The sequence below is a fragment of the Porites lutea genome, chromosome 14, assembly GCF_958299795.1.
Source record: "Porites lutea chromosome 14, jaPorLute2.1, whole genome shotgun sequence".
Taxonomy (NCBI): Eukaryota; Metazoa; Cnidaria; class Anthozoa; order Scleractinia; family Poritidae; genus Porites; species Porites lutea.
The window spans coordinates 14,519,248-14,657,861 of record NC_133214.1 but is presented as its reverse complement, the minus strand read 5'-3'; the positions used below and the strand labels follow the sequence as shown (position 1 = coordinate 14,657,861).

Below are 138,614 nucleotides of genomic sequence, written 5' to 3'. Positions count from 1 at the left end.
TACATCTTGGCCGGGAACAGCCATTATACTAATTATCGATGATATAGGACTGCTGTATTTGTTCTCGGCTACTGAATGTAAGTTTACAGTATAACGAAGACACAAATTGCTTTTATAGAAACAATTATTTAAAAAATTGTTATGAACGTTAACCAATGGATGCCACCCAGGGTGATAAGGTCTGCGCATGCGTAAGGTAATGGCTCTTCTTGGCGCACAGCTGGTTTAACTTCATCGTAGTCAAACTTACTAGGCCACGCTTTCTTTGTTTTACTTTGTTTTACTGAAGTTCAGCATGACTTTTCAGGCCTCGCTTCCTTAATTTTATTTTCTTCCGTATCATACATAATCGTAGTAATCATTTAACCAAAGGCATGTGCTGACTGCTATATCTGACTGTTAAGGCTACACTCCATTCTCATGGTTTAAAACAAGGATCCTCTCGCTTTTACGATAGCGTACTTTTTGATATATTTATAATGATTTGAGGTCTAAATCCTCCTGAATAAGGAGGAAAAAAAGACCCAAGAAACAAATGTGTTTTCGCACAGTCATTTTCAAAAACAAGTTGAAAAGAAATTAACCACTTCAAAAACCAGTAATGTTAAAACTGATGTAACATAGAAAGCCTCTTACGTACGAAGAGCATCAATTCCATGAAGTGGTTTACGACTCAGCTTGCAAAGATGAAAACAAAGTGGTATGATTGGCAAGGATACAAACCACTCTAAAAAGTGAAGAATGCAAATTATCTTTTCTAATTATAAATTATTTATAGTCATGCGGCTCGAAACGGGAGCTTGCTTCTACAGAATGTCAGTTTCGCATATAATATGGTGAAACAGGTTTGTTATTATTTACACAGTTTGCAGTTGTACGTGACCTTGCTAAAAAAAAGTTGTAGTACAGTTTTATCCCGATTTCTCGAATACGACAGCTGGATGATTCGAACTAAAACAGGGCACTCCCTTCCCCCGTCAAACAATGCCGGAATTCTACCCTCGACGTTTTGTTAGTAGGTTCGAAAATTCGCCATTACACTACTTAAGAAGATGCATTTTGATAAACAAATGCTCGTTTCCAGGCCATATTCAAAACGTGAGCGGAAGTGTCCAAATTCCATTGCTACAGAAATTACCCCAGAAAAAGAAGACTCAACTGACTTATCCCTTTTCTTTGATGTTTCATTCATTATAAACGAACAATGACGACGCCATTCTAGCTGGTTTCATTATTCTGCTGTCTAAGTATTAAATTTCACGTAAATTATAGCAGGCAATCATTCCCGGCGGGTACTTAACGCATTTTTATACGGTAAGGCTCCGCTCCGAGGTCAAACCCCTCGCCCTACTATATACCATTTTTGACAGAAAAACTACCTCTTTCGTATACTTTCCATTTAAGCAACAGAAAACGTTTTCCGTGTTTGCATAGCCTGATATAAACACGAGAGGGGTTGGGAGAATTCGAGACAGTTATGTAAACCCGAGACGAAGTCGAGGGTTTGCATAACAGTCAAGAATTTTTCCAACCCATCGAGTGTTTATATCAGGCTATGCAAACACCGGGAAATAGTTTTCTATTACTTTCATAATATAACTTTCCTGAGAAAAAACGCAAAACTCTTTGTTATGGCACTGATTAAAAGAGAAATTCTTACTAGTCACAAAGTCTTGCACGCGTAATCAGTTTGCAAAATACGGATTTTTCTCGCTTAAAATGTCAGCTTGAGCGAAATAAAGTTGACACAGCGTGTTTGTAAAGATTTTCAGCCGACGAAGGAATGGGCAAATAAAGTAAACTTGTCGAGTTTTGATCACTAAAACTTTTTCAAATTCGTGCTTGCATGATTAGCGCGCGAAAAGCAAAACATCTCACGTCACAACCATGTTTACATAGTCTCATGCAAACACTCCTCTCAGCCAATCAGAGCGCGCGTACTATCTTACTTATTTTATAATGACAAATGGTACCCCTTTGACATACCTAGTAGAACTTTTCATCTCTTTAACAAACTGCTGTAAATGCATTGTCTTTAGAATATGAATGTGAATCACAAAACCAGAACGTTTCTTCGACTTTTTCACAACCATTCAACTGAATCTGTCAACCCTTTTGTGCATTGTTACAGACCGTAATGACAAATTTCCCTACCCCTTTATACACTTCAACTGATGAAATCCTACCCTTTCATATACCTGAAGGCTAAAAATGTACCCCTTTCGGGAGTACCCCTGGGGATCATTCCCCTGCCTTCCCTTCTCTATGTATCTATCTTTGCCCCCTTTCGTCTCAAAAAGAGGGAGAAAAATAGCAGTGGTGGAACCAGCCCCCCCCCCCCCCCCCCCGCCACTTAGTTTTGGACCAAACTGAGGCCCGAATGCAACAAGCTTAGTTGTCCATAACGTCTCTTAGACCTTTTTTTAATTCTTCCCCAAAACCGAACGGGAAAAACGTTTCGTGCATCCATTCCTGCCTCTCGTGCATCTGTTTAATCGCCCTTACGTTCTCATAACAAGTGATGATAGGTAACTATGGTACAAATGTGTAGTATAAGCAGACATCCCTCCCGTGGTGCAGAAAGGATAAACCAGACAAAGAAAAACCTATACGATATCAACAGCTAGCATAATATATTCTTCCTGACTGATAACTCGATCGCAAAAATTCAACCAAAGTATATTTTAAATCACAACTGCAAGACTAGAGATCATGGGAGATGCACAATGCGTTGTCTCGACACCATATGATATCTTGGTCTCCCATAATCGAATCAGCGTACAACGATATATTATAGATCGATCGATATGCGTAGCAATTGCAGTTCATATCTATGGTGCTAAATCGGTGTCGACAGCGGATTAAGAGACTAGGCTATTAACATTTTCTCTGCAAAACCAAGCAGTCGAATCCCCAGCTCAAAGCTAACTAATACGAAGCTATGGATATTGAGGGACAGTCTAAGTTAGTAACTGTTGTTTCTTCAAACCCTAGCGCCATCGCGTTGACATATCACTTCTTACTTTTCTGTACTTATAGGGATCATTAGGGTTTAATTAACAGACTTATCTGATACTCAGGCTAACTTATCTGTAAAAGGAGTTGTTTCTGCTCAATAATTAAGTTGTACAGTTATGATATTTGATTGTGATCAAATTAAAATGTACCTACAGTGCTTTTATGTCCTTGTTAACCGCTTGCTTGGCGTCAATTCAAAACAAAAATGCGCAACAGTCTATTAATCTGACAGTGTTGAATGTCATTAGCAGAAAATGTCTGAAATATCTTTCACGCCTGCGCCTCCTACTAATTATTGGGAAATGAGCTAATTGTTAATTTTAGCTTTTTGCAGTTTTCTCCGTCATCCGCAAAAAACATCCCCGCGACTAAAACTGTACCAGAAAAATTTAACCCACAAAATCAACTTCACGATCTGATCAATCGCAAAAAAGGTTCCCACAAGATAAAAATAACATCGCCCATCCTGAAAAATATGCCAAACTGTAGACCGCGCGCTAGAGGTCTAGGTAGATCCCTAGTAACTCTCAACTAGTATCAGTTAGGGTGGCATTTAGGAAAGTTAAGGTGGGGGTGGAAAATTTTTGAGCTGCGTGAATTCTTTTTCGCATTTTACTTCCCAGTTCTTTAGCTAATTTTCCCTTGCATGAATAATTTTTTTTACTTCTCCCTTCCTCCAATAACTTTTCTAATGATCGGTCTCTTGCAAAAGATTGAACAGAAAACCCAGCAAGTTATTTTGTCTGAGGCTTTATAAGAGTTTCATCAGTACGGTTGCCATACTACCGTAAATTAAGACCAGTTAACGCTTATTTACCTGGTTTTATGTTTTTTAATAAAGAGCGTTTGCCAATGCAACGTCTCATCTATTCATCTTGACTGCAGTGCTAAAAACTCACTTTTTTCAAAGTCACCTTCTGGCCACCTGAAATGGTCGCCAGAAATAGAACTTTCGTCGCCAGAGTGCAATATTACACAAGGGGTTTAAAATATTCTAAGTGGCTGCCAAGCTTTGGAGTTGACGCCAGCGAGTTAGCCTGCATAGCAGGCGTCGAAAGGGGTATAGGGTATAGTAGGGGATAGGGAGGAAGGGAAAAAAGAGGAGGATTGGGGAGAGAGGGTAAGGGACGCAGGCTACCAGCGAGTTCATATGACAACTCAGGGTAGGTTTCATCCTTTACAACCAGGGTCAGTGAAAAAATGAATGTTTCACGGCAATGTTTATCTCACGTTAACTTTAGGAAAGACCTTAAACATTAACTAATAAAAGAACTATGGCCAGCCACATTATGTAAGCGATATTGCGGGATATTTTGAGGTGGAAAAATGGGGTTATTTACTATTTAAGCGGTTTTACCAATATCCCTTAATTTCTTATCTTTCTCTCGAAAAATTATCAAAAACAGGGTATTTGATAGGTTAACTGCATCTGCATACTGAAATGAACCTATTTCCATAAAAAAAAATACCGACGGGAAACGCGAGAAGATGCAAGTCCGACAAAAAATGATCACTCTTCAGCTATTGCTGACCATATCACTGCCACCGGACATAACATTAAATGGGATCACTTTGAAATCTTAGCATCTGGCAAAACAGATTATCATTGTAAGATAAAAGAAACATTGTTTATTCAAGACCTTAATTAATGTCAACATCAGCAGTGAAAAGCTGATGCTTTATATTAGCTGTTGCCCTTTGTATTAATGACTGTTAAGAATTTTTAAAATTCTTAATCTCACTTCCAGACCCCTTGTAATTTTGAACATATAGTCTCGTCATTTTCTTTAACGGACACTTAAGATCGCTTTTGAAAATGTATGTCGAATAACATACGAAACGTCAAGTTTATAAAAATGTGAGAACTCACAATGTTTTATATCACCGCTGTTCGTGTTTTGTTTTTGATCAAACTACGATCACAAAAGAACAAAAGTCTCTATGAAACAGTTTAGAAATGATCAAGAAATTGTAGTCTTTTGGAGTTTAACAGGTGCACTTTTGTTGTTGACAGACAGGTTATGTCACGCTTTTTGCTACCTTTTTTAAAAGCTACGACTTGTCTTCGCATCAATTGAATTCCAAAAAAATGAACTATTTTTGTCATCTAAGACTATATTTAGACTTTGAAACTGTTTCCTGTCGTCTGTTGCAACAGGTGGCAAAGATGGACATTGATTGACACTTGGAGATGTTGGGCCGACTTTTTCAAGTTTTAATCATGCTATGCCTCAGTGCAAAAAATTAAAAACCAAAACACTATTATGGTTGGTGCTCTCTGATAAATTTGTTTGATACTTGTTCTCTGTTGGAAAGGGGAGGGAAATCCTCTGTCATTTGAGTCTGCCGAACTGGGCCCAGAAGGGCTAACAGATGAAAGTTATGGCTTTATAAAGTCGAGAAAACGTTGTCATTTGGGTGTTTGATTCCTATTCAAAAGACAGTGCATTTAAAGCAGTTAAAAGGGGTGCAAAGTTCTAAAAAAAGGTGTGTGAAAGGGGTACCATTTGTAAAAAGAAAATATACGAAAAAGGCACCTTTTTCGTGAAACATGGTATATAAAAGGTAAGGGGTTGGACCTCGGGACTAGACCTCCCCGAATAAACATTTGTTGAGTACCGCCCCGCCCCCCCCTACCCCACGGGGTAATTACAAATGTGCAGATATAACCAAAGCAAAGCTATATACAATCATCGTCAAAAGTGTTGGAAAGGTTGCCTTTTTACCTCTTCTTTTCCTTCCTCCCCCCCTCCCGCCCCTGGCCCAATGTTGATCAAAACGTTAATGTTTGTGCGTGTAATTGTTGTGTTATATCCCAACATTGAATACGGGGGACGGGGGATATTTAGCAAAAGAGAAAACTCTCTTTTTTCAGGATTAAAATGGACTACTGTTAAGTTGCGTAACCTTCCCAACTACTTCTGTCTGTGATTGTAGGCTTTTCCGTAAAATATTTTACTGAATTCAAAGCTCTTTATACCAAATTTAGCCTTATTTGAACTCCAAATCGATATTCCTAGAAACAAGGAAAGTGCCGGAAATCTTGACGGAGGATTTTTGTTCAACAAAGCTTCCAAGACTTATTTTGTAATAATCGCCAAACCAGCAGCCGATCGTAGCTTAGCATAAGTATCCTATTTTTTGTAGCAAGTGACTAAAAACATTAATTACAAGAGCTTTATTCTTTTGACGATCCAGCAAGCCCGCAATTAGGGATACAAATCACCTACGTTTACAGCAGAAATGAGAATGCTTACTGTTCTTACTCACGTTTTTCATAAATAAACGGGAAAGCACTCTCCTTTACATTTACAAAGTATTTACAAATGTATAAAATGGCGCAAAATCACGGTCACCTCTACCGGCTGATCTGTCCATGGCGCTTTGTGACCCTTGCCCACGTCGGTAAAACTTTGCCAATAAAGTCGAGGACAGACATTATTGCATGATCATTTTTTCACTTTTTCGAAATTACTGTCTGTTTTGCTTTTCTGGAGAATAGTTCCTCGATGTATAATAATGATGTATTGCAAAAAAACTTGCAACAATTTTTAGACTTTTTAGTCATGTTGTAATAGCACCTTAACTAGGGCCATTTTTCATAGTGTCTGACTTAGAGACGTGGTAACATTATAACTGAGTTACTGGGACAAATAAGTGCAATTTAGGCAGAGACCATTCAAACGTTAAGGTCCAGTTCAGACAGAAAAGCATCCTTACAAGGGAGCCTCTATTTAATTTTAAGAGAGTCTCTGCTTTTCAACTCACCAGTATCAAAACCAACACATAACAGAAAGGAATGAAAGAAATTTAGTTCAATTCAGAGTTTAGAAATGTCAAGGAAGAACGTTTGTTGGCGAGCACTCTGGCTGTAGCGAGTATTTGATAGATACGTTTTTCAGAAAGAGAGGTCGGGCCTTTCCTTAAGCACTTCAAGCTGCAGCGGACCGATGCAACTCCGCCGAACGTTTTCTTTACAGAAAATGCAGAGTCTGCTTTAATATTAGTTTAAATAACGAGGCGGTAATGAAAGACCTTCAGTTCATTTAGTACCAATGTACAATATCAATAATGAATTCACGCAAAACACGAACCTCATTCAACTCTAGGTAGTTTCACTGAGACAGTATAAGGTATTTACTCCATTATTTCCAGTGAAATTGTATTTTGCCTGATTTTTGCATGGAGGTTGAATGTTTTTCGCGCAAAAACTAACAATGTCTGGAATAATTATCGCCCGTGGCATTTCTTTCAATGAAACTTCGCTCGAGGGGGAAATATATGCGAATTTTCAGGAAGGAAAATTGTAATTGAATTGTCAGATCTCCGAAAAAAGTTTTATTTGGATTATTCAAATTAAGAAAAATATAGATGAATATCTCGCTAGAAAACATTTTACGCCACACACGAATGTAATTTTTATGGCCATGGTTGTTAATTCGATCTACCTTCAGTTACGAAGGAGGATGGAAAAATACTTTTTGTATAAATGGAAGCTGAAAAACTGATATACACTAGGTCTCCTTTGCAGTCGGATTCACTTCGAGTTCCATTTCGCGGACTGATTCCTTTTGAAATTCAAGCAGACACCATAAACGCAAATTTAGTCTGGCATTATCGTGTACTACATAAAACTTCCCATCAAAATAAAATTACAAGAAAAGGCAATGCCGAGTAATTACGAACATTTTTAGAAAATTTGCATAGGGTTTACAGTTTTCCATCCAACCATAAAAAATAAATGGTTTTGCTTTTTAAAACATTACGTTTCAGCCGATAATGAAAAATGAAAGTAAAAAGAAATGGCCGAGTTTGGTGAATATATTAATATTTCAGTGCTGGTTGAATGAGCATTGTATACCCTGCGATAATACAATAATGGCTTGTTTGAAAGAAAAGCCCTTGAATCAAACTCAACAGCAGCACATACGATGGGAATTGTTTCCTGACTGTCAAAATTCATCCCCAGCAGGATGCGTTATTTACTGGCTAAACGTTTTGAAAACTATGTTCTTGAACATCTCCGTTTACCAAAAACATATATCAGTGGTAATCAGTCAAATGACCGAAAAACAATTGATGCACTCAGCATCTAGCTGAATGTTGTTTCCCTTATGACACTTGCTCTTGTCATGAATGATACGCAAAGTTGTGGTTTAACATCAACGCCAGGATTTACTGGATTTAGAAGTACAACCCTCATTATTTCATTGGTTATTTTGTACCATTTTTATGCAAAAAAGGACATCATATTTTGTTTTTTTCTTATGCCCTCAGAGATGATGCCAGTTCGTGCTTAAAAAAGTTAGGATTTTAAAGAAAATCATTATTAAAAACATACATCGCTGTCCTTTTTTGCGGTCTCATTAAAGCTGTGTTCTTGAATTGTTAAGAGTGTAGTTTATATTACATGGCGAAAGCGATAACTGACTCGATTGACTCACCGTTTGTCAAATATCTTGAGCGAAGTTCGTTTGCAACTGGCCTACGACATAACCATCCTTCGGACGTTCCCTAAATGACCTCAGACGGCGAAACAAAAGTGTAAATTAATTAGACGCTCACACCTGCCTTAACCGCACTAAAGAATATCCTTTTGATTACGATGTGAATTATGATTCGCCAGCAGATTTTACATAATAAATTTTGTATATGCAGTCTCTTTGAGCGGCCAAAAAGATAAACTATTATGCTTCCTAGAGAGGCAAATAACTTAACGAGGCGGACAGTTGGAAAGAAAAAAAAAATCAGAATCTCAGCACCCCTTTGGAGGCCGAAACAAAAATATTCATTAGATAGCCGAGGAATATTTCTGGGCTTCAGTTTGATATGGGCTCTTCAAAAAGTTCAAAGCCAAAGTGAAACAGAAAGTCAAACATATAAACTGAGTTGGAACACACGCAAGGATGTTGACAAAATATATCTAGCTTTCCAAATACAGAGAAAATGAAAGTCTTTTTACGCTCTCCCGACTTTAATATTCCCGCTCTTTCCGTCCAAATTTCTAACTAACAAGATTTGCTCTGTAAATTATGCAAGGAAATCAAATAAGGTGTCGAATCTTCCTCATCTTCAATACTGACACTTTTTCATTTGAGTAGATTTTTTTAGCTAAATAGGTAAATTCAAACATATACTTACAGTTATACATGTTTTGCGTCTTTTTAAATCGAAACAAATTGTTCTCGCGAGTGTCATGCAAACAACTATTTTGATTTGTTTTAAAGGTGGTATTTTGAAGGTAAATTTTCAGTTCCTTTGTGTATTTTTGGACATCAAAAAAGGGGCAAAAAATCATTTTTTTTTTCTAAGAAGAGAGAGATAAGTTAATAAGCCATTGCCGGAACTGTCACATTAGTTGTCAATGTAACGAGGTTGATGGATTCGCTTTAAGATAATTTAAGCTTTGCGATTTGCCCTCAGGCACTCCGCTTTCGTGATCTAATCAATTCTACTTTGTTTTTGCTTTTGCGGAAAAAACCGATCGATTTACTTCGGTCTTTTTTTATTTACAGCTCAGATAAGATTACCTGGAGTATCTGAATAAACTGAAATCTGTTATGTACCTGGGAATGTAAAATAAAACTATTTCCAACTCCTCTTGAAATTAATTGCGTGCCCGGATTATAAAAGCAATCACTCAAAGTCACTAGATAATAGAAACAACTCCCGGAAGTGGTACAATAACAAGGATGCGGGGGTGGGTGGGGGGGGGGGGGGGGGGGAGGTTAATCAACAAAGCTTTATATGGGCTGGTTCGAAGGTCCATCCACTTACCCTTTTATATTCCATTATGTTCCATTTAGAAAAGGCAGCATCTAGTACACATGGGCATCCAACGATAATATAGTTCAAACCAACTTAAACATAGCATTGTTGAACGTATTTTAGTATTTAAACGGTAGATACAGGCATATTTTTATCCCCTAAAAATTTTTCATCTGTTCGGATTTCCTAGCTATAAGGCTTTTTAGGGTAAAATCCGTTAAAAAGGGGCAATTATACCATTTTTTAGATGTTATAAAATCCCAGGAGAGGCAGGCAAGCAAAAAATTTTGCAATAAATGTTCCGAAAATTTTAGATCTCAAATCGTCTTCCGAACAGATATTTTCCGAAAATTGACGTTGGGTGCCACCTTCTCTTGACAAATGGTGCCCCTTTCACAAAATTGCTTAAAAACACTGCATTCCTTTCCCAAACACTCTCTCACAGCTGCTTCTATTGTCTCAGTAATGAGTTTAATGAACGATATGATATCATGGGTGACCAGGGACAATATATTTTTTAACCAGTTCATACTGTGCATGTCGCGTGCACATGAAGCCACCTAAAATGAAGACTGAAGATACCCCTTTAATTAGGGTGTAGCCTCTCCGTCTAGACCATTACAGGGGGTACCCCCCAGGCAAGTATGATTAAAATTGCACAATTTAGAAACGGATTAAGAGAAAATGTATGAAAATAGGATCTCCGGCAGGTCCACTAAAACCAATTCTCATTTAAAATGCGCTGGTCAATTCAAGAAAAACCGAAAGAGGATAATCGTTAAGAGTTTTTTTCCCTCATAAATCTGGTATTCTCTCTAAATCCCGGTCTTATTCCACGGTCACAACAAGGCTTAAAATACGTTTGAAAGCTATTTCTTTACACTCTTTCCGAAAAGACGGTTTTCATGTTAGTCATGTTTTTTGTTATGACTTCAAGTTTCACACTGTTATGGTAAACGGTACACTATAAATCTTACTTAAGCAAGGTGTAAAAATTAAACTTTACATTTGCTAGTGGGGAACTTTAATTTTGTTTACATGATTATGCAAAGAAAAATTTTCATGTTAAGCTATATATATCTAACTGACCCCTAGCAGGTGTTTCGAAAATGTTACCGCCACTAAACCTCTACAGTCCGGCAAGCAATTTCCAAACTTATAGAAAAACTAACAGGGCAACCATTACTTTTTGCTCCTTTCTTTCTCCACGCTCTTGTTATTTTTTCCTTTCCTTTTCTTTCGTAAGTGTGGCCTTTGGAAGCAAAAAACTCTGCCTTTTCCACTCAAATGGCTGCCAAAATCTCGCAAGTTCGTTTTGAAAAGTCCGCTAGATAAATTTTTAAACGTATCCTTTAATAAAGCATTTCTCTAACCGCTTTATTACACGGGCAGCCCAAGCACAGCAAAGTGAAAGCACATGTCACAATTAACCACTATGAGACACGTGTAAAATTGATTTTTTATATATTTTATCAAACTGTTTAACAATTTTTTAACTTAGCATGCTTTGTCGGTGCGAAGAGGGGAGTTGTCACTTAATCCCGCCTTCCTCACCTATATCCTCACTCCAGCCCCACAAAAAAGCCTTATCATTTTTTCAGCCAACTGCTGAAAGTGTCGGCCACTTTCCTTTGGGGGAAAGATCTCATCTCGCGATCTTTATATTGAATCTTCTCACTCTTAAACAACTTTCTCGAAACTGCCAGAGGAGCCACCAGGTCGAGTGAAAGCGAAAGATTTTCGGTACAGTCTCTGCGGTCGAGGCAGGCTATAGTGAACAAAGAGAATCCCCAGTTGGTTTTTCGGGATCCAGAATTTCCCTTGTTCGAAGCTCGGAATTTTAAAGCAAAATCGGGGCGAGATTCGGGATTGAAAGTATCCTCGGAAGGTGGGATGCCAAAAATAACCCTCGGGATTACGGGATTGCACGAAATTTTGGGTCGGGATTACGGGATTGAAGAACCCTATTGGGAACCCTCAACAACGTTCGAAAAAAAAAAAAGCGACGAGAACTCTTAAAAGTGATGTGAGAGATAATTGAGTGTGCTTGAGTGCGTAGGAAATCCTGACAATCGTTATAAAGTAAAACCCGGCGTACAAGCTGTCCGACCAGCCATAATCCACCGTCAGTCATAGCAAGTTGACTTGAAATTATTCGAGTGAAGTAAATTCAATTTCTGATATTAAATTTAGGTTTTTTGTGACCAAAACGATTAATACCAAAATTATCGAACTTTCTCCTTAATTTTGTGCGCTAGAATTTTGTAATTTGGAAAATCCCAATAATGGCCACCAAAGATTTTTAAATTAAAATTAAAATTAAAATTCTTGTTTTCCGATTCGAAGGATTTGTATGCCGGAGAACAATTCCACTCTTTCTTTCCAAAATTTAAACCATCTTATAATCTCATTATATAAAAACGTCATTAAAACAATGACAGTGGCGCCTTAAGCCCGGTGGAGGGGCCGGGGGGGGGGGGGGGGACTCCCTATAATGACCTATACGGGGAGGCTCCGCCCGAAAGGGGTACCTTTTTCAGGGTTTGGGTATATGAAACAGAAAGGGTAGGAATTTTATCTGTAAAGTATATGAAAGGCTAGGGATATCTATCTTTTCGGTCAATAAAAAGGCTCAAGCGGATAACAGATTCGTTTTACGGTTGTGAAAGGGTCTAAAAACCGTTCTAGTTTTGTGACTTGCTCATATTTCAAAGACAGTCAGGAGCTCATGAGACAGTGCATTTACAGCAGTCGGTAAAAGCGATGCAAAGCTCTTAACTACCATGGGTACCATTTGACCATAGAAACTTTGGTGAGTACCCCCCTTCCCACGGGTAATCGATCTTTTCACTCCTAAAACTGGCCTAAGAAACAATTCGCAGAACTGAACAAATTCAAAATTCCTTTTTGCTAGATCTTAAGAAATAAATAGTACGGTGCAAAAGTTCTGCCACAAAGAGGTTTCATTTGTGCTGAATGATAACATTTAATAGGATTCCGTGCCCAGATTCAAACTTTAGAATGACAAATAATCTCGCCACAACGTCGGAAAAGGTTAAGAACCTTTTACTACCGCTCATCACGAAATATTCTAAATCCGTGTCTTTTTAAGGAAGCTTTAGCAACACAGGCTACTAAACCGGTTCTTGCTGAATGATGTTTACTGTATTATACTAAGGTAAATCACTAGTCGTGGTGTTGGTTTTTCATAGACCCAGGTACAAGAGAAATTTTTTACAGCTTATAACTGGGCAAAAAAACGTTATTTTAGCGAAGGCTAAAAGAACCGAAAGAGAACATTTGTAGCCTTGAAGTATTTAGCGTGCCCTCTGTTTGGGCTCTATCGGGTGCTTGATATTATAGAGGTTTAGAATCCCGTACCTTTGCAGCAACTGAACGGCAAATGGCAGATTCGAGCTGGCAATTCAGTTCTCAAATTACGAATTGAACAGATAAAAACTGTGCAATATAGTTGCTGTGGATGAAACTGACAAGAAGCCACTTATTTGTGTTTGATAGAAGGAATAGTAAAGGATACGTAAAGGAAAAACTAGGTCACGTTGTACACATTGACACGGTCTGCCGTTTTCATAAACATGACTGATTCTAAATCTCTCTAATCTCTGAAAAATTACGCGGTTATTCAATTTTTTTTTATATTTTGAAAGTCTTTAATGCGATCAGTGCCCTGAATTAAATACCGTGGTTTTCGTCACGAGAGCGCCATCCTAAGAGGATTTTCCATAAAAGCATTTAATAAAACTGTTCTCGTTAATCCTTTTTATTTCCCGCTGTTGCCTTTATGAAGGTCAAACTCTTTTTAGAATTGTTTGATGAGATTTTGTTTGTATAAGGGTAAAGCAGTCAAAAACCTTATTGAATGCTGTTTTGTAGACAAGTTCTTACTCGAACTTATTAAATCTTGCAGGCTCTTTGATGTGGAGATGTTCCGCCGTTTATGAATCATTCCAAAACTCGTTAATAATTCATAAAAGAAACACAAAAGAAATTAAGACGGGATCCACCAGGAAATTGAGTAATTTTTATATTCAGTGGACAAAAACCTTGTACCAGAATAATTCAAAGCATATTGCATTCCTTTTTAGATTTTTCAAGGGCTAAAGGTGTAATTAATCATCTGTAATAACACCAAAGAAAACGTCTTATTATAGCCCGAGAAAATGAACGTCAAATTTCACATAATTACACCTTACACATTAAATTTTCAGAATTTTACCTGTATTTTTACAATTCTCACGAAATTTGAAATTCATTCTCCGCACTCCCACGAGAAATTTTCTTTGGTGTTATTACAGACGACTAATGCACCTATTAATGTAAACCCCGTGGGGGGGGGGGGGGGGGGGGAGTGCGGGCAAGGGGAGGGGATTTGATGCCTGGGACTATCCCCGCTGTCGGGCTTTTGATCGTGTGAAGCGACCCCGGGGTCGGGACATTTGACTTTGACCGACAGAAGCCTGGTATCAATTCAGAAGCAGTTTCCAAGTCCGTCCCTCGAGGTTTCCTGAAAGTCACGTTGTTGGAGAAAGGTATGAAGTTTTCATTTGTTTTAATCGCCATAATCCGATACTTTAAACTGTCATCTAAACAGATAATGTCTATTTTGAGGAAGTTTTTATCTTCAAGTTCCCATCTGATTGTAAAACTCGATTGAAATCGAATTCCACCATGAAAGTCAGAGGATTTTTTATGGGTCACTGATCCGACCTGTTCCGACATGTTGAACAGATGTTATAAAGCATTTTACGTTTTATTAATATTATATAGCACGGTCAATCTTCCTGGAGTGATTTTGTTGTTCAAGATAAGAGATGCTAGTGGAGAGAGAAAATACTTAATTACAGCGAGTAATTTAATGGAGCTTCCGTTAATCGTAAATAAAAGTAGAAACAACGTGTTTGAAATGTTCTTTTATTCGTTTTATATAGTATTATAGCATTGTTTGTTTAGATTTTTTCCCCTGGGGTGGGGGCTTTTTTGACACTTTTGATTGACCTTTCGTTTCCCACCCTGGGGAATTTGATCGAAAAATTTTAAAATTTGTCAAATCCCCACCCCTTGCCCGCACTCCCCCCCCCCACGGGGTTTACATTGATAGGTGCATAATTACATCTTGAGCTCTTGAAAAATGCGAATGCAATATTCTTTAATTTATTCAGGTACAAAGTTTTTGCCCACTGAAAATTAAAATTACTCAATTTCCCGGTGGATTCCGTCTTAAAATCTTTATATCCGATAAAGACACGGCTAAACTTTATGTCCAGTTTTTTAGACTGAAAAAACTCCAAATCTGAATATTAGTGCAAGAATGAGTTGATCTATATCATAGATTTTGAAGCCCTTCAAAAAACTTGCAGTTGTGTATTACTGGTGTAAAAACTGGAAGAGAAGCCGAGAGTTTTTAAACCTGATAATACACTCCTGCTCGTTTTTTAAACAGTACTTATCCTAAGGAGCATTTTCGTAAATAACCAACGACAAACTTTCTGGGACTTCTTTATCCATGGGTGTTTTGTTGCCATTTTTGGGACATATTTTAGGCTTTTAAGTCGCGAGAAAGATGGGGACGAGCTTAAAAAACCCTCTCGGCTTCACCACTTGCTACGCCCGGAGTCTTAATCGCCAAAAGCTAATATTATAAGCTTCAACCAACTACGATACAGCCAGTTTCGTAGGCTACATTTCAGCTATTCAACACAAATAATGCACATTTTACTATTAACAGCGAGCCATTGTATTTTTGCGGAACGAAATGTCTATTTCACGAAATAGCTCTTTTTATCCTGTAAGCTCTAATATCCAGATACAAATTCTCCAGGCTAATCTCCATACACTTCCTTAGAGAATTTATTGAGAGAACTTGATGAATGATCAAAGCATTTTCTCTTTAGTGATCATTTTAGTAATTCTCATAGCCATATTTAATTATCTCTTAACGATGATTGGATACTGAAGTGGCGGATCCAGACCTTCAGATAAGGAGGGGGGGCGGGTCATCCAGACCCTGAGATAAGAGGGGGGGGGCGGTCTCAAATTTTATTTTTTCGGCCCTTCGGGCCTCAGTTTGGGCTAAAAATAAGGGAGGGCCCGGCCCCCCGGCCCCCCAGGCCCCCCCCTGGATCTGTCGGGAGATCAAGCCACAGACTGTCCACACACTGTTGGTTTATAAGTCATGGCTTGTAATAGGTTGTAAGGGTAAATCTGTTAGACTTTCAAAATTCAAAATTATTGCGGATTAAATTAACTGCAATTAATCTTCGTGGACGAAGATCCTGCTAGTTGTAAACGTTGGATCTCTAGAAAAGAGATCAAATCAGCCAAAACATAAAGAACAAGAAAGAGAAGTCCGAAGACTACAGCAAAGCTGATTTAAAACAACGTGTATTGTTTTTTTATAACAATATTTCGGCTGGCCATACCAGCCTTCTTCAGGTTTACAGATGTTATGTTATTGCGAAGATTTTCTCGGCCGTCTTTTGCGATGATACGAAAGTTACGGTACATGTAAATTCTGTATTATATATGATAAACGCTGGCCTGTGTATTACAGACCCCCGGGCCCCCTTAGGAAAAATCGGAGAGAGCAAAAAAAAAAAAAAAAACGATTAGCAACGGTGAATAAGGGGAGGAGGGGTCTGTACACAGGCGAGATAAACGCTTAAAATACTCAGACAGCTAGATAGACATGGAAAAGACTTGTTCGGGTGGTAAGTAATGGGATTTGCACATTAATGAGGTTGTGGCTAAGGAGTCAAAGAGGCTGCATATTCTACGTGTCCTCAAACGCGGAGGAGTACCACCTGCCGACCTACTTAAGGTTTATTTTGCGCTCATTAGGTCTGTCCTCGAATACTGTTGTCCTGTGTGGCATAATGCCCTCCTCGTCAAACTATCAGATAGCATCGAGCGAGTGCAGAAACGGGCGCTGCGCATCAGCTTTCCTGTGCTGCGCTACCAAGAGACCTTAGCTACTACCGGGTGTGTACCACTTCACACAAGAAGAATGGAGTTGTGTAGCAAATTATTCACAAAGATAAAAGAGCCCGAGTCCCGTCTTCGCCATCTTGTTCCACCGACTCGGTCGCAAGCGCACGGCCGCTCCCTTCACAATAAAGACAGACCATCCCTTATAAGTTGCAAATCTGAACGCTTTAAACGAAGCTTTTTTCCGGCGATGAGCCTTTATGCTCATAGCATGTAATTTTGGAACTTATGGGAATTTAATGTATAACTTGATATATATTCCTAGTTTCTCGTTTTTTTATCTAATTTATTGTATTATATCTTCTCATAATTGTAAGGCCTAGTCCATTTTGAACACGATATAATTAGTTTAAATTAATTTTCTTTTGATTGATATCTATATCTTTGTAAAATAATTTCGCAATTCGCTTATTTCTAAGCGCGACGATTTTATTAATAAACCAGACTTACTAACCAGAAGAAGTCATGAACAAGAACTAACTCCAGAAAAAATTTAAACTTAGGCTTTGTTCACACCCCGGGGGGGGGGGGGGGGTACTCCCTTATAAGAGCTTAATGGGGACGTGCGGCCAGCCAGGGTATGTTTTTCGGGATTTTTGTCTTAAACAGGGTATCGAATTTATCACTTTTTGTCTTAATCAGGGTATCGATTTATCAAATTTTTGTCTTAAACAGGATAAATGTCTTAAACAGGGTATCAAAAATCGGAATTCTGTCTTAAACAGGGTAGGAAAATCAGCGATATTTGTCTTAAACAGGGTCAGGGTATGAGTGGCCGCGCCGCACCTCCCTACCCAGGGATATATCGAGTACCCCCCCCGGGTTCACGCTATAAATGATAGCTTTTGCGCCGGCAGGAAAATCGTACCGGATAGGGCATCTGTTCACACAGAAAAACGGTGATTTATCGGCGCGAAGCTGCACCGCGCCAGTCTCTTAAGTGGCCATGGAGAGGCCGTCCGTTAGGCGTTCATGCTAGTAAATCATACTACACCGATAGCATTTCGTGTCCGCACGAAAAGCTATATCCGATACGGTGTGAACATAACCTTAATATGAGAAAGGCAGTAAGATGCTTAAAACACTAACCGATAGCTACTCAGTGCGCCCCTTGAAGGATCCAACTCGAAAAGGAATAACCTCTGTGGTCCAGCACTCAGCGTATTCCCTCAAAAACAAGTTAAAGACACTCGACTCGACTCTTTAAACCTCTTATCACATTCCAGAACGTGCGTCGATTTTTCCCAGTCTCCTACTCGCTGAAACCTCTGAAACCTGGCGTCTCGATTCTAAGATGAAAATGAAATCAGTACTGCTATAAATATTCTGCCTGTTGGAATATCAGAAGACACGTTTAAACGTTAACATATTATTTTGACTGATAAGGGTGCCAAACACAAATAAGCCTTCCGTGTAACCTCAAACAGTCACGGATGTTTTTAAGAAAGGGCTATTTTAATATTATTATTTTAAAAGATTATCCTCAGTGACATATTCCATACAACGAATATTGATGTTATCACTAGTTTTTGGCGCTCTTAGATTAAGACCTCTTCTCCTTAGTGCTAACATCTGTAGCTTTATCGAAGAAATTGCGTTAATCGATGGAGTTAGCATAGTTAAGCTAATAGATCAGTTTAAATACTTCCGCCGTTGTGAAAGTCGCGGGGCAAGGGTTAAATCTAGGAGACTTACTCCTAAAGCTAATCATCTTCTTCTACACCGGGTCGGCTCTAAGGTCCATGTCCAAGATTCGAGTGTATTTAACACCCTTTACGTTCATTTCGCCCTAGTTAGCCCACTATTTTAGAACGAGGAAAATTTTTTTCGAATATTACATTTGAAGCACGCTTGTTCTGGTTTATGGTTTATAGAACGAGGAATATTATATTTGGAGCGCGCTATAAAATGATTCGAAAATAGGAGGCGAGTAACCGTGGCGAAATGACCGTAAGACTGACCTTAGCGGAGATTTGACTGCAAGAGCAAAATCGAGTAAGAGAACTACTTTGGAATTTCGAGCTAATTTCCTCACCCTATAGTATAACTCCTTCCTCTTTGCTTGAACCCTTTTCCCATGTCCAATGTTGATTTGCATCCCCACCTTATATGGGAATGGTAGAAAACTGCTTAGTCTAGAGTTGGGATTGCGGTGTCTGAGTTCGACATGGCTTAGTTACCATCCGCCAAAACGTGTACAGACAAACGCCCCGAATAATCTTCAGGGATCATTCATCGAAAGATGGCGGTTTAAAAACATATTCTACGCGTAATGTTCTCTTCTAGAAACACGTAACTAAAGCCAAAAGAGATCGGGTCCCCAATAGGCTTTAACCGCAACTTTCCTACCCAAATTCTCCCCCAATCCCGTAATCCCGATGGATATTTGCGGCATCCCGCGTCTCGTGTATACTTTCCGAATCCCGAATTTTGCCGCCTATTTTGCTTTGAAATTCCAAGAATCCTGGCCTTCAAATGAGGCTAATCCCGAATCCCGAGAAACATCTTGTGGACCCTGAAATGAGGATATTATCCTTCTTGATGCAGCCTTTAAAATATCAGGACCACGCATCAGTCTTTAAAGAGCGGGGACGCAGGGGGCCTGGCTTGAAGGGAAGATGGCGGATCGGGATGCGAGAGGGCTGCTATGCACGTTCAAATGGATCTATCTGTTAAGCCCAGGGGGGACTCCGCATATGAAAGGGGTGGGGATGCTCGTAGGAAATTTTGAATTAAACCCCTAAAGGAGACCGATCTGGGAGTGGCCCAAGCTTTTTTTGACCCCTAAAAGAGACCATGTTAAAGCACAGACAATATATATATTTTTATATTTTTTGGCGTGCAACTCTAAACGAGACCTTCACGGCTAAATATGATGGCGTTTTTCCCAGAACACCCTAAGTGAGACCAAAATCCGAAATTTACAACCCTAAGCGAGACGACGAGCATCCCCACCACTTTCATATGCGGAGTCCCCCCCCCCCCCCCCCCCCCCCCCCGGGCTGTTAAGTAATGATCCGGGTAAGACGGGAAGCAATTTCTTTTGTTATGGAGCAATGCGTTTTCCTCAGTACATAAGAATGTTTTCATTTTCACACAGAGAATGTACAAACCTACAAAAAGGCAGTTAAAGTTAAACTCCATTTTTAAAGGTTGTTTTTTTGTGTTGAAAGTTTTCGACCAATTATAAGGGTTGCAAACAATAGCCAAGAAAAGTTTACAATTTTACATGTTCCTCACATAGGGTTTCTGTGTTACATTGGTCTCATTGCCGAAAAATTGAAGGCAGTGTGTTTTCCACTTTTCGAGAAACAGACTGAAATTTGCAGTGCATACAGCTGACTGTTTCCTTTCCAGTTACTAGCATGTCGCGAATAGTCCGACACCTTCTCCCCACAGCGCCTCTTTGTAGTAATGAGATCGTGTGCAGGATTGTATAAGCGTAGGACATGTAGTCCCTCATCCTCAGTTATGTTGGTTGTTTACTATTAACAAAAACTTCTCGGAAAAAATCCAGTTAAAGAAAGTAAATGGAACACAACTTTTCGGGTCGTCGAAAGCAACGGAACGTCTGAGGAGGTAGTCCTGTTTTTCCGGTCGGAAAATGGTAAACAACCGTTAACCCCAAATATAAAGCCGTGGTCAAGAAAACATGGTTATACTATATTTATTAGGAGGGCTTCGAGCAAATGGTTACTGGTTTAAAGCTTTTAAAATATGCTCTTTACACTGCCTGTAATATCTTGAACATGCAAAAACTGCAAAAACAGTTGTTGCGTTTCAAGCAAGAATAGTTTAAATCAAGAATTCAATTTAAAGCATTACAGGTACGAAAGAAAAGAAAGATTGGGACCATTTTTGTAACGCCAGCAGGGTGTTTTGAAAACAAAGTCAAGACTCCTAAGACCCCGTCCGAATGACTCTGAACTTTATTGATTAGGGTTAGGAAGCTGAGTGAATCGAGCTTCAGTTCAGTTTGCCCAGTGCAATGACCTAATTAAATGGAACCTGATTCTCTCAGTTTCCTTACCCTAATCAATAAAGTTCAGAGTCATTTAGATGGGGTCTTGGGGGGTCTTAGGGTTCTTAGGGGTCTTTGTTTTCAAGACATCCCCGCCAGCAAGCATGAAAGCACCTGCTATAAAACTCTTTGTTGCACAAACTCCATTCACGCGTTTACCTTTAGGCCATCCACATAAAATGTTTCGTTCCCCATCGCCCTTCCTCTCGTGAAGGTCGGTCGGTCGGTCGGGCAAAAAAAAAAAAAGAATGAACACATGATTGCATATTGAATGTCACGTTTAGTCGGCAAGATATAATCAGATGGTAAAAGATGTATATTAACAGGACTGTCAAATGTCTAAAAAGGCTAAAAAAACGACGGTATCGATGATAATTCAAGACAATTGGTGTTAATCAGACAAGATCGTGTGCTTGTAAATTAAAGTAGTTGCTTCTTTACAAGTGATTCTGGATTTTTTTTCTTTACTTTTCCAAAAAAATGGGTCGTTCGAGCGATAGAAAACGAAACATTTTATGGGGATGGCCCTACAAGAAAGAGTAAAACGATAAAGAATGACGTTCTAAGATTTTCTCTGCGGCAAATGTTACCAGTGAAATGTCCTTTGGTGAGTTTAAAGGCCACTTGACTTGAAATATTTTGCTTAAATGGAATATAACTTTAGGATTTGAGCGTAAAGACTGTAAAATCAGTTTCGATAGCTTCGGCTTTTTCTCTCTCTTTCTGGCCCTTTATTTCCTAGTGCATTTACATTTCACCGTTCAAACGTAAATCATGAATATAAAAGACCTGGGGTTAGTAAAAAAGTATTAAAAGATATCGAAAAAAACCTTTAAAAACTTACCTTTATATCTGCGAAGGTGAAAACAGTCTTCGCCTCGCCAAATTGCGGACGGCGAAAAAACGGTGGCAAACATGAAAAAAGGCGGGAAAAGCATGGTCACGTGATACTTTTTAAGGCACCCTTCTACCCCGCTATACAAACGAGACCCTGGGAACGAGGCTGTGTACCCCTTTTCTCCCTTTTAGAGAAGACTAGTTTTATCTAAATCTGGGGAAGCCGAAGTGCGGTTGGTTGATACGTTGTTGGAAGACATCACCAGGGCTGAGGCTAAATAAAGAAACTACCGGTACCGGAGAAAAATGGAAAGTGCGTTGGTTACTTTGTCTTTAAGACCTTTAAGAAGATGAAAGAGCGTTTAGAGAATTTTCCAATAGGTTATAGAATAAATGATTTCTTCTTGCTATCGTCTATATGGGAGGGAAAATGTCCTTCTCCTGACAGATTGCCCTTAAATACACTTCAATTATAGAGCTTGGGATTCCTGTGCTGTTGCTTTGTCTCGGAGGCGACTGGGTCAAAGTGCAGTTAAAAATGGCGAATGACGATTGCCACTTCGGACTTTTATACTTTGAATTTTGCTAATATGTACGAAGCTTAAAAATAGGACACTTCCATGAAAACTAACGCTTTGCTAAATCTGTGCAGAAAGAATTCAACAGAAACGGTAAAGGTGTTATTGAAAGGGAAAGCTACCAGCTAAAGAATGAGTGACGATGGTGAAGAGGAAAAACATCCTCCTTCCCCTCCCAAACCTCCAAGACCTCCTCCACCAACGAATAACTGCAAATTACCTCGTCCTCCAAGCATTCAACAGCACCTAGAAGCTATACAAGGCCTCAAAGCTGATCGAGTTCGCTGGTTTGTGAAGGAGGACAAGAAATGGCAACCTTTCAATGGCTGTGATTCGTTGTCTATTGAAAACTGTTATCGCCAAATCTTGGACCTTGAGATAAGGGAGGAAGACAGCAGTAAAATCCTCAATACTTCCTCCATTTATGAAATGCCAACTGTAAAAGGAGGGTTGTATGAGGTGGATGTAGTTGCTAGGGAATGCAAACCTATATATTGGAAAGGTTAGTGAAATTGCTGACGCAGCATATAATTATATGTTGTGGTTCAATTTTTTCCTTGGTTTAATTTTTATTTCCCTTTGTTTTAAACTCATTTCCATGCATTTCCATACCCCATAAATTTAATAATTCCATATTCCATATTCCATATTCCATAAATTTAAACCAAGGATAAAATTGAACCACAACTATAGTGATAGTTGTATTAAGTAGACATCCCCTGGACCCCTGTGTGCGACAAATGCAGACTGCAGACTGGTAGGTAAACGAGGTAAACATCCTTGTGAAATGCTCTAACAGATTCCCTATCCCCAAAATTTAGGTATAGGGAATCTGTTAGAGCATTTCACAACAATGTTTACCTTGTTTACCTGCCAGTCTGCAGTCTGCGTTTGTTGCACAGCGCCTGGACCCTCAATATGAATGAAGTGAATGAATGAAATGTTTCAGCCGAGAGGAAAACAGACATGTCCTCTTTACATAATATATCAAATGTTAACAGTAAGCACAGACATCAGAATACAAGGCTGGTGCCCCTGGCAGCTGCTAGTAGTGCATTTACTAGCCTGAGAAAACAGCTAACATTTTGTGATGCTACCACTGGTTTCCCTGCAAAATGATGTCTGAGAAACAAGCCAAGAAAGTCGATACTAATGACACGTCACTACAGGTGTCACTACTCAGACCTGGGTAGTGCTTCTCGTTGGCTGACAATTTTGCTTGCTTCAACCAATCAGAAGCAGTACCCAGTTCAGGGTAGTGATGTGTCGTCAGTGTGGAATTTCTTTGCTCATTTCTCACACTTCATTTCATGCGGAAACCAGTCGCGGTGTCACGAAATAGTGGCTGGTTTCACAGGCTACCATTAACAAGCTTAGTGTAACCAACCTAACCAATAATAATTGGTTATTGGTTAATTATTACATGGTTCACACAGCTTTGCAAAGTCCTTGAAGCAAACCCCCCTCTACCTGCAAATTTGAAAGGTCTTTACTTCATGTCATTCTGTGTCAAATTACAGGGAAAAGAAGTCCGTGAAAACATTATTTTAGTCCTTGTAAAGTCCTTGATTTTTTCCCCCAAAATTCTGTAGGAACCATGTGTTATAAGAATTATTTGTGCAATGAGGTAGATTATAACACCGGGGAAATTTACCCTTCGCTTTTAAACAGTAGTGTGGGTTCTTGTACATCCCACTTTGATTTGACCAGTGAAAGAAGGATGAAGGAGACAGGTCCAGTGGCTTGACATAAGTGCCCAATAACACAATCATGTGAACTGAGACGAGACGTCTTAAATCACAGCAAGCATGATCTTACCAAGTTTATTAAGACCCTGGTTGGTGGTCTGGCTGGGGTTTGAACCTGTGTTCTTACTCTTGGCAAACTGGCTCTTTTCCAACTAAGCTAAGTGGGTGGCAGTGGGGAGAAAAATTGGAACTTAATGATGCTCATGTCCACTTACAGTATGGGATCAACTAGGTATCATAGTATTACAAGAAAGTGAAGTCAGCTATATGAGAGCTTGCCAAATGTTTCCTTCTTCCAATACAACTTACTACACGGCAGAAACACTGAAAAGTCTAATTTTTGTGATACCATTCTTGTACAACACGTAGCCACCCGTGTATCCAAAATTCAAAACCCGTTTTTCCAAACAAATCTGCACCATGGTTGTAACCAATTGTTTTTTAGCATTATTAAGGTTGCAAGATTACAGTTCTCCATTAATTTATTAAGTTTTGCTTCATGAAGGAAGCAATGGTTTGTGTGCAGTCTCTGAAAGAATTATTTTTCATCACAGGCAATGCTTTGTCAGTTTGCCGAGGAACATGGTTCACTGGATCTGGAGCACTCGAGTTGTGGCAGCCTATTGTCGAGGAAGATGCAGAGCAGATAGAGATGTCACATCAGACCATTTGGAGGTCTATGGTGAGTCCTGACTGAACAAAATACTGTGTAGAGTATTGTAAAAGCAGTACATGTAAATGCTGTTGCTCAGCAAGTTTGGGTACTTACCAGAACAATAATTTTGGGAGCTCAAAAGTTCTAGTTTTTAATTTAGGCCCTTATAGGGGAAGTGCGGATGTTACAGGTCAAAATTAATTTCAGGTTAAAATTCTTTAACCTCGGTTGATTCTCAATTTTGTTTGTCTCTTAGCCTTAATTATTCATGAATTAGAATCAACCTACAGTCTCAGTCAAAATTGTTGCAGACTTTTTGCTGTCTTCTTGCCCTCCCAATGTTGGTGTGCAAGATTTGGTGGGATAAAAAACATTGGGAGGATGATGAGACAGGCCAGAAGTGGAAAAACAGCTTTGGGTGGAATTGTCCCAATTGCCGTATTTATTCGGCTATAAGCTGATCTTGGCTGTAAGCAGATACCCGAAACTTTGAACTCGTAAAATCAGAAAAACTAAGAATGAAAGATTAATCCAAAACACCCAGCCATAAGCCAAGACCCCAGTTGGGCTCAAATTTCACTGAACTTTAGTCTTAATTTGTGTAAAAATCGATTGGCTTATAGCCAAATACATACGGTATTTTTGTCTGAGACTGAGTTAAAAAATTTTAACCTGAATTTAATTTTGACCTGTAACACATTATGTCTTTAGTCTGAATTTCAAATACGGTCGTTTCTTGGTCTGAGGAGTAGACCATGTTCCTGTGGGTATTCAACCCATCTTTATGTCATTTGTCGCCATATTATCTACTTTTAGTTAGTTTAGTTAGTCTTATTTTACTGTTTCAAGACCATGTCGCTTGTCAGAATTTTATTTTATCAGGGCTTTTTATTAATTGAGGTGAGGTTAACCCTTTAAGCCCCAGTATCTGCATACAAGTTCTCCCAACTGATCTCTATACATTTCTGTACTGAATCAGTTGGGAGAATTTGATGAAATATCAGAGCATTTTCCCTTTGGTGATTATTTTATTAATTCTCATGACCTTTTCTCTTGATTGTGTATTGATCATCTCAGGAGAAAATTGATGTTGATCACTCTTGTGGGACTTTAAGGGTTAACCTCAGGCTAATGTTGCTAGTGGGTTTGCCCCATTTTGGAGACTCTGTATGGGTACTTCTGATGAATTCAAAGTTGCTCGATTAATATTGAGGAGCTAATGATCTTAGAGATTAAAGCAGTATAGGCATTGCCATTGTTGATCAAGGCTAACAATTTAAGTCATACAACAGGAAAGAAGTCTGCCAAAATTAATAATGTGATGCTTATTGAATTATTGCTTTTTTTATTTTCTTGTTTCCCTCATTTCATTGTTGTTCCTCAAATCTGCTAGTAATGCTACCACACAAAACAAAATTATTCTTTTATGTACAAGCAATGAGATCTTTGAAAATTGATGATTTGATGGAAAATGGGTAAAAAAGAGATGTTCACAGGTACCTATACATCCCTCGAGTTTGTGTTTTTGTGCACTGGCTCAGTGGCAGATCCAGGGTCTTGACACCCTCCGTTCTTTGTTTAAACGTATTATATTTTGCCTGTTTTATTAAATTTTATGCATCAAACTTTCTCAGTTGTATAAGTTGTGTGATACTGTTGTTTAAGAACAGATTTGTTTCTTTTAGGGTCTTCATGTTGGACCGGATGAAAGTGAAAGAGCAGCTTCTGAACGACAAGGTGATGACTGTTTTGTGTAAAAAAATATTGCACTAGAGTTTTGTTTTGCCAGTACTTCATTCTTCCAGTAAAATTATTGTAATGTTTCATTTTTTTCTTATGCAAGTGAAATGTCCATTATAATGTAGTTAAATTGCTGGAGGCAAACATTAATGGAATAATTATTTGTTAATTAATTCTGTATTGTTTAATTATTCTGTTTCTGTTTTCATTGTTATTGCCCTGATATCTGCTTAAGACCCATAGTAGTGCTTAAGCCTTTACATGTATAAGCCCCAAGATCCATACGCAAATCATGACATTTCTTTTAAGAATAGTTGAGAGAATTTGGTGTAAGATCATTTAAGCATTTCCCCTTTGGTAATCAATTTAGTAGTTCTCATAACCTTTATTCTTGATGATCCGCTGATGTTGTTATGAGAAAATTGATGTTGGTCACTCTTGGGACCCAAAGGCTGAACCTTGAGGAAAACACCTCCAAGACCTCCGTGTATACCTTGATTATTTAGTAGCTGGTCAAACAACTCTAATTCCCATGTTTTTCAGGACTTGGCCGACTCAATTTAAAAGGCTTTTATGTGGAGTGGAATGACATCACAGACGTGTGGCTGTACTGGGATGACATGAAATCTAGAATCATAAGAAATGTTGGTGAAAGGATTGGGTTTTCGTCAGGTATGATAACAATAACAGTATTATTAAAATTATTGCTAAAAACAGTTGTAATTAACAATCCATGTAAGGGTGATCGCTCCCCTTCATAAGCTGAAGCCACCTTAATTAAGCTAATTAAGTTGTGTAAGTTGTGTAATCAGCTGTTGGATTTGTATCATTTGGGTCTACCAAAATACAGCTGTAGGTATTAAGTTCAGTACATGAAAAGTTTGACGCTTGAACTGGACCTTAAATAACTTGAAATGGAGTCATTTATCAGTGCTACTACCATTATTAATCATTAATAATAGTAATAGGACTGAGTGGACTACAATCCTTCTGTAATTTGAATTTCCCCAAAAAACAGCACTTGCCCATCGGGTAAGTTAAGAACAAAAATCACTAGCCCGATAGCAAAATCCACTAGCCCCGTGCTATCGCACACGACTTTCTTTGCACGCTGTTAGGCATGATACGTACTTTCCTGTTACACTGTCCTATTAGTGCTGAACTCAGGACAGTTGATAGCCAATCAGATTTGAGAATTTTGTTACAGTTATTATTAATGTAGTTATTGCCAAGAGCATTTAAAACTTTCAATGAAACATTGTCCATTGATTGTTTCATTAGGGGCAGCTACTCAGCTTCATCGTGGATACCATACAGATGCCAGCCCTGATGACAGGCCTCATGATATCACTCACTTGGTGTTTGTCGTCCATGGCATTGGACAGCTGCTTCACATGAGCAATATTGTTAGGAGTTGTGCTGAGTAAGCATTTTACTTCACTTTTGATTCAGACATTTTTAATTTAAAGTGGCAGGGCTGAAAGTCATTAAAGGTCATTGGCCTTGGATTTCCACTTGCTACTGTTTGTAAGACCTGCAGCTACTTTCAAGAAAAGTTAGCCTGAGAAAACAATGCCACCACAGGTTTCCCCACAAAATGATGTCTGAGCAACGACTGCAGAAGTTCCCTACTGGTGACATTCACTACCCAGATATGGGTAGTGCTTCTGATTGGTTGAAGGAAATTTCTCTTGCCACACAACCAATCAGAAGCACTACGCAGATCTGGGTAGTGACATGTCATCAGTTTGGAATTACTGCAGTCATTGCTCAAATGTCATTTTGCAGGGAATCCAGTGGTGCGTTGCCAAATATTGGCTTTTTTCTCAGGCCAATAGAGGAAAGTAGAACCAAAGAACTTCCTGGCTGTTCAATTCCTTACCTACTTGTTGCTTATAATACTCTGGCAAGGCAACTTACTTTTCTTTCTGCCCATTTTTCATTTTTTTGATATATTCAGTGATGGAACACTCTTTCCAGAGTTCAGTGCACCATTCCCACATTCCTGTGAACAAATTAAAGCTCTATAATTTTGAGGCTTGGTGTAGCAAAATAGTTATAGTGATTTCTATGGAATTGTTCACCCAAGCTTCCACCTCATTTCATTGTGTGTGCTTACTAGAGCAGAATTTTTAGGATTTATGTTATTCGTTTTTTTGTCCAACATTGTGTAACACCTGACAGCCTTCGACATGGAGCAACTACTGTTCTAGGAAAACAACCTGATATTCCTCAAGAGAAGAGGGTGGAGTTTATTCCTGTGGAATGGAGGTCATCGCTAAAATTGGATGAAGGTAAAAATATCTCAGCCTAGTAAACAGTACCACAGGAAATACAGCTGGTAGCTTTCTCTTGAATGGTCACACGTTAGGATTTCACCCATAGACTCAAAAGTTAGAACAACCTTGTACAGCATAATAAACAGTACCAAAGGAAAGTACTGCTCAGTAGCTTTCATTTGAATGGTCACACTTTAGGATTTCATCCACAGACTCAAAAGTTAGACGAACTTTGTACGGCATAATAAACAGTACCACAGGAAAGTACTGCCCAGTAGCTTTCATTTGAATGGTCACACTTTAGGATTTTGTCCACAGACTCAAAAGTTAGAACCACCTTGTACAGCATAATAAACAGTGCCACCTGAAAGTACTGCTCAGTAGCTTTCATTTGAATAGTCACCTCACTTAATTTCATACACCATGGCCAGTCTCAGTAGTTAGAAGTACATGTTTCCATATCCTTGTTTTAGGCGGGTGAAGGACTTTGCTGTTATGTCCCTACGTATGCAATCCCGATATTTTCCTACACAATCCTTACGAACAGTTGTGACTGAAAGTTCCAAGTATAAACACTGTTTCATTCGGAGACCGTGCATTCAGTGTTGCAGCGCCGAAACTGTGGAGTTTTGTTTCATTTAAAGTTTGATCTGGTGAAAACTTTGTAATGCTTATTTTTCTGTGGACCTTGACATTATTGCACTTTTTTATTGTTAATATTCTCTGTGTCTAGTTTTTAGGGTCTTAAATGTTTATTAGATGTTTTTATTTTTTGCAATCCCAATATTTCTTGTTAAGCGCTTTAGAGTCATGTAAAAAACGCTATATAAATAATGAAGTATTATTATTATTATCATAAACTGAGTACTGTTTAACTGTTGAAGGTACCATTGAGTGTATTACACCATCGTCTGTGTCTGGTCTGCGGAAGGTACTAAACACAAGCATGATGGACATCATGTATTACACAAGTCCATTTTACAGATATGAGGTACAAAATGATATTAAATCAACCTACTTTGCTACTGGAGCTATGCCACTTGCAAGCCATCACATTCCACACATGTCTCTTGAAGCGGGAGGCAAGAACTAAAGGCCCTTAAAGGAAACTCAAACAAGCTCAACCCACATGCGGTATCTCTCTCTTCCGCCGGGCCCCACCCGCTTTCTTTTTCCCTCTTCCCAGCCTCTCTACAACACGAAAGGGAGCTTAAACAAAAACGACGGCGACGTCTACCAAAACGTCGTTTGCGCTGCTTCAAACTTTATCGCGCTTATTCCGTCTCGTTTACTCAGTCAAATGTTGGGAAATTTTTTTTGGAGTTGGATTCCAAAGGACTCTATCAAAGTTCAAGAAAAGAAAAAGAAACTTGTTGTTTTGTGTTCCCGTCTTCGACAAAACGTGAAATTAGTCAGTTTCACGTCGTAGTCGTGCAACGACGGCTAAGAAATGTACAAAAAAGCGTGATGCACGTGCAAAGTTGTTGTTTTGCTAAGATAAACCTATTGCTTTTTTGCGGTTCTCGTTGCCGTCGCCGTGGTCGTCGTCGTCGTTGCTTAAGCTCGCTGAAGAAACCTCTCCGGAGGAGAGAGCCCACATATTACCGAGCCATATTGTGTAGTTACAGAAAATAACCACACTGACATCCCCACAGAATCAAGAGATTGGAAATTCCAGGGGGAGGAGGTGTATAAAGTTTAATTGGAATTTGTGCTGGGGAGGGAGGTCGTAGAACAGTCCCTTCCCCAGGTGATTAATGAGAACTTCCCTGAGATGCTCCCATGTCCAAGCTGTTTGGTTGAAGGAGCGAGTGTGCTGCGGGATGAAGGTTTTTGATGATGGCAGATTGTTTTCCCTTGCGCAGATAATTCTCAAGAGCAGTGTGTGAAGAAATCTTCTTGGGAGTCTTTCTTCATACCTAGTATCTTAAATTGGTGGGAGTATCCGCCACCCCTGTGTGAAAGGCATTAGAGCATAAGTGCTATGCTACACATCAGAGCATCTTTCTCAATAATCAAGTGGAGCAAATGTCAAATTGTATTTTTTGTTGGTTATGTAATCGGGAAAATATTTCCGTTTTTAATGCTAATACTACAGGTCGGAAAATTTTTCAAGTGTCCGAGGTAGCACTTTTTTTCGAGTAAACATTGTACTAGTAATTGAACTGTACTGTCTGACTTAGGGCGCTTTTCATTGTTAGAAGTGACCGGCCAGACCGTTCTCATCGAAATGAGAATTTCACTTTTAATCACAACTATCCAGCCAGATTAATCAAATCCTAAATAGTATCCTAGATGGTTTTCAGCAAAAACTCTTGGAGAAAGCCTATTTCATTGTTAAACTTACTGGTCCAGCCATGGTCCGGCTTGGCTCATTCTCCAATCTTGGGTGTCTCGATGCGCCTGCGGTACTCCCCACCACTGCAGTGGCGGATCCAGGGGCGGGCCCCGGGGGGGGGGGGGGGTCGCCTTCCCCCCCATCTCAAGGTCTGGATCCGGTACTGTATTGGGTGGGAGCATGGAGACACCCAAGGCTAAGACTGAGCCTATGGTCCCGCCGGCCAGTTCTGACTTTTGGAAAGCGCCCTGAGTTATCCTTTTGTTACTTTTTCGTTGCAGATCATTGACGGAGTAAGAGATGAAATGAATCGCTTATACAACATGTTCTGCTCTAGAAATCCCTCATTTCTGGAAACAGGCGGCAAAATTTCAATTTTAGCCCACTCACTCGGCAGTGTCATTGCATACGACATCTTAACCCTCTGGGACATTGAGTTAAGACACCTATCCCATGATTCAACAACTGGGACAGGCTTTCTCACTGAGAGCCTGCATTATCTGCGGTCAGTTACCAGTAGAGGTAGTGTTGAAAGCATGGAGACTAGTGCTGAGGGTAAAAGAAAAGAGAACTTGAGAGTGGAGTTAGCCAAGGCTCGCAGTCAAGTCATGAAACTTGAGGCTATGATAGCAAGTGAAGTAGAACATGAATCATGTGGTGCAAACAATGGTTCAAACGAGTGCCCCTATGCTCTGAAATTTAAGGTGTGCATGGTGAAGTTATGCCATGATTAGTGTACTAATGGAAACTGTTTGCAGTCAACTCTGTCTGAGACTTCTGCGCTGGGATGGAAGCTTTGGACCTGACACTACGTGTCTGCCTCAGAGAAATGTCGGGACCCCTCCCCTAAGCCAACATTAACACTTACTTCTCACATACGGCAAAATGCTGGCTTAGGGGAGGGGTAGGTGGGCAGTTCACTTCCCCTCTTTTCGCTAGTATTCTTTTCCTCCCACCGGCCAAATACCAAAAAAAAGGGGACAAAATGCCGACCTAACCCTCCCCTAAGCCAACATTAACACTTACTTCTCACTTAGGGCAAAATGTTGCCTTTGTGGAGGGATAGCTGGGCAGTTTCCCAGAAACTTATAACGATCGAAAATGTCTGTCTCACAGCAAGGAGGTCAAATTCTTAACTAGAATGGTCAAAACTGTGACCCGTGCGGTGTGAACACTCGAGCATCTAAGTTTTTTTACGGAAAAGGCGTTATAAAGGCGCGGTTGCATGGATGCGTGGTGGGGGACGCTATTTTGGATATACTTAAGTAGCGCCCTGCACACGGGTAGATGATTAAACTATTGAAGAAAGTTAAAGTTCAATTTGGTTCATCAGTTCCGTGTGAACGGAGCGTAGATAATTGTGCAGTTTTGAGTCGGATATTCAAAGAGTTCATTAGCGCTTTCTTAATTAAGTATTGAGTTTTCCATCCATGGACTTTTTAGAATCGGATGACCGAGCGCGGAGAAAACCAACAGTGGGACCCGAGTTACTCCAATACTCTAGTCCAAAAGTTCACATCATTGAGCATGCTTGCAGTGATATAGTCCGTGATTTTGTTTGGTGTTTTTCACTTCACGTTATTGATTCACAGGTGGAAAACTTATTCTGCCTGGGATCACCGCTGGCAGTATTCCTGGCGTTACGAGGGCTTAGACCTCAAGATGACGTGGAAGATCACGTGCTTCCTAAGTCAGTTTGTAAGCGTTTGTTGAATGTTTATCATCCAGCCGATCCTGTGGTAAGATATTATGTACTAGTACTCGACTTGTTTTGGTCCCAGTTTAAAGGTTTTATGTTTCTATATTGGTGTGGGCTCTTTAGACTGGAGGACAAGCACGACCACGAGGAAGAGATTTAACTTTAAGTTTTTCGCTTATTCCCAAAAATTTGACACCCCGGAAAGCTTCATTGCACCTAGTTAGCACGAAGGAGGTTAAGCCCTCTCCGTAGCGCAAAATAATAAAACTTCCAAAATTTGATAACTTGTTTCGCCAGTTTGACACTCTCGCTACAACCCTTAACGGAATGACGACCGGACGGCTACCACGTTTTCCCCCCCAAAATGACGCCTTTTCACGCGTGAGCACCACTTAATATTGAGTTAAATCTCATCCTCGTAGTCGTTCCCGTATTAGAATCTTAAGGTCTCATATTACTAGAAATACGTGTATCGCAGAACCTCGCGAAGCTCGGTGGGGTGGGCGGGGGAGGCCCATAAAATGTCAGGCATGGAAGGGGGAGAGAATTGGAGTAAATTGGGTAGCTTGGGAGGGCTCTAATATTGGAAGGTGAGATGTACTTAATCGCCTTTTGGTTGGAGTAAATTTCAACCCAGTGCTCTTTTATTGAAGGGATTTTCTGGGATTTATATGAGGTTGGTGTTGTTAAGGAAGGGTAGCCAATGTTTCATAGGTCCCGTGTTCACCCTATTTGACCCTCCTACATGTGTAATTATAGTAAAAGAAAATGGGTGTGATAGTGAATAACTGTAGGCGAATATTTAGCAAACACATGCTATCTTTAATGTGTAATAATAATTACTTGTGAAGTGTGTCATTAGTAGTGAGTGGATGAAATGGTAGGAGATAATGCTGCAGTGATTATAGCAAGTAAATGCTGGTAATTGGAGAAAAAAAATTATGGTTAAGTGATTACAGCAAGAGAGTGTTTGTACTTGTTGTAGTACATAATCACACTTGACAACGTAAAACAGTGAATGAAGTGTTCCGTTGTTTTCAGGCGTATCGTCTGGAACCTCTGATCAGTGGAGACTACAGTAGCATTCCTCCTGTACAGCTGCACCGCTTTGACAGCAAACAGGCCGGATACACCGAAGCTAAACCCAGCAAAACCGGGCAGGCAGCCGGCAAGTGGGGTGGCCTGTTCCGTGTTGGATTCTCGAGACAGAAAACAGAAGAGGCCGACGCCAGCTCGAATGGCGAAGAGAACATGGACGAGGACGATCTGGTGGTCGTACACAATGCGGCATCAGCGGACAAAAGTACAGGTAAACTTTTTTTATTGACTTATGGATGCGGGCAGGGCGTTGCTTACCAAATACTTACCATTTACACGAGAAATCCGGAAATTCTGCGGTTCGCGTCCTTCTGTTTGGGGACCTTCAGAAAACTTGGGCTGTGATTCGAGGAGATGTAATTTTTCTACTCCTTTTAGTCTGCTCAGGTGATTTGGATATACATTGTATTATCGCATGGTTTTTTGAGTGACGCACGTGAGCTAGAGTGTGGTCTTTTTGCATTCTTTAGCAATGGTTTTGCCTTAATTTTTAGGGTAATTCGTCACTATTGAGTTAAGGCACTTAGTAAGACAAATTTAGTGACATCGAGCCATGTTAAAAGAGGGGAGAGCTCTCTTCCGGTTGACTTGCCTCGCTCAAAAACTTCTTTCAGCTTAAGGTTTCCTATAACTCTGTCTCAGTAATCCACAGCGTTGACTTACAGATTCATTTTGCACGAGTGTGCTGTTATATGGGCACGCCCGATGGCATTTACGAAGGCAGATTGGCTTTATTACAGTTGCATGTTAGGAGCCGCCTTGCCTTATAGTTTTCCCAGGCCTCTGTTTCAAATCGAGGTTAAGAGCGTTTAGGTCCCGTCCACTCGTGTCCGGATAGTTTTGAATCCGCAACTTATTTTTTTCCGGATTCAAAAATTTCCACGTCCACACGTATTCGTCTTCAAATCGAATTTGCCCCTCCACACGTATCCGACACGTATCAGGATACACTCTAGCACCCAGGACTCCTCTGGGAATATTGGCAACAGAGCATGCGTCGAGGTATTCATGGTAAAGAACTGGACTCGATCTTGTTATGTCACCGGATAAAAAAATATACCAGGGTTTAGCGTCCACACGATTCCGGATTCACAGCGTAATCAAAAATTTCCATTCTGGAGAGCGGATTCAAAAAGTAGTGGATTCGCATGCTGGATTCTTCGGATACGTGTGGACGGAAGTTATCCGGAAAGAAAAAGTTGCGGGTTCAAAAATATCCCGATACGTGTGGACGGGGCCTTATTCAAATCCCAATAAAACACACTTTTTGGCAAGAAAGGTTTTGTTTTTGATCTCGTTTTGAAAGTGATTCATGCTCTGCAAGCCTCATGTAAAGGTCAACACTCGTAGATAAGAATTTTAAAAGAAACCAGCGACTTTTCTCTCTGTCTTTTTCTTTTTGGCCTTGTTCAGAAAGACATAACTTGAGGAAATTGAACCCAACCCGAAACTTGTTTTATGTCCCAAAAACCAGTAGAAACACTGATAGATGATTTTCCTTCAGTGAATGGCAGTGAAGGGCAGTGTGTTGCCATGGCTACCGACGGGCCGTCATCATCTCCTTCAAAGAGAAAAGGTTGGATAGCGAGTCTGTTTGGTTCAACATCCAGTAACTCAAGTCAGGAAACAGAAGAAACAGATAGCACTAAAAAACAAGAACAGAGCCATAAAGAGGAACACATAACAGTCCCTGCAAAAGGTAACTGCGCCTCGTCACGGGTTCAAACCCCGTTGAAGTCCTGGATTTTTTACAGACTTCTTTCGTAATTGCGTAAATTGCGTTCACAACTGCGAGGATCATTTCTTCATTTGATTTCATTCCTGCAGTTCTTATATGATTTATTTCGTATACATCTATCATCTGCACCTCCTTTGTAACATTTCGCTACAGCCTTTTTGTTGAACAGTCGTGCGATAGCAACGTGGCTGAGAGGTCAGCGAGTCTGACGCAGTGTACCTAATGTGCAGGTCCGTGTGCTAGTCCATCTTTGACCAGTAGCGGAAGGTGTTTCTCTGGAGTACCGAGTTCAGTTCCTCAGCCAGCCTTGTAGATAGCAACTGCTTTTCCCTCTGTCCACTAGCGTGCGTTTATAATTGGACGATTTTTGCTCTATTCTCTATTTTCCAATTGCCCATAATACACTCTGTTTGCCCCCCAAATTCTGCATAAACCATTGTTTTTAAATGCTCCTGGGAGTATTGCAGTTTCCCAAGAGCATTTTCAGACAATAAGTTATGCAAAATGTGGGGGCCAAACAGAGTGTATTATGGGCAATTGGAAAATAGTCAATTCATATTTGAGTAGAGTGTCTAAACAATCTTGAACACCATGAACACACCGTTCACTTTTAGACTTAACTGTCAAAACTGTGGTGATTCATTGTTAAGTGAGCCTGGATGAAAACTTTTGCAGCTTTCTCGGAGCATTACGACTCTACCGTTTTTCCTCAAATATACGCCCGGGTAGAAAACAAACAAAGCAACTGAATCCTGATACGATTCTTAGCCGTAAATGTCCGAGAACCAATTGCACGGTCAAAATTTTCCTCTGAGAGTGGTTGTGGTGGTAGTGGCAGGGTTCTATCTTAGATCTATCGTTTGGGGAAGAAGTCCCGAGTGGCCGAAGGCCACGAGCTTCCGTCCATGGGCATGCCCCCTGGACGGAATTTTTGAAATGAATATGTGCTGAGATGCAATTTGGTGCATTTTGAGACACAATTTTGAGAAGTATTACAGTGTGTGCAGTGACCTGCAGTGACGATATAGTTACTTAATACTGTAATGATAACTATATTAATTTTTTTGGGGGGAAGCTGGGCATTTTGGGCGGGAAGCTTCTACCCCTCAGATACCCTAGATAGAGCCCTGGTGGTGGGGAGGTATTCCTAGGAATTCCTGTCGGTGGTGTGTCGCCCTCTTCTCCCAAGACAAGAGAGAATGAGCTAATTCTCTCTTGCCAAATACTGACCCTGTTTCAGACCAAAACTTGCCATTTCCCAAATCCGTTTTCACATGCGGCTTCTGAAAGTTGTGCGCTGTTTGAGAAACCATTGCTTTGTTCAAGCTAAGTCAATGTTATTTAATCCTCTCTGACTATTTAGTAGTATTTGACACGGCGCTGTTGTGGTTCCCTTGAAAACCATACTCGATTTTAGACCGTAATGAGGAAAATCTATACCCGGTTTTAGCCAAAATAGGAAATAAACCATTGCCTTTTGGGCGGCATTTACCTGTTCAGCTTTTATAAGGAAGCAACCGTAAGGGTTTCGCTCGACAGGAAGTTTAGGCAGCGGCGTTTTTGAGCGACACACGTCGACCGGAAGTGAGCTTTTTTCTCTTTTATTATGCCTTGACGTTACCAAATTTGTATGGGTAAGTGTCTTTTAAACAATAATTCCTGGAGACCGAATGGCCTCTGAGTCAATAGCCCATGGGGCCGAAGGCCGAATGGGCTATTGACTCAGAGGCCATGAGGGCGAGTTGGTCAAACACATAGATTTTAATCTTTTTTTTGCCGCCAAAAAGCCAGCTTTTTTCGCTACTAGTGGGCTATGACATATAGCCTAGTAGTAGCTCAACCAATCAGAACGCAGCATTGATAATAGACCACTAGTTGGATTTTACTAAACTCTTATAGAGACGATTTGCCCCAAATTTTTCCACATCACGGCCGAAGGGTGCAAAAAGTTCACTTCCGGTTGACGAGCGTCGCTCAAAAACGTCATTGCTTAAACTCCCTCTTATCTCAGATCAGCTGTTCATGTCCCGAAGATCATTGACTACAGTGTAGAAAGTTTTTGCACATTTATAAGGAGGAGGTGTTCTCCTCTAACTTTGTTAACATTAACACGTTATATTTTGTCTTTCAGTGCTGAAAGAGAGACTTGATTACACATTACGAGAGGGATACATGGAAAGCAACTACTGGTCAGCGGTTACTTCTCACGTGTCTTACTGGGCGTCGTGTGATGTGGCGCGGTTTATCCTTGAAAATTGCCTGAAAAGTAACCCGGATGTTACTGAAAATATGGAGCAGTCTTGACTGCGAATTTACAGCCGTAAAAATTAACCTAATCAGTAAACTTAAATAAGAGTAAAAAGATAAAAAGGTTAACCGTTCACTTTGATGATAACTAACAAAAGAAATTAAAAGGAAATTTGTTGAGCTAGGCCATCAATCCAAGGTGCTATATATAAGAGTGTATAAAATCTAGAGAAATTTACGGTATTTATGAAGAGCGAAACAAATTTTTGAACTATGATAGGAGCAAACTACACATTGACAGCACATAACCATATCTATAGAACACAAGAATAAAACAGATATTAAATAATCTTGATACTTTTATTTTTCTAAATGACCTTGAAAACGTTTTTGATTTGTGGCAAAAGTTTCGGTTGTTTGTGCTCATCTGAAGTTATACGTAATTGTGACATCTGTTCACTGTTTTCTGTTTAAATGAAGAAATTTAGTGCATTTGATTTTTTGCGTTGTGTTATTTTCCATTTATTTTTTTAAAGGAGTAATCCTTTGACATCGAAGGCCTCCAAAAGTCGAATTTCTAAAGAAAATCTCAAATCTTAATTTGTGATAAATCACGAAAAAGGAGGAGATGAATTTACAGCTCACGAGACATTCGTTCTGGTCCATACCTATCATCTCTCTCGAAAAGCGTGTATCTTTTTATTATGCTTTAGATTATTTATGAATTCTCCAAAAATAAATAGTTTTTTTATTGTTAAAATATGTCGCGAGTATTGATAACTTTTTTGTCGAGAGCTGAAGCGAATAGCCGGGACATATTTTCTCTTTAATTGTAACACGAACGTTCAATAAATATATTATACACAATATTCTCTTGTATATTTGTGCATTCGTTAATTTGTCTTGCGGAAGAGATGACGTCATCACCTTGTAGTAGATATGACGTCACCAGATGGCAGTGGTGACGCAGTATAGGTAACGTCATCACATAACAAAGTCACATCATCATGGGAGTTTGAGCGATGGAGTTAATCTTGTGCTTTATTTCACTTTCACTTGTAATCTCCTCAGATTTTCATAAGTCTAAGTATGGTGTCTTTTTCTAGAGTTCCATAAACTGTGAGTATTTGTTCGATAGCGCAGATCTTTTAGCGTCCCCATTTTTCCTTAACGCGAGAAACATGCATTTTCCTTTTCTGTATGCTCTTTCGGATTTGAACACCATCCAGCCAGTGTGCGTCATTTCTTGAATAAACAATGTACTTGACTGAAAGTGCTTCTGTTGGATAAACAACGAAGTCATGATTAAACCATGTTTAATTACATTTGAAATGCAAAGTTTAAACTTTGTATTTCAAATGTAATTCTTTTACCAAGGTTGTCGAACAATCTTTAGGGGTTTTTCATGTTTTTTTTTTCAGGTGCCCTCAGCCATGGACCTCATGGTGCAAAATTGGTCCGTGCATTGTTCGAACGACTATAAAGGATACTTAACAGAGCCGGAGTGCAACGGCTCTACAGAGTAACGCCTGAAGGAGGTCACACCAGAAGGCCAAAATAATCCACTAATCGAACCTGGTCCCCTGCAAATGGTCCCCGCCTAACGGGATACCTGAGCAAGTCGGAGTGCAAGACCGCTGTAAGTCAACGGGACTCACAAGGCAAAGAAACGACGCTTGAAGTTCCCTCATCCGCGTCAAGTAAGTATGGGGTGTTTTTTCATGTTATATTTTCAGAACAACTAGGAGAGTTCAATCGTGAAATCCAAACACTCTGCGAATTGGAAATGGTAAGCCGGTCTAGCTGAATTTACAGTCATGTAACAAAAATGACGACTTACCAGGGTGGTGTAGACTTTGCCGCCCTTGTGCATGGCCACATACAGTCCTGTCTGTTGGTGCTTTATTCTTACTACGCTCGTGTCACAGGCCTGAAGCTCAAATTTACCTGCAAGAAAATCAGTTGTCAGTTTTTTATAAAAAAAGCACAAAAACGGTCCCAATAGTCTTTTCATGGAGGGCTTAAGAACTGTACAACCTTTCCATTTTGAACTTGGATGCGACTCCTTGCAATTCAACCGCGGAAAATTTGTATGTGTTTAACAAATTGAGCGAGTAGGATTGAACACGATAAAGATTGAAAGAACGCGTATTTGCTCTGTTAGTACCTTTTAAACTGCCATTTCGTCAGCTACCATGTATTTACCTTAAATTTCTACTATTAGTAACTGCCTTACACCATAGCCTAGTAGAATAGAAAGGAGAAGTGTGACGTCACGTTACCATGGTAGCAAAATTTCTGGATCACAACAATAGACAGCGACAACAAAGAAAACAGCAAAAAAGCAATAGGTTTATCTTAGCAAAACAACAACTTTGCACGTGCATCACGCTTTTTTGTACATTTCTTTGCCGTCGTTGCACAACTGCTTCATGAAACTTCCTAATTTTACGCGCCTGTTTTATGGAGTAGGTGAACACAACACAAAAGTTGTCTTTTTCTTTTTCTAAACTTAGATACTTTCGGATACAAACTCAGAAATTTTTGCCAACATTTGACAAATTAAATGAAATTGAATAAGAACGATGAATTTTGAAACAGTCTGAAGTGACGTTTTCGCCATTGTTGTCATCCAGAAATTTTGCTACCTTGGTAACGTGACGTAACGACTTCTGGTATTCGCAGGTTAGCCACACCAGAGACCTACCGCAAATCCTCTATTAAGCCCCCCCTCTCTAATAAGCCCCCCCCTTTTCATAGGAGGAGAGCTAATAAGCCCCCCCTCTCTATTAAGCCCCCCCCTCCCCCTCCCCCTCCCCCAATCCTTATTCTTCACAAAAAAATTAACGATTAACGTGGACTGATCAGTCATGGTTTATTCATAAAAATTACCGAAGAACATGAGGCCGAAAACACATTTTTGAAGAATTTTGTTTTTGCTACTTTTAGGCTCCCACAAGTGAATTAAATACTTTTGACAGTGACTTTAATTGTACAACGCGTAAGTCTACTCTGTCTCATACCACGGTATTTTTGCTACAGGTGATGCGTTTCGCTAAATTAAATAAGCCCCCTCCCCTCTTTTAAGCCTCCCTCTCTATTAAGCCCCCTCCCCCCCTCAAAAGTGCTTGGAAAAAATAAGCCCCCGGGGGGCTTAATAGAGGATTTACTGTACTTACATCTGTCATTTTGTTGGCAGTACGTGTAGTTAACTCCGTGAATCGTTCCATTGCCCAAGACGGTGAGAAAGAATCCCAGTTTACTTAGATGTAACTGCACTGTCTTTCTGTAGGTCGGAGGTGCCCTTTCATCACAATATCCCCGTCGCATTTTCTCTCTGTGTGTTTTTGATGAGCAATTTCTCCAAATGCTGTTGATCTTCTTTATTCTTGACGGTTTATGGCCTCCTCGGATTTTTACTTGCATGCCCGAACGAGCGCTGCACCATCTCGCCATTATTATCAACGTTACAACACATAACAATATCTGATGGAACATAAAATGGTAGTAATGCAGTTAGTAGACTGTTCACAGTCCCCTATTTTTCCGTGTGATCATCGAGATCGAGCGCGTCTTACCGTTAAAGGCGGCCATCTTGATTTTCAGTCGTAGCGAGTCTAACCTGGGGAAGAGTATCAAATCTACTTAGGGGGCGGGGGACGGTTTGGGAGGAGCCTAAACCTAACCCTTACCCTAACCCTAACCCTCAATTTTTCTCGCCCCCACCCCTAGAGCTATAATCCCCGACGCCCGCCCCCTCGGTACATCTAAAAATCAAGATGGCCGCCATTAACGGTAAGACGAAAATCAAGATGGCCGCACTTAACGGTAAACGCGCTCGATCTCGACGATCAAACGGGAAAATAGGGGACTGTGAACCGTCTATGCAGTTAGTGCCGACAAACATTCGTATGTGTTAACAGAAGCCCTATCCGGCATCCTAGAGCGATTACCTTATGACCTTGAAATGAAAACGCGCGCTTCATGCCCGAAGAACTTTCTAGAAATCAATCGATACTTTGCTTTGGCGTCATACTGCAACACGATTGGCCAAATCGAACTATGCCCTTCTGCATATTAGGGTTTTGTTTGGCGGGAAAACGAAGAGTACGTGTTTTGATCTTTTCATCCATTGGCTGATAAAACAAATAACAAACACTTACCGAAACCATTTGTTAAGATCATACGAAAATCGCTCTAAAGAAACAGTAGGTGTCCAACGTAACACTGCAATGCTAAATTGTGTGTCTTAGAGAATTTTTATGGTCGTCTTGTAGGAAGGATAAATATCGCAGTGAGCGGCCAGGTGGCGGATGTAAGTAATACTGTTTTTCCCCCGCCCCACCCTCCTCCTCTTCCGTCCATCCCCGCTGTCTACAGCTCGGCTTTCAGTTTTTTTTTTCTTTTCAGGGTAAAACGTCAGAAATCAAACAAAAAATCTGGGAAACCTCTTCCTCAATTAGCAGTTTCTAGGATTTTATTGCCTTTAAAGTGTTAAGCTAGTTATGTTCGAAAACAGTCTTTAGTAATACTCAAGTTTTCAGTAAAATCACTCCCGTATTCATCTACGAGAAAAAAACAAACTAGAAAACAAATCTATTGGTATTGCATGGCTGGTAACAATATTACAACTGAAAGGGCACAAGATCCACCTAAGATTAATATATACAGATTTAGCCAAGGCCAAAAGCGAAGCTCTCGAAGGATGCTTCAGGAATTGTCTTCCTCAATTAATTATACTTTGCCGTAAGCAGGGAGCAAATTAAAAAAATTGACCTGAGCCCGCGATTAATTAAAAACGAAAATCTGGTCAGCAAATAACTTTAAAAATGACATCACGCCAATGAGTTGTATACCTGAGCCTGCGATGCAGTTATGTGCCACTGGTAAGAGGATACCCTTTTTTGACAGCTGTCAATTGACCATAACGTGGACCGTCCAATACTAAGTTTTACACTGATAGTATTAAAGTGTGCCATCTCGTATCCGCTGACATGAAGGAGTGGACGTACGCACGATTTTCTCAGAACCAAAATTTCTTGGATGTATAGATTACCAAATTTTCTTACCCATGGTGCTCTGCTACGCGCACTTCGGGCCCGCGAGAGCTCCGCTATAAACCGGCCCCGAAACCCCGGAAAAAGTGCCCGATGAAAAGACTACAAATTTTCAACTCTTAAATTCTGCATTCTTACACTTTTGCACACTTACTTACATTGACGTATTTTGTTGTGAATTTGTTGAATACTAAAACACTAATAAGTCACCCATGTAAAAATCCTACCAATTAGAGTTGTTTTTAAGTGGTCACACCAAACAAACAAGTTCAGTCCACGGACTCAGAAGTTAAACAAAACAAATAAAGTGGTTAGGTTAACATTCAAAAGCTTTTTATTCTTTGCTTTAAAAGGTCTTTTCACCCAGGTCGGTTGCGCCTTATATTGCACTCTAAGGCGAAAACTCGGAGAATAAAAGGTTGATATTTCGGCAAAACAATGAAACATTTTAATGTTCTTTACTGTATGGAGAATATTTACTTCTATTAGAAGAAATAAAAATAGTTACATCATGTAACAAAATTAACATAGACTATTTAAAAAATTTTAGCAAAAAAAGTCAGTTTGATATGTCAAAAAAATGGTGTTTTTGTAAGTGTTAATTTCGCTTTTGTTTTTCGTCGAGGATGCACGTTTGATTTGGCTACAAACCTGTTTGGCAGGCATCCAACACACAGTGAAAAACCGTGTTCATTTTTGTCACAAAATAGATTTTTCCTGACAAATTTTTCGAATACCTCAACACCATCTCTCGTTCCAACTTTTCAACTCTGATAAACTTTGTACGAGAAAACTTTTCCGATCCAACTTTTCGTTTTGCTACAGTACAATTAAACTAAGCCCTCAGTTCACAGCTGTTGAATACTCAATCACATAGATCAAATTAAACTCACCATCTTCCACCCCATTTGGTTTCTCGATACCTGAAAATGTGTCAGTACTCCTTGCTCTGTCTTCACTGAGCTTGAATGCAGAACTTGACTCGAGTTAGACGCCCCCGGGATGTTATATACCACTCCATTACATCAACTGGGTGTTGCTACACTTTTGTTCTTTATCTGCTTGAAAGAAAAGAAAACATCTAAGATATGTTCTTTTTGTGTATGCTCGTTCAGTTGTTACCCGCGGGAAATATTTTTGACGTGTTGCTACCGCGGTATCTCGTTTTTTTTAAAAGCTTTTAAAGACGTTTAAAATATTTAACTCCGCCGCAAAGCATTTTTCATTGTCTTTCTTTCTCGGGTTTAACTTTTTCTGTGGAATTCAATACAATATTTTTTTGTCTCAAATCACACGGTCTGTTTGTCACGTCTTTAAGCTAGAAGCTATAAAGTCTCTTGTTTATATTAAATTGTTTACAAATATCGGAACGATCGACATTGGTAACTACATCTTTGCAAGCGAGTTTTCATTTCACCCATTTCGTCAGATAGAGGTCGATATCCCAGTGGCGTTGTTTTACAAAACGAGACAAGCAAAACAGTTAATTAATTACGGTCATTATTAGTCTATTAGCGTTCTAGTCAATAGGTGAATAAGCACTTTGCACTCGGCTATTTCCTCTACATACATTTTTGTTACATTACTAACCGCTGGTTCTTTATCCCAATGACGTTCTGGCAAAAGACTTGGTTTTTCTGAAGGCACTCCTCGAGATAAGCCGATCAAAGCATGCCAGCAAATCTACTATAATCTACCGTGAAGTGTTCATAAATCGCCAGTTCTCGATTGACCACATGTTTAGTATTATTTTGCCTTTCCCGCTGCGAAACGCTGAGAAACGAAGACACAGCGGCGTGGACTGGCTAACGGAAATTGACGATGACAATTGTATATCGCTTTTTGCGGTAAACAAATCGTTGGTTTTAGACTGTTGATATTAGCGGATTAAACACCTTAGCTCTCTGTGTCTCCGCCGTTTTGTTTGAACTTGCACAATGGCAGCGGTCTTTATCGACTGTCGGTCTTCGATAGAAGCAATTTCGTGGTGAGAGCATTGTGCGAACATTGTACAAATGTATTGACTGTCGGTTCTCTAGAAGAGCGGGCAGCCTTTGAACGTTTTAATGGAACGATTTTTTTTCGGTTTTTAGCAAAAACCTATTTGCGGTCTCTTTAGCAAACAAAGGATATTGACTCTCAGTTAGGATCTTGAAGTCAAGTATAATTGAATGCTCGCTAACAGAATCAGTAAAAGCGTGATTGTTAAATGGCAAACTCAAATAGAGATTTGAATGCTAAGGAATTTATAATCGCCGTATTTAATGTAATTATATTACACGGCCAAGAAAATCGCTGACGGAAGTCCACGAAAGAACGGATGCTACATGGTGCAATATGTATCTTTGTTATTTACTAAAACAAATCTTTGTTTTACAAACTATGACGTTAAAGATCGCGAAATATCTTCTTTGCGTGGACTGAACTGAAAGCGGCAAAGTAATATCGACCCACGATAGCGTTAAACCACTTTGAAATCTGACAGCCACTTGAGTTTTACTACTGAATTTACTGCTGAATCACACCATGTCAATAATATTTTCTCATGTTGCAGTACTGATTTCATAACGTGACAGGCGGCTCGTAATCTGGAAGCCAAGAGGCCATAAGACAATTTGGCATTTATATTTTTAAGGCAAACCTGGAGAGGCCCAGGTTTCGAGTGAATGATTTTAGGGGTTGGCTCTCCTCCAAAACAGATTATCATAGATAAATCAATTTTATGAGGTTGACTGATTTCGAATTTGGTTTCTCGTTGCTCTTATGCCTCTGAAATATAATTGTAAGATCGTCCACTTCGTGATTTTTGAAAATTTCTTTCTATAGCTGGTTGTACAAATGTACAAGGTTGAAAACGGACCGATAACTCATTATCTAACACTCATGAGCTGAGGTGATACATCTATACAGTAAATAGATCCTACCTAAGGGACCACTCTGTATTTTAAACTGATTAGTAAAGCCGCAGACAAAACTGTAGTCGTACTTAAACTTCCTTTCTATATTTTCTCGGTAAAACGAGTATGAATTGAGAAAGCCCCTTTGCTGAATACTTATTTTTTCAGAGTTGCATGTAATAGCAAAACCGTCCTATGTGATATGTTTAGAAACTCATCACGTTGTCCTTTCGGCTTTTCGTGTGCCTGTGAAAGTTGAACACTGTGAGAGTTTAAGACTCCTGATCCAATATTCGACGTCTTGTCCCTGGTACTTTAACTGATGTCGGAAACTAGAAAGTGAAGTAAAAGCTTCATGGCGTCTGGGTCACGAATATTGAGCACTCGAAAATTTAAGGGAGGCCATGAGTGCTATTTCTTTAATATCGGTTAGGGTCAGGTTGCAATAAAACATCTTAAGATTAAGGGAACTCGTAACTATTATTTAAAACAACAGGTTATTGTTCCTGAACAAAAGTTAAGACCCTCTTATCTTAAGATGGTTTTATTCAACCTGGCCCAGGTCTTTTTATTAACAAGTTGATTTGAGTGGTACAAAAAACTGTTAAAAAGCAGTGGCGGGATCAGGGCCGAGTTGTTCAAAGCTGGGTTAAGATAACCCAAGGTTTGTGCGAGATTTGAATTCAGATTTGAAAGCTTAAAAAGCATTTCAGTTTTAATTCTTTTTGTCTACAAGTTGATGATTGGAGGCTCTAAAAACAACAAAGAAAATTATCCGAGAAAATGCTTTTGAACATAAGAAAAAGAAACCCGGGTTAAGTTTAACCCCGGGTTAAGCGCTAATCGGGCTTCGAACAACTAGGCCCAGGCCATAAGGTAAGTAAGGGACTCGCTTATCCAGACCCCGAGATAAGAGGTGTCCGCGCTCAATAATTGGAACCCCCTCTAGCAACCAAGACAGCGAAGGCAGTGAATTTCAAAACGTCTAAACTGAATTCGTATTCTTTCAAAGGAGTTTGTCTAATAGTCGTGGGTCGTGGGTCGACTTTTACCCACACCCACACCCACACCCACGACCCACGACTTGTACCCACGACCCACGACCCACGACCATTAGGCAAACTCCTTTCAAAGTTCATCGGTACCAGTTGTCAAAAAATGTGGGCGAATACCAAGATGGTCGCCCGTTTCTACGATAATAATAGGCGCCTATAAATCAAGTTCATAAATTGAAAATGAAAGAAGAATTCGTCATCGTGTGTACGGAGACGTCGCATAAGGAACTCGTGCAGTGAAAAGTACTAAAAAGTCTGATATTCGTGCACGGGGCATGCGCACGTGCTGAGCGGAAGTGCAGCTTGGTTGTTATCTTTCTCCATTGCTTTCTTGACTTTCTCGTGAGTTTACGTTCTCCATGAAACGTCGCATAAGGAAGTCGTGCAGTAACAGCAAAGAAATGTATTAGAAGTGTGATGCACGTGCAAGGGGCACGTGCAGAGCGAAAGTGCAGGGTTGTTGTCTTTTTTCTCTATTCATTGCTTTTTTGAAGTTCTCGTTCCCGTCGCTCTCGTGGCTGCTGAAGGTCCCTCATTTTTCTCGTCCCTTTGGCCTGTAACTCCAGTTAACTTAAAAAAGGGGCCCCTAGGGACCTTGGTCTGGCCTTAAAATAAGGTGGGTGCCCGGAAACCCTGGACTACCTCCAGAATATCCGCCACGAACGAAGACTGAAAGCGTGGGTCAGCGTTTGCCGGGGGGAAGGGGATTGAAAAATAGGGCAGAGTCTCCAAATTTGATTTGTAATCTGGGATAGATTGCTTAATTGTGCATTAGCTGGCATGCCCTTGTAATTCCACGTGATGTGATTGGTTTATAGCACATAGTTTACAAGTGCGACCATAATTTACTTAAGTTCCTACAAAATGCCTGTTGTTGCCGAAGATAAATATAATTAAAAAGTTCTCTTCGCTCTTTGTTTTTCAGAGCAATGGAGATCAGAAGTGTTGCGGCTGTTATGAAACGAGCTATTGGTAATTTGGCTTAATCCCTCCCATCCCCCAAACAATGTTGAGTTTCTAGCAAGGTGGCAGATAGGTTAGTTCTCTGTGTATTTTGACAACGTGCAAAGGGAAGTGGGTGAATAACTAAAGAGAAGAACTCGAAGCTGATCAGAAATCTTTTATAAGGAGTATGTAATGATTACTTGGAAGTGTTTCTTAATAAACAGTCTTAAGTCCATTTGGCCCCCATTACATTGCAGTGCTAAAAAACGTGGAATTAACCACTTGAATTTCAAGTCGATAGTCTTAGAATGTATAATGCAGCAATTGTTTCATTCAACACTTTCATTTTGGGCAGTGAAACATTTAGATGATAAAGCCTTTTCGCCTTATCTCCTGCCTATAGTAACTTTCTTCATCCTAGCATCATCTAGGTACGGCTGCGATACTTTGAATCTTCGTGTTGAATCATCGTGGGTGGTTGACTGAAATGAAACGATTTGTTTTCCTTTTCGCTATTTAATCATCGGTGTAAATTACTCCTGTTGTTCTCGTTCTAGAGGGTTCTATCGCAGGAAAAGAAAAACTGTGAATAGATTAACATAGAAAACGCGAGCTCATATCAAATGGTATCTACCAGTATCAGTTCTGGGAAGAAAAGAAGAAGAAAAGGGACGGCACGCGTCTACAAATACGAACTAACAGCAATGACACTTTAAGTTACTTCAGAATAACAATTTGCTCTCTGTAGTTCTTGAAAACATGAAGATGGAAAAGCCACTTCACATAGAAAAAGCTCTTCAATCTTATTGGGATACAACTTTACATAAAACTGTTATCACTTGACGGTATATGGGAAATACAACTGACTAAATTCATGACACTAAATCAAATTTGATAAACTGTGGGTGTAATACGCAGTGAACGTCAATGATTTACTCGCAGACTTACCTCCCAAACAAGCTCAACTCGCATAGCTTTGTTTCGCTCTTAGTATACAATCTTTTCTCCACAAATTTTATTTTACATCGAGTGGCATTTGGCACTGGATAACGTGGGAATTTGATAAGGGGTTTCAGCGGGACACTCTTTCGCTCAAAACGTACAACTTGACCTCGCTGCTAGACGAGATTCATGCCTGTTTAATTGTTCGAATGTACTGTAAACAATTGTACTATCTAACATGTTTTGTCTTCCTAGTATCTTCTTGTCCAAATTCTCTATATTCCTGTCTGCTTGAAGATGATGAACCTAATTTCTGTCAATGTTTGTTAGAAAACGGAATTATCCATAGTTATTGTACAAGTTTACTTGGCCTAATGCTAGCTATTCTATTTGATATATATATGTCAGTCTGCAATTCGCCCGAGATTGGGAGCCTATCGGCGGCTCTATCTACAAATGTAAACATAAAATTTTGTTTTGCTAAGAAGTTAGGAATGGAATTTTTTAGCTGATAGGTAAATGGTGGCGGTCCCAGAGGGGGGCAGGGGGGTACTCCCATATGTCAGCTATATACGAGGTACGTGCTGAGGCATAAGACCAGTATGGTTTTTGAGGAGCTCAGTCCTCAGAGAGGACTTAGGCTTAGACTTAGGCTTTTCAATGGTGACTATAAGTACTATAGTGCCCACCCCTCCCCCCTTCTCAATAAGGCAAGAACGTGTAGACTTGTGAGGATAGGTAACTAATTATGCGAAATACATTAAAAGGGGTCATTTCAAGCATCGTCCATCGGTACGTTGCTGATTTCTTGGTCACAATACATGATTACGTGATGTCAGTAATAAAAAACTCTGCTCTCCATTTGGGTATGTAAATTGACAGAAAAATGTTTTAAAGTTTCGAATACCTGTGTTAATATCAACAAAAAAAACTATGAAAACTGCACTTTCATGGCTACCTCAGTTTAGAGTTACGATGAATTCTATCGACGGCGTGTATTATTTTAAGGCCTAGATTTCAACTAAAACACGATAGCGTCTTTAATCTTCCACTTACGATAGATTTTAACGCCATAATTGGTAATTCAAAAGAAAGTGCTTATCAAATCATGAAGGGTAAGCTCTGTTGGATGCTAAACCTCCATTCCAGTCCGTTACTAAATATAGACTGATAGGGTGCAGAGGTTTCTACTCTCACGCGAGAATAGCCTGAACTTCTCCTAGACTAACCCTGCTCCTTCCTGGTTGTCAAAGAAATTTTTTGGCAAATACCGTAACATACCTTGGTTTCCACAAGTGATCACATCGGCATTCAGTCAGAGTTCAGTGTCAAGAAAAACAGTATCAAAAATCTCACATATATTTTTAAATCGACGTATCGGCAGAAAGTGCCAAACAACACGTGTAAGTTACAGCTCTGTAATCAAGATCTCATCACTCGTAGCAATGACAGATTTATTTCTTTCATGACTTGCGGTATAAACTTAGCGGTGTATATCAGCCGGTATCTAACCAGGATCTACAGAACCTATCTAGTGGAAGTCAAGTGGCAGGAAATATCTCACAGTATATATTTATCACTGAAATGATGGCATCGAACACGGATTGGTGGAGAAGTTTTAAGGAATTTTCAGTTGCGTTGCAAGACTTTTATCTATTGTTGATAGTTGCATAGCTACCAAGACGTTCTGCTATTGCTCACACTGCTAAACCCCTTTTCCCGACCTAACCGTGAAAATTCAAGAAAAAAAAAATAGGGATTTCATTTTAAAAAAATGCCATAAAAAACCAAGCAAACGAACAAATGGTAACTTATGAAAGGAATGCTCACTAGCTTTCATATAAATGGTCACAGTATAACTCATCTACAGACACAAAAGTTAGAACAATTTCATTTATAAGTTTCCGCTAAAGTGATAGTGAACGGTGTTTAGAGTAATAAAATTAGCATTACACCGACCATTCCTTCAACATAAGGAAGCCATTTTCGTCGTCCCAGCTGTTATGCAGTATTTAATTGTGTCGAGCGTTATCTATCTTCCATATGAACAACCCTGATATTTTCAAAATGCATTGAAGCCAGGTATGATAAACAATATCGTTTTATCGTATTGAATTTTTTTTCTTGCACATTAAAACGTCTCTTGCAAACCTATCACCTAGCAAAAGAAAGTTTGCAAAGGATTTTTTTTTCCTATGAAATCACTCATAGAATATTCGTCAGTCTAAACTAAAAAAATACTGTACATTTTAATTTAAAAAAAGGAAAAGAAAAGAAGCACTGGTTAGGGTCATACGTTTCCCATTTACAGTGATCTCGTAAATGTTAGCGATGTTGTTACAGATGTGATATCTATTTTCAATTAGTTCTTTTTTTTTCAAGTGACCTGATCAACCTGACTTAATGTAGAAGAAATCGGACCGGACGCTGATGGCTCTCAGATCGTAGCAGATTTCGATAGCTTCACAAGTACGATATCTGTTGTTAGTTGATTCGAGTCGTATGTTTACATGTAAATACTTTCACGCTGGGTATTCGCGAAGTTCTCACACACAAACAACACTACTGTCCAAAAAAAGAACGCAGCTAGAGAAAGATGTCTGTAATTGATCTCCTCTGAGATCAAAATGTGGCGCTTAACGCTTATGGAGAATCTCCCAGGTAGATTTCAGGGAAATTAATGTTGTCTCCAGATTGAGCTAAAAAATTTGAGCTGTCCTTTGAACATTGGTGTTTCTACCTGAGATTAAAATGAAGGAAGGGCTTATGATGTCATAAAAATCACTTTCGGTTTTAGTCGTGCACACATAGCTCATTTTTACTAATGAATTTTAGAAAATTAATAAGAGGTCGAATTTGGCGTTTGCCCAATTGTTTGCGCACATAATTTTTCGTTAGAATCTCGCGTGCTTAAGAGGACTTTTAAAACGCTGTTCTGTGATCATTTTCGAAAATATTAAACTCAAGAACGAGCACATGTAATTCTTTTTCGCAGTGTTCAAACTAATGTAAGGTCTACCCTGGCTAAATTAAACAAGAGGTCTTAATGCATTAAATTATTTTCTCGCTTTTTGCCGTAGAAACCATTTTCAAAGATAAAATTCAGACATGCATGCACACAATCTTTTTACATTTGTCACAAAATACCTAAAAATTGGTACTGAAATAACGCAAATGACCTTACTATACTAACTCAATGTGTCCATCTACCCCCTTTTTTCATTGTAATAATCTTTGCTGTATAAGTATGCCAAGCAAGTCCCAATTTTGTTATGTTTATAAGTAATCCAAGTCTACTTCCTTAAAGCACAATCGGCATCCATGATTTAAGCATCTTGCCCAATTGTAACAAATCTCTAAGTAATCTGTAGTTTCTCAGTCAATGGTTGTTTGTTAAGTACCTGGATAGATCAGTGTTTCGCCGTTGGAATGCATCACCACAACAACCTCTTCAGGTATACTTCATCAACGGGAAAAAAATAATCTAAAATGCTTTTAAAACATTGTTTGGTTCCAACTAACCTGAAATCACATGTCGTCCTGGAAAGTCAAACTGTTACAGCTGAAGAGAATGCAGGGAATCGCGTGAAACTAAATCAGGCTGAGCGAGGAGGCCAAACTGTCAGAGGCATAAAAAATGACCTTAATTCATAGCGGTTGTCTTCTTTCGGAGGAGAAGTGTTGAAACATAGCCGTTCGCGTCGCCCCTTTAATTTGCTATGTGAAATTGCCTCGTGGTTCCACTAAACAAGTCAGGAAGATGCGAGCTTGTTTGACATAGGGAAGGTGAAGAATTCCCTGTATTTATAACGTATTTTTTAATGGAAAACATTGCACTGAGGCAAAAGTGAGCCGAATTGTAGCTACGAATGTTGGTGTTCGCCCAAGTGGCAGAACAGCATGTATTGTCAGGCGCCCGCTGTTTCGTAGAATCTCTCCCGGGAAAATCAGCAAAAAGCATTGTTTAGACCTCAAATTTCCAACAGGGAGCTAAATTGGTCGGAAAGACACAGCTAATATGGATTTGTCAGCCAGCCAGACTCGTAGGTCAGGGCCAAATCAGTTTAAAAGTGTTTCTCCTTCCCCATTTAACATTTCAGTTTTGGCAACCGCTGACTGTTCGCTGCAGAAGCTTAACTAAGTTAATGTTACGAGGCTTGTATGGCAGGCAACGAAACATTAAAGAACGATAGACGAACATTTAAAAAAATGTGCTCTAGGGCAAGACCTCAGACAGGGCTGTATTTTTTTTTTCAAATTAGCTAGCACACGACGATAATGCATGGAAACAACGAGTCAATAGTTACTTTAAATCGTTCTTTCAGATGTAAGCATTCACTTCAGACCTTGACATCATCTTAAGGCTGGTAAAGTACATGTAGTTTGTTCTCTTCAGTTCATACCGTATATCTTTGATACGTTTCGTTCGGTATACCGTTTCATAACATGTGTTCTATTTTTAAGCGTCTAATATTTCTCGATGGTATCTCGCAAAGGAAGTCATTCATATCCTCCATATTGATTTTTCTGATTAACCAATTTTGCCTGTAATGTTCTGTTAATTAAATTAACTTCAATTAATGTCGTGAGCTAGCTGTAAACAGCCAACGAGCTTCACATTGCAAACAGATAACGGATTCTACAGACTATAGACTTGTGTGTATGTAAACTATCACACCCAATAACTGTAGTCTCAGTAAGCTTAGCCACTTAGTATTTCACAAAGGCTTCATATCTAGTACAGTTAACTTACCTTCGAGTCAGTAGTACGGCTTAGGACCAGATAACCCCTTTATAAATTAATAGTTCCATAAGGAATACCGTAAAAGAACGTCCACTCAATAAAAGAAACACGCCCTCTAGCCTTCTTCACCCTTAGCGAGCAAGGGTTGTCAGTTAATACTTCAATGCTAAGCTATCCATTCAACGTTTGAAAATTAGCGATAATTTATCATGATATGAATTCTTCAGTTCTGTAATGGATAAAGCATGTTTTTCATGCTGCCCAATTTGCGTTAGAGATTTTTTCTAACATGGAACACACGCAGAGGTTTTGTCGCCAGAGATTCGTAAGTGTTAAACATGCTATTTTGTTTGTATATTTTGAAAATACCACTACAACGAGTAAATCTGAATGACTGTATATACATTCCACAAAAATGTATATATTAATACCAAATTTATTGAGTGTCGGGAAGTCAATTAAGAGCTCATTTATTACTTAACTAACCGATAATTGGTTTGTTTCTCCGACATTCTTCCAACCATCTTACATTGCTTTCAAACAAGTCACCTTGACTTTCAGTTAGAAATTATTTAGCTGATCTGTCGACGTCAGTTTTTGTAAGTGAGCTATCAATTAGTATCTTTCCTGTTTTCGTATATCGCATTCTCGAGAAGCTCTGGGCGACTGCTGGTGACCTCGTGTTTATATCAGCCACTGCTGTTGGTTAGAAAGTTAAATATCTCGGATCAAAAAGTAGCGTGAACGTCTTAAAAAATAATGGAAAATATTGCTAAGTTTTTTTTGGCGTTACTTTAAAGTCCTTAAAACACATTGGAACCAGAAAAACAAAAACAAATAAAAAGACGGTTTGGTTTAATCTCAAATTACTTAACCAAATGTACTTCAACTAAACATGAAATCGAGCGGCTCTGTTTGATTGACTGACTCGGTTCCTATCGGACGTTATTTGCTTTGGTTTGTTAGTTTGTTTCCTTAGTGTCGGCTCAAATTCAGATTTATGGCCTTGGTGACAAAACTAGGAGGGACAGGGGTGAGGTTAACTGGGAATGAACTTCATTTTCCCAGACTAGAGCAACCGCAGTCATGCGCAGTGTTTTATTGAGATATGGGTCGATAAAGTCACTTGCATCGACACTTGCGTAAATTTTCTTTACGTGACCGAATTTGATGAAGTTCGAATAATTCGAGCGAAACATTCGATTTGTTTTAAACATCTTTTACTCTGAGTTTGGAAAGAATTGTTTCTAGTACAGACAGTGCCATGATTAGTAGCAGTACCAGTATCAGAACCAGTACCACCACCACTACCACTACAACTGCCACTACCAGTACCAGTACCACTACCAGTACCAGTAGCACTACCACTACCAGTACCGGTAGCACTACCGCTACCAGTACCAGTAGCACTACCAGTACTACTACCAGTACCAGTACCAGTACCAGTAGTATGGCTATATGTCAGAAGAACTCTCAAATCTTTCGCTACTTTCTTAAGAGTTTTCTTCAGCTACTGTAAAAGTTTTTTTCCAGTGCTTCTCGAGGTTTTCATATCGCATGCGAGAAAATACTGTCCAGATTAGAATCATATACAGTGACATTCACTTTTTTCCGGACAACGTTTTAAAAACTGTAGTACCTCAGTACAGCAACTCGAAGCGAAATGTAACCGGCAAAAAGCGCGGTAAAACTCCTCAGTTTTACTTCTGATCATCGTTGGTTGAGAAAATGGCGCGAAAATTCCTCCTAGCAACTCATGTTAGCGGGCGCAAAATCAAAACAATCAATCGCGAACTCGACGAATAGAAAGTTTTTAACCTGGATTTTAAAACTATTTTGTGGGAAAAAATGCGTTGGTTTGCCAAACCAGGTTTCTGATATATTTCAACTTTTTTTCTTTTTGTGAAAAAACTAGGTAATCGTTTGTGAATGCGGCACTAGATTCGAAGATAAATCTTCCAATCACTTTTAAAACGATGCCGAGTTAATACGCCGGTTACAGACTGTCCGTCTGTGACTTCAGTGGACAGCAGAGGCCGTTTAAAGTTAAGCTACTTAAAAATTATATTCAAGGGCTTTTGAGGCAGTCTATAAGCTAGAGCTAATCAAGTCACTTTTGATATATTCCTAGAAGTCTCTGAGCGCCAGTGAAGTAACGGAAATGTCCTACCTTTTCGCTGTTTGTTTTTCCGGTGATGATTGTGTCTTTTCAGCCGTGAAGTAGAGAGTCAAGTGACAATGACTGAATTATGTTTTGATCACACGAACGACCCCAGATTAGGACTAAGATGAGGCGGTTTAACCAACAAGAAGCTAAACGCTTCGGGAAAAGAGCCTTGATTCACTACGAGTGTCTGTAGCCTTTTGGTAAAATATCGCTCGCAAAAGGGATATAAACAGGAAATGTTATGTTAGTATGGAGACTGACTTGTGAACTGTGACGGTCACTTGGTAATAGCTCATTCTCTCTTGCCTACTGACTCGTAAGGGAAACGTTGCTACTTAGCTACGTCGCTTTGTAGCTAGTCAACAAAAACAACGTTCTCGATAACTCAAAAAACATCTGGCAACCTAATTCCAAATTAGAACTTTCCTGATTTCCTGATCCAATTGAGGAAGTCTTGAAATTGTCAATCGGTGCCTTGTTCAAGCAATGAAACATTGTTACCATAACACTTCACAACCATACCATTGTTTATGTAAATTTTCTCTCAGTCTCTCGGGTAAATCTCTTTTTGCAACTGACACTTGCTATGTGATGACTAGAAAGGGCTAAAACTGTTGTTTTACATAAAGTTTGTTCGTCTTGTGATATTATAGAGTTTGGTGGTAAAGATACTTATTTACTAAGTAGAATCGAAAACACGGAAATGAAACGCCGACAAAAACAAACACATATCAAATAGTACCGTATTAATGCTACTACATGCGTAATAAAGTTCACATTTAAGATTACAATTTTTTTGGTTTTAAAACCTTGGCAATGAAGTTTTAAGTTAACTACACAAGTCAAGTTTGTCAACAGGCATAACTCTGCACTATTCTTCAAATTTTGATTATAAATATGGCTTCATGCCCAAAAATTGACCAGAGCTTTGGAAAACCGAACTCCAGTTTAGTTTTACAAGCATTAGATGAAATTAAGGCATAGATTTTTTCAGAAACCACTTCCGGTCCTAGGTCACATTGCTTCTAGGTTCTGTCGGAAGTAATTATATTTTATGTTATTTTGTGGAGACGAAGATGATCATATTTAATCCGCCTGTCTTTGCTACATTCAACGAAAGAAAACGGATCCTAATTTAAGCTTTGTTTAGCTGTTACAGGCAGTCAATACTTGTTGCTTTTTTCAGGAACATTTTTTACACCTGCTAACCAACTTCCTTATAACAAAATCTCGGACGAACGCGCGACGCACTCCATAAAATGCAGGGAGAATGGGTACAAGTCTTCGGCGCATTGATATCTAGGATTTTGCCAAAGGTCAGAAGGCTGTGCTCTAAGGAAAATTGAAGGGAGCCCAGTGCTCTGAAACTGTAAAATCTAGGGTGCCCAGCATATGATTTGTATGAAAAATCTGAGATTTTCTAGTCGCGTAGGGCAAAAGTTAGGCGCCAGGGGCCACCGGGCTCTGCTAGAGCACAGCATATGATTGGTCGAAGGTATCCAGAGATAAATCGGCATAAACCTGTCGTCACTTACATCGCCGGCCGGTCCACACGAACAATCCCAGAAATCTTCAAGGCCAAATGCTTTTACCAATTTTCCCTGAAGTTTAAGCACCGATAAATAGAAAATAAGTTTACGTCAGGAAGAAATTCCTAGTTATAAGAAGGTGGTTTCTGCCAAAGGAAAACCGCCCATTAAGACAACAAAAACTATTGGTATTACAATGATTATAAGTAACAATAAAATTATCAATAAACAGATGAACGCGAAAATGCTTCAATTGTTAAAAATAAACTTATTAAGAGACACTTGAAATCAAAGCAATGAAGTGTACAAGTAGGCCAACCACTTTAACCAACTGCTTGTCAAATATAGTTATCTGGATTACAAATCTTGGTGATCACTCTTTGAGTGTTTTATATTGTACATTAAAGTTACGTCGCGCTGCAGGGCTGGAAGGGAGATGCTAAAATACGACAGATTGCGATTTACAGACTTATGCAAACAAACTTAAATCTGATTGCGTGCGCGAAAATGCGTGAACCTAGCGGCGCAATTAAATGACACAATAAGAGCATTACAATTTCAAACCCGAATAACGTTGCAATAATCCGCGCACACACTGCATGGAAATTAAAATGATCCCAAGAATAAAAGCGGAAATGTTAGTAAATAAAATTAGAGAAAAAAATGTCATTAAAAAAGACAGAAATGCCTTCTGAAAGGAAAAAATAGATTCCCGGTCCTACGTATGCGCTTTTACAGGCAAATGTTACAAAAGTTTCCATGACTTCAAAAATAATCCTTATCTTCCCACAAAGGCCGAACTGAAAAAACGGAGCAGTTGGAAAAGAAAGCCAGAGGAGGCGTAATTCCTATTCACAATGTTTTGAACAAACATATCGTCAAATACTGTTTCCTGATCGTAGCTATTGGCACAAAGTACTTACCCAAGCAGCGAACTGGAAGGCGGAGAGACGTGTACGTACATTGGCGGAAGGTGCTTAAAAATGAGAATGCTTGACATTAAGCTTCGTTTCTGAAATCATTAGCGTAAAGATTCGTCATCAGCCTCGTTTTAAAATCATCTCGACAAACAAACAAATCGCTCGATTCGAAAAGAATGGCGCACAGGCACACCACCCACACAGGAAAACCAGCTTTGGGTAAATTGGAGTTATAATTTTTAGTACTCAGAATCTGTTATTAAAGAACAACTTTTTATATACCTCTGTCAAAATTACCACTATAACGTCATGAGAAGAGGGATAAATTAAAAACGAAAAAAATTATTGGAAAAAAAAAAAGAAATTGTACCTACCTTGGACATTCGAGCTAGCGGATGTCTTTATCTCGTTATCTCTATAGGGTGACAGATGAGGCTGTTAATAACATTGCCTCAGGTAGAGGAAGTTGTCCACTATCTATTGCTTAACTATACATGTTTGCCAAAAAGACTACTGCTCAGAATGATCAAACAACGTGAAAAGATCTGGGTTACAATATTTCCACTAGCACTGTACAGCCGGGTGTAGTAGGACTAATCACGTCATAAAGAAAAACGTATGATGTAAAAAATCGATTGGAAGTTACAAGATATGAGACGGGGTATGAGTCTCGGCATGAATAAAAAATGATGAACTTTGACCTCTAACCATTTATAGGATATAAATTTTCTCTGTTTTTTTTCTCCTTTTGTCTATTTTTAGTGAATATCTACTCTTTTTTTTTAATTCCGTGAATTCAAGTTGAGTAAAGAAAGGCTTGTTTCTGCATATTTCCATCAAAACTTGATAAAGAATCGAAGGTAGCAAACCAGTTGGTTTTTACTAAAGGCGCTTTCCAAAGGTCAGAACTGGCCGGTCAGACCGGTCAATTTGAAAATGAAACGTTAGTCTTTTCTTAAAAATTTAACTGAAACCCATCACTGCCGTGTATACCATTTAAGAATAAACTGATCAGGCCTCGGAAGTATTAGAGAAACCACTTGCGTAATCCAGTGGACAGAGCTATTCACCTTTTGAATAACTTGGACTTCGTTGAAAGTCCTTATTGATAGTGGAATTCTTCTAACTTCTGGACTTGTCTAGCCAATCCGTTCTGGCAAATGGTAAGCGCTTTAAAACAAAGACTACACGTTTTCGTTTTCTAAGAGTTATGTACTACTCGGTGCGAGAACAACTCGCCGAGTTGTTTATTGATTCAGAAATCTGACTCTGCACCAGACCACTCCCAAGTTTCGGTCAAAGGCAATCAAATTCCCAGGGTTGGATCTCTCCATTTCCCATCTCTACAGACTTTCTAAAAGTCCCTTATTTTTTTCCTGCTTGGTTATGCCATTTTAAAGGACTTTTCATACCTATTTGGTGCGAAATTAACCAGTCGAAAATTCCACCGGTAAAGTTATGACAAATGACCAATAGGAGAGTGAGTAGTATTTGACGCCACTCCCGACAAAGCATGTGAATTTATATTATGATTCAAATCCAGTCAGGCGTAGCGACTTCGTCGCTCGCTGGCGGCGCGACATCATTGAAGCTCGTTTCGCTCTCTTTTAACAACGTATGAGAGGTGGACGTGTAGTAAGTCGACCATCTGTAGAGAAGAAGAGAGACTGTAATCTCCTACCCAGATCTCTTGTCGACATGAGATCTGGGTGGGAGATTACAGAGACTCTTACAAGCCTCCAGAGACTATGAAGGACGTCTGGCCAGGATTGAAGTAATTATAAATATTTTAAGGTTAGACAACTAGTTAGGACTTTCCCACAGTCTTTTGGAAAAGCAGTGAAAAAACAAACAAACACACACAAACAAACAAAACCGCAAAAAGAACAAGATTAGGAAACAACCTTTAATTCTTCTCTTTATTTCAAGCGAACTTACAAGGCAATAAACCGGCTCGTTATTTCAATTTTCGCAATAAACAATAATCTTGACGCTATCGGGGAATTTTAAGATTCTAAATATTAAATAATTTAGCTATCGCTTCGAATGTATAGATGAAAACCTCACAGTAACAACTAAAAATAATTTTTGTGAAATAATATCTGTTACAAAACTTGAGGATACAAAACAAGGAAGGCGACGTTCACACTAACGTTTATTTTTTCTGTGTTTTGGTTTTTCCTTGACACCCAAACAATCAAAACAGCGGTTTTTTGAAAACGCTGACAAGGGTGGAGACTATCGCCAGTAAGGACGAGGTTTTCGAAAATGCTGACATCATAACTACGTATGTATGACGTGTATACAAGGCGGTGCGACGGTATCGCACACACGTCTAAGGCCCGTTTATATGAAGAAACAATGTCCCGGCAAAGAGGGTTACCCTCACAGCCGATTCAACTTAAGCGAACATTTATTTGAGAAGAAAGTTCACCCCTTTGCCCGAGGCAAGAGCTGACAACAGTACTCGTCCATGCTCTGATTGTCTGGCCTTGACCGAGTTGACCAGGCAGGGCGAGCTTATGTGTCATCAATAACAATTGACCTGGCTAGGAGGATCACCCTAAACGGTTCGCCACGTTTTGTAAGGAAATTTATGAAAACGTTGGCTCGTCCACCGTAGCTTGGGTAGGCGAGTGACCCGTCTACCTTCGGGACAACTTTTCTTCATGTAAACAGGGCCTTAGCAATGAAATTCAAACTATGATGAATAGCATATCTCTCATTGAATTGATTTTTGTCTCGCCTTGACCGAGTTGACCCGGCTGGGCGAGCCAAGGTGTCTATAGGGAGAAAAAGTTTGTCCAAACTACGATAGCCTGTGTACAGACGCCCCTCTCCCCTCAGAAACAAATCAATTTTTCTCAGGGGAGGGGGGGGGGGGTCTATACAAAGGCTAGGCTAGGAGGGTGACCCTGCCATCAAAAATGGGTAACCAAGCAGATCAAGTAAACAAGTTTAGTTAGACCAGGTTAAAAATAAACAGAAACTGTAATGAAAAAACTGCAATACGGGTCTTTACACAAGATTCAAATGAATTTAAACATGTCACGTAATTTCAAAGACAGTAAGCAGTGTTGATAGAGAAAATAACTTTAAACAGTATTTAACTAACAGTTTTTAAACATGCTCAAGCTTTGGTGTGAATTGGAAATTAGCTTAACGACCTGAAACGATGCGAAAACGATACCAAGAGGGCGGAATTTTTGGTGCGTTTTCTTAATAAGTGTGAACGTGGCCTCAGTGCAAAATATAACTCGAAGAAAATAAAGAATGAAAAGAAAAGTAATATCCTCCGAATTTTTCGTCCGAGCGCAAACTTGAAAGCGTTTGAAAAAATAATAATAATGATATTAATAATCCAAGTCTACGCGACAACGGGTTTTTTCTTTGCGTCCATGTGAAACGCAGAATACTTCATTTTATATTTAAATTATTAAAGACGTCCCAATTGACTAAATGCTGACTATTTACATTGTTGCAGGGGAAATTTTTCATGTCGCGTATCTTTTGGTCCATTCCCTTGCTGTTTTGTCGTGGTCCTCTCTGTTGGAGAGGTACTGGGTCGCTATGGTTCCCACCAGAGGGTCAGCTGAAACCAGGAAATTTCACGAAAGTTAACATACTGTAATTTTTAGAATGGGCGCTTATTTAATTTTCACCATATTCAGCAAGTAAAATAAATTTTGAAACGAAATGGTAAAAAACAGCAAAACACTTGGTCAGTTTTTATTCGCACTGTCAGTAAGGTCAATTTGCAGTCAATTAGTGGCAAGGGTGGGCGCTTATTCGAGGCTGGGTGCTTATTTTCGGGTTAGATGCTTAATCAAATAAATATGGTAATTAGTAGAATTATTACCGCCTTATTACTTAAGGGCGGCTGGCTCGATTTGTCCAAATTTTGGTGCGTTCAATAATTCGACAAAAATCAACATCGTGATTACTTGACAACCGAGCCAATCCGGATAGCTGGGATCCCCGAATCACGATACCGGGATACCAGCTCCTCGGCGGGAAATTCTCCGTGTAAACACAAAAGCTAGGCGAGCCGCCGACGAACAAAACCAGCAACAGGACAGCGGGTAACATACTGCTCATGCGCACTACTTTCAATGTCTCTGTTAACATGGCCGGTCTGGCTCGCTTCATGTCAGAAAGGGATAAAAGTCACTTCGGCAAAAAAAGTCATCCTGGCAAACCGGGCCAATCTGACTCATGTTATCAGCCCCTAAGAACCTGTTTACAAGGAGGGAAGGTGACTCTGGTGCTTGGGTTAAGGAGGGTTACTCTTGCAAGAGGGTTACCCAAAAACACTCGCACATTTCCTTTTTTGGGGAGACGTGTTTAAAAGGCAGGCGGGTTACCCTGGCGCTAGAGTAACCCTACCTGGGTGCTAGGGTTGCATAAGATGTATCACCACGGTCAGGTTTACATAAAAGAGTCTACTGCCTACGTTACCTGGATTGCAGTCAGAAAGAAGAGAACAAACTGAGAGAAGAACTTTAGAGATGGTTAGAGCTGGACTCCAGTTATCTTTCAAAATGTCCAGACATATCACACCCTGTAACAACGGTACAGCATCTTAGTCATAACGTCAAAAAAACCAGGAGTGACCAACTCCCACACTAAGCTGAACATATAGATTTAGCCAAAGCTAAAAGCGAAGCTACCGTTAATGCATTGTGACGGTCATTATTTGGACTTCTGTCCGGCCTACTTTTGAAATGACTCCTGGCTTCAAATCTTTCACAGCTTTCAAGTTTGTGGCCGCGATCAATGTACCCGGCTCTGAGCTTTCATTAGCAGGTAAGTCAAATGCCTCAGACTAAAGCTTAGTTACGAACCTATCATTAAAATTCTGAAAAAAAAGGCCTACGGCAAAGCACCTCACCTGACTGTTCACATTGCAGTGATATATTCTTGTTCGAAAGGTGACCTGAATGATAATACAGAAAGCATCAGAGTTTCAGTGTCAATGTAAAAAATCAGGAGCCTGAAAAAATACAAGTCTACTCTCAGCTGCAAGATATCAAAAAAAAATTCACCAAGGGGTACAGCAGACATAGCATTAAAACGTTACGAAAACATTGCCCAATCTTATCAAGTTTCAATCCATGTCCATTCTCGCCATCTGTTGCAACAGACGACAGGAAACAGTTTCAGTACCTAAATATGGTCTTAAATAACAAAACTGGTTCATTATTTTTGGAATTCGATTGATGCGAACACACTTTTGAACTTTTTAAAAGGATGGCAAATAGCGTGACCTAGCCCCTTTAACCCTTTAAACCCTAAGATCAAAATTTGAATTCTCATTTGTTGCCCCTATTCATGTCCTACAAAAGTAGTCGGGAGAAGTTGATAAAATATCAAGTAAATTCATCTTGTGTGATCATGTCCGTAATTCTCATGACCACTCTGTTTAACAAAACATTGATATTACAAGGAGAAATTTGATGCTGATCACTCATAGGGCTCATAGGGTTAAGGTTTTAGGTCGTATCGTTGTCATACTTGGATGTGAATTGCCTAGTCCCTAGGCCTCATTATTCCGCTCGGCCAATTCGTTTCGGGTCACGTGCTCCGAGCGAAGAAGTTAGGCGTTTCCCGCCCGTTCGCCTCGGATTCGTCGCCGAAGTGAATTGACCGAGAAGGCCTGGGAAAACGCCGTGCATGGACTAAGCAAGGAAGTGAATGCAAATGTAGTTTTACGTACCTTGGGAGGCTTAAACGGGTAATCTGTAGGAAAATGGATATCAAGAAAGAACACTCCTCCTTCATATACTGAACCAGGGGGTCCTAGGATTGTGGAGTTCCATTCGTAAAGATTATCTCCCTTGGGACCCGCGCTGTAAGAAACAGACACAAACATCTTGCATGAGGGCCACTTTAAGGATCAGCGTGAGACTGGGTCAGAGTGGTGTCGAATTGCACTATGGGGCTTTTTACAAATACAATGGAGAGGGGAAGTCGTTACGTCACGTTGCCATGGTAGCAAAATTTCTGGATGACAACAAATCAAAACGTCACTTAAAAAGTGGATTTGAACTGTTTCAAAGTTCATCGATCTTATTTAATTTCATTTAATTTGCCAAATGTTGGCGAAATTTTCTGGGTTAAATCCGAAAGGACCGTTTCTAAGTTTAGAAAAAGAAAAAGAAAATTTTTGTGTAGTGCTCACCCACTCGACAAAGCGGGCGAGTGAAATTGGGAAGTTCCATGGTGCAGTCGTGCAACACCGGCTAAGAAATGTACAAAAAAGTGTGATGCAGGAGCAAAGTAGTTCTTTTGCCAATCTAAACCTGTGAACCAGAAATTTTGCTACCATAGTAACGTGACGTCCCACTTCTCCACTCTATATTGCTCCTTTGCTGTTGACATCACAGGGGCCATGTTGGTGATCAAAAACAAAAGCATTTCTCTCCTATGAAGACTAAAAACCGCGATTTAATTGTAACGTTTGAGTCTGTAGAGGAAATCCTCAGACGTGACTATTCAAATGAAAGCCACTGAGCAGTACTTTCCAACGACATTATTTATGTTGTATTAGGCGGTTCCAAATTTAGAGACTGTAGATGAAATCGTAAAGTCTGACGGCATTTAAGATCAAGTCTTGAGGGGGCTCTAAAGAACGGTGCTATTTTATCACTGCTGTTTTGTACTGTGTGGTATTTTACAAAACGATTGTTTTTTTTTTTCTGATTTGGATTGCAGGAACTCAGGGAATTTGTAACCGTAAGTGTCTTAAGGGTTCGCCGCTCGAGTACAAGTTACCCTGCCAAGCAATCAACTTCTTTTAGTGAGCGCGCGAGGTTCGTGAAAACACGTAAACGTCTTTCGTACAGGATCTATAGAAACGACTTCTGCGTAGGCGTGTAGTGCGCATTTTGAATCATAATGCGTTCTCACCAGGTTATGTTAATTCATTTTTGAGCGATTACGCTCGGGCACTTAGCGGTGAAGAGATCCCTACTTTCGCGGGTTTACTGTGAAACCACTGGTAGATTCCATCACCACTTCGAAAATTTGCGATCGGCGTACTTTTTTTCACTCACGCACTCTAGGTCAGACGAAATGAAATGCCAACCGGAAAAACAGATAACAGCTCTTTCTAAGATTGGGTTACGTGTTAATTTGTTTCCTGTAAAATATAACCGCTAGGGCTAGGGGCTTTGACCGTGTCGCCCACTGAATGTTACTGCCCACGTAATTCAGGTGGGTGTCTGCGGTTGATAAATGTGAATGAGGTTTTTTGAGACGTTCAGGGTTACAATATCGTTCAAGAGAGAGAGAGAGAGTTTGGTGTCGGTTTCCCAGTAATTAGCTCTAAAAATGGGCTTCCTTCAAATAACGACATCACTAATAATACAGTCATAAAAAACTTCATAGTCCAATACACAGTAAAATGTGACCAGTATGCTCAAAGCCACATGTTTATACTCAACAAACAAAGGATGTCGGAAACCTTGTTAAGACAGAATGAACAGTGGAAACAGTTGCGCTTAATTCATTTTAGCACAACTACGGCGGGTTTTTCAGGCCGCAATTTCGCCAGCAATACCCATGAACGATAAGAAATTAATGACACGGAACGTCAAGCAAGAAGCCAAGAGTTAACTCCTGATAAGCTCTACGGATCATTTTCTATTTCCTGATGTAATTTTGTTTTTTCAAAACCAAACAAAAAGAGAATCGAAGAGCAGTGATGATAAGTTTGCTTAAAGACAAAAAAGGTTTTAAACTAAAAGACGGGAAACCCAAGTCGAAAACTAAGGAGAAGATTGCCTGTCTTTGATGTAATACTGGACCACGGCGATTATTTTTATTTCCTCTTTCATGTCAAAACAAGTTTCCCACGAATGTGCAGCAGAACTTACTAACGACGTCATGTTCATCCATGTATGTAGCAAAGGCCTTTTGATGTTGATGTAGCTTTCAACAATTAAGTCTTTTATTAACGAAAATATAAATATGAGGACGTTGCTCGGACAGAATGTGAATAAAAACAATAATCTTTCACCGGGAATACTAGAGCACAAATCTATGGTATAAAACCGAGGCTAGGAGCGGCAGGGAGTTCCTGTTTCGTTAATCGCTACACCAATAAGATGTGTCCAATATTCATGGCATCTATTTTTTCTTGGCCGCTTACACCATGTAAGTCCGTCCATGGTTGAAGTTGTTATGTAAACTCGCCTCGGCAACTAATACGTGATGCGTAGCAGGTGCTTGTCTTTGCATAAATTAAGGGAAAGTCTTGATTCTGAGCTATTCTGGGCCTCTTCGGCCGTAAATCGACATAGCTACGTCGGGAAATACGGTACGCAATTTACTACGAAAGTAAATTTAGTACACCTTGACCCTTAAGCTTGCTTTGCTGTGCAAAACAAATAAAAAAGAAACAACCTCCGAATATAAGGCGGTCTCAAAATACACACAGTGCCAAAAGCGAATAATTAGTTTTGGTTTTGAAGACAAAGCCTTCGTACACTTTAAAATACCGTGAGTCGCCTTAAATGACTTATCACTTGAGAATAATTGACCCAATCCGCTTTTTCTCCATTTTAAAGAGTTTTTATGCAAAAAAACCGTCTCTTTGGGAAAAAAGTTGGAACTATTCGGTCTCCGCGTGAATGTCGAATTCTTCCTTATTTTCACATGACAAAAGCCGCAATTCTATTGTTTTCCAAACAAGGGGTTGAGAGCTTAAGTCGTTACCTGCAGTTAGGCGGTGGGTCGAGCGTTATCTCCGCCAATTCTCTCTGAATTCTGTAGAGAAAACACAGCTATTTATTGAGGAAATAAATATTCTAAAGACTAACTCCTACTAACAGAGCTGATAATTCCAATTTTCATCTGTTTAATGCAAACAAAGATAAGGTCTTTCGTCAATATAAGCATCACAAACGCCTTGGAGTCGTGTTCGCAGACTGGCGCTTCCTTTCGTTGAATGAAAGCATTTTGTCTCAATTTGATCACAAGAGGCGATTATTACAAATATTCGCTACAGATCAAAGCATTCGTGGATGCCAAACACCGCGTGATTAGCGCGCGCGGGCAAGGAAAAGTTAACATGCAAATTAATCATGAAATTGAGCATCAAGTGAACACGCTCAGTTAGTTACACGCAACTAAGAGAAGCACGAAGCGAGACAAGGGTCTGCCCAACACAGGCACTATGGTGAACTCGGTGTACTCCCAGAAATATAATTAAGATAAGACTGACCCCTTAGTTGATGTAATGTGTCTCGTAATACAGCCTCTGTAGTTTACCTTTTCACAGCAGTAGATAAGGTCTTTGGTGAGCGCGAAGTACTCCCCTTCTTCAGGTCTCTCTTTAAACTGGGCACCCTCGTCTCATCTGACTCAGCTGCAGGACGATTTGCTTGCTCGGATGACCGCCCAGACATCTAGATACAAACTATATTTAATAAACATAGCATAGTTGAGGCTTTCCGTTAAAGTAACGCAGTGAAATTGTTAAAGCTTAGTGGAGTTAAGTTCATTAACCGCGATCCAAGACCGAGAGGGCCGCCATTTGCAAAGTATTTCAGGTATGTCCGATACTCAGCGCGAAATTGGGACCACATCCAAGCTAGGCTAGCTAGCTGCAATCCAGAGATGTTTTCAGAGAAATTCCGAGTAACTCTGACGATAGAATAGGCAATTCAAGATTGAGGACAGGAGTGAACAAACATGGCCGCCCTCTAGATGTCAGTTCGACTAACTCCATTGTCTGTCAAACGACCGAAATACAATTCCAGCCTCGACAGATCCTATACCTTGACAATCACAATAAACTGAGGTGTATTTCTGGCAAATTTAAGCCTCGTTCGACGGAGCACTGCCGTGTAAGAGGAGTAGAAAGTTAGAGCTTACAATTCCAGCCGTCATGTAAGGCGTCACAAATGGCCGTCTGCCCCGAGGATGTTTAGTGTTTCCGCCTGTCAACACGACGTCATCAATTAATTAATGAAATAGCGTGAACACATACTAATTTAGTTCACAGAAATACAGGCCTAAAAACAAATTATCTAGCTGGTAAAGGATTTATTACTGACTACACACAGTATCGCTTGTCCCCCACAAACTCTCTTTGGGAGTTATTTCAGATTTGAGATATCTTCCGACCCAACGTCATTATCACCACTTCACATGTTACGTCACACATCGCAGGCCGGCTTAGACAGATAAATTTTAAACCTCTTAAAGGGGATTGCAGATCTTATTTTTTCTGGTTTAAGTGAAGCACAATATATATTACAGTTGGTTCCTCTATATATCAATCTGCCATGTCATCATTATGAGCGTCAGTTGCTTCACTGACTCGTCTACTCTTCGATACTGAAAATGTTTGTCGCCAAAAGATTACTCCGTCTAGAAACTTAAGGCTTTCTTTCGCATACTACAGCAAAAGCCTGAAGAGCGACCCACAGTTTAATTGGTAATACTACTTGAACAGATTTCAATATTTAATTCAGAAGGGATGGTTTTTTTATTTTCTCAAACATCTGTCACGAATAGAAAAACAAATAAGTTTGTTAAAAGAATTGAAAGTGAAACATGCCTGCGAGTATTTTGTTTCTTCATTGCTGTTTCTTATGTAAAATTATCATGTTATCGGAATCAGGTTTCGTAAAGACACGATTGTGGTTATTAATATCATTCAGTACTAAACTTTAAAGAGCTTTCTTGAACGAGTAAGCGCGAGGCCCAAAGTTCTGTGATGTCTGCCATGAATTCAATGGCACCAGCTAAAACAAGAAAAGAAACTCTGGTACCGATTTTGTTGGGTAATTTTTGCACCCGCAGAAGACGATTCAGATTTGTACAGCGTACAAGAACACCGTTTACCAGCATTTCTTCGGCTGTTGATGATATTTTTCCAGGTGTCAATGGCGCAAGCTTAGGGAATTATCGATAATTTTCCCAACCGTTCTCGTCTGGTTTCCGGCAAAACAAGCTGGAACAGCAGTGGAAACATAAATAAAAAAGGAGAGGAAGAATACTTTGGAACTGGGCCAATTTTTTTCGAATCAGCATTAAGTTTAACCAACGAATGTAAGACTTTTTGTAAATTTCCCACTTCTGTATTCTGCTGTCTGGCAACCGACTTTATAGACGTCCATAACATCACCCGCCGCAACCGTCTTCCCAGCAAAATTATTCTTTTGTGTGAAATGTTAACCAAAATAAACCACAATCAAATAGCAAACAAGATTAAACATTTTTTCACAATTGTCAACTCAGAGCTTGTTAGATGTGATTAATGTTGGTTTATTGTCCTGCTTGCTAGGCTATTTTAGTGAATGTACCAGATTTTTAAGAGTCCGTTTCGATCGGTATTTTATTAACTTAAATGAAAATTCAATTTGCGATGATTTTGTAGATTAAACTGTGTTACCAGAATGCAGATAAATGTTACAACAAAGATTTTCAATGTCACTTCAGAAGAATACTGTGTTTATCTAGTATTTAGTTTTATTTATTTATATGGCAAGCCATCAAAAAAGATTTTCAGTCATCCGTCATCACCGATGATATATTGTGGCCCGCAAAATCATTTCAAAACTTTTAAATTAGTACAATTTTTGTGTGTTTTCACTGTGTATAAATGTAAAGCTGTGTATCACTCATCCGAAAGACACTTAGATTGATTCATCATGTTCAAATGCCTCCCGTATTAAAACGGATGTGAAGTACTGTATGTCATAAATGTTTAATGACCTCGGCAGTAGCAAAATTTGCATACGTCTCTTCAAAATGCCGTTTGAATTCTTGAACAATACAACTTTCTGTGCAATGTTTGCCCGGGTACAAGAGTATAAAACACTAATCTTGTAATTAATAGTTCATTATCTGCACTAATCGGAGAAATAGATTCATTCTTCGTAGACCCCTTGGGAATTCGGTAACTTCTCGAGCGTATAAGTCAGCGAAGCGTAAAAACTTTAATAGCACTTTGAACAAAGACAAACATCTCATTTAACTCGACGCAATACAACCATTGTTTAAAAGGTTATTAACAACTATGTACAACAACACTTCGACAAAACAGCTAAGGCTGTTTTTTGTTACATCTATTGAAACCCTATGTGGCTTTAAGCAAATATGAATTGTCCTTTCTCCTTCATAAATTCAGGACAGCGATACGCGAAAACGGCAAAAAATGAAGTCGCTTTTCGATGGACAGTAAGCTCTATAAGTCAAGAGTTTAAAGTCTTGTAATCATAAATGCAAACCACATTACTTTTTTATTTTTGTGTCTGCTGCTCGAAGTGATATACGAGTAAGGCAGGAAAATCAATTCCTCACTCGTACAAATTGTACGTTTAGCCAACACATTGTACAAAATGAAAACTTTCGTTACTTACTAATAGATTTTGAAGTTATTTTCGGGTGGGAAAAATAACTGAAATAAATTAAATTTCTGGGTAATTTTTTTGAAACCGCAAGAACACAGTTTACAAACTTTAAAACAGGGTTCTATTTCGCATCAATTCGCCAAATTATCTGCTATGGTACCAAGAAGTGCCATAGGGTTCGAACGATTCCGCGGTTGGTCGGCGTTATAATAATATCCCCTGCTTTTTCAGACTGCAAAAATTGCGACCCATGCAAACTTCGTAACCTGTCAGCAAATTGGTAAAACCGGGATTAACATGCAAAGTGTAAAGTTTCAAGGCTTCAAGGTGAATGAGGGGTTCTGTCCCCAATGAAGAAGAAGGCAGAATCGCTTTCTTCCGTTCTTTTTTTTTTTTAAATGGAACATTTGATCGTTGCAAATCTTTCTTTCAAATCTTAGTTGCTAGAAGACTAACAAACAAAGATCTTGTGCCGGTATATTGTATCCACCATGCAGGGATGCCAATCACGGGGATATGGCAATTGTTTTATTCCCCTGGGAAACATCGACAGCTGTTCAACGACACTCGACCTCACTCAATAGCCCACCGCAAGCGTACGCTGATTGGTCGGTTCATTTGTTATGTCGATGGCCGGCAAATTAGTGTTATGACGCACTCTGTTGATAACTTAATGACGTCTCTTTGACAGGCGGAGACGATTCACAATCCTTTGCGCGCCGCCTTAGAGTTCGCATACAGGCTTGGCAAGCAGCTGGTTGAACAAGATCTCGCGCTATCTTCAAACCCTTCGTAATCTTCGCAAGTCCTTTAAAACCAGCCGATATTTGCCCAGAGGTATTCTTCATAATCTAGCGAGTGTGTAGGTATAAATTTTGTCGATATTCTCTGAATAGTTTGATCATAATTAACCGTGAAGTTTAAACTGTTCCTGGTGATTATCGGGCCGACATGTTCTTTCTACACAGCCAGCTTCCGCAAGGGGACTATGAACGAGATTAAGAAGCTCAAATGTGGTGCTTTTATCAGCGGAAATGCTTACTCGACTAGAGGGGATATTTTTGCTGAGAACTCGATCCGGCTACATATGACAAGCTTCTTGAGAACAGAGGAAAACGGAAAGTGTCTCTCAGGGCCACCGGCTGCCTGTACAGACCGCAGCATCTGTGACAGTCACTGCCCTCTTAGTGTTAATCAAATCGTTCATAGATTTACGTATCACGTGTGCTAATTTAGCTGCCCTAGCCTCCTGTTTTGATGTGGGCAACTCAAGGACTTCACATTACACACATAGGTTGCCTATTTTTTTAAACCCTTCAGACGCGATCACAATTCCTTTTCTTGCGGGCGGAATTTCTCGCGGCACGAGGCTTAGATATGGTGTAGGTGTTAATGTATATTTCCCTGCACTACCACTGACGGGGAAGTGACCAGATTTGTTGATTAAGCCCTCTGTGTTTGATTTCCAGGTTACCTAAATAGAGTTGGGGATGATGTCAGAACAGGGAGCTGTGAGTGCGTCCTCCAGTTCGTCTTCGTCTGAAACAGATAGAAGATCGCAGGAGAGCTGTACAGGAAAGCGATCTCCTCGCGGCAAAGCAGCTAGCCCTCGCCCTCTAAAGTCAATCTCCAATTCTGCCAAGAGGTAGGAAAAGATAGAAGAAACGTAGTCAGGTGGCTGAATGTAAAGACCACGCTGGGTAGCAGCCAAGCTTGATCTTTACAAATGAAATTAAGCGCACGATATAAAAGGGACAGATTCAGTTTGTCTCTAATTTGCATGTTAACTTTGCCACGGCGCTATTCTGCACTCTTTCGCCAGCAGGCCCGACAAATGGGTTTAATGAACAGAGGGGGACGTAATTCACCTTTTCCAGGGGTCTAAAGCTTAGTGTCTTCGAATTATAGACAGAGCTATCGCGATGACCGAAACAGACAGGTCGCGGGTTTTGAACGAGTCCCTCATGCTCATTAGCATATGCACTGAAGAGCGATTGCCTTTGTGAATGAAGTACCGGCAATATTGACTTGTTTAGACTGTTTAAATGTACTTCTTTTCTTTCAGAATTCAGCGAGAGTTAGCCGAGATCTCCTTGGACCCTCCGCCAAATTGCAGGTAAATTCTCCGCTTCGAATATCACGCTGAACTCCTTCACTTCTTGTTTGGACTGAAAACAATAGAATTGCGGTTTTTGTTTCCTGAATAGCCGGCCTGTTATTAAAATTGAACTCTCTTTATGTTATATAGATCAACTATTTCGGAAGCGAGTATATTTTGCCCCAAAACTGTCAAGTCGGCCACACTAGTCATCAAATATTCCTCCAATTAGGAATTTTCTGCGAACATGATATACATAGATAAATTATTTATTTAAAAGGGGTAAAGACGACATTTAATCGCTCCACGTGGGAGTAAAATGTGTAAAAGACTCATTGTTTTTCTTTATGGTTCAGTCATGCTAAGACTTGCCATGCATGAATAGCCGTCAAGCTACCCTTGGCTTCAAGGTTCTTGTACGAAAACAGAGACCTCGCTTGGTCGCGACTCTTTTCTCGCCAGCATTTTGTAATGTCTGCTCTAATTGCAGTAACGGCATAATCGATATATTTAACTGGCGAAGTAGCAAGCCTTCCTGGGTACTCAATTGTTGATATTATACCTGATATACTTTATGTAAATCAACAGATTCACGTCAGCTGTAGGCAGGTCAGACAGATATTAAGGTCCTTTTTGTCAGAAAGATTGAGCTCTTTTTAACTTCTATGATTTTAATTATTCATCTTGTTTTGACGTTATGGTATATTACCAATACCGTACGGAATTTTCATAACACGAAGTAAGGTCTGAGTAAGATGACCGGGGTATTAAAACAAAAATGAAAAATCGTTGTCTGTGCTTTCTGTCGTACGCCAATTTTTGCCTTTGATTTTACTGAAATCTTTTTCCGGTTCTAGCTTCAGAAGACGTATTTTTAATGTCAATTCTGTAGGTTCTTTACCACGGTAGATATCAAGCAAATATTGAGATTCGTTCTGGCAGACTGCTATTTATTTAAATAAGAGCTTAGGAAAATTGAATTTTTAAAAGGGCACCCAAAAATACGTCAATTATGACAAACATATGACCATGAAAATCAAAGCGTGTAGATCACAAGTGCTTATTTTGTGAAGGGTCGTATGATATTCGAGGCATTTTTAAGTAAAAATGATATTCGACTAAAAGTGAAAAGTAAAGTTTTTAAAAGGTTAATCAAATGATTAAACATATCATATATCTATAATATATCATCTTTGATAAATTCCAAACGGTTTGTTATTCAGAACTATTTTACACCAGGAAGTTCAACGATAGTCTTCGAAACAAACCAACTGCAAACTAAGTTAACTTGGTCCAATATTTCATTTTGAAAACAAAGCTGTTACTTTGACGAGCTATGACTAAAAATAATTGCACCTATAAAACGTTGTTTGTGCAATGAGCCATAGCTACAGTACAAACTACTAAAGTTATAGAATGGAACTATGACTATAGTATAAATCTATAGTTGTATCATAAAATCTGACAGTAAATAATACAAAATAAAGTATTGCTGTGCAATATAAGGATTACTTACTTGTGACGGATATATGGCGTTTTGAATTAATGGCAAAAATACTTAAAATACCTCAAAAAATACAGCAGAGTAAACAAATAGCTGTTACCTTAACTATAGCGTAAGGAAAGTCGGAAAGGCCGGTTGTGTCGTTTATTCCGGGACCGGCAATTTTTCTTTCCTTCTTTAACAAGTTTCCAAAAAAACCCTGATCAATATAGTGCTAATTAATATAAATAGAAAGCTACTTAAAATACTTCAAATAACAAAACGATGTAAATAGCTGGCATCTTTTTGGCGGGTTTATCACTTAGTCAAACTCTTCAGCGATTACCGGTATGTTCATTGTTTTATAAACTCAAAGTCGTAACAGCTTAAATCATTTTTGACTGGGCCGAGTCTGTTCTGCCCTTCACTTTGACATGCTTATTCTTTGACCGTTCTATTTTTTACCGTCAGGATCTATTTTTTTCCGTTAATAATACCATTAGTTCACCCGCTGTAACACTAAGGTTCCTTCACCTGGTTAATTTTGGCCCTCAGGGTCCAGATGTAATGGGTTCGCGTGTAGCTCATCAGGCAGAATTTTGGAGACTTTGTGTTCAGAGAAAGTTACTGAAACGGATGATCCTAGTGTAAAAAAAGGGCCTTCTTAGTCACACTTTCGGGGTGTTAAAGGGGCTTTGTCAGGATATCTGCTATCTTTTTAAAAGCCAAATCAGTTTTTATTTTTGTATCAATTGAATTAAAAAAAATAATGATCCAGTTTTGTTATTCAAGACTATATTTAGGCCTTGAAATTGTTTCCTGTCGTCTGTTGTTAGGATGGCAAGAATATACATGGATTAAAAATTAAACAATGTCGCCCAACTTTTTCAAGTTTAATGCTATATGCCTGCTCCGGGGGGGACTCCGCATGTGAAAGGGGTGGGGATGCTAGTCGTCTCGCTTAGGGGTGTAAATTTCGGATTTTGGTCTCAGTTAGGGTGTTCTGGGCAAAACGCTATTATATTTAGCCGGGAAGGTCTCGTTTAGGGTTGCACGCGAAAAAATATAAAAATATATATTTGATAAGTATATTTTTAATGCGTTTTATTTACCCCATTCATATAATCCAAGGTTTCTCATTTTCTCCTTATAGGGGTCAAGAAAAGCTTGGGCCACGCCCAGATCGGTCTCCTTTTGGGGTTTAATTCAAAATTTCCGACGAGCATCCCCACCCCTTTCATATGCGGAGTCCCCCCCGGATGCCTGCTCAAATCACCAAAATTATTTGATATCTTTTTCGTATCTCCAAAGGAACATTTTGTGCAAAGGAAAAGGCACTAAGCCATGACTTCCGCACAGAGCTCAAAACAGCAATATCCTCGTTGGACTTTCAAAAAAGTCCTTCGTCGCTTCGCGGCCTAAAAAGCTCGTTCCGCTCGCTAAGAAACTCGTGAGGTCGACTTGTAGCAAGTCTATATCCTCGTGACATCGGCTCCTATGAGGGTATGTCTAACTTGCGTCTACATTGGGAAAAGAAAATCGCACGGTTCGGTGTACCTTAAATGGACAAAATTATGGGTGCCTTGGTCTCTAGAAATAGGAACAGAAACGATCTTGGTTTTAAAATGGGTTTTTTGTGTCACTTAGGGGGATTTTGAGAGTGTGTCTGTAAAACTGAGTCTAGATTGGGAAAGGAAAATGGAAGTGGAGGCTTTGCTGATTCAAATTGGGAAGGGGAAAAATTATAGATTTGATCGGTATTCTGGGACGCTTCCGCTTTCGTCTGGGTGTCAATAAACAAGTTGCCAAATAGAAACCTGATAAATATTTCAGTGATTAAGATAAATCCGTTGACAATTGAGCCTGGAGTAATGTGGCGTTACTTTGATTTTGAATTGCTTCGTTTTGTGATAATATCGTTTTGTGATAACATCGCTCCTTGTGTTTCTTTTTTACTGTAATGTCGGCTTGCGCAAAAGAGAAGCGAGGTTTTCGAAGAGTAAGTAATAGCGAATCAACCATAAGGTGCTTGCACATTTCAGCTTATTGGATTGTCTGCGTCGAGTGTGATTGAGAGCCTATTGAGTTTTGAACTCTTATTTTTGAGTTGTTCCTTTCTCACTGCATTTTAGTCACGATCAGATCCCAGCAGGGGGGTGTGGAGTGATGGGGGATTCCAATTGTTCAGCCGATATCCCGTTTTACGGTTTCGGACCCAAGGCCATTCCTGCAGTCAGAAATATCTAAACTACGTAATGGTTTATGGTTGTCGCCCAAAATGTTTCGTTACTTTTCTTTATGATTCTTAAAGCTGTCACATCCAGTCAAGTAAAGTTACTTAGACACGTAATTTTAACTATGCCGTTTTGAACTTCGAGTCTGTGGAGAAAATCCTATCGTGTTACCATTCAAGTGAAACCCCTTCGATTCAGCAGTACTTACACGGCATGGTACTAAATATTTAGTATGTAGTTCTAACTTTTGAATTTGTGGATGAAATCCTATGGTATTACCTTTCAAATAAAACTCTTCAGCAGTATTTTCAAGTGGGAATATCCATTTCGGATGTAGTTTTATAAACTTTTGAGTCTGTGGACGAAATCCCATCGTGTTACCATTCAAATGAAACCTCTTCAGCTGTACTTTCATTGCATGGTACCAGGAGCCAATCGGCTCCTGATGGTACCCTCTATTTTAAAGTGGGTGGTTCCAACTTTTGAGTCTGTAGACAACGCTGTTATGTGACTATTCAAATAAAACCTCTTGAACAGCACTCTCAAATAGTACTTGTTGTTCTCTGTATTTTTCAACATTAAGCCTGAAAATTTTCTTTAACTCACAGGGAGTACAAGGATTAATGCTACGTTTTCATTTGTTCACAGCGCGGGTCCCAAAGGCGACAATCTTTACGAGTGGTGCTCCACGATTCTGGGTCCTGAGAAATCTGTGTACGAAGGTGGAGTGTTCTACCTTGATATTTCTTTTCCTATGGATTATCCTTTCAAACCTCCAAAGGTAAGTCAAAATTTAGGGTAGATCGGAGAGTGCGTATTCCGGAATAGAAGTAGCCTACGCGCGAGCAAGCTCTCCATTGCGAGTGGCGAGCGAACGCGCGTTTCCTTTCGCGTGCGGCTGGCTCTCGCATGACTTCTCGCGACTCCCCCCAAAAGGAAGGCTTGCACGCAGGTTAGAATAGAAAAAACGCAGGAACTATGATAGAAATCTCTTATACCGCGAATTCTAGGCCACTTCAGTGCTAATATTTTATTTCAGCAATATTTGATTCAATCAATGCCAAAACTAGTGATTTCTAAAGTTAATTCCGTTTTCCTTTTACTACGGCCGGATAGGGTCAATGGATCTTACCCTCCAGTTTATAGAATTTTAATCTTCGGCGGGGTCGCTACCCTGCCTGCAGAGGCCTCTTTTCCCTTGTCATTCGCTGGGGTAGGCAGGAAGAAAAGAGACTCTCTTTTCCTCATTGCCTGCCCCATACTCTTTCGCATAAATGTCAGGTTTTGACGATCAAAACCGCCCGGTCCATCCCAGGCAACACCTACCTACAATTTACCTGGCCCATTACAATTTGTGCGATGATAAATGTTATGCCAAATTACCTTACTGGATTCGCGTTGTTTACGTTATATTAGAATTCTCACCTTTGAGCTGTTTCTGGATTTGATACGTCTGAGAAAATTAGAATATAATGTGCGTTCGTTGTGTAGTTTGTCACACGTTTTTGTCATGCATCAGTTTTGAAATGATGATGATTCGGCTAAAAATACACGTTCAGCTGATTTGTGAAAGATCATGGGATAAATTACAACCTATAGACGAAACACGTAAAGTCCAAAAATATATTGACTTCTCGCTGCGTGGATAATTCGATGCCGTAAAATAACACGACCTTTTAACAGGATTAATTGAATTCTTCAACTGAGATTAAATTGATTCGTTTCGGCGTCACTGAAGACAGAGGATTTTTTTTCAAAACCTTAATACAAGTGTTTCCGGCCGATCATCCGGCTTTAATGTATTTGATAACCCCTGGTATTAATTTACGACCGAAGGGAATACTGCCCTTTCTAATACCTTTCTCACACTTTTCGAAGGATATCGAAAGAAAAACAAACGAGCAATTTGCAGCTCTATATAAAAGTGCTCTTGTTTCCTGAAACCTTAACCATCGGGGTCCTTGTTCAAGAGCCGATTTACAGTAATAAGGGATCGAAACTTAGCAGATAATCATCGGACAATCACTGTTTCGAACTCTTAAGATTGCCAGCAATATGATGACAAATGAAAATAATTATCCCAGAATTTCGTTTTTGTCCGCAAACACGGCTGTCATCCATGTAACAAATAAAGGAATTGTCCCAAAATTGTTGTTGTTGTTGTTGTTTTTTTTTTTAATATTACAAAATAGATCAGTGACACTATGTCAAAAGGGCTCTGAAGAGTCACACCTTAGTTTTTTTGTCTAGCCAGTGTAAGGCCATCTGATCCCTTCGGGGAAGGGGGAGGGGTAGCTATGCACATATGCAGGCCAAATCTATATTTTGTATTTGTTTTAGCCCCTTGCGAAGGTTTATATTTCAAACCGAAATGTCGTTTACAGAAAATATAAACTTTATTATTTTCTTCTTTTCGGCGTAAGGATTAGTTTAGATGCTTTTTCTACAATTTTGTTGGACTTCAGAGAATCTCAGATTCTCGCGCTCTTTGGAACGAAAACGACCAAAGTGGTCGTCAAAGGGTTAAAGTTAAAGTTTCTACAGACGCGAAACTTAAAATTACATGTTGGTTGTCTACTATTTACATGGACAAACCGGTCGGTTCACAGTTTGGGCATTGTGGTACGCAAAATTCAGGACTTGTAGCCCAAGAAGTGGGTTTACCATTTGAACAAATCAGTTCCATTTACCGAAAAACGACCGTGAACGCCTGGAACTCGCATCAAAGATGGCTTTGACGAATGGTACACGAATTTGCGTTTCAATATTCCGTCTGGAAAAACAGCACTACCTTTAAAGGTGCTCCGTTGCTCCCGGACATTTCCCTCTGGAACGACCCAAAAAGTCGTATTCCATTTTCTTTCCGACCCGATTTTCGAAAACTTTTTAAATGGTATTTTCGCTTGCTTGCGTGCTTGCTTGCTTGCTTGGGTGAGCGTACGCGTTTGCTTGTTTGAATGTAACAACGTATTGTAACAGTTTTAGCCAAACTGAAGAGGTTTGAATAAACGAGACTTGTCTTAAGGCTAAAATAAAGGCTAGTGCGTGAAAGACTATTCGTGAAACTCAGTACAATAGTTATGAGGATTATCGCAAATTAAGTGTGTGTTGTTTTTGCTGCACATAGGTGTCTTTCCGCACAAGAATATACCACTGCAATATTAACAGCCAGGTCAGTGAAATTAATTAAAATCTTATTTGTTTACATATGATAGGATGAAGTTATTTTACCATAACTGCATTGATTCTTCGTTTTGGTTTTTCCTCCTTGTTGAAATGAGGACTGTTAGTAACAAGGGTTCACTAGGAATAAGCTCTCTTCTGTTCTTCTGTGTCCTCGGGGGTCCCCCGGGCCGGGGGAGTACCTTGTAGTAATAGGCTAATGTGGCTGTTCCGCTGGATGGGGTCACATTTTCATGACTTGATTGATTATAATAGGATTGCATTTTCTACAGTCACTAGAATGGGGTCGCACATTTTCTAGCCTGCGTAGCATGGCGGTTTTGGTCGGACGCGCAAAAAAGGCAAGGTGGGCGAGGGCAGTGATACCGCGAGGAGACTGGGGCGGGAGTCCCCGCGCTTTCGCGGCTTCGCCGCTCACTAGTCTGCCAAAACCTCCATGCTACGCAAGATACACATCTGCGGAATTTTGCGGCTAAGGAAGCCGGCGGTACATATCCAGCCAAAATTGACCTAATCACCCCCCCCCCCCCCCCTTTACCTCCAACCCAAATTCTTGAATAATAGTAAGCGCGCTGAGGATGATGGGACGTGAGCGCAAAGGCTTCTTTTTCCCTTCGGAAAATAAACGGGAAGATGAACGGACATAAGAAAGTACTAGTCGTTGATACCGTATTTCCTTGAATAAGCGCCCCCCAACAAATAAGCGCTCACTCCCAAGGCCATAATATCAACTAAGTACCCCTCCCCTCTCCCTCACGTATAAAAAATTGGTCAGCAGTCAAGTCAGTGAAAGAGAAAAGTTTCTTTTCCGTTACGTCTATTCCTTCCAGTTATTTCTACATCCATGTGCGCGCTTGCAGAGTTTCTTTATGTGAGTTATCTTTTCTTTCAATTTTTGTCCTATTGCTCTCGCTCTTGGTTAATGCCGTAAACTTTCAAGGAACAACTAGATCATTCTCTAGTTCTTTTAAAGGAAAACGTAATAAGCACCCTTCTTCGAATAAGTCCCATCTTTTAAGCTGAATTTGAAAAAAGCGCCTGGGCGCTTGGTTGAGGAAAGACGGTATGTAGACAAAATCAATGACGATTAGATCATCAGATTGCAGAAGGGATGCAGTGACATACGAGTCGACAGTCTGTGGTTAAAAGTGTCGCTTGTACATTTTAGGGTGTAATATGTCTGGACATTCTCAAAGACAGCTGGAGTCCAGCGCTCACCATCTCTAAAGTTCTTCTGTCAGTTTGCTCGCTTCTCACAGACTGCAATCCAGGTAAGTACTTCTCACAACTGTACATAATTGCGTGAGCACTGGAACGATTGGACTGAGCTAACTCAGTGATGATTTGGTTACAGAAAGTTATGGTGAGTCCTGGGACTCATCTTGTGATAAATCATGAGTCCCAATCCAGAACCACTGAGTCCCAGTTCAAAAAACCCAAATCCGAAATTGAAAATGCTTTGGCTTTTATATGTAACCAGACAGTTTATCTGAAGACAGACTCTAAAACTCTGTATTACAGTAAACTGAAATTAAAACATAGCCCTTCTATTTTAAAACACAACAAAGGCTAAAAGAAATATGCATTGTGAAACAACAGCCATTATAACTGCCACAGAAATTACACGATCGGAATATTTCGGAAGCGGAAGCGGAAGGGAATAACTCACTTCGGTAAAGCGTGATAACCTGGGACCCAAACTAGGCGCGCGAGCATTTTTGGGATTACTTCTGGGGTACACAAAGGCACACAACAACTGGCACGTCTCGTCATAATTCAAGGTGGCTGCTTGACTTGTCCCCCAAACAATCCCATAACTGCAGCGCGCTTAGTTTGGGTCCCAGGCTATCACTCTTTTCCGAAGTGAGCTTTTGGAGTAAATCCATAGCCAGCCTTATAGTCCCGGTGGGAACATGATAAACAAACCGTTCCTCGCATTTCTGTCACCGGTCAGTCGGTCTAGCGCTGGCTACTGCAAAATGGGAGGTCGCGGGCTCGATCTCCGGGGCCTGACCGATACTCAAAGGTTTAAAAAGAATTTGGAAGAAGGTACTGTCTTTGCCCTGAAAACGGCGAAAACTTCACGTGGCTCGGATGAACGCGTAGAAATGGTGATCCTGTCTCCATTCGGACACGTAACAACAGTGCCCTCAATTAGTCCTTGCTGTTAGAAACAAAACATTAATCGAGGTGGTTTTTTTGTTTATTTATATGTAGGTGACCCCCTAGTTGGCAGCATTGCAACTCAATATGTAAACGATAGAGAGGAACATGATAAGACAGCACAGGAATGGACAAAGCGATACGCAACATGACAATGGTACAGCAGCCAGTAATGTAATAAAATAATTTTTCCAAACCCTTTTACTTCGGAAAGTGATGTGAGAAAATCCAAATTTTAATTTGTAAAATAATTTAAAGAACTCAAAGTAATGCAAAAGAGGTCAGTTTCACTTGATAGTCACATCATAGGATTTAGTTCACAGACTTAATAATTAGAACCAACTCGTACACTGTAACGAAGAGGAGAACATGACCAAAACGTTCAATAGTACTGTATAATAAACAGAAGCACAGAAGAGTACCGCTCAAGAAGTATTCAATTTGAATGGCCTCGCCATAGTATTTTCATTCACAGACTCGTTAGCTAGGAGTACTTTGCACGTCTCCACAGTCATACTTTAGAAGTGGAAGGGTTAATCTTATATTTTGTACCATGTCAAAGAAAACAAGTCATAAAGATGAAGGGAAAACGCTTGTAAAATATCACATAGGTAGTGCCAACTTGGGAGTGACTGATCTGCACGAAAGCTATAGACCTTCTTTAAAAGATTAACCGAATTATTCCACATTCTAGGCAATATCGAGCATTACTTCCTGGTCAATAACTTTCACTTATTTTTTTATACAGCGTATCAAGGTTTGCCTGCGAACGCAGACGTATTTCCGGTCGTGGATAATCTTCTTTGCTGTTTTTGGTTGTTATTGTTGTTGTTGTTTGTTTTGTTGTTTTTCTGTCGCTTCTCTTGGCCACACAACCGGAGATACATCTGCGTTCAGGTTACAGCGCGGTTTGCGAGCACGATTTTCATATTTAATTATTGCACAGCCTGATTACAGTCGATCCTTCGTTAACGGGAAAATCCATGACACGGATAACTCAATTTTAAAGCAGAGAGGTGGGAACGGGTCACTGTCGTTCTTCAGTAGACAGCTACGACGTAGTTCCCATTCTCGTCCCCAGGGTCTTCTCGTTTGCCAATATGGCGTCGGCGGATGTAAACAAATCAGAGCGCATGTGTACATGCACCAGGAAACGCACCAAATCAGCGACAGTTTTAGTTCGCTGTGTGCCAAGGTCTTCTCTCCTGCCGCCACCATATTGGAAAACGAGAAGAACCTGGGGACGGGTCAACCTAATCCCCAGTCTTCACCAGGAAGCGCGGCCCATGCGTTTCGGGTCTTGTGGTCTCCCTACGGTTCATCTTGGATCTCGGGTGCTCCACCGAAATGCATTGATCGAAAAGGTCTGGCAGGACTCCGTTATAAAAGTGACTGGGCAAGATACTCACCATTTACACGACAAAAACCGGTAATTCTGGTTGGAAAATCAAATAGTTCGCGCTATTCCTCTTGGCGGAAAGCCTCAGAAAATGCCGGCTTCGCGTGAGACAATTCTCCTTCTCTTGTCAGCCTCTCCAGATGACCTGGATAAAAATTGTAGCGTTTCTTTCTCCTACAAGGTCAAATCTAATTGTTAACTCAGTTTTTATGCACGAGATCTCCAGCCAAATAGTTTGTGTAAATGATTAGTAACCATGAGCGCGATGAAGGCAAATGGTCGCTCTTGTATGTGAATAGTTTTTCATGGACTCCGACGACATAGATTCGCGTTGCATGACGCAAGATTGACAATAAGAAAATGGCCCATTGGGCTATTGTATTATCATATTTAGTAAAATGTTATTAGAGATATTTTTGTTTCAATATGTGTTAAACAAAAGTAGCTAAAGAGGAATATTCTTCTTTGCCGTAAAGGGGAAATATATAAAAAAAAGTGGGAGTGAAGTTCCCTTTTACAGCAGACGTATCAGTATCACTGGGCTTGTACACTCGACATATTTATTGCTGGTCTCTATTTGCACTTAAGAGAAACAAGCCGTGATTAACTTTTTTCATCACTTTTATAATTTATTGCTTGACTAGTTCCATTTAATCATCTTGATCGGCTGATTCATCTATCATGATCAAGATCGCCATCAATGGATATATCTCTTTGATGCAAGGCGGGAGCAATTTGGCCTCAGTTGTTAAAGGCTGGATAGCGTTATCCATCAGGCCCCAGTAGTTCAAAAGCTGGATAGCGCTATCCATCGGATAAATCACGATCACTAACCAGTGGATACGTATTAGGGAAACCAATTGCACTATCCACTGGATAGCGCTATTCACCTTTTGAACAACTGGCGCCAGATAAACCTCTTGCATGTTGCGTCCGTTTCCACACCCTGTGGCATGTTGTTGCGTGTTGTTAGTAGTTGTCGCGTCCGTTTGCATGTGCTAAACGTTTGACTGGTTTTAAACTTTGTGCAACAACTCCCAACAACACGCAACAACATGCCACAGGCCCGTTGTTTAAACGGACGCAACATGTAACATGCAACAATGTTGGGAGTTCTTGGCGAACAATGTTGTGTCCGGTTCAATGGGGCTTAAAACAGCCATATCCTTGTGACACCGCCTCTATAGTACTATCTGACCTTTAAACAACTGGGGCCTGGACGATTAGGGTGATCATAACCTAATGGGGTCGTTTAACCCGGGGGTACTCAACAAATTTTTATACGGGGAGGCTCCGCCCCGAGATCCAACCTCTTACCCTTTTATATACTTGTTTTTTGGACAGAAAAGGTACCCCTTTCGTATACCTTTCATTGACAAATGATACCCCTTTCATGTACTTAGCTTAGAACTTTGCATTCCTTTTAACTGCTGTAAATACACTTTCTTTTAAACATGAATAAATCACATAACTAGCAAATTTTCTCGATTTTTTCACAGCCATAAGATCCTTCTGCATCCCTTTTTTGTCACTTTAAAGACCGACATGACAGATGTCCCCACCATTTCATATACCTGAGGTCTGAGAAAGGTACCCCATTCGGGCGGAGCCTCCCCGTATCGGCCATTTTAGGGAGTACCCCCACCCCCCCCCCCCCCCCGAGTCATTAAGTTTAGTTTATGAATAACATTACCAGTCAGATGGCGCAATGTGAATGCTAGTTAATCCTAGATTATTCGACCTTTTCCAGTTGCTGTGGGCTTTCGTGAAAGTAAATGAAGTTGTAATAAATGTATATAAAGCTATTACTATCAAAGTAAAAAATGAATTTAATAAGACTAACTTCTAAAACTTGTAATAAAATACAATTTGAAGGAAAAGTCTGAATGGAAATGAAACTAAATATCTGCAATTGAAAGCGGAGAATTTTGAATTCGTACCGATAATTTCTTAGACATGGCAAGGGCAGTATTAGAGGATACCGAGGGTCCCCCCCCCCCCTTTCTCACTGTCCGACAATTTTAATGTTTATTAAAATGGATAACTCGATCGAAGGCGTATTGACAAAGATAGCAAACGGTTGCAGAAAAGTGGCATTAAGGTGGCTGAACACAGTTTGTTACGTTGTGAGTCGTTACTATTCATTGGGGTGTTATTCAAGACTCGTTGCCGGTATAAAGCTCAAGCTTTCGATCTTTACCATGGCAACATGGATGGACGGTTTGAAACAAGCCTAAAATTGTGAATTCAGTAGGTGTCGGCAAAATCCAGACAATATATTTTTTTATGAATTTGTACACAGGTTAGAATAAATATTCCTCAATTAGCAAAAACTGAACTTTGCTGCCTTAACTTTGATTCTCAAAGAGAGTGAGTGAGAAGGAAAATGAAATATAGCGATCAGAGGAGCCCATTCGCCATAGGAAAATGGGAAAAGACGGGTTTTTACAAGGGAAGGAAGTTACGTAGATATGGCGATCGCGTTGAATCGTACATGAATTATATATGACAACCAGATTGCTAAATGAAAATGTGTAAAATCCGAAAGAGAACCGAAATTTAGCAATTCATTTGTAGGGTGTAAACGACAACGGAGAAAAGGGTTTTGTGCGTTATACTTTTGTTTCCCTACTAAAATACTTAACCTTATGCTCCATTTTTCCCAATAAACTGCTCTCTCGCCCCCCAAAATTCACTAAAATACTTGTCAGGGCTCATCAAAGACTAAGCTATAGACAGCCGGCTGGCTTGAGGCTTTTTTAATTAATTCTCGGCGTTTTAAGAGGGTTTGAGGCTAACAAAAATGTGTAAATGCTATGAAAACAATGTATTTAGCTTAAATACAGCAAAAACTGATCCTATACAAGGCTGTGTAAGGGTCAAATTTGAATATTTTCAATCCTTATTTTCTGTGAGAAAAAAAAAACTAATTTTCTGGAAAAATGCCACTAAAATGCCTGAATAATGCTTAATGCTTTTGCCTCACACAAATGCTAAAAAACGCAAGCGTAATGTACAAAAGCCTAAAAGACATCGAAAATAGAACGGTAATAATTGAGGGGTGAGTTCAGTGTAATAAAAGGATCGCCTGCCAGATTATTCATTTGAAAAGGTGTCAAATTAAAAGATCGGCGACTTTTGTGAAAAAATTGTTCGATTAACTTCAGTCATCTTGTTGATCTGATAATAACGTGTTAATATACCCTTATGAAGCACAAAAAATTCATTCATTTGGCTATCCTAGCCTGTTTCTTAACAAACACCTTTCTGTGACCCTGATTTACATTGCAGCACCTGCCTCGTACCCAAATGTCTCTCTCTCGATGAAAATTTGCGCGCAAAAGGAGGCGGGAGATCACCAGTCTCTCGCTTGTTACTTGCGTGCCACTCGCGTTTCGCGCTCACCCCAGTGCGAAAAATGTTCAAAGCGTTTAAGGAGGCAGGTGCCGCACAATTACAACCCACCTACCCCTCCCCTAAGCCAACATCTTGCCCTAAGTGAGCAATAAGTGTTAATGTTGACTTAGGAGAGGGGTAGGTGGACTCCAAAAACCTGCATTGATCCAGAACGTCTTTAAAATACAACCAGTAAACAAAATACAAAATAATTCAACTGTTTTTTTCAGTTTTACTTATCTTGCTAATACCACACAGATTTTGGAGTCAACTGTTCTTTATCGTTTATAATCTTGGTTAGGGCTTTGATTCCAGTAAGAAGCCCTTTTCTAGACGTCAGGTAACCAAAATTGTACACCCTGTATATCCAAAACCTCGAAAACCATACCCTGTCGGTAGCGCAATTTAATAGTGAGCTTAAGCAACAACCACATCGACGGTTACCTAAACGTCCCTTATTAAAGAGTGAATTCGCGCTGCCTCAAACTTTATCGCGCTTATTCCATGTCGTTTAATTCGTCAAATGTTGGCAAGTTTCTTTGGAGTTAAATTCAGCTAAAGGATTGTATCAAAGTTCAGGAAAAGAAAAAGAAAACTGTTGCTTTGTGTTCCCGCTGATGTACCGACAAAACGTGAAATTAGGTACTTGTTGTAGTCGTGCAACGACAGCTTAGAAATGAACAAAAAAAAAAGCGTGATGCACGTGTAGAGTTGTTATTTTGCCACGTAACACGTAGTAATCAAGGTTCCTGAGCGCAGGTCAGATTGCCCAGAACCAAAAACTTTCAAAAACGTTTTTCCAAAAAAAAACACGTCGTAATACCTATGACGAGGGGAAGAGATAAGCGACCGACCTGGCCTTGAGGATTTGGTGCTTTCATGGTGAATCGGTGTGCGGTTCTTTGATGCGGGAGAGATTTGTGAGTCGAAACTGCACACAGTCACCCTGCCTTGCTTCGCTTTATGTAGGAAAACAACACCGAACAAACAACGAGCCGCGAAAACCTAATAAACTGGCCATGAATTGAGCCCGAGTTACACAGAAAAAGCAACAGCAGGCCCAAGTTGACGTAAGTACAATTTATTTCTATATTTATGCCTATATTTCTACGTTTTTATCAACTACGTTGAATTTCTCATACAAAGTCTTTAAATCGTTCGTAATATGCAAAACAGTATCGAAATTTGCGGTAATTTATGCACCGAGTTTGGGTCGCCTGTGTCTACTATACCTATTGGTTTTTTGCCGTTGTAGTATTGCCGTCGCCGTCCTCGTTGCTTAAACTCCCTAATGTTTTAATACGCAGCTTCAACTTGGTCGAAACAAAGCGAGTTTTTTTAATGCGGCAACATGTTGCCACCACAAGTTGAGAAAAAAAATCTTTCGGGCGCTATTTCAATGTCACCCCAACGACACAAACCTTTCAGCTCTGAACCTGTAAACCAGATCTAGCTTTTGAGCCTTGATTTAAATAAAAATCCTATGATGTGACTAATCAGGCCTCTTCCACATGTATCCGGAGTCACTGAGTGATTTTTTCAGTCTCCGCCAGTTTAATTTTCAAAACTAAAATACGCGTCCACACGTAGCGTATTTGAATCTCTCGCGCCCGTCTACATGAAAACGCTAAAACGATAGAAACACGTTCCGATTGCAACCCTTACAGAGTATGCGTAATGCCAGGAGCATATGATGTAAACCATTATCGGAATCGTAAACTGCCTCCGTTTTTTAAAAATCTCCGCTCAAGGGACCGCTGTTGTTAACCTGCGTTTTTGGTGCCCGAAAATGCGGTTTGCGTGTGGACGGAAGGCAAAACTGAACGGAGAAAAATAATTCTCGTAGCGGCGGCCTCAAACAAAACCTTTCGAGAAGACACTATCTGTTTTTGGGAGTATTGCCTTGCAGCTTGAGAGTATAATTATACACATCCCTTGTTTTATGACAAGCGACCGAGATAAGGCAATCAACAAACTACTATGATAAAAATCTTTATAAATATACCCCTGCTCAGAAATGAAGATTCTCATTCCGGAGGAAATTTCATATCACAGGCTGTAGAATGTCGCGCGTTTACTCAAAGCCTACGTTTTTCTTGTCGTGACCGCTTAAAATAATTTAAAAGAGGGTGTGAAAGATACACAATCAGTAAATGTACCAGATAATAAGCGGGTCGCAAATGCACCTTTGCCCGCGGCGGGTATTTAGTTTTCAAGACTGTTTTGCATGCATAGATGGTTTGGTGATCGATTCTATTTAAAACGAATATCCAATCGACTGATTAAATATTTATGTAGCATCGCTTGTAATTGAGGAGTTTTCATCTCTTTGGCTAATTTCTAATCATGCACGAAGTGAGAAATGCAAAGTAATAATCCCCCTCATTCGACAAACTATTTCTTTAAATGCTGCATGTGTGTCAGCTTGCCAGATTCGTTCGCGGAGAAAACCGCTCTGTTTTGAAAACAATCAGCGTGAGTTTTAAACAAATCTCTTGCATTTTGCATCCCTGTGTTCTAACAGAGTTTTCTAATGAACACCGGAAGTTTCAATACCTTAGTCATAACTTCAAAACTTTGCAGTAAAATTACATGCGCTTAATTAAAAACCGTGATCAGTGAATAGACCAGTGAAAAAACGGAGGACGGACAACAATAGGCAATTGACGAAAATTAAAAACTACTTTTTAACGTCAAGATGACAAGCTAATACCCGACAGACTATGGAGCAAAAAACACAAAAACAATTATTATAGATCTGCGTGGGCCAATCGCTTGAGAAACGCTGCAAAACCGTTTAAAAAAAATATATTTAGTTGAAGCGCATCGAGCTAAAATCGAAGATGAACAACTCGGTTCGGAACTCCTTTAAAGACCCTACCGCAACAGAAATTCTAACTACCGTATCACCAGAAATGGAATTTCATACACAAAGAATAATCCAACAGGGTATTTACGCAGTTATTTTTTTTCTAAGCATGGTTGGGAACGCAGCAATGTTTGCGGTTTTGTTGAAAGGACGTCGCCTTTGCTCCAGCAAAAACGTTCTTCTTATGAACATGATACTGGCCGAGTCCCTCGTTGCCATGACTTCAATCCCGTTTGACTTTGCTCTGCTTTTTCGAGATGAAGGTTGGGTGTTCGGTTCCTTTATGTGTCATGTTCTTTGGCCGTTGCAAACTGCACCGTTCGGCGCTCTAGTCCTTACTTTAACAGCCATGAGTGTTCAGAGGTACAAAGGGATTGTTCGTAAACTTCGCAAGAGAAAACCAAGCGTTGACGCGTCGTATTGTACCGTGGCGAGTATTTGGGTTTTCTCAGTAATCATAGTCATACCATTCGGCGTGTTTTTGCGTCTGGAAGACCGTAAATGCTCTGAAACATGGGGGAAAATTGGCAGTCAAGTGTATACCGTTGTACTGTTTGCGTTCCATTACGCCATTCCGCTAATTGTTATCACATATTGTTACGCGCGCATTGCCAACCGTATCCGCCGTGGTCATGAAGAAGGACACAGTATCATTTCAGGAACACGTCAAGCGCGTCTAAAGCGCTCAAGACGCCACGTTCGCGCCGTGCGCATGGTGATCTTATTTGTTGTTGTATTTGCAATATGCATGCTGCCGCATCAAGTCGTGTGGCTGTGGATGACCTTCGGTGACAACGTGGAACATTCAAGCAGCTTACTGACATTTGCTTACATGTTTACCTTTACAAGTAGCGTTGTTAACCCGCTGGTTTACTTCACGCACAATCCTGCCCTAAGAGCACGACTTTTTGCCATTGTTGCCTGCCGTTCATTACCTCGGATCCCGTCATTTAGACGCAACAGTATTTTTGGAAGTAGTGATTCCTCACACGATTGTAGAGTATAGAAGGAAGTCTCTCTGCGGGTATTTGCGGACGTCGTTTTCCATCAAATCGTCGGCTTTTCAGCGAAATTGTCGCATATCAAGAATTGTTTTGCGCGATAACGCTATAAGCGAGTTCCGGCAACCACCACGACAAAGAAAACGAGAAATAAATTCTACAAAGCAACAGGTTTAATAAGCAAAACAAAAACTCTGAACCAGTGTAGCACACTTTTTGGCAGATTGCCTTGTCATCATCGCGCGACTAACTTGCGAGATCAAACTTGATCGGAATGGTAATGCGATCGTTGCGTCGTTTGATCAAAAAGCGATCGTCGCGACTTCTATTTCTCCGGAAATACCTACAGGTTGTCTCAAGAGGAGAACGGGCAGCTACGATTAAATACCTGCTCCCGATTGGCCTAGTTGCTCAGTCGATTATAGACTTGCCGTAAGTCGACCGCGAGAGAACGCTGAAGGCGCGACGAACGCTCGCGAAGAGAGCGAGAGGGAGCGACGGAAGTCGCGAGTCAACCGTTTTCCGACGGATAACTTAACCGGCAAAAACCGGAAATGGACTTTGAGAAAGACTACGTCGTTTAGAACGCTGGAAGATCTAATTCAGAGGAATTGAGTTCAATCCTCACGACTGGTGCGCACTTTTTTTTGTAGAACTTGCAGTTCAGAAGGGTTGTAGAGTTTCTCACTTCTCAGGACTCTCAAAAATAACCCAGATTGCAGTATATAACGTGAGGAGGAAGCCGGTCGTCTCGATACAAAGTCGTTTCGTTACAAGTCGTTTCGAGACGAACTCAAGCAGTGAAATTGCACACAAACTTGTATAACTGGATGTCTTAGCAAAAAAACACCATAGTCACCATGTCGGATAGTGTTAGGTTGGATTATAAAACAAGCACGTAGTCACAAGCCTAAATCAAATCGAGAGCACTGTTCAGCTCTGGAGTCTTAATCTGAAAAAGAACTGCGTCCTTTAAAAAAACCAGAAACTAAAGAAAATACAATCTTTTAAAAGATCGCATATTGAAATATACGGTTCGTAAATCGAGTACTTTGCTCGTCGATTAAAACTAACGAAGTCACTTAATATTTTGTTTGTTGCTAAAAGCAGAGACAATGTTCTTAATAATCTTAAAAAACTCTAACATTGCATTTGGCTAAGATTCACACTCAGTTTGAATATTGTTTGATATCCTGTTTACGGAATCAAAATTAAGAACATTGAATTGGATCCATCAACTCAGTCTACTCAAAAGCACATCTCCCTGGCGACATTTGGCTCACTTTAGGCATTCAATCCATAAAGTACAGGATTCTTGGTAACCTTAATGAATCTTAGTTGGATGTATCATATTTCAACCAATGTTTTCGCAGTTTCTGCAAACGATAACAACAGCTGGACAAAAAAAGTAAATTTTAGAGAAACAAAAATCTACTGACTGTATATAACGATTGTCTGTCGTCGTCAAGCTTTAAAGCTCCCCTTGTGATGTCAACTCTTAGAAAATAACAGTAATTTTAAATGAACTTATAAAACGAACACAGAAAGAACCATTGAGTAAATTTACTAAGAAGAAATGGAGTGACAACTATCTTCGGTTCAATTTTAATTTTCCTTTGCTGTTTTTGTGTTTAGAAATGTATGATAATGAGTCTAAAACAAAGGACAATAAACAGTGAACTTGCATTAAATAAAATTGAGACAGTATAGTCTATAAATATACTGCCAAAGACCACATGGCTGACTGTAAGTGCAAAACACATTTCACTCAATGCAAAACAGAGGGCTGATAAATTCATAAACGTATTTCATTTTCGTATTTTTTTTTCGCAATATGTAGTCAATATTCTTTCAAATGGTTAGTGTGCACGCCACTGAAAACAAATCTAAGAGATTTAATCTAAAAAGGTGCAGATAAAAAATTTCAAGCCACTAACAAGAAGGTTGTTCAGGCAACACAGTGTGTATGGTATGATGCAGATGTTGTAGTCCAATTTTACCCTTGGTTTAAATTTGGCTTTCCTTTCTTTAGGGGGTATGGTAATGTATGATAATGAGTTTGAAATAAACTGAAAATAAAATTTAAACCAAGGATATATATATTCAAACCACAACAAATACATTGGAATAGATGATTTTCATTCTTTGCCATTTGTTTCAGTGAACTGTTTTCAGAAGTTTTGATCGATTGTGTACACCCTCCACATTGGTTTCATTTACCTACTGATGTAATGTTTTTCCGAAATTTCTGTTTCCCTTATCCCCAAGAGATTTCTTTTTAACAAAACGCTGACTCAGATAAGGTGATATTTCTTAGAAATCGAACAATAACAAACAGCAAACACTGTGAACAATTTTATCTTAGACAAAATAAAGGACCACCTGTCCAGAGCAGTCAAGAAGTAAATTAAACCGGGAAACTTCAATATACTTGCAATTAGTTTGTCATGAGAATAGCACAGAGCCTACAGAAAATGTCAGTGTACGGATCATCTATACATTAGTTTTTATGTTGACAGATCAGAGTTAAATTAATCTGCAGGTAAGCAATTTTCATAACGCCTAGTCACCACGGCAATTGTTCAGAGATCTAACGATTTTTAAAATGGAAGCACGTAATCGATCATACACCACAGAAACGGATATTTAGAGTTAAGTATTTTAGACTGGGCACTGACAAATCAACAAATAAACCAGCAAAATACATGTCTCATTTTTATACTTTCCGCAAAAGAAAATATAGCTTGCATCGCAGGTGTTTAGCTGATTGGTGGTGACATAAACGGAAATATAACATGTTCAATATTGGCTTTTACCGGTGCTTTATTTCACAAAACAACGACGCGAGGAAACTTAAGCTTATATAAAATTGCCCTCGATCTTAGCCAGGCGCACTGATTTTGTTTTTATTTCAAACAGAGTCACCGTCGTAACATTATGACATCCTGCTAGATTTGTGTGCCAAGATTAAACCGCTTTCCAACCAATTGGTTGGAGACAGTCGCTCATCTCAAATTAAAACAGCGTAGATATACAAATTTGTCTTAGACGCAGCGATAGTTATGAAGCAGTTGAGCGACAACGTCAATCTTTCTCTTACTTTAAAAATATGACTGAAACGACGTATTTAAAAGCAGGCTTGATTACACTAGTTCTAAATCACTGTCTAAATACAGCTATTGAGTACTTACATATAACACAAAGTAGCATCCCACTGTCCTATTGCTTGGAGTGTCTGTGGCTTGAATCGTGTGATGTGGGAGTTGAAAGAGTAAATCGGTGCAAACAGCTGCTGCTTTTTACTTCTTTTTGAACCAACTCAAAATTGTTTATACTCTTTCCGCCATTTTGAAAAGAAGAAGACCCTTCATTCCCATCATACCTTGCAAGGGTAAGACGTCGTACCCTGGAATATCTATGACCCCGTCACCCGCTTCGTCATGAAAACGCCCCTCCTCCAGATAAGACATAATAAGAAAACAATCAGGGTATAAATGAAATACCTCTTGGCTCTCATATCCAATTATAGGACGCTGGGGTAGGACCGACCCTACGCTCCGTTCTTGCACCCTTTGCAGTAGCAGATCTAGGGGAGATACCAGGGGGGTGCCCCGCCCCCACCTTACTTTTAGGCCAGAGACCCCGCAGGCCAGACCCCCCACTTACTTACAGATCAGGTCTCGGTTGTTCAAACGTTGGATAGCCCTATAAATTCACCGGATAAATCACTATCCAGAGGATAAGTATTAGGGAAACCAATTGCTTTATCCACTGGATAGAGAGTTAGCCAGTGGATAGCGTTATCCACCTTTTGTACAACTGGAGCCGTCACTCTGTTTCTGTAGATGCCCGCACTTGCATATGGTGGATATATTGTAGTTAATTTTTTATCTGAAGTAATTTTTGTTTTTCCTTTGTTTCAACTTCATTAGCACACATTAACATACCCCCAAAATAATAGAAAAACAAAAAATACCTCAGATAAAAAAACTACGACAGATACATATTAGAGTCAGTGATATGAAGCGTCACCCGTTTTTTCTAGAAAGAGAGAACAACTTGGGAATAAGGTCGATAGTCAGTGACCTCGCTTTGAATACGTAAAAACCAGGAGATTAGGTCACTTATTCCTGGCCAAAATAATCCACAAACCTAAGGACTATGAGAAGTATGACTATACAATAGGAAAGGTCTTCAAGCCGATTGATAAAATCGAAATCGGTGTTTTATTAACCCTAACAACACTGGTCCACGCCTCGTGTTTTAAAATACATGAAACATACTCCAGCTTGTTTAATTAACATAACATTTTACAATTTATTTTATTACAGTTTGGTAATAAGAATACATCCCACCTTCACCTTTTCAATGCCAAAGACATTTTTTAATTTACCATTCAAATGAAAGCTACTGAGCAATACTTTCTTGTGGTACTGATAATTATTATGCAGTACAAGGTGGTTCTAACTTTTGAGTCTGTGGATGAAATCCTAAAGTGTGACTATCCAAATGAAAGCTACTGAGCGGTACTTTTCTGTGGTACTGTTTATTATGCTGTACAAAGGTGGTTCTAACTTTTGAGTCTGTGGATGAAATCCTAAAGTGTGACCATTCAAATGAAAGCTACTGAGCAGTACTTTCCTGTGGTACTGTTTATTATGCTGTACATCGTAGTTCTAACCTCTTCAAAAGCATTCTCTAATTCACGTGGTGCTTTTTGTTTTTCTTAAAAAGGTAAGTTTGGTAATTTTATTGAACTTTGATTTTTGTCGCTTTTGAAGTTAAAAAGGTGTCTTGATTATTGCAGTAAACTAATTATCATGATGATAATGATTAGGGAGTCGCTGATGTAATTTAATACCATTATGTTCCTTTAGCTTACAAAATGTACTGGTAAAAAAACGTCATAATTATCCAAGGATTTTGAAACAAGGCATACACTTGTTACTTAAAAATGCAGACATCTGAGCCACCAGTACAAAAGAAAAAATGTTATAATGTTTCCGACTCTTCATTCCCGTCTCAGATTTTCCAACCTAAAATAAATAAATGAATAAACATACAGTCAACTCTTTTCTAGCCAACGAGCAAGCTCTTCATTTCGAGTGGAGAGCGAAGCAAGCCGCCAATAAACGCGCGAGCAAGCGGTAAAGCCGCGAGGAGCAAAGGAGATTTTGACTTTAATTCCTGTGGCATGAGTTATTATGCTGTACAAAGGGGTTACAGTTTTCTACTCGTTTTGAAAACCAGGTTAAAGATAACTCGGAAATGGCCTATGGCCCGTTTTGTCGTCATGGCAATGTCAACTTAGCCTCATTATGAAAATGAGGCAAGAGGTAACTCGGAAATGGCCTATTGCCAGTCGTGTCATCATAGCAATGTCAACTTAGCCTCATTCTGAAAATGAGACAAGAGGTAACTCGGAAATGGCCTATTGCCTGTCATGTAGTCGTGGCAATGTCAACTTAGCCTCATTATGAAAATGAGGCAAGAGGTAACTCGGAAATGGCCTATTGCCAGTCGTGTCGTCATGGCAATGTCAACTTAGCCTCATTCTGAAAATGAGGCAAGAGCTAACTCGGAATTGGACTATTACCCATTGTGTCGTCATGGAAATGCCAACTTACCTAGCCTGTAAATCGGCATCAGCATCAGCCACAGCTTGTTTCGGGGCTGCTTCTTTGTTACCTAATGCTCCTGAAGTGGTTGGAAGACCGGTCAGCTGGAACAAAATAAAACCTTGTAAGAGAGTGTGCTTTACACCCTGTTATAGGGCTAGGCTCAGTTCACTATTCTATTCTTCCACTGCATATATAATGAGCACATCTCGAGAACATGTCTGCATTCTACCAATCCTAGAGTTCTTAGCAATCTAAGCACATCATCAGGCCTTGCTGCATATTTTTGCCCAGGCAGTCATGGATTCCTTTTATAAATAAGTTTGTGGTTATGTGACAACAGATATGCACAGAGGATAAATTACAATATTGAAGATACACACCTCACATACAGGTTGTCAAGTCACAGTCAACAACAGTCTTATTCAGGCTACACTCACCCGGACGATCATAATTATAACCCTTTAAGTCTCAAGAATGACCAATTTCAAAAATAATATCCATGCAAAAACAAGGGAAAAAGTTATGAGAATTTATAAAATGATCACCAAAGGAGAAATGCTTTGATCTTTTATCAAATTCTCAGTTTTTGTCACCATCAGCCCTATTCCCGACTTCACCCACCCGGACCATCATATAAGCCTTTTAGTCCCAAGAATGACAAATATTAATTTTCTCCTTACAATATCCATGCACAAAACTGAAAAAGGTTATGAAAATTTACAAATGATCACCTAAGGAGAAATGATTTGATCTTTTATCAAATTCTCTCCACTAATCCTTAAGAAATTGTATAGAGATTAGTGTGGAGAATTGGGGCTTAAAGAGATAAAAATGTATTTACCTCATCAGTAAGGGTGAGTCCTAGCTCATCAAACACTTGTTGGACTATTTGATCACTGTAGAGGACAAAGAAATTGAAAAAATTTAACTCTACTATAATTTATTGTTTTCACTGTTTTATTATAATTTTGCCATATAAGTTAAAAATATACATAAAATTAAAAAAATACATGAGGCAAGGGAGTTCAAGGAAGCCAATAAAGCATATGAATAAGACCACCTTTAAAAATATGTTACCTAATTAATAAATAAAATACTGGTATTGGCAAGACAGTTTAACTGAGCACATACAATTTCTTTACAACATAGAAAATAATCATTAAATAGGATAAAAATAGATAAGGCTGAAAGTCCAAGTGCAAAAATGAAAAAGAAAAAGTGAGAAAAAATAATGCAAGAATATACGAGAAAAAAAAAAAGGTGCAAGAAGTGAAAAACTACACCCAAGCATTAAATAAGAGAAGTAAAGTGTGCTTATACTGAGAAAAATCACTTTAGTTTAGAAGTGAACACAGCAATACTAGAGGCATTGATTCTGAATTTAAGAGCTAAGGGAATTAAATATTTTGGGCCATTACAAAAAAATTAAATTTTCATTTATCCCTTTTGTCCCAAGACTGACGAACATCAATTTTCTCCTCACAATATCCATACGACATCAAGAGAAAAGGTTATGAGAAGATATGACCACCAAAGAGAAAATGCTTTGATTTCTTATTAAATTCTCTCTTCCTATAAACCTCTTAAAGGAAAAGTATGGAGAGCAGCCTGGGAGATTTACATGTGTTAGTTCAATAGGCTCGGGGGTAATTTCCCATAAAAATGATAGGAGTGCTCTGGGGCCGATCTAGGAGTTATTGTGGATCATTATACATTTCTGGGAAACTGCCCACCTACCCCTCCCCTAAGCCAACATTTTGCCCTAAGTGAGGAGTGAGTGCTAATGTTGGCTTAGGGGAGGGGTAGGTGGGCAGCTTCCCAGAAACATTGAAGGTGCAGCATCTTGGGGGGATTCAAGTGCATCCTCCCTTGAAAAGTTTCTTAGACTAACCTTTCTTCATCATCCTCCTCGTCACCAATGACATCATCAATGGCGTCATTCATCATTTCTTCTTTCATGTCCATGATTTCAGACTGAAAATGGAACCAATTATACATTAACACACTGTTGTGCACCCGTCCACACTCAGCAACCTTTCTATCCTTGGGTTCTGGAGTCTTGATTTGGGGCTAACAGCTTTTGCTGCATTTTTGACTCGCACTCCTCTTTCCCCCACCAAAAGTGAGGTTCATAGATTTACCTGTCCCTGCAGTCATGAGGGAGCTTAAGCAACTACTACAATGATGACGATGACGACAACTTAAAAAAACAATAGATTTAATGATCAAAATAACAGCTCTACACGTGCATCACGCTTTTTAGTACATTTCTTTTACGTTCACTGCACGACTACGACATGAAAACTCCTAATTTAATGTTTTATGGAGGATGTGGACATACGATGACAAAGTTTCCTTCCTCTTTTTGATCCTGAAAAAAATCCTTAAGAATTCAACTCCAGGAAAAGTCGCCTGCATTTGACATATTGATCGGGGCCAAACAGACGCGATTAAGTTTGAAAGAACGCAAATTCATTTTCTAGCGACGTTTTCACTGCCGTCGTCGTCATTGCTTAAGGTCCCTATTCTTTACAGTCAACTCTCTTTTAACGGACACCTATATAAGACGGACACTTCACTAAGACGGACACCTACAGTTGGTCTCTGCCTTTCTTTACTGCCTTTACTTGACCAGGGATGTCGCTAACATTTCAAGTTTCTGGGTAAATACAATAAGTAGGCAAGGAATAAAACAGCTAGGGATTTCTTTTGGTTCTATTTTTCTTTTATTTTCCTATGAAAATAGCCAGGGGAAAACCCCGGCCCCTGCCTCTAAATAACGGCCCTGTTGACTCTCTATAAGATGGACATTTCTCTAAGATGGACATCTACATGTAGTGCTGTTCCCAAAAGTGTCTGTCTTAAAAGACGTTGACTGTACAGTTTTCATAAAGTATTTCTATCAAACCTGTTTTTCAAACTCCATCATGATCTTTTGGATCTGTGGAAGTTTCAATGCTTTGTTCATATTTGCCATAGTCTGAAAAAAGAAGAAGCCATAAACTGTTAAAAGAAAATGATACTGGAACCCCTTGACAGAGATGGTAAGCCTGTAATGCTTGGAAAAGCATGGCACATGTAACTGAAAACCTTACCTTACATTGTATACCAAAACAATCAATTAAGAACATTTACATCTACATTTACCTACATACATAATATGATAATATTCAGGGCCCAGTTGTTCGAACATCGGTTAACGCTAATCCAGGGTTAAATTTTAACCTGGGCCTCTTTTTCTTTTCATCAAAAGCACTCTCTCGGATAATTTTCTACATTCTTTTTATCCAATCATCAAATTATAGGCAAAGAAAATTAAAAATTTCACACTAACACTGGGTTATCTTAACCAAGCTTCAAACCGCCTGGCCCAGGGGATTGGGGGAGGGGGAAGTAGAGATTCTCCCTAATCCAGCAAGGGGGAGAGGACATAACAGATACATTCTCTCTCAGCAGAGGGAACAGAGAAAAGGAGAGGCTCTTTCTCCTCAACATAGGGTAATGAGTGATGCCTTCCAAGGGAGGGTATGCTGACGCTTTGTTGGTCACTTTTGAGACTACCTGTCACCTTGTAGGTTAGGAAAATGCCGGTGTGATGTTGGAGTTTAGCTTGGAAGAAAATGTTGCATCAGTTCAGCATAAATTTTTGTGATTAGAACTCCGTTTTGGAATTCATGGCAGATGTAGTGCCTGGAAAGAATTAATGGTTATTAACCTTTCTCCCTGGACAGACCTTTTTTCAATAAAAGCAACTCCAGAAAATGATTCAAAAGAAAAAAACAGAAAAGGTTTGGAAATAATGGGAGAGAGAAAGTTATTTCACTACCAAAACAGACAAAATATAAAAGACATCAGATGTCTCTCTCACTACATGTACTTAAAAAACAAATTGTCATCGTCGGAATTCTTTCCTCCTTTTCTGCCGATTGTCGGTGCTTTCTGAGAGAATTTTTGCCAGTTTTTTGGGGCCAAGTCGCCTATTGCTTTCACCCCTTAAAAGGCCTCATGGGCAGAGACAAAACAGTCTCTCTCTCCAGGGGGGTAGTGGGGTGAAGAGAGACTCTCTTCAGCAGGGGGGCATGGGAAAGGAGTGACCCTCTCTCTTAGCAGCTAGGGGTGTGGCATTGACTTTCAGCTAGAAGGGCTCTGTTGAGGGATCTGCTTAAACTACAGCTATCAGTGAACCATTTTAAAATAGATGTTCCTGCATTTAATTAGGCGTAAAGTGTACACGTCCTGTAAGGAAAATAAAATAATCATATTCTTGAGCACACAACCCACTCTATGACACCAGGAAGTCAATAAAAAATGGAAAAACTATTAAGCAATTTCTATTATATAGTGTACATTATCTTGGAAGATATTTCATTAACAGTTAAACACATACATACCTTTGCAACCCCTTTCATAGCTTGAGCCATGGCATTGTTTGATCGTAATGTCTGAAAAAAAAAATTATCTTACTTAACTTATGTGTGGTTCCAAGACACTATTACACCAAACTTGGTCCCAGGGCTTTTTCCCTAATGATGTCTTTGTACTTAGAGAATGTACTCAAGGCATTTAACTTAAAGAGGTTTTAATTTAAAATGTGAAAATTGGCAGCTATTTAATGAAGGTTTGACTTGTCCAAGCACTTCTGGATAATCTGGTCACTTGCCAATCATCTTGTTATGAATTGCGACCATTTCTAATTTTGACAATTCATGCTTATTAATTTTATTACACCCAATCTTTAGGGGTGTTTTTTAGTCATGTGACCAGCCAATGCCAGCCTTTACCCACAGTTCCCATTTTCTTTGGGAAAAAGCCCTGGGAATGAGGTTGATTTATACTAAGTGGCCACCCTCAGGGTTACAGCAAGTGGCTGCTTATCTTATCTTATGCTAAAAGCATAAGATTTTTTGAAGACCAGGTGACTGGAAATGAGTTTTTGTATAAGTGGTAAGACTACTATTGTCCAGTTTCAAGTGAAATTTTTTTGTGTTAAAAAATGTACACTCAACCCCTGGGGGGGGGAACTCCCTTATATCAACTATTCACACATGTGCCACTGGACAGGGTATAGTTTTTGTCCTCTCTGTCCTAACCAAGGTATATAATTTTGTGTGAGTCTCTCCTAAACAGGGAATACAATTTCGCACAAGTCTGTCTTAAACAGTGTACATGTCCTTTGTCCTAAACAGGATAATAAAATTGAGGTTTTTGTCCTACACCGGGCCAGGGACTCACCTCTACCCAAATGTTGGTCGAGTCCCCCCCCCCCCCCCCCCACCTGGGACTGAACCCAACTTATTTAACACAACATCAACATTTTCGGGTTAGCAACTATACATTCTACAGACCAGTATGGCTTTAATGGGCAGATCTTAACAAAGACAATTAGGTTTGTGAAACTTTTATAAAACATTGTAAATCAACTATTTGCAAAGTTATGGTATTGCGTGCCAATGAAGGGATTAAAGCTGGGATTTAAAAAATCGGACTTAAGACATGTACACTAGATCCTTAAGCTGATTTCCACATGCATGTTGTCAAAGCTCTGATGGCTTATAAAATTATTGTAAGTAACTTGATTTTTTTTAGCAAATGTAGCCAGTCATTATAGACATGAGGCTAAGTTGTAGATAGAACCAAAGTCTATCTAAGTGAATGTTTAAATATCACAACAACTACACGTATTGCAGCAGCTATAATTAGTTGTTTTTATTTTTAACAGCTATAACACTTGTTGTGATCACTCAACCTTTTTTCAGGGAAGCAAGCAATGATTTAAGGCTGGTTTTTATTATATTTATTATTATAATAAAAACTAGCCTTAAATTAATGATAAAAAATATTTTTGGTTATATAATCTTAAATGCCCCAAAACCATTCTGTCATCTTTCCCACCACAAAATAATCAGAAAATGAACTCTCACCTGAATTTTAAGAGATACTGCTTGGATGTTGGCTCTCATCAAAATAAACTTTTTAACATATCGTCTAGTTCTTACAAGATCTTTTGCCATTATCTTGACTGCATCCTAAAAAATTAAAACACATAAGTGAACGTGTGAGCAACACCAATTAGAGTTTACAAGGAAAACACCAGTTTTTCAATACAGCATTTTATTGCTACCACCCTAGTACTGATCTGGTCAGTTATTAGGATACTACACGTAATATATATATTTTTTATTAAAAGCTACTGTGTACTTACCTAAAGAATTATGCCGTAGCTCATTGATCACTGCTGTATATTAATTTTTGCAAGGTAAACAATGTTAACTACTTCTTTATGAATTATGAGGAAAACGACATTACTAAGAAAATGTCCCCTAATCATTTCGAACAAAAGTGTGGGTTCTTTCATCATGTTCCCTTCCATAAATTAGCAAAATGAATGAAGGATGAAGAGGGCTGGGCCAACAGCTTGACATCACTGCACAATGAGGTGATCCTCTGAACTGATACAAACACAGCCAGAAGAATCTTAACAGTTGCCTTGGTTAGAAGTGCATTAGGGGTTTGAAACTGGACCATTCTGCCAGCTCAAAAAATCTGTTGTTAATTAAAATGATCAAAGCTACATGTAACCAGGTTGCAGCCTTGTCCAATGCACACCAAGACAACAAAAATGGATGACAACCTTTGACTAACACAATGAACACTTCTGCAACCCAACTACATGTAGATATTAAACATCACCTCCAAATCATCATGACCAAAATAATGTTGCTCGCACCCAGAGTTACAAGATTGATTACGTCACCCAACATTATGATAAGCAGGGGTTTCATTAAGCATCAGAGATCCGAGAATTCTCCATCTACTACGCATAATTCTCCAGCTAAATTTCAATGCAGTATGGCTATTTTTTATTCAGACGAATCAGACGTGGATATGTCGTGTAAAAAGAAATTATAGTTGCTAAAGCTATGTAAGTACAAATATTTAAAATAATGATTGTCAACATACCATCTGTCCAGCTTTTGCCATTTTTTTAATATCTGCAATAACTTTTTTTTCTTGCTGCTCTAATTTACTTCTCTCTCTGTCAAGATCTCTGAAAAGGATAAGGGTTAAGGTTAACATTATCTATTTGGAATAATGATTCAACCTCCGCACATCATTGGCAAAGAAAGTAGTGTCTGATAGCCTGGGGCTGGTGGATTTTGCTATCGAGCAAGTGAATTCTGTTATTAACTTGTCCAATGAGCAAGTGAAGTTTTTTTGAGGAATTCAAATTACAGAAGAACTGTGAAATCAATCTGAACATCACAACATTTTTGGGGCTAGTTAAAAATGATGTTTGGGCTAGTAGTGTTAGCCTCAGCTTGCCCCAATGGCAAGAAGTAAACATAACTTTCTTCACACCCTGGCACATCGACCACCTTAGAAAGAGCTGATGGTTATAATTTTTGTAGAAATAGCCATTGTGGAGGCTCTTTAGGGGTGGGAGCAGGGGGATGAGTGAGTAGATCCCTAGTCTTAATGCCAAAATTCTCCATATTTTCATAATAAAAAGTAAAATTTAGGTTTCTGATTGTTCCTCCTCGATATGCTATATTGAATATTGAGAAGAAAGCCATGTCCCTGTTGGTACTCTTCTAGTAAAGGGGGTACATCCCCAGTCAACTTCCTTTATAGTAGACACTGTAGGGACTTTGAGTTAGTGTCCTCATTAGCGGGAGTCCATAATAGTGGGAGTTCATTTCAGTCAAACATCTCTAATATACTTTAGGAGGGGATTTAGCTGCTGTTCATATTATCGGGGTGTCCTTTATAGCGGGATGTCTGCAAGGTGATAGTTGACTATATTTACATGGGACCAGGATGAACTCAGACTGGCATGAGTTTGTATAGGTCTCCACACATTCTGTTCATGCGTTTACATGGGACCTGCCTGAAAATGAACTCAACCAGTTTGACTTCCTCTCAAGTCAGCAAGAGTTACCGGTACTTATTAATATGGACACCAAGCAGACATGCTATAGTGTCTGTATTAAGCAGGCTCTCAGAAAAAACAGCACTGACACAGAAGAATGGTAGGACCAAAGATTGCAGCATAAAGCCAAGCAAGTGTAGTCGAAGGCAGTGCAAGGGTCAAACATGAGAAAAAAGACAGACTTCAAACATGTCACACTACATGTATTTTGCTCCTGTTTTTAAGTAATGAAATCATACCAGCTCAAAGAAATCTGTCATCACTTTAACTGAGTACAATGTTTACAATATTAGACAAAAGCAGGTGCCTGTAGAGTGGGTTTCTACTGTATTGGAGGAAACAGAAGAGCACTGAGCTAACAACTATTCTGCATAATAGGAGAGAACACAGACCTGTGGCAGGTTATTAGCAACTTTAGATGCATAAAAAGCTTCACTTCCCGACCCACTAACTATCTAACTTGAAAAACTGTTCTTACAGTCCCGCAGTTGTCTGATTAGCAAAAGAAATTCTGACATGGACTATGAGAGTGCAGGACCACAGGAGCACTGGTATACCTCGCTCTATAAGCACACTAGTTACTTGACATCGACTGTGGGAGTGCAGAATCACTAGTTGTATACCCATTTAATATTCACTTTTCAGCGCCTATGGGAATGCAGGACTGTAGGAGCAATCATTTGACTCACTTAGATTGAAGTATTCAGCATAACAGAACCAACTGTGGGACTGTGGTAGCAGTTTTTCAAGTAAGACATTTAGTGAGCTGGGTATTCTGCAATTGCTCCCTTATCTCTCCACTACAGAGGGGTAGGCCAAGAGTATTATATTGCTTTAATGTTACAATTTCCCATTTCGACGAAAACGTTGGCTGAAATCTCGTTAAAGAGCAATTTATGTAATCAAACAAGGAACCATTATCTAAACGAGCTCCCTTGCATTGTAAGACGACAAGACCTTTAAACCATATTAACAGTGTTCATTAGAAAAGACGCATGATTTAAAGTCTGGTGCTATATGAAAATTTACCATGTATTTCGCGAAGTTCCGGAGTCGATTTCAGTCAAGGTACCAGCTATATAGTGTAACCTGTCTTCACGATTTTAATTCTTCAATTAATCGCTGGGACAGGAACCAGACAACATTCAGAACAGATCATACTTGCTTTAGTTTCAGACATATGGGGAGCTTTACAAATAAGTATAAGCTCAAAACTATATATGAGTATCACAGCTAAATCTAAACAACAACTCCATCTTAGCACACCTCATAGCTCTGTTCAAAGCACGTTGGTTCTGTTTCAGCATCTCCTCGGGTGTTTTCTTCTTCCCAAATAACCACTCCATGATGGATGAACTTTGGAAATACAACACGTGAAAGAAAATGATAGTTTCTTTTGATATACAGTGCAGTGAAAGAAATTTAGAGCTTTATTCTTCAACTACCAAAATAGAACTCGACGTCACTATGCTCGCGGGCTCATGATTTTCATGACGTCATGATCACTGGTTAGCGATGACGTTAGGAGGTGGGTACATTCTTCTTTAGTTCTTTCGAGCGATCGCAGTGAAAAATGGAGAAAAAGGGACACAATAGACAATAAACTTGTTAATGCTCGATAAATAGTAGCCGCAAATATTTAAAGGTCTTAGCGTAGCTGAATAAACTAAAAGCCAGGAGCCAGAGAACTAGAATGCAAAGTGGAAATGTTTAGTAAAGGCAGTTGAAGTTGGAGGTCATCCCGAATATCAAAAACAAATCAGAACTTACAGGACGTAAATAAACCATAACAAATCAGTCCACGTGAACTGTTTCAGTCGTAATTAAGCAATACAGTCTTTCATTTGTTAATTTCGTTCTGAAGAATAATAAGGGGGAGGAGAGGGGGAGAGGGGCTTATCAACTTTGTTCCCTGAAAAGGGGGGTGTAATAGAGGATTTTTTACGGTATTTCACACTACTCATGTGGGGTCGATATTTTTCCAATAGGATGAATGCGTGCCACTGGACATCAGAAATGGTGTGACTCATGGATCATCGAAAATATTGAGCCATAGAAAAAACTAACAATGTTGTTCTCTAAAAGGACTCCTGATGCTTCATCCACCGTCCTGGCGTCGACGGCAGGATATTACAGTACACAGATTGGTGGATTGACAGTAGCAAGGATGACAGTTAGTCAAGAAGGAGTTGGATAGCATCGTATCTCGGCGAGGCTTCCGTGGCACAATTTTGTGTTCAGAAGAGTAGAACGGTCAGGGACTCCAATCCCTGGTACTGAGTTTACCATGCTAGCCGTTGGTCAAGGGAATAGAGACGAGACCTGGCAAAGAACAGCCGCTTGAGCCCTCTTTTCTTTGAAAATGTTGAAGATTATCACACACGCGCAACACACGCGCACGGTGCGCACAAGTGCGCTGAATAATGGCGGGAATATAGTCAAATAAATTGTTTAAATTGACCAATCAACGTGCGAGTTGCGGTAAGAGAGCCAATCACATTTAAGGACGTATTCTGCAGCGTTGTCCCCTGGCGTAAGTGAAATTCGCGTCACTTGCGTAAAAAATTTGAAGAAATTTTTTCTGTTCTTCATGCAGTGTGAAAACTTTCAGTGTGTTGCAGCCTTTTTCCTTGTTTTGCAAAGGGAAGCTATCGAAACTCTTTGAAGAATTAAGATCGAAAAAAGCTGAAAGAAATAGTTGAGGAAAAGGTTGGCCGAGGTAAGCTAATTAAAAGAGGGGACAACTTTCAAAAATCAGCGAGGGAGCTTTCACTTTCTCCTAACTACATTTTTAATACAGAGAGTAAAGCGTTTACGTTATAGGCCTCATGACAAAAGGTTTCAATCTAAAAACTATATTCGTTAGCTCATAATAAGCGTAATATATTTTTCAATGACAGGTTTGGCTTGTCCCAGTTCTATCTGTCAGGCAAGTCTTTCCAGGTGTGGCGCTCAAGAGACTCGATCATTCCGAGAGCCTACTAAACGTACATTTGAGGAAGTTTCTAGAAAAGGAAGGAAGGTATGATTTAAAACACAGAGTACAAGTTCCTCTGGGAAAAGTAAAAAAAATAATAACATGCCAAATCGCTATGGTAGTCGAGGTTAAAACACTTTGGCCGCGTATATCATCCGGTAATTTCCCAACCGGCTTTCCCAGCAGGACATCTGGGGTAAAAACTACGCCGCAAAAGATTGGATCAGCGAATAAGAGGAAGCTTTTTTATGTTGTAATTGTTTAGAACTAAAATATGAATGAACGAATTATTGTTTTCTTTCATTAGTCCTTCACTAAGTGAAATTTTCGAAAGGCTTTTATTGTTATAAGCTCTCTTTAACCAAATTTGACCTGGTGGAGGCACTGGCAGACTGAAAAACTGCTGAAAACAGATAAATCTTGGATACAACGTTTAGTTGTGTTGTTACTGTTATGATGTGATACAAGAGGAGCACATTATTTTCAAAGGTTAATGGTGAAAGAAAAGCGACACGTCATGAAAACTTTGTTTGATCCATAGCTTTTGTCAACTGTCAGTCGAAACTCTTAGTAATACGCTTCGAGGTATAAAAGAATAAAAAATCCTTTAATTTTCGATCAGTGCAACTTCAGAAATGTCTAAGGAAAAATATTAATTTTTTTAATTACTCTCTTCCAATCACAGCAGTATAACAGGCTTCAACCGATTTTTTTTCTTGTTTATTAGCACTAAAATCTAGAAAAGAAGGGAAATTCCCGTCATGCCCTCGCCCCGTTTTTCCCGGGCAAATACAAATCACACTTCATGTAAGGTAATCTAAATTCCCCTGCCTCCATGATGTTCGAAAGGGTCGACAGCGACGGCAGTGTTATTTTGTGATTTCGTGAATTCTTCAATGGAAAGGGTGACAACCTATTTCCTCGATGAGAAAGTTACTCAATTAACATTCTTAGCAGTGGGAGAGAGTTTTTTGACGAACCTCTGGCGAACTGGTCCGTTTATGAGAGACAAATCTGTGATCACAAATTTACAGTGGATTAAAAAGCCATAATTCCTGTTGCGGAACATGACCACGGAAATGTAAGAAAATCCAAGAGAAGTGGCCATGACAGCTACCAAGATGTTAACCTTCGGTTTCCAAGTGCCATAAAAGAACAGTTGACCAGCAGAGTGACTAGGAAACGTCATATATGTTAAAGACACCGAGAGAAAAAATATGCCGTAGCATGGAGAAATCATTTTCCCACAGCTGTGTGCAGCCATAACATACAACATTTTTAGTACTTTTGAAAGCATGTCAGTTTATTAGAGTGTAACCTCTCTTTGCAGAAATTTTGATCTGATGACAAAAACATGAAGAAACTACTGCTTTTTGGGATTATTCTCTGGTTTGTTTATCTTGGTCATGCAAGAGATGTCAAGATGGGGATTTTTCTACCTTTCACGGGAAGTTGGCCAGGTGGACCAAAGATGGCATCAGCTATTCTCATTGCTATGGACAAAGTGAACAATGATCCATACTGGCTCCAAGGGTACAATCTTTCCTATGTTTTAAAGGATGACAGATGCGAGGCAAAAAGCTCTCTTGAAATTTTGGTGGACTACTATACTATAGAAGACCCTCCAGTTGATGTCTACATTGGACCTGGTTGTTCTGTTGGATGTATACCTGGCGCCTATATAGCAGCCCACTGGAGTATTCCAATCATATCTTGGGGTTGTGTTGCCTCTGTATTATCAGACAAGACACTGTATCCATACTTTGTACGCACGGCTGGTACTTACAGTGGTATAGGTAATCTCCTTAGAGCCTTACTGGAACAGTACAACTGGGACAGGATGGGCATCTTGACTTCAACACAAACTGTTTTTTCAGAGTCAGGTACTACAGCAAAGGTCACACTGGAGAGGGATGGAAAGTATTCTGTACCCTTTTTTGGCAGCTTTGATCCTGGTGAGACAGACACTTACAAATTGACTTCTATGGTGAAATCCATGGCATCCAAAGCACGTGGTAAGTTGACAGAACTTGAAAACAAGTCACGTCAGCCTATATGTAGGTGTTTCAAGATTTAGTTCAGGAAATTGTTGAAATTGTTTAAGTAAAATGCTACCCACCAGGTAGGTCTCTATCCCATGGAGAACACCAAAAAACTATTGGTTTCCCTAATGCCTATCCACTGGATAGTAATTTATCTGAAGGATTGGGCTCAACTGGGGCCAACTGGCCCCTACAAATTCTTTGTCACTACTACAGTTAACTTGCTTTGAAAAGTTCTGAGGACAAGCTGAGAAATATGCCTTGAAGTAAAAAGTCATTCTGTTTTTGTAGTGTTTGTCATAATAAGATGTGATCTCAGCATATGCTCAAGTATTGTAGATGCATTTTAGGGGATTACTTAAGAGTTATTGTTTTATTGACTTTTACAGTAACAAACTCAGGGATCCATATTCATGTTTTCTCACAGTTGTCAGCCAGGCAAGAAAGCCTTATGGCATACTTGCCCGGTTACAATTTGGGTTGCCTGGACAAAAGTGCAGAATTAATTATATAAAAGTATGGTAAAAAAGTTGAGTGCAACTTTAACATTTCTGATTAGTTAATTCCATTATAGTTACTAAGAAAGCAGTGTGCAAAGAAAGTAGTGTCCGATAGCCCGGCAGCGCTGAAAATAATGGCCAGTCAACAGAGAATGTCCAGCCTGATTGCGGACTTGACCGGTCAAACTCCAGTCTTGCCGGTCATTTTAACCGGTCATTTTTGGATACAAACATTTTATTTTCCATACAGTTGAGTTTCTGTTGTCACTTAATGCTTTATAATGCTGCAATGATTTCTTTTTTCTTTGGCGTTTTTTGCTGCTTTGCACTAAACCCTTCTAAGAAAAAGAACACCGCTAAAAAATTAATTTCCTGTCGTCATGTCGTAATGAAATGCAACAAAGTGAATAACAAACTGAGTTAAAAAGTAACGCAACATTGCAAGTCGTACTGTACTTTCTGCTTTGCTGCAATCAGCAATGTGACCGTCTTTGGGAATTCGAAGGAATTTGGGCAAATCGATCGCAATTCTCAACAGGTCATCCTGTGTTTCTCCGGGAATAAATGTTAGCGCATCGATTAATAATAATTTCTTTATGTCGAACATGAATCTTGTTTGCAGACTCGATTCCAGAATGGTCTGATAAAAATTTAAGCTAATCAAGAGGAAGGTCGTCGTCTATCTTGGCGCTAGATTCTCGTTCTTGTAAATAACTTTATGCAAATTTCTGTTCACATTTGAGCCCTTCACGATAAAATGTTGCGCAATGATCCAAATTTATTTATTTATTGACTTCTGATGATAAACATGCTGTTTGTGGAACACACTTCTCGCCCATGCAAATCAACTTCTTTGCCGAAAATATTAGTGACGATTCTTCTTTGAGGAGGTGACTTTCAATCACGTGCCAGGCAAGGAAAAAGATCAAGTTTCACCGATGTTCATTTCGGAACATCAATGTAAAACAAATGTGTGCAGATTTTGTAAAATAACCCAATTTTTTGTTTTTTTCATTATTTCTAAAGTTTGCTGAACTGTATGTGTATTCCATTTCCTGAACCTTGAGAGTTTGAAAAGGATTTACGCTTCACTTTTTACCTCTAGAGACTTCAGACACCGCCGTGCAATGATACTCAAGGTAGAATGTAACATTAAAACACGCAAAAACCGCAGAAAGGAACTCTACAATGTGCAAATACATTTTTCACCAACTTGCTGTCAAAAAAGTGAATGTCAATGGAATGTAGTAGTAATGATCTATTGCCAGCATAATTGGATATTTCTTAGGCAAAAAAAAATTATTAATATTCATTATTTGACTGGCTAGAATCGGGGTTTGTCTGGGCTAAAAAATATTTGGTCGGTCGTCATGACTGGCAACCTGCTGTCCGTTATTTTCAGCCCTGCCCAGGGCTAGTGGATTTTGCTGTTGGGCTAGTGGATACTGTTTTTAACTTGCCCGATGGGCAAGTGATTTTTTTTTTTGAGGAATTCAAATAACAGAAGAACTGTAAAATCAATTCTGCTCATCAAGAAGCTTTTGGGACTAGTTGAAATGTCTTCTGGCTAGTAAATGCTAGTTTTGGCTTGCCTGAATGGCAAGCTGTAAAAATGATTTTCTTTGCACCCTGAGAAAGGGTTTTAACTAAACTGCTGAGTACAACAGGCTACAGGCCTAGGCTAAACACAGTTTATTTACGTTTTACAAGTAGCCACGGTTGACCAGTTTACCATGAAGGCAAGATGCTGCCCTTACGTTTTCCCCCATTTAAGGCTGTGGCTCCTGCATCACCTTTTTTTTCCATAGATGGTAATGAAACATCTTCTAAAAAACATCACATCTTGATGCATATAAGGTATCGGCTTCTGCTTCACCCTTTCTTTGCGCCTTCAAAAAACACCACCTCTTGATAAGTGCAATTACGTTTTCTACGAATGGCCTCTTAATGCAGTACTTCACAAAAAACTGAGCCTGCGATCCTTTCGTAGAGAATAACGCACCATCAAAGATGGCGCCAAAAGTTGCTTGGTATTCTCCATCATTCTAAAATTTTTCAGTGGATCAGAGAAGTAATCAGAACACAGGGAAAATGTATAAAATCATATAAGAATTTTTGAAAAGATTTTGTGGTTGAGCGAAACCTCACTTGTCCAGAGGGCAACTTTTGAAGTTATCTTAATCGTCTGTAAGAGATTGTACTCGTCTGGAATGACTGGATGACTGGGAATGTGGATCCCTGACAAACTGACAATCCAATTCTTTCCAATTGCTTTAATTGGAAAACTTACTGCGATGATCATTCTTCACTCTCATCTACAACTGCAGTTCAAAAATGAATTATTTCAAACACTTCACATCATTTCACTCCTCACAGGAGATATGAACTCAATAAATTGACCTTGCTCCCAATGTGTGGCTTCATAGCTCAGTTAGAAGAGCAACGCAACGGTAACGCAGAGGTCACCGGTTCGAATCCCGTTGAAGCCCTGATTTTTTTTCAGGCTTCTTCTTTCCAATTGCTTTAATTGGAAAACTTACTGCGATGATCATTCTTCACTCTCATCTACAACCGCAGTTCAAAAATGAATTATTTCATACACTTCACATCATTTCACTCCTCACAGGAGATATGAACTCAATAAATTGACCTCGCTCCCAATGTGTGGCTTCATAGCTCAGTTGGTAGAGCAACGCACCGGTAACGCAGAGGTCACGGGTTCGAATCCCGTTGAAGCCCTGATTTTTTTCAGGCTTCTTCTTTCCAATTGCTGGAAAGAGAGCTGGTGGGTATTGGAACGAATTAAACTACAGCACTCTCGCTTTTGCCTTACATATACATAATATTATTATAGTTTGTGTTTTGCCTGCTTTCATTATCAGGCTGTTTTACTATGTACACTTAGACTGCGAGCTGTCCCTGTTCAGTCAGTCGAGTCTAAGTTTGGCAGGACTGGAGAGAGTGAGTTTTTTACTTTCGCTCGCTTCGCTCGATTTCCTCGCTCACGTGGCCATCCTGAGGGACTGCTCGCAGTCTAATGTACACTGTATTAAAACGTCTTGTAGATGTGCATTTCCCAGGTGCTCCAAATTTGATAGACACCTGTATTTACAATTATTCCATGATAAATTTACAGTAAATTTTTTTCTTGCTCAATAGTGTTTATGCTTCTATGTTATGGAGATGCTCTAAGGAAGCTGATGCTTATTATATATGATCTTGGCCTCTTGAATGGAGAATATGTGTTTTTTACGATGGATATTCTACTAGCCTCATGTAAAGCCCAAGATGGAAGAGATGTGGAGGCATGCAAGGCCTTTGAAGGAATCCTTGATGTTGGCCAGTACATTCCTGATTCTCAAGATTATGAGGACTTTAAAACAGCTGTTTACAATAGGATGCCTGAGATGAACTATACCATGAGTTTCCCTAATCAAGTAAGTACCCTAAATTCTGTATTTTACAAGAGATGAAAAAGTACAAAACCACAATCATGGCATTTTATGAAGCTTTTAATTACTTTGTGAGTGCATCTATTATATCCTAAAGGTTGAAATGGATAGGGGTATTAATCACTATTCAGCATGCATGTTTGCCTGAAATGGGTAATAAAGTTAATGTTTATAGCTCTTCAGTGAAGGTGAAAATTGGATTTCTGGGGTTTTTCAGTAGACTTTTTTGTAGTTGTCAATTTATTAGCTGAAATATGGTCAGGTACTTTGAGACTGTTATTTTTTAAAACAATACCTTGCTCATGAGAAAATCAAGGCAAATATTATGACCCTGCTAGTGCCAGTTCTTAAGCCTTGGACATCCTACTTTAGTTCTTCTGCATGTGCTTTAGTCTAGCTCAGTCATGACTGGATTAACAGGTTCTTGCGAAAACAAAGACCCCCAAAGACAAAGACCTTACTAGGAATGGCTTAGACTTGAATGCAGACCCCAAAACAAAGGCATTCCTGAAAATTGGGGGTAAAAACCCAAAAATGCAGACCTGAAAACGAAGACCCTCAAAAATTTGGGGTAACACCTGAAAATGCAGACCCTAAAACAAAGATCGATCTTCCCTTATTTTATTTTTTCGCAACAACTGTAGTTCATCACTGTTAAGGTAAAAATTTTTCATCTTTTTTGAAGATTATGGTAAATATTCAAGATTTTAAAATTCATAATTTAAGAATTAATTGGGATGACAGAATTTCAGGCTTAATTTGTTCTAAGAACTTCCATCTGAAAAAGTTACTTCAGCTCTCTTTCTTACCTAAAAGTGAAGCAAAAAGTGGAAGAAATTGATTGTTTAACTCATGCTGCTTAATACTCGATACATCAGACGTTTACTTGAAGGCCTGCATCAAAGACTGTTCTTCATAGGGATCGCTCTCCACTATCTGAACGCCTGAAACAAGCTATCTTTACCAGGATTCAATTTTTTGAGCTTTACGTCAATCGCCGCCATACTAACAGGTGCACTGAAAGCAATGTCTGGCATTTTGCCTCCCAACGTGATCATTGAGCCAGTACAGCAACCCCGAGCAAGTCACCAATGATTCAATTAATCAATCAATCAATCAAAGACTTTTTTGACTTTTTACTTTTTATTGAGTGAAGTTTGGATTTTTAGATAGCAAAAATGACAATATCTCGGAAATAACAAATGAACTAACGATTCATCTCCTGTAATGGAATTCAGGAAACCATTTGTCATTGACCTCTTGTATGAACTGTATGAAGACAGATGCCAAATACTCTGTTTGAAGGCTGATTAGCCCTATTCCAGGGTTAAAATTTAACACGTTTCTTTTTCTTTTGTTCAAAAGCTTTTTCTTAGATAATTTTCTCTATTCTATCTAGAGCATCCTCTCAACAATTTGTAAGAAAAGAGAATTAAACTGGATTTGCTATTAAAGCTTTCATGTCTGGATTCAAATTTCAGACTAACCCTAGTTCTTGCCAACTAGGCAACCGAGCTAAGAAGCGAGGTTATGCTCAGGTTATGCCCAATTTTCAGGGGTCTTTGTTTTTGGGTCTTCGTTTTCGGAGGGGGGGGTCACCGTTTTTGCAACAACTGACTTGACTGCTTTTGAAACAATTTTGAATAGTTTGATCATCTTCCCATTGCATTCTTAAATTCAGTTTTTCTTGACTGTAATATTTCTGAGTGTGAAAAGCCCTTGCCTTGCCCTTGTAGTGGCTTGGATGTTTATTCTCTATACTTATATTAAGAGGTTTATTTATTAAGAACATTAACTGGCTTGGTGGCCTCTTTTTCTCCAGACAAACATCTATGCAGCTTATTTGCATGATGCCATTCTTTTGTATGCCCATGCCCTCAATGATTCATTGAGTGAGAATGTTAACGTCACTAATGGAAAAAATGTATCAAAGTCAATGATTGGACAGCAGTTTTTTGGTAGGCATTGTCACTGTTGTTCATTTACAATGAGAAAGGAAGTATATTTTATAGAAATTGGACAGCCAACATAAATGTTATTAAAATAATAATAAACTATTTTATTGCTCTTCCCCAAAATATCAAACAATTGCCCTTCTTGAATAAGGTCCCCCTCCCCCTCCCCCTACACTTTCTTAAAATTAATAGTAGGGATATAAGGAAAACTTGTTTCTATTGCCACTTTATTTTAACTTTTTAAGCTTCAACTTTAACATTCACCCCAATATAAAGTACATCTGTGCACGTAAATTATGCTTAATTACCAATCATTGTTTTTTAAAACAAACTTAAGACATAAATGTTAGCTTAATGTTTACAAAGTCTTGATGTGGCATTTTTTGTTTTTCAGTTTTAAAAAGATTTAGCCAAAAGACAATTATAGTTGGTTGAAAGGAAATCTTAATAAGCCCTCTTGATTAAATGCCCTTCCCCCCACCCCTCCAACCTGGGCACTAATTCGTTTTTAAACTGCAATATGACTTCCCCTTTTTTTTACTAAATTTAAATGAAGTGTATGTTTTGTTCTAGTAATTCATTGTGTAGATTTCCATGGAAGTCCAAGAGCATAAGTTGTGAAAAAAGTCTGTTTGATGTCACCTGTTAATGGTTTTAAATGATGTTGTAACTGTGGCCCAACAACTAATTACAAAGTCCCATTTTTTCCTTATTTACAGGTGTCTCAGGTCCTGTTGGAATTGATGAGAAGGGCGATAGAGTTGCTTCTTACAGAATCCAATCATTTTTGCCAGGGATGAAAACTGTGAGGGTTGCTAACTATTTTGGCACAACTGGAGAGCTGCAGTTATTGAATCAAACCATTATATGGCCTGGAGGAACAACTACGATTCCTATTGGACGGCCAGCATGTGGCTTTGATAATGAGTTTTGTGAGGTAAAAGCAAAAGGTATGGAGTTGATGCAATTACTGACATAAGCAACCAACAGTTTTTTAATTTAAAATAGTTTATCATGACTTTTACAAATTGAATGCAGGCCCATTATGAGTCTATTTTGAATTTGTAATAAGGTAAAAGATATAGGTGTTAAATACTAGAAATACGTTTTCGCAAACATCTCATGAAGCTAAAAAGGATCAACAGTTAGAATAAATGGAAACAAGCCAAAGGGTAAAAACAAGATGAAAGAAAAAATAAAACAAAAAAAAAACTGTAAGTTGCCCTGCTGGGATTTGAATGTGCACCCCAACTTCCTCTATCACAAAAAGTGCGGCCTCATACCACTGGGCCATGACAACACTGAACAATCTTTTATTTAAAGTTAATAGTCTTAAAGTATTTTTCTCTTCCATTTACACTGTTTGAACCTTGTGGAGCTGTATTTATCATGAATTCAAAGATACATTTGAGGAAAAATAGCTTAAACAAGTATTTCAAAGCCATTTCGCATTATTTCCGTGTATATTCACTCTCGGGCTTTACAATGGCCGCTAGATGAACTCATTAGTCTTCTTCGCTGAAGTTCAGATTGCCGTTCTTTTGGTGTTAAATCTCCCATGGCAGGGATTTCCAGCCACTTGTCGAGTCGGGCACTGTTGTGTTTGCAGCCCTCTGTTATTTGCTTCAGAAAGACTTTGCGATTTGCTAGGTGATTCGCCAACGTACAGTAAACAGAGGTTGAATGAAATTAGCTCCAGTTGGTGGCCAACCAGTTGTGTTGCCTGGAAACCCAAAATGCACAAATGACCATGATGCCATGCTGAATGACGTCTTTTAGAGTTTGTTTACGGTTTGTTGTTGGGCAACTGCGGATACCAAACTGATAGAAAGAAAGATTTATGACCAATGCAAAATCACACTCTGCTTGCAATCCTCTTACGCAACAAAATAAAAAATTATAAACACGTTTCACTCACTTTCCACAACTATTACCTTTCTGTTGTTGTAGAGGAAGATCCAACATGGCCATACATACTCGCAGGGAGTCTGGTTGTTGTTCTTCTTGTGGCAGTTCTTGTTGGATTTTTGCTATGGCAAAGGTATGAGTATTAATTTTTGTAACACTTTCATAATAAAGTTTGAAAAAACAACAACAACCCCAACAACAAAAACTTGAATAGCTGAATTATAGGTGAAATTAATATACATTCAATAGTTTCCATGAAGTCTACAAACAGTTTACTGTTTGTGTTACATCAAATCAAAACCCTCTTCATTGATGTTAAACTTAATTTCTTAGAGTATTGCCACATCCATCTTCTTTTTCAACAGAAAGCAAGCCTTTGAGGCAGCATTACTTGCTCGCACATGGGCTGTAAAATATGAAGATATTAAATGGCCAAAGAATAAAGGGAAATTAGGAAGCAGGAAGAGCATGGTATGGTAGTCATTCTTTCCACAGATTTACAGATTATGTGAATTTACAGGTTGCAATTTGGCCTTCAGAGGAACAGAATTGAATCACTTGCAGAAAAAAGGAATGATCAATGCAAGCAGACTTGTGGTAACAAGTTATCTGCCTCTCCCTAGTCTTCAATTTTATACTGTTGATTTATTGATCGCTGATCAAAAATGTCATGCAATGTGATAATAAATAATAGTTAAAAATTTTTAATCAATAATAATTATTCACCAAAAATATTACAGTCAAACCCTGCTTTACGGACACTTGAGGCTCTTAATATGGACACCTCACTATTACGGATAGTTTGCTTTGTCCCTGGGAAAAGAAAGCCTTTCATTTCCTCCAAATTCCACCTGCTATCTGTGGACACCCCATTAATACAGACACTTTCTATGGCCCCCTCAGTATCCATATTAATGGGGTTTGACTGTACAACTTGCATGTTGTCCAGACTATTCTCAAAGTAGAGCTGAAATGCATTGATGACTCTTTTACGATTCATTTTGTGCGTTTTTCATGTTCTAAAACATGGCACAATGGCCATGCTTATTCTTTTGGTTTGTAAGAGTTATATAATACAGTCAACTCCCTCTAACATGGACACCTTTGGGGCCGGCACTAAGTGTCCATCTTAGAGAGGTGTCTGTCTTATAGAGAGTCAAATAAAAGGAGTAAAGAAAGGCAGGGACCAACTCTTAAGTGTCTGTTTTACAGAGGTGTCCGTTAAGAGAGAGTTGACTGTATTAAGAATTATACATTTGATTGTGTGTACTCTATGGTAATGGGCCTGTATGTGGGACAAAAAATTCAAAAGTTTACATAATTTAGTTTGACTTGCTTTAACTTTAAGGTGAAAAATAAATGGAATTCTCATAAAGAGATGAGAGTTGGGTCTTTTTATTTGTCGATGATTAATGGTGAAATCTCAGCTGATTTTCAACACTAATTATACATTAATTTGTTGGTCTGAGGAAGCCGTGGAAGTATCAGTCTTATTGCTAAAAGTAAAAACAGTCTTTAAAAGTAGTTGATTTTTGTTTATTATTTATATGACTTCAGCTTTGATGCTTTGTCAAATCTCTTTCTATATAGGCTAGTATGGCTGGAAGTGAACGTGGGTCAATGGATGATATTAGAGGGCAAATTTTCACAGTCCTTGGAACTTATGAGGTTGGAATTTAGCGATTGTTGCCATAGCATGTTGGGGCTGTAATGACAATATAGTTCAATATTATTTTACTCCGTTTGACCTTCATTTACAGGAAATATAAAATACAGTATATATTGTTATTAACTTTTTGGCATGGTTGTTTAAGATTTTTTGCATTAAGAAAAATAATCCCTTAAGGCAAATTTCTGTTTTGTGACACTCGTTAGGGAATAGAATATCCAAAACCCTGTTTTTTTTATGAGCATTTTCTTGCCAGTACCAGGTTGGATTTATTGGAGGAAGGCTTTAATTGGGGAGCTACATCTTACCATAATAAAATTATAAAACCCTTATTGCAAAAGTGGCACAGATAGTGCAACACAAATGTATTGTTAAGGTTTTTGATTTTGCACAGAGAAATTTTCCGTTCAGTCATGGGAGTTGGGGAGCAGGAAGATAAAAAATGAACACAATAACAGCATGAGTTGTTTAGGTTCACACAAACCAAAATTCCACAATATCGATGAAAAAATGAGCTTTTTGTACAAAACTTATTACCTTTGTTGATAATGCATGATGATGTAGTATATTAACGTTAAAAACATTTAGATGCTACAAATATTTCTTTAGTCTGGCTCATGATGAAAATAAATTTCCTGGTAATGAAGGATAAAAATTGCACAGTTTAGGATAAAGGCATGCACTGGATTACAAAATGTACTTGGTACTTGTGGTGACTGGCAGTGACTTGGCTCTCGCTTTGCATAGCATCAGTTTTTTTTTAATCATAATCATTATTGCATGCATATGCTGAGCATACCTTTTCAATCCATAGCATAACTACATTCACTTTTTAATCCTTAAAAAAAATAACCCCTTTCAATTGTAAGCCCTGTTGAGAGTAAGTGCTAAAGTAGGAGCAGAATCTACTCTGCCAGGGTCTTAAACAGGGTCAGGGTTTGCAGCCCTCATCTATTTAATGGACACAGCCCATCCCACATTTCCCTTAAAGCTCCCTTAGGGTCGGGTTCTGATTCAGATAATTATTATGTTCCTGTGTAGGTGGAATTAATTTTACCAGGGGAGAAGGCTTATTTTTTAACTAAAAAACCCTAATCCTAAAACATTTCCTAACACAAATCATTCTCTCGTGAAGAAATCAATCACTGATCAAGCTTATTATTGTTTTTTGTTGGTTTGATCTTTCAGGGTAATTTGGTTGCAGTTAAAAATATACAAAAGGCGAAAGTTAACCTAGATCGAGATGTCTTGTTGGAGCTGAAAGAGGTAATTAGCTTTTTTATTACAGACTAAAATAATAATTATTACTAGTATGTAATATTGGTCTGTATTAATTTACCTATTTTTGAATGTACTTAATATTTCCTTTTCATTTGAGAATTCATAAATCAGCAATTAATGAATGAAGCTGAGTAGGATATGAAGAATTATGGAGATCTCGGAAGGTGTTATCCACCTTGATCTGTATAATTCTTCACATCCTATGAAAGCCGAATTCATTAATTGCTTTATTATTCATTCAAAATAATTCCTGGTTTAAAAACAAGCTAAAACATGCATACCTTTGTCCAAGTCAAGTTCACCTCAATAGAGCACATTTAGAAGATAAAGGGCTGTTCAGGTCTGCAAATATACTCCAAATAGCAGATGTTGTCCATCGAGTTGTCTTCTTGCTATGTTTTTAGACAATAGTTCGTCGTGAAACAAGTAAAATGTTCTGCCGATTGTGTGTTAGGCCATTTTTCTTTTCACAACCAAAACAACTGAACCTCGTTCCCAGGTCTTCTTGGTTAACGGTACATTAACCTACAACTGTGCTGCACTTTTGACGTCATCAGTTGATTAATTGCAAAATTCACTGCCCAATGACACGATCATCTGGACTGAGAAAGGGGTTTCACAGCTAGCATGATCTCACCAGTTTTTTTAAGACCTTGGTTGATGGTCTGGCCAGGGTTTGAACTCACGACCTCCCTCTCAGCAGACGTACTGGCGCTCTTCCAACTGAGCTAACTAGGTGGTGGTTGTATCATGGAAATCCAGGGGAAATCGATTTTGGTTTGAGTTGGCATGGTTCCAGTTAGTGAGGGTGCGAGTTATCGGGAGTCAATTGTATATTGATACCAAGGAATAAACAAATATTCATGCTTATAATTATAATGATAATTATATCACTGTCAGCTAATCTCTCAGTATTGATATAGCTACCTTTTGACTGCATATGTAACATTATTTGCTTCATTGTCTGCTTCCAGATGAAAGACCTGACACACCCAAACATTAACACATTTGTTGGTGCCTGTGTTGATCCTGGCAACATCTGTATCTTGACCCAGTACTGTAACAAAGGAAGTCTTCAGGTATTATATAAAAATATTTGTATTTTCCCCACATTTTTTCACATTTTACTCTTAATTACACCTCATCACTTCAAAATGTATCCTGTGTAAGTATTTTTTTTTGCGACTATTAAACTTGACCGTGTAGCTTTATTCTTCACTAATTTAACTCCACATCCAAACTCTGGAATCTTCAGTTTATATTGTAGAATGATTAGTTGGCAAAATAAACCTGTCAGTTGTGTTCAAGTAACTTAACAGTAACGTGAAAATTTATACGTTCTATTCCCAGGATGTATTGCATAATGACAACCTCAAACTGGACTGGATGTTTAAAATGTCTATCGCATCTGATGTCGCCCGAGTATGTACCATGTTAATGATAGAAAAAGTATTCTGTCAGTTTTTGCCATGTGATTAACAAGAAAAAAGAAAATCACAATCATGAGATGATCCTTTTGCCTTCCTTTAAGTATACCATACAGCAAAATTTCAATAAAAATCCCCTCTTTTTATAAACCCCCTCACCATAAATTCCCTTAGCTTGGCGTATGTAAAGAATAATAGTGTGTTACAGTAGAATTGCACTTTTACATGTTACAACGTAAACTACAAGATAAAAAGTTAAAACGTTTTGACTGTCCACTCCTGCAAAATGTATAAACAGTAGTGGTTTTACTTTTATGGCATTATGTACGATTTTTTTCATTTTTTGCAGCAAGTGTTGAATTTGGTATGTTCAGAGTGTTATGTTGTCACATTTCTAGTCAATGCCCCATTATTATTATTAATTTGAAAGTTAAAATTGCCCTCCAGTTATAAGGCTATGGGATTATTACGTATTTTATAGGCCCCTCAAAAGGCAGGGAAAAGATTAATGTTATCCTTAAGCAATTTTACTCTATTCGACAAAATTACAACTGAAGAGTCAGATGGCCAATATTCTAAAAACATCAGAAGCGTTAAGTCATCAACTTGAATTTCAACTGAACTTCAGAGATCCTTGAAGACTCTAAACCCTTTGCTTCAGCTTTGGAAATCTTCAGAATACTTCAGGTCATCCCTTGCTATGTCGTAAGTCTTTGGAATAATTTGAACATCTGTCAGCAGTTATTAAGGACTGATACCTGACTGATTACTGTTGGTATGCTTGGGATTTATTGTAGCATTCTCTCCTTATTACAAATAATCACGAAACACTTTACATGTACTATGCCACCACCTGGCATGGTTAGCTCAGTTAAAAAAGTGCCGGTCTGCCGAGTTGGAGGAGACAGGTTCATACCCCAACCAGACTTCCGACCAGGGTCTTTAGAAAACCAGTGATTTTGTTACAGATAGTTATGGTGAGTCCTAGGACTCATCTTGTGAAAAATCATGAGTCCCAGTCCAGAACCATTGAGTCCCAGTTCAAAAAACAATGTGTCCCAGGGTCTTTTGTAACCACACAGTTAATCTGAGGACAGACACCAAAACTCTGCATTACAGTTTACTGAAATAAAAATATACTCCTTCTATTGTAAAGCACAACAAAGACTAAAAGAAATAAGTATCTTTAAACAACAGCCACAAGAACAGCCACAGAAATCACACAAACAGGATATTCTAGAAAAACATCATCAATTGATCTTGGCGTCCTATGGAACGCATACCACAAATTATTTTGTGTCAAGAAGATGCAACAGTGTATTGTTTCTTTTTTAGGGAATGAACTTTTTACAGAACAGTTCAATCCAGATTCATGGCAACTTGAAGTCTTCCAATGTGGTCATTGATAGTCGTTGGACATGCAAAGTGACCGATCATGGTTTGTTTCTATTCAAGGAAGGACAAGAAACAGACGTGGAAGCTGGAGCAGATGCTAAATACTACGGTAAAGTTACACTGGTCATTGAAATTCTTTTCTGAGTATTCTTTTTTTAATTATTGCCATGTTGGAAAATTTTACACAGTCAAACAGATACAAGTAAAAATATATCACATGATTGGTGGCAACAACCAAATGAATAAAACTTCCATAACAACTGTTACATTATTATTGCACATTATTAAGTTCCAGGTGATAAAACCATAACTTCCCACTTTTTGTTGACACATAACATGGGAAAAATATACTATTACAAATATGACAGATGGGGCTTCATTTGATGTGCAAACCTTGAGTCTCGTATTGTAGAAGAGCTTCTGTGCTCACAGTAGAGCACCGTGGGTAAAAAAAAATTGGTATCCATGGATCCGAGAAATTTTTGGTAGTCAGGTGACCTTACATGTCCCATCGGCACCACAGAGTAACCAATGTGAAATGACCTTTTTGACTGTCTGTGGAACCTGCAACTTGTGTTTAACTTGATGATAGATGTCCATGTTATGGTCATCTTGGCCACCCAGACTTTTAGAGAGAAAAAAAAAAACAACAACAAAGCCGGGTGTTGTCGTAGTCGAGTTGTATTCAAAATTTACGAGATAAGCAGCAGCAAGAAAGTTGAGCAAATTGCGATGCACAACATGGATGTGCTCATAAAGTTGCCAGGTATAGTTTCGGGAAATCGCTCACCTATAATTTAGAAGATTGCTTTTTGAATCAGTACCTTTGAGAGTTTAGTCTTCATAGGAACACACTGAGCACATCCGGTACATTAAATTCTTCATTACATATCGGTACATATGCACGTTAAATGAAGAACCAACCGATCCTGGTAAAAGTCTTCTAGGCCTATCAAAACTTTTTTTCTTGGAACTTTCTTGACCGCTTAAAACAAACTTTTTGCAAATTAACCTTTTCGTTGCTTGAAAACACAGAGCCCGTCTAAATTCAGCAACGATCGATTGATTTGTCGAAAACTGAGAAGCGTGCTCGCTTCCTAGCGCCCTGCGGCTCACATACTTTCAAATTTCTTATACATGATTGGCTTGTTCATTAGACCACAAACACAAAGGGAAAGGAATGTAGTTCAGTTTTCAGCAGCCGTTTGTGGGGAGGAGCATTGCGTGACGACACTAAAAACGGCTGTGTAGCAGACTAATAAGGGTGCTGCATGTGCAGTTGTTTCTTTTTTTTTGCTAATTAGACTTATTATTTTTTTGTTTTGTTTTGCTGTTCTCGTTACCTTCACCGTTTAGCATTACACAATTTTATTGTTGTGTGAGTAGACTATAATTAGTATAGTAACGAGAGCTTCACTTTTAGCCCAGCTAAATCTATGTTTTAGGCTTTTTAATGGACAACCTCAAAGTTATTGGATGCATTGGGGTTGTACTTTGCCACGCACAAGTCACCTTAAGTATTAATCATGATAACCCCCTTTTTTTGTCAGATGCCCTTTGGACTGCACCAGAACACATCTTTAATGAGAATTTTCCCCGCTCTCAACAAGGAGATCTTTTTAGCTATGGAATCGTTCTCTCTGAGATTTTGACGCGTGGTTTGCCTTACAGCATGTTCGAGGATTTATCAGCTAAAAGTAAGTGTTGTGAGTGCAGTTATTTTGCTAAAGCTTCAGAACCACCTCCGAAACCCTAGAAGAGCCCAACATCTAATTTATATTATGCATGCTGATAATAATTTTATGATGGTGTGGGCTGTACAGTTGGGGTGTATCTGCTTCCAATTTTTTTATAGTTTGTGAAAAGTTGGACCTTGACCCATCCACACTTCATTTTTGCCCATAAACCTGAAAGCTAGTTTAAGAGGCTTGACATGTGTAGGAAGAAGAGAGGAATTCTGAACCATGTGTGATTGGTGCAATTCAGTTAAACAGGCCAGAGATTTGTACACAAAATCATGCTTGTTAGATTAGAAAAGTCAAATGAATATGTATCCACTAATATATACCCACCTGTATTTTCCTTTCCAGATGTAATTCCTCTGAAATATTTTCAGAGTCCTTGGCTTGCTTACTAAAACTTCTCCTTCAGGCAATGTAAAGCCCAGTTAAAGCATGCAGCTAAAGGCTTCTTTTAAGGAATCCACTGTTTCAGTCATTAAAAATGTATCAGTTGTGACTGATAATGTACTTGTCTGTATAACAGCAGTCTTAATCTTTCAACAGTGGTTGTTGAAAATGTTCAGAAAGGAGGAACTCCCTATTTCCGCCCTCGGGTGACAAAGGATCTGGCAGAACATCCCCTCTTCCTACAGATGATGAAGCAGTGCTGGGATCAGGATGCTGCTTCAAGGCCCAAGTTTTCTGAATGCCTCAAACTCCTCAAGCAAATGAATAAAGGAAAGTGAGTAAAACATGCATGCAGGATCTCTAGTTATCTTTTTATTCAAGCATACATTCAAGAGTCTATACTGTAAGCATCCTAGTTTCAACAAATTAATGACAATGAAAGAAGATCTTAAGAATTATTCAAAGGGAGTTATGATTGTTTCTAATTCTTTTTTGTATCTTTTGTGATCAGAAATAACTGTAACAGAAACGAAGCTGACTATAACTATTATAGCTTTTACTTTATGTCTGCCAACTCTCAGCATAATCTATGATAACAACTTTTAGTAAAATCCAACTAGTGGTCTATTATCAGTGCTGCATCTTGATTGGTTGAGCTTCTACTAGCCTATATGTTATAGCCCACTAGTAGTGAAAAGCACGGGCTTTTTGGCAGCAAAAAAGGATTAAAGTCTAGCTTTAACTACCTAAAAGTTTTTTTATTCTCTATATGTTTGACCAACTAGTTGGATTTCACTAAAACAATTATTCCTCTCGCCCTCATGGCCTGTGAGTCAATAGCCTATTCAGCCTTCGGCCTCATGGGCTATTGACTCAGAGTCCATTCGGGCTCAAGGAATAATTGTTTAGTATGACATAACTATGTTACATGTAAGTATTAATTACCATCTTACCAAGACACTTCTTTTTCACTTCAAGATAAACTTCTATTGATCAGGTGTTATTTTAATTACTCTTTCCAAATAATATTGTACAGGGAGATAAACATTATGGATACTATGATCACGATGATGGAAAAGTATACAGATCACTTGGAGGACATTGTTGCTGAACGAACTGCTGAGCTGGCAGCTGAAAAGGCAAAGACTGATGAGCTACTGTACAGGATGTTACCAAAGTATGTTTTCCTTTTCCCAGGAGAAAAATAGCATTAAATAAAAAAGAAAACAAAATCCAAATTTTTTTAAGATTGATTGTGACTGACAAGTGCTTTTTTTTTTTTTTCCTACTATGACAATTGTATATAGTTTCATTTCTTTGGTCTTGTGTTACTTGCTTAGAAACGTTTTAGATAAAAGATCAAAATATAATGCATTAACAAAAGACTTCCTTCTGACCATGTATTATTATTTACTCACACAAGGACTCCATGGAATAGACTTAGAGAAAGTGTGTGCATTAATCACTAAAGAAGATGCTTAAATATTTGTCAAAGCTTTCAAATATACTACATTTTACATATTTTTTATAGAAATATTAATGTGTTTGTTATTCTAGGACTGTTGCAGAAGAACTTAAACGAGGACAGCCAGTCACAGCTGAAAATTTTGACAGTGCCACAATCTTCTTTAGTGACATTGTTGGCTTTACTAAGATTGCATCTGATAGTACTCCATTGCAGGTAATAATAATGATTTGACTTAGATATAGGAAACAATATTGTTGTTTCCTGGTTATCAGTTTCTTGAAATGAAGAATGTGATGTTGAAACCAATAATGAACCTGATATAGAGATAATTAGGTTAAACATTTCTTCTTAGAAATACTTGATTAGATTTTGCTGTAGTAAAGTTCATATTATTTTATTGAAAAGCTGGTCATAACAGATCACATAACCTTTGTTTTCCTTGATGGTTATTATTTCTAGGTTGTTGACTTATTAAATGACCTATACACCTGCTTTGATGAAATCATTGATATGCATGATGTTTACAAGGTAATAAAGTAACTTTCTTTTTAGAGTCACTAAATTACAGTGGCATACCAGGGTCATTGGTTCCTAAAAAAAAGTCAAGTAAGACCTAGGATTTAGGGGGGGAGGGGGCTTTTTTTGATCTCTTATTAAATTAAAAGTTGGGGATTATTTAGAACTTCAATGTTTTGAATAAATTTCACATAGTTAAGGGTCAATTATGATATAAATTTCTTTGGCTCTTAACTTTAAAAAGTAGACCCACATATGCATAATATGAAGTTTGAAATGCATGTTTTCTAAACATCTGCAGCTGTTACCTGAAACTAAAACAAAGACAATAATTTATTTTGCCCATCCAAAGGATGCAGAAAAAACATTCATGCAAAAAAGGATACCAGTAATTTTATTTTTGCTTGTGCTCAAAATTTCATAATGTTTTCTTAATTCCTCGGACAAGAACAACATGAAGCTAGGCCTGAAATATTAGTAACATATGTTCATGTCATGTCTTTAAGATTGACTTGAAGCCTTGTGATAATCTTTGAGCTGATCATCTCCTCACTCTTTTTGCTGAGCACTTACTAATACTCAAGTGCTTTAATGGTTATAGTCAAGCTGATCTATTTTCATGCTTTTTTTCTTTGCTATTAATTTTTGTCTGAGAAGAAGTAAGAATAAATAATTTTTTTAGGCACACCAATAAAGTACATGTTTGGAAATAACTATTTATAGGGCAAGCAAGCAAATGTTGGTGAGTTAGACATTATTGGTCATTTCCCACTGTTTGAATTAAAGGTTGAAACAATTGGCGATTGCTACATGGTGGCCTCAGGATTGCCATTAAGGAATGGAAACAGACATGCAGGTGAAATTGCAAACATGTCCCTTGACTTGCTATCAGCGATGACCACTTTTAATATTAGGCATCTTCCAGGCACACAGCTACAACTTAGAGTTGGGATTCACACAGGTATGTTTATCAGCCTTATAATCTGAACAGTATCAGGTTCTTCAAGTTTGAGTTATCTTGCTATCAGAGCTGTTTTCTCTGACTGGACATTTTCAGTTCTCACACATTTCTGAAAGTAATGTTCTTTAAGTACATTCCTTCAGCTGTGGCAATAAAAGCTGTTTTACCTCAGTTGTAATATTGTGCAAATCAACCCTGTTTTGTTTGTCTTTCTTTTATTTTAGGTTTTGTGGTTGCTGGTGTAGTTGGCCTCAAAATGCCAAGGTATTGTCTTTTTGGCGATACAGTTAACTATGCCTCTCGAATGGAGTCTTCAGGGTTTGGTAAGTTATTATATTCTCTTTTAATTTTTGCTTATAGAAACAGAATTAAAAGCATTTGGTAAAATATCAGCTTCTTGAGACCTGTGGTTTGGTTAAACAACAATGGTTGATAATCAATTTGAAGAAACAACAGCCAAACTTTACAGTTCTCTCAAGCAGTCATCAATTTCACTCATCTCAGAGTGTGTGAATTGTTAATGATTTACACTTGCACCAAGCTTGTTTTGTGTTCTTCTTTCTATTAGTGTGTGTTTGTTTGTGTAAGTTATATATGTAACTTATTTGATAAAATTAATTTCCTTTTGTTAGTGAATAATATTATGCCATGCAGGGTAGCACTTTCCAGGGAAAAGACCCATATCCCACCCCATCAATTCTTTCTGCCTGAGTTATTGAGAATGTATCATAGACCTCAACAAATTACACCTGGCCCCAGATGTGCAAAGGCTGGAATGTGTTATTTACTGCTTGGGATAGAAATTTAGCCAGTGGATTTTGAACAACTTGGGCCTTAAAAAAAGGAAAAATTGATAGAATGAAATTAACAGAGACATAATAACAAATTATATTATTTTATGATTTCATATGCTTTTTCAAACAACAATATCAATACATAATTTTTATTGACAAGTGTCTTTATATGTGACCTTTTGCATCCATTACAAATATTTTCAAAATTAAAATTCATTGTAATGCAAAGAATGATAACCTTCAATAATTCTCTTATTTAGCACTTTGCATTCATGTGAGCCCTGAATGCAGAGAAGTTCTTGAACAACTTGGTGGTTATCATTTGGAGGAACGGGGTGAAGTGGAAATGAAGGTACTAGTAAAGGCTACAATCACAAAGCAATAGATTTTATTTCTTCAGTTACAGATCTTTGATAACATTAGAATACTAGTAGTAGTAACTACTACTACTACCACTACCACTACCACTACCACTACTACTACTAGATTATTATTATGGTAATTATTGCACGGTTACGTATTAGTGTTGACCATATACTTTAGGAGGTCTCAGTTTTCAATGAACAGCTGTACAATGCAAAATGGAATTAACATGACCAGGATCATTACAGTGCCTTTTTGTTGTTTTTGTTTGTTTGTTGTAAATTTTCCTCATCAAAGGTACCAGTTCCTAAACAATTGTGTCGGTGATTACTTGACAAAATAATCCAGCATGTCATTCTTATTTTCAAAGCTTCTGAAGACAAGACTGACAAACCTTCTACTTTATCCTCAGGGAAAAGGGAAGATATTCACCTATTGGCTAAGGGGGCGAGATGGATTTGACAAACCCCTTCCTGACCTTAACTTGCAAGCTGGGATGGATGAGCATGCATTCAAGTAGCTGTTACAGATTTGTTATCTTAGCAAAAAGTTTTACTATTTATTCCCAAAAAAAGCCTTTGAAGGACTTGGTTTTGTTGATTTGAAAATCTTGTACGGTGGAAACTCTCCTCACAGACACTCTCATAAGCGGACAGCTCTACTTATGGACACCTTCATGAAACCCCATTTTTCCTTACCCCTATACTAACTCTGTCTTTACACTCCTATAAGCAGCCAGGTCTAGTTACGGACACTTTTTTTGTATCCCGAGGGTGTCGACTCGTGAGAGCTTCTACTGTATTTCATAAAGGGAAAGATTTATTTTGGATCATCTAAACTGTTTTTGTTCCTGTCATTGGTGCCATTTTCTACTGCCCACTTGCTGAAACAACTACTGCTAATGAAAACTGCATTACTGTATTACATAACTGGTACTTTTGTTAAGAGAAGTATGCATTAAGTTTTACTTTAACAAAAACATGCTCTTCTCTTCTAGTGATCATTTTCTGCATCAAGGCTCATTTTTGTCCTCTCCATTAGTCAAAATGCATCTTAAGGAAATTGCTTGTGGATATCTTGGGATATTATTGTCATAAAAATCAAGCATACCGTAGTTTTCATATATATGTATGACTGCCATACAGCACTAAAACTTGAGGATATTTAATAATGTAAGAATCATATTGAAGTACCAGGATGAACAAAAGAACTTGTCCCCCCTAGTCAACCTCTCACTGGCTCAAAGTAAACTAAATTCAACACCGGCACATTATAACCAGAGTTGCACCTTGCATGACTTGCAGCTTATAGTCACAGTCCATCTTGTCATTCAACAGCTACTTTATCATGCTAATCAAAGATTTTCTTTCTCTTCAAAAAGTTTAACAGACAAAATTATGATTGTACAGAGACACATAAGGTTTGGTTTCTTTGCCACCATATCAGGGCTGTCAGGCTTTATGCCACAAATCTTGGCCTCCTTGTTACGTTTGACTCATTTTCAAACTTAGAGTAGCCGGCTTATTTTTCTGCCGTAGCCGGCTAAAAAAGCTTGCTATCAGATGCTGACAGCCCTGCTTTGCAAAACATAAACAGAATTGTGACTTTATTTAGTTATTTACCTTTATTGGCCATGGAATTATTCTTCTATTAAGGTTCAATTAAAAATGTTTTTGGATTGGGTTGGTTAGGCCTAGTTTATCACATTACTATTCAAAAATAAATGCAGAAAGAACTTGCTTGGATGTTGTATAGTAGTGATCATTAGACTCTTATTTCTTATTTTAATGGAACTGAGTATGGGTAGGGTAACTGCATCTGAATAATTTATTTTTAAATGTATATTTGTAGCACAAAAGAGGACAATTAAGCCTACCATATTGGCACTGTTGCTGGTGAGATTACCAATCAAAAGAGAAAAAAGGCCTTGGAAACTAACTTTTGTCCTTTTCTTACACTGTTCTTATTGCTATTTTTTAAAAACAAAGAAGAAAGATTACATAATTTACAAATAAAATAATTTTTTATAAGTGGTCCCCCAAAGAGGTGATACACTGAGTGTGAAAAATTACTATGGGCTGTGGTGCTTTTTTGAGGAACATGGTGCGCTATTTACAACTGTCTGCATTAGAACAGAAAACTACATTATTTTAACTTGAGTATCTCACCCATTTTACAAGTGCCCATTTTAATCCTAAATATTACACTGCATCTACATTGCAGACTGTGTCGTACGGTTCCAGGAAAAAAACTTTGCATTTCACCATACAGTCCCCAAAAAGATGAAAGATTTTGTAAATAGTTCCTTCACAATACAGTACAGTTGAACACTGCAAAGCCGAAAAATCCATTTTTTAGAATTTACACAAAAGTTTTCTAATTTTAAAACATAAAGTAAAAATAAAGCATCATATTAAGACATAAATATTTATTATTTGAAGATGCTGCCTTATCCTTGGTTAAAGTTTTGAAGACTATTAAAAAACCCTTACTGAAATATTGTGTGTGGTTGCTGTTTTCATATGAAATCAACCTACAGTGTATGAAACAAATTCTGTGAACTGCAACTGTCTGTCCTGCTCTGTGGCAATATAAATATGACTGTCGCAGTTGCGAAAACAATTTGTAAATTAGCCTGGAAAAAAGTCTCAGAGCTTCAACGGGATTCAAACCCATGGCCTCTGTGTTAGCCTTGCAGTGCTCTACCAACTGAGCTACGAAGCTGTACACTGAGAGCTGAGGCCAACTTGTTCAAATTTCATTCAGTCAAACCCCACAGTCAAACGTCTCTAAACACCACCTTTAGGACAGGCCTCAGTGGCTACAGCAGGGAGGTGGCCATTGTAGAAGTTTTAACAAGTTAGAGTACACAAACATCCATTTCCCTATCCAGATTTCCCAGGCACCTGTTTGTTTGGATCATTTCATTTCACTAAGTTTGCTTGATCTCTTGATGTGACTGTGTTAGGGACAAATCATACATGTATTTCTACTAGTAGTACTTACAGCTGTAATTGGTGTTTCAATGAGCTTATTTAAAAAAAATATCAGGAAATTTATATTGAAAATAATAAAATTTTTATTCATCAGCAGATTCATCCATATTTGTACCAAATTCAACAGCTCCCATAAATCTCTCTCGCTGAAGCATAGCTTTTGACTGGTCATCATGCTTCGGTCCCAGTGTCCAAAGTTTTTCTAGTTCATAAACAGCTCTCATTTCAGGGAGAAAGAAGTGCACAACAATGTTACCTGCAAAACAAGAGAATATTAAAGTTATGGCTCTCAACATATGAAATGGAAACTAAAATGGGCTCAAATAATTTCAAGACTTTAAACGCCATGTTTGTTGTATACCCATGCTCCATGACACTTGTTTTCAAAATAGTGTCTCACAGTAATTTATACTGGTAGACAGAATGTGTACAGAACACAACATCGGGTAATAGATTGGATGAGTGCTCAGGCCCCAAGTTTAAACATAACCTTCAAGCTCTTCAGACTGGAGTTCATTCATTTCAAGCTTTTTGGATTTTGAATGCTGTGGTTTTTAAAAATTCTTACCAATATCTAAAGCTGCCCAGTGATCATGCTCTAAACCCTCTACAACCACATGGCCATCTCTTCCAATGCCACGCACCTCATGCCCTCTGAACTATAGAGAAAATAGCCATGAGGGTTAGATCATAAGTAGCTATATTACATCAGACTCAACTCACTTGGATGATGACAAATGCCTTAACGGAAACATTATACATGTTATAATACTAAAAGAAAGTTATTCTCTTGTAAGGAAAAAACATTCCTACCTCTGTATGTGCTGATTAGTGGGTGAAAGTTCTATGGGAATAACTGGATCCTTTTTTTGCAGTAAAGGCACAATAGTATTTTGTAAGCTTGAGTTACTTAGACAAGAAAACCTTGCTTAAAATTCGGCTTAATCATAGGTTAACCTTAACCATCTTTTGAGGAACCAGGCCCAAGGCTGTAAAAAACCTGAATTCCAGCTTGCACTCGTGACTAGCAGTGGCAATAACATATTGCTTGCCTGGGGTAGTCTCATGCTTGTCTCACTTTGTGATTTAGTGCAAGCATGACATGCCTAGACCTTTGCCCTTCCGGCAGGTGAGTAGGAGTTGTCCTGGACAACTGGACAGGGGTCCCGTTCCTGAAAGCCCAATTAGCATTAATCCAGGATTAAACTTTGACAATGATGGGTAAACAATAATAAACATATCGCCCCATATATCACAAAATGTCACCCACCTTTGCACCCAAAATAAACAACTTTAAAATTTTGTGACTTCATAGAGCTATAACCTTCGTAGGAATATTCTTTTCACACTCCACTATTACAGATGGTTTCTGATATGGATGCCAATTCATGGCCTAGCTATAATGAGGCCCTGTTAGGTAAATATCAACAGCGACATGGCCTTGTAACTTTGACATAAGATAGATAAAATGGTGACAACCAACACAGATATATGGGTTGAAACTGCCACAGTAATGAAGACAGGAACATGGGTTTCCCCTCACTATGTGTAACAATATACACTTAATGTTAGATCCCCAGGGAAACAGTTAGTTTTGTTTTCCAAGAGTCCTGATGTTTCCCGAGATGAAGTCTTGAGAAGCATCAGGACTTGAGGGAAAACAAAACTAACTGGTTTCCCGAGGGACCCATATTTCTACACTTTCACTTCAACAGCAACATAGGAATCACCGGAGCGAATCAAAACAGTCGACTTGGTACTTACAAGAACACAAATAATTTGTATTCATTCAGTGGTTTTGGGAATAAAATTATTTAATTCTCAAAACCACTGACTGAATGATTTACAAAGCACTTTCCTTATAATATCTGTATCTTTTTCCTCCACTAGCTGCTGTTTCTCTTTCAGGATATCTTTGAAAATCATTGCTTTTAAGCCTGAGGCTTTTTGTTTGTGTTGTTGTGGTCAGTCACAAAAAAGAAAACTGGCAGTGTTTTTTGCCCTTTCCGTCACGCCACTTTCCACCATGCTTTGACAACATGCTGTAATGTATCCCGAGCGGGGTACAATTGCTCACATGTATCACAGTCAAGAATCAACCAGTGGCAGTCCTTGTTTAGTTGAGTGAAATAGTATAACAATAGGTTTTGAAATTCATTCTAGGAACAACGGAACCCCCTCCCCCCACACAGAGGGCTTCTATAAAATATAGGAGTTGATATTTTGCGGAATAATTAGGGGGAAGTGTATCTTGTCCAAAAAAGGAAGACTCTGCCCTTCCAAAGGTTCATCTTGCCTACCAACCACTTGTCACTCAGGGATCTTTTCATTCCTCCAATCCAGTCAATAAGCATCTGTTATTATATGCCTAAAACTGTGAGTGAGCAAGATAATGCAAATCCTGCATTCTGACTGGTTAGCTGAGTGGCTACATGAGCAGGCAAGATGGGACTCTGGATTTTCCGCGTTAGACCCCCAAGAGAAAGTTCTCTTTTTGGCCATATAACGAATCCTTTGTTAGCCAAGTTTGTTTGGTCAAGATCATGGCTATATCTTGGGCCTTAACTTTTTTTGCATTTTAATGACCTTGACGAATAAAAATGCAAAAAGGAACTTGGCCAATATCCAGCCATCGCCAATCTTGATCTCACGCTTGGTCATTAACGCATATCTATTCTACTTCCCTGCTAGCAGAGGTCTCTCACGACGTGAGAGACCTCTGCTAGCAGGGAACTACTCTACCTACCAGCTGCTCCAAGTTCTTAGCCATAGCTCGCAAATGTCTCACAGAGACACCGCTAACAATTACAAAGTAGTCCACATAGCTTCGTCTGTCTCCACTTGTCTTAATTACACAGATGTCCATAGCATTCTCTCTTTTTAGGAAATCTACAAGATCCTCTATGTTCATAAAACCATCTTCGTCTAACGTGTACTCAGCAAGGGCAGAATGCAATCTACCACGTGATGAACTATAATTGTCTACAACTGCCATTTCACCTGAACTGAAATTAGAAGTCGCTACCGTCTCGCCAGTTAATATGACATCCTTTTTATCATAAGACGTAAAGCTTTCTTTAAGGAAACAGCTTGCAGTACTCAGAGGCCTACATGAAGCTGGTGAAAACTTTCTTGGTAGATCAACAAGAATGAAGAAGGCACGAGCGTCGCTGCAAATGTACCTTTCTTCAAGGACAGATGAAGCCTTGGCAAACCGGAAAGAACAAAGCCCAAGGCTCAGTGACTTAGAGAATGATGAAAACTTCCTAGCTTTGCAAGATAACATGTCTGTAGTTCAGTTCACATGAACTCCGCCATTTTATGTTGGACCTCGCTTTCATGTCAAATCACAACCACAGGAACACCAGCCTAACTCCCAAAACAGTGAGAAGGGAAAGGGCGTGGCCGCGTGGGTGGTTCACGCGGGTGGCAAGTGGCGAAGCTTAGACAGAGTTCAAGAAAGAGAGAGAGCATTTTCTGAGAAAAATGAAAAAAATTCCATTGACTGATCATTGTATACTCTCTCATTCCCCATAGAAACATGGTAGAAAAAATAAAATTGCTGGTTTTCAGTGTCACGCCATTCAAAATAGATCGAAATAAAAATCAAAACTGTTCGATAGTTTAAGTCCAGAATCCGGGAAATGAAAGGATTTATATGGAGACGCCATGCTGGTGCCCACCTAGATGGGCCCCAACATGGCGGACGGGAAACTAACATAAACATCTCTTACCGAGTTTTGCTACAAAAGCGTGAATTTATCCCTCGAGGAACTCATAAACATTAAAGTAATACTTTTTCTAATAAGTAAACTGTTTAAATAGCAAAATTCCCTAAAGTAAGTCACTTTTTTAACCTACATTACAGCTCTCTCGGCTGTCATATAAATGCCGCGTCACGCAAAAGGGTGAGAAATTAAAGCGTACTCTAACACAAAACCACGTACCCTTCTGAGGCGAAAATTTGCTGCTCTAATACATCATGAAGGTAAAATCTCAGTGGATCGATAGTTTTGTGATTTAAATTTTAGTGACGTCATGTGAAAACCAACAATGACTTGTCCGCAGACGTATTTCTTTTCTTTTCTTTTTTTTCCCGACAATCCGACAGTGCCAAGAGAGAGAAGAAAAAAGGAAAGAACTATTTTCCCCTTTTCCCAGACCCTATCCCTTTACGAAGAAGGTGAACTAGCAGTTTTTACAGTATTTTCATATTACACAATTATGTAGGCTACGCGCGCTGTGATTGGTCGTTGCCAAGAGCCATAATGGGACATGAACTATTGGAGTACAGATACATGGATGACGTCACGGGAAACTTGTTTAATTTGTTTTGTTCAAAATGGCGCGCAGTTTTGAAAAGACTTGTTAGATTGTTTCGGATTAAGCAAGTGAAAGCCTCGAAAAAAGCTAAGCAGGAGCTATTTACAAAGAGGAAAAATGAAGAAAGGGAAACAAAAAGAGTTCTTGGTAACTTGAGAAAACTTAAACTACAAGAAATCTTTACAACAGTTGCCATCGCATCGTGTGTCGTCGCTACGAGAGAGTCCCTGTTTTGCAAAATGTTTTCGCCATTATTTTGGTTTGAGCAAGAAAAGACGTTGAAAAAGTATTCGAAGAAACTGTATGCAAGCAAGATAAAGAAAAAAGGAGAAGCAGAGACGAAAAGTAGCGATTGGGACTCGAAAAATGCCTTAACCAACACAAATCTTCGAACAGTCAAGAGTTACGAGGCAGGTATGTGTATTGGTCTTTTTTCTTTTCTCAACATTGTAATGTATAGATTTAGCCAGGGCTAAAAGCGAAGCTCTCGATAATATTTATAGTTTGCTCAAACAAGATATAAAATCGTGTAATGCTAAGCGCCGAAGGCAACGAGAACCGTCAAAAAACAACAACAGGTCTAATTAGCAACCTTGCACGTGCAGCACACTTTTTTTGTATATTTCTTTGCCGTTGTTTTGCACGACTACAACGTAAAACTCCCAGAAACTTCCTAGTTACACGTTTTATGGACGAAATGTCGTAGGTGTTCTTGTTACCTTTTTTTTCACTGCCGCTCACTTTCACCTTGGTGGCCGCTAGCATTTCTCATTTTCTCACCGCCGCTACAAAATTTTCATGTTGTTTTTCCAACAACTTTTCTTTTTTTCTCTCTTTCTCTAGCTCTCTGTCGCTCCTTTTATATTCTAATTCGCTACCCCGCTCAAACGAATATAAAACATTTATCATGTAACAAGCAACCTCAATTGGGGTGTGTCAACACGAGCCGTGTGCGACCCTCTTTATTATGCCTTCATCAACAGAATGGATGGAAATAATACAACAAACAGAATGAAAACTCGGAAATGTAAAAAATTACAGCAAGAAAAACAACCCAACAAAATGATCTAAACTATGCTCGTATAACAATGATTCATACAAAACGTGCTAAACTTTTCATATAGCAGCATGCAAAAAACTACGTCTAAGAGAAACCCCTGGTCACTGGGTATTTAATTTTGAGGACGTAGGGACGGTCGTAAGACGCGAATGAATATAAATGAGAACAACTCAAATATATAGCCTACCGCTAATGAAGCAACAGAACAGCATACCATGTAACACCCCAAAGAAAAGGTTACATAACCCATGATAAATACATTTATATTCTAATTCGCTACCCCGCTCAAACGAATATAAAACATTTATCATGTAACAAGCAACCTCAATTGGGGTGTGTCAACACGAGCCGTGTGCGAACTAAAAGAACGGGAAATACGGAAAATTAAATACCCAGTGATAATGAAACCGACAACAATGAATGAACACTATCCTTAATGTAACCGTCTTTTGCCTTGTCTGATTTCCAAAGGCCGTGTCTTTTAAACAATCTGTCAGGCACTCGAGCATTAGCAGCAGCGGAGGCGCCTCCGGCCCTAAGGCTATGGAGACCGTAGTCTTGCTTGGGAAGGCCGATGGAATCGAAAGCGCTAAGCACTATCTCCCGCGCTCTAGTATAAGACAAAGGAACAGACCCGCGCAATTTATAAGCTCCGGTACTGCGAAGAAAAACAAGAGGGCGAAAAATGAACTCTTCGCTGTCTGCTGAAAAAGAAGCGGCCACAAAATATCGTTGAACTAATAAATAAGGACATGTATGCTTGAAAGTTTTAGCGATAACAACCTAAGCCGCATCCCTGTAAACGTCAGTCTTACTTCGATGAACAAAGATTCTCATAAAAGAATCTTCAAACTGAAAATCACACCTGCGTAACTGAACCAACTCGTTAAAGCGAAAAAACCCTGCATAACCTAAAACGCACAAAGTAAGCACTCGTAAATCAGACAAACTAGCTGAAGACGATCCATACTTAGAAAATAAAAGCTGAATAGCCTCGGGGGTCACAGGCTCTTTCTTTTTAACAGGGATACTGAGAAGCCTCTTAGCAGATTCTATTAAAGGTAAAACTAACGAGGAATTACAGGGGTCGGGTAGACCTGCCAAATCATGCACCCACTTGAGCCCATAATGGACTTCGTCAATAGTACTGCAAGAAGCAGATTCTTGAATCAAGCTAAGAAAGAACAATGAAACGTGCACACTAGAAGCGGGAAATATAACAATTTCTTTAAACTGAGAAGCCCCTTTTCTCCACGTATTGAAGCCCTTTTCGTACTTCCTCGCGGTACTGTCGGCTTTGGATTTAAGAAGAACTGCGGGGAGATCTTGAACCAGCGCCCGGAATCGCCCGTCTTCAACCTGTTGAAAATTAGGCTGCAAGGCATCTTTGAGAACTTCTACGAGGATAAGAACAAAAATATATGGCAAAATTCCTCAGTACACGCACTGGGAGTCAATACAGCAATAAAAAATGGACGCTTGGTAATGCCTCTGACCGGATGCAAAACTATTTACGGCCGAATGGGCCAACTCAAAAACGACGGTAAACAAGCCACTCGGCGAGCTAGTTTCATGCGAAACGAGGACAAATGAACCGACGAGCGGAATAAAAAACACGTGAGCCAACATAA

General features: G+C 39.1%; 8 protein-coding genes across 14 annotated transcripts; 4 read left to right on the top strand and 4 right to left on the bottom strand.

The window, feature by feature from the left end:
* Window positions 1-22,174: 22,174 nt before the first annotated feature.
* Window positions 22,175-38,638, top strand: LOC140924177 (phospholipase DDHD1-like). 2 transcript variants are annotated; one of them, XM_073374203.1, is made up of 12 exons: window positions 22,175-22,729; window positions 24,530-24,657; window positions 26,316-26,367; window positions 26,914-27,042; window positions 27,652-27,793; window positions 28,555-28,664; window positions 29,534-29,640; window positions 31,269-31,691; window positions 32,580-32,726; window positions 33,728-33,995; window positions 35,289-35,483; window positions 37,654-38,638. In XM_073374203.1, the coding sequence occupies exons 1-12, from the start codon at window positions 22,360-22,362 to the stop codon at window positions 37,824-37,826; spliced, it is 2,244 nt and encodes a 747-aa protein (XP_073230304.1). In that variant the 5' UTR covers window positions 22,175-22,359; the 3' UTR covers window positions 37,827-38,638. The 2 variants fall into 2 exon arrangements, with proteins under 2 accessions (XP_073230304.1, XP_073230305.1); XM_073374204.1 differs by lacking the exon at window positions 32,580-32,726.
* A 138-nt stretch (window positions 38,639-38,776) lies between these two features.
* LOC140924178 (putative fibroblast growth factor 1) lies at window positions 38,777-55,625 on the bottom strand. 2 transcript variants are annotated; one of them, XM_073374207.1, is made up of 5 exons: window positions 55,580-55,625; window positions 43,720-43,884; window positions 40,949-41,255; window positions 39,610-39,716; window positions 38,777-39,048 (listed from the first exon to the last, which is right to left on the bottom strand). In XM_073374207.1, exons 2-5 carry the CDS (start codon window positions 43,732-43,734, stop codon window positions 38,872-38,874), a joined length of 606 nt encoding a protein of 201 aa, XP_073230308.1. In that variant the 5' UTR covers window positions 43,735-43,884; window positions 55,580-55,625; the 3' UTR covers window positions 38,777-38,871. The 2 variants fall into 2 exon arrangements, with proteins under 2 accessions (XP_073230308.1, XP_073230307.1); XM_073374206.1 differs by lacking the exon at window positions 55,580-55,625 and adding an exon at window positions 52,188-53,059.
* A 4,284-nt stretch (window positions 55,626-59,909) lies between these two features.
* On the bottom strand, window positions 59,910-72,001 carry LOC140924147 (ubiquitin-conjugating enzyme E2 E1-like). 4 transcript variants are annotated; one of them, XM_073374173.1, is made up of 7 exons: window positions 71,865-72,001; window positions 67,299-67,446; window positions 66,744-66,794; window positions 63,742-63,874; window positions 62,917-62,961; window positions 62,484-62,586; window positions 59,910-61,617 (listed from the first exon to the last, which is right to left on the bottom strand). In XM_073374173.1, exons 2-7 carry the CDS (start codon window positions 67,433-67,435, stop codon window positions 61,520-61,522), a joined length of 567 nt encoding a protein of 188 aa, XP_073230274.1. In that variant the 5' UTR covers window positions 67,436-67,446; window positions 71,865-72,001; the 3' UTR covers window positions 59,910-61,519. The 4 variants fall into 4 exon arrangements, with proteins under 4 accessions (XP_073230274.1, XP_073230273.1, XP_073230275.1 ...); XM_073374172.1 differs by lacking the exon at window positions 71,865-72,001 and adding an exon at window positions 67,808-67,965; XM_073374174.1 differs by lacking the exon at window positions 71,865-72,001 and adding an exon at window positions 67,808-67,962 and having other exon boundaries at window positions 67,299-67,435.
* On the top strand, window positions 71,114-81,894 carry LOC140924145 (ubiquitin-conjugating enzyme E2 E1-like). Its single transcript, XM_073374171.1, has 7 exons — window positions 71,114-71,252; window positions 71,860-72,035; window positions 72,456-72,506; window positions 76,854-76,986; window positions 79,333-79,377; window positions 80,557-80,659; window positions 81,606-81,894. Exons 2-7 carry the CDS (start codon window positions 71,881-71,883, stop codon window positions 81,701-81,703), a joined length of 585 nt encoding a protein of 194 aa, XP_073230272.1. The 5' UTR covers window positions 71,114-71,252; window positions 71,860-71,880; the 3' UTR covers window positions 81,704-81,894.
* Window positions 81,895-88,624: 6,730 nt separating this feature from the next.
* On the top strand, window positions 88,625-90,361 carry LOC140925013 (neuropeptide CCHamide-1 receptor-like). Its single transcript, XM_073374975.1, has one exon. The coding sequence runs from the start codon at window positions 89,190-89,192 to the stop codon at window positions 90,219-90,221; it is 1,032 nt and encodes a 343-aa protein (XP_073231076.1). The 5' UTR covers window positions 88,625-89,189; the 3' UTR covers window positions 90,222-90,361.
* Window positions 90,362-94,423: 4,062 nt separating this feature from the next.
* Window positions 94,424-105,230, bottom strand: LOC140924173 (charged multivesicular body protein 2a-like). The gene is made up of 9 exons (XM_073374200.1): window positions 105,034-105,230; window positions 102,798-102,885; window positions 101,759-101,863; window positions 100,229-100,279; window positions 98,746-98,817; window positions 97,729-97,811; window positions 96,679-96,733; window positions 95,844-95,938; window positions 94,424-95,252 (listed from the first exon to the last, which is right to left on the bottom strand). The coding sequence occupies exons 1-9, from the start codon at window positions 105,111-105,113 to the stop codon at window positions 95,228-95,230; spliced, it is 654 nt and encodes a 217-aa protein (XP_073230301.1). The 5' UTR covers window positions 105,114-105,230; the 3' UTR covers window positions 94,424-95,227.
* Window positions 105,231-106,325: 1,095 nt separating this feature from the next.
* On the top strand, window positions 106,326-131,101 carry LOC140925298 (atrial natriuretic peptide receptor 1-like). 2 transcript variants are annotated; one of them, XM_073375295.1, is made up of 22 exons: window positions 106,326-106,486; window positions 106,668-106,789; window positions 108,075-108,759; window positions 112,446-112,723; window positions 114,561-114,696; window positions 115,413-115,643; window positions 116,644-116,734; window positions 116,967-117,072; window positions 118,192-118,269; window positions 119,459-119,536; window positions 120,526-120,630; window positions 120,902-120,973; window positions 122,314-122,482; window positions 123,924-124,070; window positions 124,659-124,836; window positions 125,539-125,679; window positions 126,060-126,183; window positions 126,430-126,498; window positions 127,273-127,447; window positions 127,672-127,770; window positions 128,502-128,593; window positions 129,017-131,101. In XM_073375295.1, the coding sequence occupies exons 3-22, from the start codon at window positions 108,099-108,101 to the stop codon at window positions 129,122-129,124; spliced, it is 3,138 nt and encodes a 1,045-aa protein (XP_073231396.1). In that variant the 5' UTR covers window positions 106,326-106,486; window positions 106,668-106,789; window positions 108,075-108,098; the 3' UTR covers window positions 129,125-131,101. The 2 variants fall into 2 exon arrangements, with proteins under 2 accessions (XP_073231396.1, XP_073231397.1); XM_073375296.1 differs by lacking the exons at window positions 106,326-106,486; window positions 106,668-106,789 and having other exon boundaries at window positions 107,592-108,759.
* Window positions 130,574-134,929, bottom strand: LOC140925299 (uncharacterized). Its single transcript, XM_073375297.1, has 3 exons — window positions 134,347-134,929; window positions 132,169-132,259; window positions 130,574-131,856 (listed from the first exon to the last, which is right to left on the bottom strand). Exons 1-3 carry the CDS (start codon window positions 134,884-134,886, stop codon window positions 131,684-131,686), a joined length of 804 nt encoding a protein of 267 aa, XP_073231398.1. The 5' UTR covers window positions 134,887-134,929; the 3' UTR covers window positions 130,574-131,683.
* Between the last annotated feature and the right edge of the window lie 3,685 nt (window positions 134,930-138,614).

What these genes read in the sequence shown, in the direction of transcription:
- LOC140925299 (XM_073375297.1), bottom strand. Translation starts at nt 134,886, where the DNA reads ATGTTATCTTGCAAAGCTAGGAAGTTTTCATCATTCTCTAAGTCACTG. An exon ending in CTAAGAACTTGGAGCAGCTG is followed by an intron (nt 132,260 to 134,346) that starts GTAGGTAGAGTA and finishes TTTTCTCTATAG; the next exon opens with TTCAGAGGGCATGAGGTGCG. An exon ending in CTGGGCAGCTTTAGATATTG is followed by an intron (nt 131,857 to 132,168) that starts GTAAGAATTTTT and finishes CTTGTTTTGCAG; the next exon opens with GTAACATTGTTGTGCACTTC.
- LOC140924145 (XM_073374171.1), top strand. Translation starts at nt 71,881, where the DNA reads ATGATGTCAGAACAGGGAGCTGTGAGTGCGTCCTCCAGTTCGTCTTCG. An exon ending in ATCCTTTCAAACCTCCAAAG is followed by an intron (nt 76,987 to 79,332) that starts GTAAGTCAAAAT and finishes TGCTGCACATAG; the next exon opens with GTGTCTTTCCGCACAAGAAT. An exon ending in TCTCACAGACTGCAATCCAG is followed by an intron (nt 80,660 to 81,605) that starts GTAAGTACTTCT and finishes ATTTATATGTAG; the next exon opens with GTGACCCCCTAGTTGGCAGC.
- LOC140924178 (XM_073374207.1), bottom strand. An exon ending in CTGCCAACAAAATGACAGAT is followed by an intron (nt 39,717 to 40,948) that starts GTAAGTACAGTA and finishes ATTTTCTTGCAG; the next exon opens with GTAAATTTGAGCTTCAGGCC. An exon ending in GCAAAGTCTACACCACCCTG is followed by an intron (nt 39,049 to 39,609) that starts GTAAGTCGTCAT and finishes TTTATCCAACAG; the next exon opens with AAGCACTTTCAGTCAAGTAC.
- LOC140924173 (XM_073374200.1), bottom strand. Translation starts at nt 105,113, where the DNA reads ATGGAGTGGTTATTTGGGAAGAAGAAAACACCCGAGGAGATGCTGAAA. An exon ending in CTATGAAAGGGGTTGCAAAG is followed by an intron (nt 98,818 to 100,228) that starts GTATGTATGTGT and finishes TTCTTTTTTCAG; the next exon opens with ACTATGGCAAATATGAACAA. An exon ending in GATGCCGATTTACAGGCTAG is followed by an intron (nt 95,253 to 95,843) that starts GTAAGTTGGCAT and finishes TATTTATTTTAG; the next exon opens with GTTGGAAAATCTGAGACGGG.
- LOC140924177 (XM_073374203.1), top strand. Translation starts at nt 22,360, where the DNA reads ATGAGTGACGATGGTGAAGAGGAAAAACATCCTCCTTCCCCTCCCAAA. An exon ending in AAGGATTGGGTTTTCGTCAG is followed by an intron (nt 27,043 to 27,651) that starts GTATGATAACAA and finishes TTGTTTCATTAG; the next exon opens with GGGCAGCTACTCAGCTTCAT. An exon ending in CATAACAGTCCCTGCAAAAG is followed by an intron (nt 35,484 to 37,653) that starts GTAACTGCGCCT and finishes TTTGTCTTTCAG; the next exon opens with TGCTGAAAGAGAGACTTGAT.
- LOC140925013 (XM_073374975.1), top strand. Translation starts at nt 89,190, where the DNA reads ATGAACAACTCGGTTCGGAACTCCTTTAAAGACCCTACCGCAACAGAA.
- LOC140925298 (XM_073375295.1), top strand. Translation starts at nt 108,099, where the DNA reads ATGAAGAAACTACTGCTTTTTGGGATTATTCTCTGGTTTGTTTATCTT. An exon ending in TTGTGAGGTAAAAGCAAAAG is followed by an intron (nt 115,644 to 116,643) that starts GTATGGAGTTGA and finishes CTGTTGTTGTAG; the next exon opens with AGGAAGATCCAACATGGCCA. An exon ending in GGGGTGAAGTGGAAATGAAG is followed by an intron (nt 128,594 to 129,016) that starts GTACTAGTAAAG and finishes CTTTATCCTCAG; the next exon opens with GGAAAAGGGAAGATATTCAC.
- LOC140924147 (XM_073374173.1), bottom strand. Translation starts at nt 67,435, where the DNA reads ATGTCTGGGCGGTCATCCGAGCAAGCAAATCGTCCTGCAGCTGAGTCA. An exon ending in ACTGCAATGTGAACAGTCAG is followed by an intron (nt 62,587 to 62,916) that starts GTGAGGTGCTTT and finishes CCGTTGTTACAG; the next exon opens with GGTGTGATATGTCTGGACAT. An exon ending in TCTTTCTGACTGCAATCCAG is followed by an intron (nt 61,618 to 62,483) that starts GTAACGTAGGCA and finishes TCCTGGTTTCAG; the next exon opens with CTGACCCTCTGGTGGGAACC.